This window comes from Mesocricetus auratus, unplaced genomic scaffold (genome assembly GCF_017639785.1).
Source record: "Mesocricetus auratus isolate SY011 unplaced genomic scaffold, BCM_Maur_2.0 Super-Scaffold_100676, whole genome shotgun sequence".
NCBI lineage: Eukaryota > Metazoa > Chordata > Mammalia > Rodentia > Cricetidae > Mesocricetus > Mesocricetus auratus.
In genome coordinates, this window is record NW_024429266.1 from 183,060,729 (window position 1) to 183,198,959 (window position 138,231).

Consider the following 138,231-nt stretch of genomic DNA (forward strand, 5'->3'; position numbering starts at 1 on the left):
GTTTTATTACTTCAAACAGTGTCTTCTGTTTGGACTACTGACTGCTTATTGTCACATCCAGGGTGGGAATATAGCTTGATGGGTAGAATGCTTTCCCAGCATGCCCAAGGCCCTGGGTTCAATCCCTGGGATCATAGAAAGAGAAAAAAGAAATGGCTAATATGCCATCATAATTCATTCATCTAACAAACATGGTTCTTATTGATCTGTTGTTCTAATTATGAACCTGGGTGTGCTGTGCAATCACTGTACCACTGAGCGCCTCCCTGATGACCTGAGTTCAATCCCCAGGACCTACACCATAGAGAGAGAGAACCGCCCCCCATGGGTTACCTCTGATCCTCACCCGTACCTTGTGCACACACACACACACACACACACACACACACACACACACACACACACGCACACACACACACACGCACGCACGCACGCACACACACACATACACACTTAAAATTTAAAGATTGTTCTTTAGTTATGTATGTGTATGTGTCTGTGTGCATGCCACATGTGTGCCTGTGCCTATGAAGGCCAAAAGAGGATGTCATTGTCCTGCAGCTAGAGTTACAGGCAGTTGTAAGCTGCCTGACCTGAGTGCTGGGAACTGAATTCAGGGCCTCTGCAAGAATAGAGCGTGTCCCTAACTGCAGAATCATCTCTTCAGCCCCCTACCCCCACCTCAGTGACTTTGTTTTTTTAACAGATTTTCTTGAAGTTGCCAGGCTGGCCTTGAACTCATAGTTCTCATGCTCTGGTCTCCCGAGTAGCTGGAATCATAGGCCTGCTCCAACAGACGGACAAACACACACTGCGTGTTTACTCTATAGTGAGGATCCAAACACGAATAAGAGTCCCCACACTCTGGAGAAACTTGCCTTCTAAGCCAGGTGTAATATAGCATGCCAGTAATTCCAACATTGTAGAGACAAGAAAGAGCATGGAGCCAGCAGGGACTACACAGGGAGACCCAGTCTCAAAAAGACTAAATAAAGTTTTAAGATGAAAAGAAACTTGCTTTCTAGTGGAAAAAAGGACAAGAAAACTGTGTGAAAGTTCAATGATAACACAGAGGTTTTTATTTCACTGTCTACATGTGATTAGTTTTTCAGTTTATCTTCTGGAGAAGTAACCATTTGGCTTGCTTCCAAAATTGAACAAATTACTGTGTCTTTTTTTTGCTGGCAACTTTTTTCTTTTGAGTGCACAAAGTAAGATCACATATGTAGCTGCTATTTATTTATTTATTTATTTATTTATTTTGGGGGGTTATTTTTTGTTGGATTTCTTGTTTTGAGACAGGATCCCACTTTGTAGTCCAGGTGAGCCTCAAATTCCATGGTGATTTTCCTGCCTCAGACTCTTGAATGCTGGGATACAGATGTGTGTCACCACACCCAGCAGTTTTTAAATCCCTTTTTTTGAGAGTCTGTAGCAGAAGATGTCGTGAAACTCACTGTGTAGCCCAAGCTGGCTTTGAACTCACATACTCAGATTTTGGTTGGTTTTATGTTGTAGTTGGTTTTGGGAGGGATTGTTTTGTTTTGTTTTGTTTTGTTTTGTTTTGTTTTGAGGGGAGTTGTACTGTGGGTTGAACCTACAGGATTTTGTTATTGTTGTTGTTTTTGTTTTGTTTTGTTTCTTTGGTTTTTGGTTTAGTTTTTTAAGACAGGGTTTCTTTGTATAGCCTTGGCTGTCCTGGAACTCTTACTGTACACCAGGCTGGTCCCAGATCAGAGATCCGCCTGCCTCTGCCTCCCAAGTGCTGGGATTAAAGGCATGCACCACCACTGTCCAGATGTGGTACACATCTTTAATCCCAGTACTGGGAAGATGGAGACAGGAAGGTCCTGGGAGCTCACTGGACAGCCAGTCTAGTCAAATAAGTGAGCTCCAGGCTCAGGGAGAGTCCCTCTCTCAAAAGCAAACTACCGATATTACCACCATCATTACCACTACCACCACCACCCAAACACAAACACAACTGAGCAACGCCACTGTTACCACCACTACCACCAAAGAAAAAGCCACCTAACCAATGACCAAACAAACAAAAAAGGTAGAAATCTATGCTAGATAAGTGCTGTCCCACTGAGCTATTTCTACACGTGTGTGTGTGTGTGTGTGTGTGTGTGTACACTTGACAGACCATACCCGTGCCACAGTGCACTCTGTGGCGTCAGCTTTCTCCTCCCATGTTTAATGGCTTCTGTGGATTAAGTTCTGGTTCAAAGTCTTGTATGGCGAGGACTTTACTCACTGGGCTATTCTTACTTCCCCTAGGCTGCTTTTATTTGTTTTTATTTTGAAAGTGTCACACTAAGGTTCCTGGGTAGAACTTGAATTTGCAGTCTCCTGCCTCAGCCTCCTAAGTAGCTGGGATTATAGGTCTATACTTGAGAGATTGCGTCCGTGGCATGGTGCCCATATGGTGGTCTTTAAGAAATCACTTCTCTCTCCTACCATGAGTTCCAGGGCTCAGAGCCAGGCCATGGAGCTTGTGAAGCAAGTGCTGTTTCCTCTGAACCAGCTCACCGGCCATGAGGTGACTTCTAAACATACCCTGAAACTCCTTTGGAGACATGGGCTTTCTGTTGTCTCTTCCCTGAGTACGGTTTGCACTCTGATCCCCACAGCCAAGGTAGCATACAATGAACTCTTTGTGACTTCCAGAGCCAGGTGGGAAAGGGCCATCCTGCACCCACCCACCCACCCTGAAGTCCATAATTAACCTGAAAACGTCTGTGTGTGCCGTAAAGGGAATCAGGCCCAGTGTTGTTTGAATCTAGCTTCAGTCTGTAATTGACTGAGTTATGCACTTGAGTTTCTGGTGTCTTGATGTCTGTTCTGAAACTGAGGAGCTTGGCTGGGATGGGGGTAATGGGGGCATGTTAGACTTCAGTGAAGCAGAGACATCAAGCCCCTAAATTCTGATGAAACTTCTTCACCTGTGAAAGAGGCACCCCCATCTTTAGGGGTGGCAGAATCACCCTCTTCATTTTAAATCACACTCGTGTGTGTGCCGGGTGCGTGCGTGCATGTGTGTGTGTGTGTGTGTGTGTGTGTGTGTGTGTGTGTGTGTGTGTGTGTGCGGAGGGCAGAGCATGACCTGCAGGAGTTGGTTCTCTTCTTCCTCTACGTGGGTTCCAGAGACTGAGTTCAAATAGTCAGGCCTCCGAGCAAGAGCCTTAACCTATGAAGCCATCACACTGGCCCCAAAGTATCCTTTCCATCCCAACCCTCCTACCCCCACCTACAGGATTATCCGTTGTTGAGATCAGGCTGTACTAGGCCACCTAAGTGTTCCTCGTTGCCCCAAGCAGAGACTTTTCTGGTCGTGTCTCTCTAGGGGCAGGGAATGCTCCGGGCACACAGTGTTGAACTCCCTTTCAAGTGCAGATGAAGATGCAGGCTAACTCTGCTCCTGGCTGTGCGTGTAGACATCACCACCATGAGGTACAGACTCATAACTCAGTCCTGGGAGTAAAAGGGGTGCTGCTCCATAAGCTTATCAAAGTCCGAGGGACCATGTGAGCATATTATGTCATGGCAAGAAAAAAGGCCCGAGAACTGATCAAACACACCCTCCTCTGGTTCCCATAAGAAAAGGACACTAACGTTGTGATGGCAGTGACCCTAAAGGTCACGTCATCCTGCCACCACCAAGGGACCAACAGACCGAGAACTGACTGTCCTACAGGTTTCAGCTCACTGGTCCCCACTGTTAAAACGACCTACTCAAACCTCCATCCACCCATCTGTCCATCCACTCAGTTGTTTGTCCCTCTGGACTCATCCTATCTTTGTCTCTGCAGCTTGACTCAACCCTGATGCTCAGCTCAGCTGAGACCCCGCAGGCCGGAGGCTCTTCAGCCGCACAAACAGAGTGTCATCTCATCACCAGCCACTAAAATTCATGTTGTATTGCTAGGGTAGGGATTGGTGTGTTCGCGTGTGTGTGAGTGAGTGTGTGTGTGTGTGTGTGTGTGCAAGTGCTCAGGCATGGATATGCATATGCATATGAAGGCCAGAAGTTAATTTCAGGTATTTTTCTCTATAGATTTCTACCTTTTTTGTTTGTTTGGTCATTGGTTAGGTGGCTTTTTCTTTGGTGGTAGTGGTGGTAACAGTGGCGTTGCTCAGTTGTGTTGTGGTTTGGGTGGTGGTGGCGGTGGTAATGATGGTGGTAATAGCGGTAGTTTGCTATTGAGAGAGGGACTCTCCCTGAGCTGGAGCTCACTTATTTGGCTAGACTGGCTGTCCAGTGAGCTCCCAGGACCTTCCTGTCTCCATCTCCCCAGTACTGGGATTAAAGATGTGTACCACAGCTGGGAAGTGGTGGTGTATGCCTTTAATCCCTGGACTTGGGAGGCAGAGGCAGGCAGATCTCTGATCTGAGACCAGCCTGGTGTACAGTAAGAGTTCCAGGACAGCCAGAGCTACACAGAGAAACCCTGTCTCAACAAAACAAAACAAACAAACATATATAGATACATATATATTCACATATGTTATATATTATTTATGTATTGAAAAAATATAGAACAAAATCTTCTAGGAAGAACCACACCTAACACTGAACCTTTCTGCAAGACTGATCAACTGAGTAGAAATTCAGTGATTGTGGGGAGATGGGAATTGAAATTAGGACTGCCTAGTTACGGTTTATCTTGAACAATCTTCAGACCCCTCCATAGCCATTCTTTGCCTACCTCTATGTCTGACCTAACATCCTTGTAGCTAAAGGAGAATGCTTTAGGAATGTATTAATAGACCCCTCACTTCCACCAGTCCAAAGGCTAAGCATGTCAACAGAGTATCTGAGGCCTACAACAAAGAGTCCCTTGCCCTGCTGTAAGCCACCTATCTGATATTCCCACCACTGTATTTGAAAAGTGTCTTCATTTATGGAAATCTTTGTTCTGTTCCTATGATCACTTCGTGAAACTGTTATCACATGGAACATGGCATAATCTCATAGGGAGTGGCACTATTATTAGAGGTGTGTTTTTGCTGGAGTAGGTACAGTCTTATTGGAGGAAGCGTGTCACTGTGGAAGCTGGCTTTGAGATTTCCTGTGCTCAGGACACAGCCCAGTGTCTCAGTCGACTTCCTGTTGCCTGCAAGATGTAGGACTGTCAGTTATTCCTCCGCACATGCCTGCCTGCACACCCGCCCCCGTGTCCCACCACGATGATAATGGTCTGAACTGTAAGTGAGACACCCCAATTAGATGTTTGTCCTTTTTTTAAGAGCTGTCATGGTCATGGTGTGTCTTCACAGCAATAAAAAGACTAACTTAGCATTTGTAAATCCCTGAATCTGTGTTCCTGGACCATGCTCATTCATGTTTGGCTCCAGAATAAACTATCTCTTATTCCATGTTAGGTGAGAGTTGTGTTTATGTGTTAGTAGTTACAGTGCTGGGACAGAGACCCCGGGAATGAACCACTGCTCCCTAGGGCAGTCACCATGATTGGAACTGGGCACCAACATAGGTCCTTTATGTCCAAACCTGACAGCATTACTCCTTTGGGTAGATTTTGGTGAGTCCTTTCTGGGGCTCAGACTTCCCTTAGTTGGATCAACAGTCCAATTCTTTTTTTTCTTTTTTTTTCTTTTTTTTTTTTTTTGGTTTTTCGAGACAGGGTTTCTCTGTGGCTTTGGAGACTATCCTGGAACTAGCTCTGTAGACCATGCTGGTCTCGAACTCACAGAGATCTGTCTGCCTCTGCCTCCCGAGTGCTGGGATTAAAGGCGTGCGCCACCACCGCCCGGCACAACAGTCCATTTCTTGTCTATTCTGAGTTTCTTGTTTCCCACCCTACTTGTTGGGTACCTCTTTTGAGAGTGTGTGCCTTTAAACCATTTATTTAAGGTATCTATTCTGTTTAATTTGAAAGCATTTTGGTTTCCAGCTAATCAGATTGTTTGTTTGTTTCCAGGCCTCTGAAGTCATTTTTGTTTCTGAAAGTTTGGTTTGTTAATTTTCTTGCATTTGGTCGGCTTTGTCTTGTACACTCCTCCCTGATTTAAGGAAGAGGGGAGATATTTGAAGAAAAAGATAATTTGGTTTAATGCTTGATGAGTGTGTTAATCCAACCCATGTGTGTCAAAGGAAGGAACTCTAACTAAAGATGCCCGGCTATGCTACCCCAACGGGGAGCAGTTCCTGCCTCTAAATTGCTTTATTCTTTTGTTCCTAACTAGAAGTCCTAGTGGGTGTTTTTTATTATATATATATATATGTATATATATGCATGTATATATATATATATATTAGATACATGGCTTGTTTTTTTCCAAGACAGGGTTTCCCTGTGTGGCCCTCACTCTGTAGACCAGGCTGGCCTCAAACTTGGAAATCCTCCTGCCTCAGCCTCCCAAGTGCTGGGATTAAAAGAGTGCACCACCACCACCTGGAAGCAATAAATATGTTTTTTAGTCATAAATTGGTAGCCTCCTTTAATTGGTTTAATTTCAAGTCACTAAAAATATAAATTATAGCTGGGTGGTGATGTCGCATGCCTTTAATCTCAGCACTGGGGAGACCAAGGCAGGTGGATCTATGTGAGTTCAAGGTCAGCCTGATCTACAAAGCAAGTTCTGGAATAGCCAGAACTGTTACCCTGTCTTGAGAAGCCAAAAATAGAGGAGAGATTCTGATATTAGTCTACACATACACAGCTACCTGATTCCTACCTGATACCAAAACACACACTGAAGAAGACAGGACCTTCACCAGACAGTGCTGGGAAAATGAAACTGGACCCTTATCTCTCAATCTGCACAAAACTCAACTCCAAATAGACCACGGGCTGCAACACAAGGCCTGAGACTGTAAGGCTGCTGGGAGGCAAAGGGAAGACTTCAACCCACAGGCACAGATGTGGACTTTCTTTTCACTTTTTCCTAGACAGGGTTTCTCTGTGCAGCCCCGGCTGTCCTGGAACTCACTCTGGAGACCAGGCTGGCCTCGAACTCACAGAGATTTGCCTAGGAGTCCAGAGTCGCATGCAGGAAAACCAACAATGCACAGATACATAAGGAAGCATCTATATGGCCAAGAAAACTGTCAATCAAGTAAAGAGGCAGCCAACAGAATGGAAGAAAAACTCTTCCAGCAGTGCATCTGTCAGAGTATTGGTGTCTAGAATACACAATGAACTTTAAAAGCTAAATATCAAGAAAACAAATAGCATAGTTTAAAAAATCAGCTGTGGGCATAGAAAGGTGGTTCAGAAGCTAGAAGAGAGGACCAGAGTTCAGTTTCCAGCGCAGAGAACCAGAGCTGCTCCCCAGGACCCACATCATGTGGCTCAGAGACGCCTGCAACTCAAGCTCCAGGGTGTCTGATGCCTTCTTCTGGCCTCCTTGGGCGCCTGGCACACGTGGCATACACAGAGATAAAAATTGTAACCTGCGGGCAGTGGTGGTGCACACCTTTAATCCCAGCACTCGGGAGGCAGAGGCAGGCGGATCTCTGTGAGTTCCAGACCAGCCTGGTCTACAAGAGCGAGTTCCAGGACAGCCTCCAAAGCCACAGAGAAATGCTGTCTCGAAAACAAAACAAAAAAATTGCAAACGTGTAGTCTTCCTGACAGCTGCCTGGGTCCCGAGCTGTCTCAGTCCCAAATAACACACGAAACACTACATTCATTATGAAGCTGTTGGCTGTTTGCTGATTTCTTATCGGCTAACTCTGACTTAATTATTAACCCATAACTGCTAATCTGAGTATTTCCACGTGGAGAAAGGGTCCTGATGCATACACAGAAGGACTTCATCAAAAAATAATTCTTGAAAAGTAAAGATAGGGGCTGGAGAGAAGGCTCAGTGGCTAAGCACACTGACTGCTCCTCCAAAGGACCCGGGTTCGCTTCCCAGCACCCACATAGAGACTCACAGCTGTCTGGGACTTCAGGATCCAACACCCTCACACAGACATACATATAGACAAAACACCAATGCACATAAAATAAAAGATAAATAAATTAAAAAATAAAAACACAAAAGGAATGGCTGCTTCCGTACTTTCAGTCTGAAATTTTAAAATATTTTTATTTATATTTATGTATATGAGTGGTCTGTCTTCATGCACACCAGAAGAGGGAATCAGATCCCATTACAGATGGTTGTGAGCCACCATGTGGTTGCAGGGATTTGAACTCAGGACCTCTGGAAAACAGTCAGTGCCCTTAATTACTGATCCATTTCTTCAGCCCCCTCAGTCTGAAATATAAAAGGATCGGTTTCTTTCCTTTCCTTCATGTCTCCCCTGTGTTAGCTATGTTTGTGCCAATTTGACACAAGCTAGGGTTATTTAGGAGGAGGGATTCTCAACCGAGAAAATGCCACCATCAGATTGGCCTGTAGGTAAATGTATGGTGCACTGTCTTAATTAAAGAATGAGTGAGAGCTCGCTACTGTGTGTGGTGCCACCCTTGGTCAGGAGGATTGGATGCTTAAGAAAGGCTGAGCAGGCCGTTAGGGGCAGGCCAGTGAGCAGCTCCCTCTGTGGCCTCTGCATCAGCTGCTGCCCTGACGCCCTTTGTGGTGGACTGTGACCAGGGCATGGGAGCTGAAACAGGAGCGTCCCTTCCCATGTCGCTTTTGGTCATGGTGGTGGGGTTGTTTGTTTGTTTGTTTGTTTGTTTTCCCGAGACAGGGTTTCTCTGCGGCTTTGAAGATTGTCCTGAAACTAGCTCTTGTAGTCCAGGCTGGTCTCGAACTCGCAGACATCTGCCTGCCTCTGCCTCCCGAGTGCTGGGATTAAAGGCGTGCGCCACCACCACTGGCTCAGGAAAAAAAAATTTGAATGACAGGAGTGGTGGCCCTGACTTGTGATGCCAGCATTTGGGAGGATTGCAGGAGGATCAAAGTTCATGGCCATCCTGGGCTACACAGTAAGTTTGAGGCCAGCCTGAACTACAGAGACCCTGCCCCCAAAGCAAAAACAAAAATTTGCTGAGTATTAGGACATTTAAGCAATAATCCTGAACTCTAGGCTTTAACAGCAAAAAGGTTTGTTGGTCAAGATAAGTCTGATGCCAGCTTCATGCTTTCTCCCTCTTACAGCTGTGCTCCCCAGAACAGGTGGCTTTCGTAAGGTGAGAGGAGCCAGAAATTGGAACGCACACTTAGCATAACCTTGGCTTAGAAACAATACACTTCAGTCTTGCTTACAGCCATTGGCCAGAACTAGCTACCTGGCCTGACCACAAGGAAGTGGAGCAGTTATAAGGGCACATGCAGAAACAAGAGACAGCTGTCCGGGAGATCATGTTTCAGAAGTATGACAGCGAGGAAAAGAAGAAGGCGGTAACTTGAGAGAAGTTGGGGACGGTCTTCCGGGACGGGAGGCCCTGCCGCTGATGACAGACAGAGGTTCAAAGGGCCAGTTGAGACGACTTTCTATGGTTTAAATGTGTTCCCCGAGACCCATGCTGAAACTTAATGATCCGGTGTGTTCTCGTTAAGAGGCTGAAGACGTGGCCCACTTGGCAGGGTGATCGCCTGGCCTGCAGGAAGGCGGGGGCTCGATCTTCATCAACCAGTCGTGGTACTCCAGGCCTGCAGTCCTAGCACTGCCTGGAGGCTTGAGGACTAGAGAAGTTCAAGGTCGTTCTGGGCCACTGTATTTTGAGTTCTAGGGCCGTCTACAGGAGACCCTCGGGTTGGGTCTGTTGGAGATTGCAAGCCTGGACTGTCATGAAGTCTTGGGTCTGGTCCCCAGCACCACTCATAGGCCTGGTATGGTGGGACATCCCTGCAATCCTGGCCTGAGCAGATGGAGACAGGGGGATCAGAAGTCCAAAGTGAGCCTTTGCTACATATCAAGTTCAAGGTCAGCCTATGTTACAGAAGAATATGTCTCAATAAAACAAAATTTTAAAAATAGTGTTAGGAGCATAGCTCAGTTGGTGGAGTGTTTGCCCAGGATGTAAAGCCCTGGTTTCCATTTCTAGAACCACATAAAACCAGGCATGGTGGCACAGGTGCTTTCTGTCTTTTCTTTCTTTCTTTCTTTCTTTCTTTCTTTCTTTCTTTCTTTCTTTCTTTCTTTCTTTCTGTCTGTCTGTCTGTCTGTCTCTCTTCCTTCTTCCTTCTTTGCTGTGCTTAGATGGAACCCATGACCTTGCACATGCCAGGCAAAGACTCTACTACCCTAGCTTTACATGTTTGTCTCTTTGTAGAGAGACATCAGAAAGGTAGTAGAAGTCAGAAGACAACTTTTTATTACTTTACTTTTAAATAGCTTGTTTCACATGTCAATCCCAGTTCCCTCTCCCTCCCCTCCTCCTGCACCCCCACCATCCCCCCAGCCTCCCACCCTATCGCCACTTCCTTCCACATAAGGGATATCTAGAGTCTGTCATTTCACTCAGGGCAGGGTCCAGGCACTCTCATAAGAGCCCAGGCTGAGAGAGCATCCCTCTTTGTGTTATGGACACACGATGTCTATTTGTATTCCAGGGATAAACACTGATCCACTGCTCAGGGCCCCATAGGTAGCCCAGGCCTCCTCACTGACTCTCACATTCAAGGGATCTGGATCAGTCCCATGCTGGCCTCCCAACTGTCAGTCTGGGGTCCAAGAGCTCTCCCCTGTTCAGATCAGCTGTCTCTGCTGGTTTTGGCCATTCTTTGCCAATTTGCTCATCGCTCCTCTCTCTGTGTCACTGGGTTCCATGGGTTCGGTTCAGTGTTTAACTGTGGGTGTTTGCCTCTGCTTCCATCAGTCACTGGATGAAGGTTCTAGGATGGCATTTAAGGTAGACATCAAGTTCATTATCAGGAATGGGCATTTAAGGTGGTCTCTCCACTATTGCTTTGCTTGCCAGTTGGTGTCATCCCTTTAGATCACTAGAGGTCACACTGGTGCCTGATCTGTCTTCTAACCACCGATTCCCTCTTCCCCCATCCTACCCCCCCACTCAACCTTCCTGTTCCCCCATGACCTACTCTCTCTTCCTACAGAAGACAACTTTTAGGAATTGGTTCTCACTTTCCGCCGGTGGGTCCTATGGACTGAACTTCAAAATCTCAGCAATCCTCCTGTCTCAGCCTACCAAATGCTACAATTATAGATTTGTATCAACATCCCAAACATCACCTTTGCATTCTGAGGGTCAAATCTGACTTAGTAAGTTCTCAGTGACTGTTTATTTACAAGGTAAAAGGCTATATAACCAGTCTCTGTCTCTGTCTCTGTCTCTCTCTCTCTCACTCTTTCTCTCTTAAAAAAAGAGAAGCCGGACGGTGGTGGCGCACGCCTTTAATCCCAGCACTCGGGAGGCAGAGGCAGGCGGATCTCTGTGAGTTCGAGGCCGAGCTGGACCGACAGCCTCCAAAACAATACAGAGAAACCCTGTCACATAAAACCAAAAAAAAAAAAAAGAAGAGAAAGAATATAAACTGAGTGTCATGAATTACTACTAATAATGTAACTAAGTTATTGTGTCTTGGTTAGCAATTTTTTTTGGGGGGGAGGGTTTCGAGACAGGGTTTCTCTGTGTATCTTTGGAGCCTGTCCTGGAACTCACTCTGCAGACCAGACTGACTTCGAACTCACAGAGATCTGCCTGCCTCTGCCTCCAGAGTGCTGGGAATAAAGGCATGTGCCATCAATGCCCAGCCTGGCCAGCAATTTTTAAAAACTGAATGTGAGTAGAAATGATCAGAGAACATGTGGCAGTGTGTATTGAATATATATATATATATATATATATGAATAGTACACGTTTATTGTTTCAATATATTTTTAAAGTAGATCCCAGTTAACTTTTTTAAAGATATTTTTATTTTACGTATATGGGTGTTTTACTTACATGTATGTCTATGTGCCTGATGTCCTCAGAGACCAGAAGAGGGCACCTGACCACTCTGGAACTGGAGTTGTGTGTGTTGAACCAAACCAGTGCTCCTAACTGAGCCATCTCCCCAACCCCTAGTTAACTTTTTTAAAGTTTGGAAGCTGATGTCCTAGAAAAACTCTCACTGTTGGTTAAAGAAAAATTCCACTGCTCTATGTGCCAGCCTGGAGCAAAAAAAAAAAAATCAGGAAGCCTTGTCTTAAAAGAAAAACCAACAAAAAAGACAGTGCCTGGTTCCGACTTCCACAGCCATTGCAGTACACTGAGTTCTACCACCATGCAGCCACAGTGAAAGCTGGCCAGACCCTGGGTGACTCCATCCCTTCCTAAATAAAAAGGCCAAACACTGACAGAGGCGATGCTAAGAAGCCAAGATGCCATCCCATGCCTTCTTCATACAAGCTCTCGAGTCAGGCTCAAGCAGCAGCAGTCGGACGCTTCAGTCAGCTCCTCAGAGGCTTCCAGAAAAGTGCTTGGAGAGGTGGGAAATCATGTCTGCCAAAGGAAAATGAACACTCAAGGATCCGGCAACAGAGGGCCAGACTGCTAAGTTCTGAATGTTGCCACCAAATTACGTGCCTGCTTACCCGACGTGATGGGAGGAGCTGGGAGAGGTGGACCACTGTCTGCAGAGGGAAAGGAAACTCTGGTGGATTTAAAGAAAAAAGGAACTGCCAAGATTGAAAAGACTAAGAAAAAGAGGAAAGACCAGGAGAGGGAGATGGTGCAGATGGTGGCAGCCACTCTCAGTTCTAACAGTTATTTCTTCTTTTCTACCGAGTGTATAATTAATTCCTCTGCACACAACGTTTTAAGGAAAAGAAAACTGAACTCAAAGACTTTTGTAAATAGGCATCCTCCATGGCTTCTGCTTCCGCTCCTGCCTGAGGTTCCTGCCTCGAGTTCTGCCCTAACTTGAGTTCCTTCCTTCAGTAGTGACAAATAAACTAAAATAAACAAGTTAATAAATAAAAATAACACAACAAAACCAAAACAGGTGGAGACGGGGAGGGAGCGATGGCTCAGTGGTTAAGAGCACTTGCTGAAAAGAAAAAAAAAAAAAAGCTGGGCAGTGGTGGCGCAGGCCTTTAATCCCAGTACTCTGGAGGCAGAGGCAGGCGGATCTCTGTGAGTTCGAGGCCGGGCTGGACCAATAGCCTCCAAAACAATACAGGGAAACCCTGCCAAGTAAAAAATAAATAAATAAATAAATAAATAAATAAATAAAAGAGCACTTGCTCTTCTTGCAGAAGACCCAGGTGTGGTTCTGAGCACCCACAAGCCATCTGTAACTGCAGTTCCCGGGGTCAAACATTCTTTTCTGACCTCCTTGGGCACTGCATGCATATAGTATGCCCATAGATAAGCAGGCACAAACACATTCGAACAAATAAATAATTTTTTTTTTGGTTTTTCGAGACAGGGTTTCTCTGTATGGTTTTGGAAGCTGTTCTGGAACTCACTCTTTACACCGGGCTGGCCTCGAACTCATAGAGATCTGCCTGCCTCTGCCTCCCAAATGCTGGGACTAAAGTCATGTGCCACCAACGCCCTGCTTAAATAAATATTTTTAATGAATCACTGAGTAGATGTATTTATTTGTAAATGACACATTCGTTGCAATTTCATTAATAATAAAATTTAAAAGCAAACTGGAGGTGGCGGTCCACGCGTAAGCACACCTGCAAATGTACCTGAAATGTGTATGGGGAGTGCAGATACACACATGCATGGAACATGTGTAGAAACCAAAGGACAAGTTTTGGTTTTCTCTTCCTGCTTTGAGTTCCAGGAATCAAACTCAGGAAGTGAGTCGAGCTTTTGGCAGCAAGTGTTGAGCCATCCCACAGACCTAGTATCACCTAAAACCAAAAATACTTGGTGTGAATATTCATATCAGTCTCAGATTAAGAAGGGGAGGGAAATGACATCAGCCATTACATCAGGCTCTTCCACTGTACACGAGATGCTTTTTTCTTAATCCAGGGAGGTTATAGTCTCTCTTCTTAGCAAGAGTGAAATATTTCATATTTAAAAGTAATGGCAGGGCTTGAGAGATGACCTAGTGGTTAAGAAAGTGCATGGCCCTTTCAGAGAACTGAGTTCAATTCCCAGTGCCCCCATGCATTAGCTCACACCTGCCTGTAACTCTAGACCCTGGGGAAAGCAAACCAAACCTGCCTCTACACATCACACGTATATATGTATAATTCAAAATATATCTTTTTTTTTCCTTTTTTTGGTTTTTCGAGACAGGGTTTCTGTGTATTGTTTTGGAGGCTGTCCTGGAACTCACAGAGATCTGCCTGCCTCTGCCTCTCGAGTGCTGGGATTAAAGGCGTGGGCCACCAACGCCCGGCTTCAAAATAAATCTTTTTAAATTAAATGAACTAATTATTTTAATTGCGGGCCAGAGAGACGACTCGGCAGGTAAAAGCACTTGCCACCAAGCCTGACAGCTTGTTTGATCCCCTGAATCCACATGGTGAAAAGGCAGAAGGGACACCAAATTGTCCTCTGACCTCCGAATGTGTTCTGTGGCAAAAACTAGTTCCTCCTCCAAACACACACACATAAATAAATGTAAAAAAAATGTTTTTAAGCAAAAATCAAAGTGGAACATATAAAAAAGACAGGAAACGTAGCCCAGTGGCAGAGTCTTCTAAGGTTCAATTTCCCAGTTCATCGCGGGGCAGGCTTTAAAAAACGTACAAAGCGCTATGGAAGTGCAAGTCATAGCGGAACTCCATATGACAAGAGATAGTGACTCCCTGTCACACACTCCCATAGAGTGTCACTTTCCCCGAGGTCACCGGTGAGAAGTGAGATTGGAAAGCCTCCTGGGAAGAAAAGATTCAAGACTTTCTGTGAGTCAGTGGCCTTTACTGTTTGAACTTTCGTCGTGAACATGCATTACTTAAGCGGTGGCAAAAGTAATCTAATTGTTAATTAAAACAGCAAGTGTTAAATAGGCTCTTTTTAATATAAATAGGCATATCCTAATTTCATCGCCTCCAGGGAGAAGGTCGCATTTACTAAGGACTAGGGTTATAGCTCAGGCGGGAAAGCATGATCGTAGACCGGGTTCGATCCCCAGTACAGTAACAAACGAAAAGCACCCGCAGGAGAAGAGCTACGTAGAATAAAAGAGTCAAAAAGTGTTTTGGGACCCCCCAGCCCCGCCCCCCCCCGACCCCTCAGGAAAGGCTTGGGGACTGCAGGACCCTCCCCAGGAGGCGCCGTTAGGGGGCGCTCGCGAGACGGTAGCGGGCATTCGCGCCTCTCCGTTACATGCCCCAGTAACCCCAGCGCCGGCGACCGAGAGTAACCTCGCGGTCTGGTGACGCCCCCGCACCCCCCCGCCCGGACTCTCGCCTGCTCCTGTCTCAACCAATGGGAAGGCAGCGAGCGAGCGGGCCGGACACCCGGCCGACCCACTCCTGCCCGGAGCCGTCCCGACCGAGTTGTACAGTCACCTCGCCTGGCGCTCCCCGCTGCTCCAATCGCAGCAGGGTCGCGATCGCAGGCCCCGCCCTGCCGCCCTGGCCCGTTTCCCTTCCCCACGGGAGTCACCTTTGCCTTACAAACGCTCGGCCCCGCCCTCTTCCTACCTTGCTGCGCTCGGCCCCGCCCCTGACTGACTCGACCAATAATCGGGTGGGTCTAGAGGCACTGGGCGGGGCCCGCAGCCAATGCGCACGCCGTGGGCGGGCCCCCGGCCGGAATTGGGGGTGAAGCCACCGCGTTCTGCCCACATTCGGGGCGCGGAGCTGGGGGTCCCCGGGGGGCGCCCGCACTTAAGATGGCGTCTGCAGCGGACGGGGACGTGGGAGAGGCTCTGGAGCAGATGCGGGGACTGTGGCCGGGTGTCGAGGATCTGAGCCTTAACAAGTTGGCGACGTCCCTGGGCGCGTCGGAACAGGCGCTGCGGCTCATCATCTCCATCTTCCTGGGTAAGGACCCTCCTGTCTGCCTCTGCCCCCTCGTGGAGTCCCAGGGAAATAGGCAGAATGGGGACGGACCTGCCTGTCTGCCCCGAACCACCGGGGAGGGCTTTGGGGTGCCGGTGTAGGTCTCAAGCACACCAGCCAGCTATCGAGGGGAAGACACAAGTCTTGTCTCGAGTCTGGGGGCGCCGGACCTCTTGTCATTCTCTTTAGCCCATGTTGTGCCTTTGGCCCCTCAGTCGTCTCCCACCTTGTCATATGCGGGACCGTGGCCCGGCGACCTGTTTCTGTCTCTGGCTCTCTAGAGTTCGACTCTGGCCATGAGTACTGCTTATCTGTTATTAACAGCCCCCTTCACGCGCTCTTCTTGCAGTAGGCATATGCCCTCGAACTTAATGCTTTAGCCCTACGGGCCTCCTCAGCCCCGTGTTCCACACGTACGTCTTCTCAGTCTAAGTGCATTGCCAACGTATATTGTACTCTAATCTCTTCTCTGTCCTGTTCCGAATATTTTCTTACACCACACTGTTTTTCCCCCTTAGCCTCCCACCTGTCATTTATTCTGGAATATGTTCTTATACTGGACTTGGGAAACATGACTATAACACCCTTAGAAACTCCATGCTTGTTCCAAGTGACTATTATTCATATAGTTCAAAGGGTATGTGTCTGAATTTATGTCACAGCAAGCTGTATTGTAACAACTTTATAGGCTTTCCTTAAAGCCACATTCCTGGATGTTTTTAGTACATAGAGGTAGCATGGCATGATGAAAAGGCATTGGCTTTGAAGTCAAAGGAATCTGACCTGCCCTTGTCACTGCTCACCAATGACGGGACCTCCGGCAAGCCATTTAATCTCTCTGCATCTAGTTCCTTGTGTGTGAAATGAGGACACCTGTGCCTAGCGTAGGCATACTGTAGAGTCTTGTAACAATTCGTAAGTCAAGATCAGAAATGACAGACTGGGTTCGGTAGACTTTTGAGTAGTTGGAACTTTTGGGGAAGGCTGTGCCGCTTTAACTGGAGCGAGATAAAGTGAAAGCTCGGGGAAAGATGGCTGGGGCAAGAGCAGAGGCTAAGGTCTGAACTGTCGGAAGTTCGTGATAAACTGGGTGTGGTGGCCTCTGCTCTACATCCCCGCACGCTGGTGCTGAGGCAAGAGGGTTGTGAATTTGAGTCTAGGCTAATGGCGTGAGGCCCTATTCAAAAAGAAGTCTGAGGTGAGATTGGGCTGGCGTGGAACTTTTTAAATTCCAGAAAGAAGTTTGGAATTTATCCAGGAGTCAGTAGAGACACTGACATATAATATCACCAGAGGGTGCTAACCCAATCTAGATAATGGCAGGAGCTTTAATCCATATTTAAACAACCACGGCCATTACCATTGTCATTTGCCTATTACAGATCATACCAAGATGGGCTTTCTGTCTTCTGATAAAGGCTATCCCCTTCCATGGTAGGATCCTAAGATTAGAGGTGGGTGGGATCTTAAATTGTGCAGTTTGCTAATAACAGTTTTGCTCAAACATTACCCAAATTTATCAGCATCCCACATCTCTGGCTTTATGGACCACAGCTTGGTTACTCTTTGAACCTTGCTTCTGAACTAGTTTGTTGGAGCTAAGATTGGCAATTAAGAATGCTTACACTCATTAGGTAGGAGGTCCTCTGCTGCTTTCTTAACTGTGTATTAAAAGACCACGACAAGTAGCAATCTGTTGTCAGGTAAGCCTGCTAAGTGAAACTAAGGTTGGACTTGGGACTTGGGATCCATCTTTTGTGTGCTGACATCAGACCCTGCCCGGTGCTGCTACGTACTGTCACAAAAGCAAGCTGACCAGGAAACCATCTCATGTCCTACCCCACTTCTTTCATCTTCTGTCACTATGACACATAACCAAAGGCACTGGAACATGAGCCACATTTCCAGGCCTATTCAGTCTGCCATTCCCAGGGCCTCCCTTCCCATCGCCCATATACTGTTTCCTTTGGTAATTTGTAGAGTTTCTCATTTTCATATCTACTGTGGACTGGCTTTTTTCTTTGCAGTACCAGGGCCTAACTCATGCTAGGCAAGCACTGTACCACCACACATTCCCAGCCAAATTCTATATGTGTCTATTTATGATGGTATTTCTAGGCTAAATATATACATGTAAATACAAATTTATATGGTTGGCCTGTACATGAAGAATATGTTTTGCCTGTAAACACATTTTCCTTACAGAGGTGTTTTTGTTTGGTTGCTTGATTGGTTGGTTTGTTTTTTGTTTGTTTGATTTTGGTTTTGGTTTTGGTTTTTGGAAACAGGGTTTCTTTGTGTAGCCCTAGCTGTCCTGGAACTCCAGACTGGCCTTGAACTCACAGAGGTCCTCCTGCATCTGCCTCTGGAGTGCAGGGATTAAAGGCGTACACCATCACCACCCGGCTCTTGTAGAGGTATTAACCTGGAATTCCAGCACTTGGGAGTGGAGGCAGGGGCATTAGGAGTTTGTGGTGGTCATTTTCTGCGCAGAAAGTTTGAGCCAACCTGGGCTGCATGGGACTCTGCCTCAAAGAACCGAATGAAAACAAACACAGTTGGGGCTAGACAGGTAGCTCAGAGATTAGGAGTGCTCGCTGGTCTTCTAGAGGACTCAAGTTCAGTTCCCAGCACCCACATCATGGGGCTCACAACTGCCTGTAACTCCAGCCCTATGGGATCTGGCACCTCTGGCCTCTGCCAGCACCTGCACTCACCTATATATACACAGGTACTCAGAATTAAAAGTAATAAAACTTAGTCTTAAACAGTGGTAAGGCTGGAGAGACGGACGGCTCAGCAGTGAAGAGCACTGGCTGCTCTTCCAGATGACCCAGGTTCAATTCCCAGCACCCACATGGCAGCTCACAACTGTCTGTAACTCCAGTTCCAGGGGATCCTACACTCTCACAAAGCCATAAATGCAGGCAAAATGGCAATGTATATAAGATAAAAATAAATCACTAAAATAATAGGAAAGGATAAGAAAGCAGCGGTGAGGTTCTGGGAACTGAATTCCAGCCCCATGTCCTTTCTGTGCCCGAGCTCTGTGGCTTGAAGAGTTTTACAACACTGGCTTTCTGATCTCCTTGCTAAAGACCTATGATGAGAAATAATACTTTCCATAGTGTATAAATGTATTGGAAACAAGTTTCAGGAAGTGGTGTTGGCCCTAACTGTCTTATTTTTCATATCATTTATGCTCCCTACATTGAAATCACAGTCTGTTGATGAGTTACAGAGGGCAATCTGAAAAGTCCTAATTCAGAGAATATAATTTGAGGCCGGGCGTTGGTGGCGCACGCCTTTAATCCCAGCACTCAGGAGGCAGAGGCAGGCGGATCTCTGTGAGTTCGAGGCCAGCCTGGTCTACTGAGCGAGTTCCTCCAAAACAATGCAGAGAAACCCTGTCTTGAAAAAACCAAAAAAAAAAAAAAAAAGAATATAATTTGAGAGAGGAAGGTAGGGCATGTTGGGAATTGAACCCAGGGCTTCACACATGCTGAGTAAGCATTCTATCACAGGGCTACATCCCCCAACTTGGTTTGTTGTTTTAATTTTTGTTTTTGAAACAGGGTCTTGCGATGTAGCCCTGACTCATCTGAAACTCACTATGTGTACCGGGCAGGCCCAAACTCACTGAGATCTGCTTTCGTCCTACTAGAGTGCTGGAATTAACAGCATACCTGGCTCACACTTTGTAATTTTAATATTCAGTACATAAGGCAAGAGTAAGGCTGTGTGGAGTGCTGTCTTGGAGTACTTTGAATGGCCAGAAGACCACTGATAAGGACATTTGTGTGTCCAGGATGCTAAAGATGCGTTTTGCTATGAGCCCTGGTACTGACAAATGCTACTGGGAGACACTCTCATTGACAACTTCGTTTCATCGTTCCTTAACATAACTTATGAATTCTTTAACAAGTTCAGCAAGATACGCCTACTATGGAAAAACGGTGCTCTTGATGCCGTGAGGGCCAGAGCCGTGCGTGCAGTGCACATAGTAAGGCCACGCACGCAGACACCATGGTCTGTCAGTGTAGGGAATGGGCATGAGAGCCGTGTGCTGACCCAGTACCAGGCAGAAACCCAAGTGCTGTAGGAAGTACAAAGCATTATAAGACTTAGAGATGGGTGTTTCATAAATAATGAGCTTTGGGTATTGAGTTAGGTTTCTTCTTTAGGCTCAGATGGTAAAACTTAGGAAGTAGACGAGCACTTAAGGGCCTGATGCAGGAGGATCAGCACTAATTCAAGGCCAGCCTGGGCTACTGACTGGAACTGTCTCAAAAAAAAAAAAAAAGTTGCTGTGTGAACGGTGAATGGGGAATGCTGTGCCTGGAGCTATAACTGGGAAGATAATGTGCAAAGGTGACTTAAAACGAGAGAGAGTAGCGAGCACTGGTGATCTGGGCCCAGACGACTTGAAGGTGAGGTGGATCCGTCGAGAGGAGAAACGGAGTCTCTGAGATTTGGGGAATGCAGAATTGTTTGAAAGGTGGGTTCTGGCTAGTGTTGCCAGAAACCAAAGACTCCACCTTGTCATCTCCCTGTCACTCCCTGTCCACACCCTGTCACCAGAAACCGCCCACCCCCGCCCCGAGCAGCCTCCTGACCACCCTCTAGTTCTCTCAGTAGCAGCCAGAGTCTCCTGGCCCGCACCACCATTCCGGGCTTCCATGTCTGTGAGCCTCCCTTCAGCTCCTCAGAGAAGGCAGTAAGCCCTTCCTGCCCCTGCTGAGCCTGGGTGCACCCTTCGTACACACTGGCCCTGCTCAGTCAGGCAGCTTGACACACCTTTCCACCTTTCGGGTCTCCCCTGAGCGCTCTTTCCCGACTGGCATTTGAAGTCGTGTCCCTTGTTACATTTTCTAAAGCTGAATGAAATATCCTTCCGACCATCTATCACGGCCAGTTCACCACCGTGTACCCAGAGTTTAGAGTGTAGCACTTGACCCCATCGTTGTTGCTTGAGTGAATGTATGAATGAATGATTTGGAAAAAGATGAACTAGAAAAAAAAGTAATCCCCCCCTCAAAAAAGACTGGGTGTGGTGGTGCATACCTGTAATTCCAGCATTCAAAAACATCATGAGTTCAAGGCCAGCCTGGGACTCTAAACCAAGGACTGCGTATGAAGCTCAGTGGAGAGCAGCAGTCTGCCAAAGGTGCACAAGATCTTCAGTTCCTTAGCATCAGAGAGCAGTGAGCGGCAGGACCTAACTTTCATCTTCTGCTAATAGCCAAGCGCAGAGTCAGGTGCCACTCAGTGCCGGGCTGCAGTCTGGTTTGAGATTTAATTTAAATTCCAAAGAAATTGTAAAACCTGAGCATGAATTTGGGAAAGAAGTTAAGGTTCAGGCAGGGAGGGGGTTGTGGCTCTGTTTTTGAGGCCTGGGTTTGATCTGCAGGCCTACATAAACCAGTTGTGTAAACCCAGCACCCATGCAGGGGAGGAAGAAGGCCCAGGATCAGTCTCAGCTACTGAGAGCATCCTTGAGTCCAGTCTTTGATCCGTAAGAGCCACATCACAGGTGGGGTCAGGAGTAATTTGGTTTCATAATTGAATCAGCTGGGAAATGAAATGCTGTGGGAAAGCTTATAGGAGGGAATCTAATCCCTTAGGTTAATGTCAACATCCCTTATCAATAACAGAAAAAACTACAGTTACCTCTTTATTTTGCGAGATGGCGTCCCAGGTAGCCCAGGCTGGCCTAGATCCTTCTACCAGCATCTCCCAAGTGCTGAGCCTGCACGTGAACACCACCACCCGGGCTTTGTAGCTGCCAATTATTAAGGCTTTGCTGTGTACTGACATTGTCCTGAGTGATCCTCAGGCAGCGCTGTGAAACCTGCCAGTTCTCATAAAATGACTACAGAACTGTTGTGATTTCCCTTGTACAGATTAGCAACTGGGGATCAGAAAGGGTGCCTGACTAAGGTCACACTTCTCCAGCTCACGACCGCATTGGGATTGGTGGAGCACATGTCCTTTCTGTTGACTCTGTGGCTAACCAAGGTGTAATGGGCACGTGGGATACCTCAGCGTCCAAAGCTGGAGCTGGCCAGATGGAACAGATGGCCACTGCCTAGCGTGGCTATGGCCATAGCTTTCTTGACTGGCTGCTCAAAACTGCAGTTAGGAATAGGAATTCTTTCCTTGGGGGTTCAGGATTTGTATCACTAATATAGTAACCTTTAAAATAAAACCAAACAGCTGGGCGTTGGTGGCACACGCCTTTAATCCCAGCACTTGGGAGGCAGAGGCAGGCGGATCTCTGTGAGATCGAGTCCAGCCTGGTCTACAGAGCGAGTTCCAGGACAGCCTCCAAAACAATACAAAGAAACCCTGTCTCAAAAATAATAATAATAATAATAAAATAAAACCAAACGAGGCCCCTGTATTAGCTCCCCAGAGTCACAGCTAGTCCTTCAGGGAAAAACTCCCTCGTTCAGTGCAGTCTTTCTGGGGGTAGCATTGAGATCACAACACAAAGACATCAAAACTAACAAGGTGGAACTTAAAATTGAGTCACATTAGCTAAACAATTGGGATTTCTGACTATGCCACATAGTGCTATAAAATAGGGCCATTCCTGAATGACTTTCACGGGCTGTGCCAATTCTAAATGTCTAGGTATATCATATTACTTGTGTGTTTCTGAACTTTGTACTATTTTATAGCCACACATTTTCTCAGCATCTGAAGCTTCTGGCTTGAGATTTGTTTGTGAGTGGCCAAGGATGATCTTGAACTCCTGGTCCTCCAGCCTCTACCTTCCAAGTGCAGGGAAGACCAGTGTATGCTACCACACCTGGCTCTGGACTGCTTGATGGTTATGAGCTGGTTAGATGTCCCACTGTACCTCAGGCTGGCCTGGAAGTCACTTGGTAGCCCAGGCTGACATCAAACTCACAGGAACCCTCCTGCTTAAGCCACCTGTCACACATAGCTTGCCTCTTGCTTTCTGTTTTATTCGATACCAGCCTTGCTTAATCGGCACTAGACTACACTCTCATCATTAGGGAGGCTTTGAATTTGTCCCACTCTTCCCTCAGCCTCCAGAGTATCTGCTATCACAAGCCTGCACCACCAGGCCCCAGTTGAGTAACCTGGGTCTGGTCTGCAGCCCAAGTTGGCTCGCCTCCACCTCCCTCCAGGTCTTGGGGTCACAGACTTGTCACCACACCTGCCATGATCTGCCTGTTCTCAAACCTTCAGGATATACTCGCTGCCCTAGATCTTAAAGGTGACTGTTGAGATTATTTCATCATCTGTTTTGTAATACTTGATGTCTGGATCGTCTCCAACTTTTGAAATGTCAGTGTATATAAGATCTTTGGCAAAACAACTCTCGGATTCTTTATGACTTAGTGTTCCCCACTGGCTAGCACGCCTTGCGGTTCTTCAAATCCGCATTATGAATCATTTTTGTTAAAAGATCATGGGCATCAGTGTTGTAAACATTATCATTACAAGAACTTCAAACGAGAGTTACAAACTTCCTCATAGCAGGAGGGGACCACTCCTGCCATTTTTGCTCCTTGTATCAAATCAGCCACCTTGAACAGTATAGCATTTCTGTTTTGTTGTTTGCTTCCTTGTTTTTCTGAGTCAGGGTCTCTTTAGCCCAAGATGGCCTGGAACTCACGCGGCCTGTAGGCTTGCCTTAAACTCAAAGCAACGCCTTGTTATTCTTCAAATCCTGGACTATTGAACCCTCAACTCATAACTTGACTGCTGTTACACTTATTAAATGCAATTATGAAATTGACTTGCGGCTTTAACAGGAATTAGATCCCAGTTGTACCTGCCAGGGAAAGCAATTCTGCTATCCTCATGCCTGAAGGGTTTAAGTATAAGTGTGTAGGGGTGTGTCTGTGTTCATGTGTGTCTGTACACTTGTGTGTGTGTCTGTGTGTGTGTGTACACATGTGTATCTGTGTGTGTGTGTGTGTGTGTGTGTGTGTGTGTGTGTGTGTGTGTGTGTGTTCCCAGCAGTTAAGATATCAAAGGCCAGGAGTTTTAAGGTGCAGAATGAGTTCTCTTGTGAAACAGTAATAACTTTTTGGAGACTGTGAACCCTTATTTATCTGTTTGTTGTTTTGATACAGGGTCTCATATTGTAACCCAGGCTGGCCTGGAACTCACTGTTTTAGCTCAGGATGGCCTGGAACTCAGCTCTTCTCTTAGTTTCAGCTGGGATAGCAAGCGTAAGACATTACACCTTGTCTGTAACTTGTTTATTCAGAAAGTGTCACATATGCCATTTTTCTCTCCCTGTTTTCAAAACATGAAAGGGATGGTGAATAAAACACTAGAAAAAAGCTAGTAATTTCTGGTGACAATGTTCTTTTGGCTTGAAATGCACTGTTTTTAAGATCTCATTTCCTTTCTATTCAAGTCACAGCTTTGAAGATCAGTCAGAAGAATGAGCTCTGGGCACCTTGAATGAACTGTGTAAAAATCGCAATACAGTAGTAATTGTCAATAATAAAGTCTTCAGGTATGTGTGTCATTGCCTCATAACTAGAGGGATGCCTTGTCAGAGGTGCAACCAAGCTGAAATAATTATACTCAAGTTTTAATTTGGGCTCAACACATAGTCTTTTTTTGAGACACAAAGTAGCCCTGGCTGGTCTGGAAGTCAAAAAGATCCACCTGCCTCTAGCTCCAGAATGCTGGGATTAAAGGCCTGTGTCACCACACCTAGCAAATAAGATGATAGTCTTATCACAGTTTCCAGTGACACCTCCCAGGCCAGAGCTCCGCGGTCTTGACTTAAAGAACCTAATGGACCTTGATGGATATTGTTAACACCCCACACACATACATAAGAGGTAACCTTATAAAATCATTTAGGAGTCAGACCACGGATCAGAGTACCCTCTGGCCTCTGGCTAAGAGGTCGAAGGATGTGGGCCTTTAGCCAAAAAAGAAGCTGGTTCCTTTTCTTGGGGTCTTTTTACCCTGCTAGTGCTTACCTCCTGTTCTCATCTTCCCTTCCTCTGAAAAAATAACCCTAACTGCCAAGGGAGGTGTATGTGTCAGCCAAAGGGATGTGTGTGTGTGTGTGTGTGTGTGCGCGTGTATGCATGTGAGTGCGTGTGTGTGTGTCCACCAAAGGTGTGTTGTGTGTACATGCATGTGAGTGCATGTGTGTGTCTGTGTCCACCAAAGGTGTGTGTGTGTGTAAGCCAAAGGAGTGTGTATATGTGTGTGTGTGTCAGCCAAAGATGTGTGTGCATGCATGTGAGTGCATACATGTGTCTGTGTCCACCAAAGGTGTGTGTGTGTGTGTGTGTGTTCTTGCAAGTACCCACAGAGGTCATGGGATCCTCTAGAGCTGGAGTTAAGGTGGTTGTGAGCTTCTGTGTGGACAATAGGAACTGACCTTGGATCCTCTGCAATAGCAGCCAAGGGTTCACAGCAACTACTCCATCTCTTTAGCCCTGACAGGAAAAGGTTGTTGTTGCCTTTGTTTTTGTATGGTTTGGTTTTGTTTTTTGAGACAGGGGTTCTCTGTGTAGCCATGGCTGTCTTGAAACTTACTCTGTAGACCAGGTTGGCCTCCAACTCAGATTCACTGTACTTTGCCCTCGAGTGCTGGGACTAAAGGTGTGAGCCACCACACCCTGCTTGAAAAGTCTTGGCTTGAAAGGTCTTAAATAGACTATTTAAATGTCTCAGTCTAACTGCATGCTAAATTTAAACTACGACTAAAAAGCCTATGCCAAGCTGATCCATGCCTTTAATCCCAGCACTTGGAGGGCAGAGGCTAGCCTGGTTTACATAGGGAGTTCCAAGACAGAGCTGTTTGAGACCCTGTCTCAAAAAAACAAAACAAAAAAGATTAAAAAGCTTTTATCAATTAAAGATGTTTTCATTACCAGATACTCCTATTGCTATGACATTTTTGTAAGGAAATCACAAAATAGGAGTGGGAGGGTAGAGATTTGACACATACCTTGGGAGTCAGTGGCAGGCAGGAGTGATGTGAATTTGAGGCTAGACTTATTTTATATATTGAGTTCCAGGCTAGCCAGGGCTACACAGTGAGGCCCTGTCTCAAAACAAATCTATATGTAGACCTATCTGCTACATAAAATTTACATAAAGTGAGGCAGTAATTTTTGAAAGTAATGAAGAATTCACTATAAAAATGAAGGATGTATACACATCCACAAATCTTGGTGTTATGTTGGATCTCCGTTTGCATGCTGAACTGAGAAATGCCTGTAGCTGTGCTGAATGCCTTCTAGCTCTTTGAGGTTTTCACTTTGCTGTGATAGCAGTTCTAAAGTCAGATCAACTGGACACCCTCTAGGTTACACTCCATAAATAGGAAACTCCCGTTTCCAAGCCAGCAAGCAGAAGCCAGCTGGAATAGTGCCCCTTAAGGCTCCTGGCATACCTTGGACAAAATCAGACAAGACTGATATAAGCTGGAATATGGACACGGGACCTAACCAAAACCACTGAACCATGATGGCCACCAGAAATGCTCCTTGTTTCTAATCCACATTCTTTACTAAAAGGATAGTCGGTCTCGCTTTGTTTTTATTTCATTTATTTATTGTTTTGGGGTTTTTTGAGACAGGGTTTCTCTGTGTAGCCCTGGCTGTCCTGGAGCTCACTCCATAGCCCAGGCTGGCCTCTAACTCTGAGATCTGCCTGCCTGTGCTTTCTGAGTGCTGGGATTAAAGTTGTGTGCCACCACCGCCGCTGGCCCAGTATAGCCTCAAGCATACAGTGATCCTCCTGCATCAGTCTTCCAAGTAGGTGGGATTACAGGCAGGCATCACCAAACCTCACTGACTCCAATTTTAAATTCTTTATTGATTGCCCAGCTGAAAAACTAGAAAAATAAAAGCAAGCTAATGACATTTTTTGTGTGTGTGACCCTGAGGAATAGGACCCAGGACCTCATACCGGACAAGCTATGTACTTCTGAGCCACATCCGCAGTCCACGTGGTTTGTTTGTTGTTTTGAGACAGCTTTGATATATAGCCCAGACTGACCTTGCACTCCCTGGGAGGTTTAAACTACACCTTCTTGTCTCTGACCTCCTACTGGGAAGGCAAGCACCACACTCCAGCCATAAGCATTTATTTTTAAAATATGCACAGCCAGAGTCACATTTGTATTTGTCCTTCATTTGTATCTACTGTCATACAGCAGAAGGGCCATGAAGACCCTAAGATTGTCAGGGTGCAAGCTCTTGTCTCGTAAGACGGTTCAGAGTGCCATAAGTCTGAGGTCTTGGTTGTTTTGTTTTGGGTCTGGGACCTTTCTGGTAGAGGGGTTGGAATGCAAACCCTTGTCTGTGCCAGACAAGAGCGTGTCCCCTGTCACTGAACTACATGCCCCACCTTGTTTATATGGAAATGTCATTTTATTTCTAAACAAAAACTTTTTATACTTGTGTAACTTTCTTCCCAAACCGAGTAATATTGAGAGGATAATACAGAAAGGAGAAAGTAATGAGTCAGCAATGAGCTTGATGGACTAAATTAAGAACCCTTTTTTTGCATCAAAGGGCAGTGTCATGGAAATGAAAAAATAACACACAAAATAGGAGAAAGTATTTGTATATTGTGTATTTCATAAGTGTCTAGTATATATACATATACTCTCGGAACTCAGTAATAAAGGAGCACATGAAGACTGGGCAAAGGGTGCAGTGACTCACACCTGTAATCCCAGCATTCAAGACTAAGATAGCAGGGTTACCCCAGTCTGAGTGAGACTGTCCAACAAGAGCAGAGAAGGTACTTGTTAAGTGGGTGACACATACCTGAAACCCCAGAACTCAGGAAATTGAGCCAGGAGAATTACCTAAAGTTCTGGGCCAGCCTTCAGGTACATGGTAAAACCCTGCCCCCCACCCCCACCCCCCAAAAAAAGGCAAGTGTGGTAGCATGTGCCTATAAATTCCAGCATTTGATGTAATCACAGCATTTGGGAGGTAAAGGCAGGAGGACCAGGTTCACGGCCATCTTCAGCTATATACCAAGTTCAAGGTCAATCTAGGAGGGATCACAAGACTGACTCAAGTTTTTAAGAAATGGGCAAAGAGCGCCGGGTGATGGTGGCGCACACCTTTAATCCCAGCACTCGGGAGGTAGAGGCAGGCGGATCTCTGAGTTGGAGGCCAGTCTGGTCTACAGAGCAAGTTCCAGGACAGGCTCCACAGCTATGCAGAGAAACCCTGTCTCAAAAAACCAAACAACAACAGCAAAAAAAAAAACAAAAAAACAAAAAACAAAAACAGGCAAAGGTTCGGATCAGTACTAACTTCTGCATGAGGTGTTACACGCCTGTACCCTGTAATCCCAGACTTGGAACCCAAGACAGAAGGACTAGGAGAATGAAGCCAACCTAGCCCACACAGCGAGACTTCTAGAACAAAAGAAGCAAACAACCAACTTGAGCTATATAGCTGTTTCAAAGGAACTAACAGCACATGATGGCAAGCTCTTGGAGAAGCTGGACCAGTTTACATGGCTAGTAAGAATGTAAAATGCTATAGTCTGCAGAGATAGGCAGTTTCTCCGAAAGCTAAACAACTAACATCCAATCTGCAAAAATAAGTTCTAGAAGTAATTCCTTCCTGTGCTGCAGGTTCAGAAACAATTCAGTGTGTCTAGGGGTAGACCCAAGAATACAGAAAACATCTCTACACGTAAAGCAAAATAAGTTATAATAGCTAAGAAGTGGCTTAGAAGAATCCATCAGTGTACCAACTGATGAATTAATAAACAGTATCTTACTCATAATGGAATCAGATTCAACCACAAGAAAGAATAAGAAAGAAGTAGATAGGATCCAGTGTGTGTGTGTGAGTATGTGTGTGAGTATGTGGGGGGGTATATTGCACATATGCACATGTACACATGCATTACTCCAGTACAATTGTAAAAGAATAAATCACTTTAAAAAGAAGGGATGAGGGGCTGGAGAGATGGCTGGGTGGGTAAGAGCCCTGGCTGCTCTTCCAGAAGACGGGCACACAGACGTACTTGCAGACAAATCGCCCACGCTTATAAAATACAATTTAAAAACTACAATAATAGTAAGAGATGAAAGAGCTATTCAGTTGTATTTAACTTACTATATGAGGTGTGAGAAAATTAAAAGGCAGTTAATAATAGTAGAACGTGTTCATGTAGTAAGAATGAAACAGTATTCGTACTTAATAGAATTAGATAAAACATCTAATCTCTCTATACTCCATAAATGCCACGGGTAATGAAGGAAGAGCATTTTAGAATCTTGTTTTAAAGCTGGTGGGTAGTAGAGATTCTCCCTCAGGAGCCTGAACCCACGCCCGTGTAAGTCTGGTCTTCTTCTAATTGCTATTGTCTTAAATCTATTTAAAGTCGTTAGTAAGATCTCCAGCTCTGTTTCATTAAACAGAAGTATTTGATGAAAATACTAAATTGGGAGGGTACTGCTGCTACATGCTAGATGGTTTTTAATTGGGCCAGTTTCAAGTATTTTGTTTAGTTTTGCTTTTGGGTTTTTTGAGATAGGTTTCTCTGTGTAGTCCTGGCTGTCCAAGAACTCACTCTGTAGACCAGGATGCTCTGGAGCTCACCGTGTAGGCCAAGTTGGCCTTAGGCTTCTTTTCTTACTGTCTCCATTACTTGGGGGCTAGAATCACAGGCATGAGCCATCATGCCATCTTAGTGCAGGGGAATGAACTCAGGGCTTTATGCATGGTAGACAAACAAATACTGTGCTAAATGAACTGTAACTAACACACAGGCGTGTGGGCGCCCCTGCCCGGAAGATACTTTTATAGAACTCAAGCTCCTGGGTTTATACTAGAAATCCTCCTGCCTCTGCCTCCTTAATGCTGTGATTACAGGCCTGTACCACCACACCCACCCAGCTCTTTTTTTTATTTGTTTGTTTGTTTAGTTTTGGTTTTTTAAGGTAAGGTTTCTCTATACAGTCCTCACTGTCCTGGAACTCACTCTGTAGACCAGACTGGCCTTGAACTCACAGAGATGCACCTGTCTCAGCCTCCCGAGTGCTGGGATTAAAGGCGTGCGCCACCACTGCAAACTCTTTGTATTTTCTCTTAAAGACATACAGAGGAGAGCAAGAGTCCAACAATTGGACAGACAGTTCAGGCTACTTTTTCTCCTGGCAGCATCATAACTGAGCAGAATGGAGCTTATTACTTATTAGCTGTGACACCTGTTGAACAAAGACATCTCCCTTATCTTGTTTATGTTTGCAAAAGGTAGGGTTGGCCCCAATAATAACAAGGAGGCATTGTTAGGGAAGGTTGGAAAGAAGCCAGATGATTAATAAATCCCAGGGCAGTGAGACAGACCAAGCAGGCCTTGAGCTCCTAGCCCATAGCAGAGCAGAGAGACTGGATGGACTTTCTCTCCCCTGGAAACCAGGCCTGTAAATAAAGGAAGCAAAGCCTTGGTTAGATGTCTTTAAGAGAGAACAATAACCCTGAAACCTAGTAAGCAAAAATTGGGTACAAAAGTCAAGTGGTGGTGGTGCACACCTTTAATCCCAGCACTTTGGAGCAGAGGTCATTGGATCTCAGTGAGTTTGAGGCCAGCCTGGTCTACAGAGTGAGTTCAAGAACAGCCAAGGCTATTCAGAGAGACCGACCCTATCTCAAAAAAAATTGAGGCAAGGGCCAGAGATGGCTCAGACAGCCACGAAGAGTGCTTCTTGTTCTTCTAGAGGACCCAAGTTCAGTTCCCAGCACCCACATCGGGCAGCTTACAACTGCCTGTAACTCCAGCTCCAGGAGGAGCTGGTCTCCGCGGGCTCCTGCACTCATGGGAGCATCCCCACATACAAACACACACAACTGAAAATAGTAGAAGCAGATCTTTCTAAAATGGGCTAAAGCGATTCCAAGAGAAAGCAAAGTTGGGAACAGTAAGATGAGGTCAGTGAGCGAGCAGTAGAGACTTGCCCCTCTCGGTGCCACTGACTTGACTTCTGCATGTAAACGTGTCAATGACCAAGGAAGAGCTTCCCTGTGCTATGCAGCTTTCCTGTTCTGAGCCCCGTGAGCTAGAAGAACTGTTTATCCCAAAGTCCAGACGACTCATCCTGCTGCCTCTCCCTTCAGATTTTCTTGGGAGGTGCCACCCACATGCCAGCTGGCCTCCCTGGGAGTCACAGCCCTGGTAGTCTTCTCAGCCTGGTCTCTCCTGGGGCCTGATGCTGGCACAGGCAGCCGGGATCCCTCCCCGCCTGACGATACAGACGTATCTTGTGTGGTAGTAGACTTTTTTTTTTAGGCAGGATTTTTGGTATCTGAAGATTATATGTAACAGTCTTGGGTTTTTCTTTCCTTTGTTTTTTGTTTTTTGGTGGGCAGGGAGTGAGACAGAGTTTTTCTGTTTAACAGTCCTGGCTGTCCTGGAGCTTGCTCTGTGGGCCAGGCTGGTCTCGAACTCACTGAGATCTGTCTGCCAACAAGCAAAAGCCAGGCATGAAACAAAAAATTCAATTTTAAAAAGCACAAAGTCCAGTAGTATTGGTGGCTCACGCCTTTAATCCTAGCACTCGGGAGGCAAAGGCTGGCCTAGTCTACCTAGTGAGTTCCAGGACAGCCAGAGCTGTTACACAGAGAAACCCTGTCTCGAAGAAAACAACAACAACAACAACAACAAAACCACAAAATCCAAGTCAAGTGTGGTTGTGAATGCCTGCAATCCCACCATTCTGCAGACTGAGAAGGGGGAGCCACCGGGATCTTAGAAACATTTCAGAGACTACCGGGTTTTTAAAAAGTTGGGTATCAATATACTTATATGAAATATTTGAACATTTGTGAGTATGAATCTTCAAGTTAAAGTATAATATTCTCTCACTAACTCATAGAGCTGCAGTCTAAGACTGAGTGAATCCTACCAAACCTTGTGTGTTTCTATACATACACACTGGTGATGTAGCTTAATTGTTAAATTAGGTACAGTAAGAATCAGTAATAATTCATAGTAAAGGAGCAATTATAAGACTGTATTATGCCTTAGTTTTAGTGTTGTAAAGAGACACCATGACTGAGGCAACTCCTATAAAGGAAAACATTTCATTGGGGTGGCTCGCTTACAGGTTAGAGGCTCAGTCCATTATCATCATGGCGGGGAGCATGGTGGCACCCAGGCAGACATGGAGCTGGAGAGGGAGCTGAGAGACCTACATCTTGCAGGCAACAGGAAGTTGCCTGAGCATAGGAAACCTCACAGTCCGCCCCCACAGTGACATACTTCCTCCAACAAGGCCATACCCACTCCAACAAAGCCACACCTCCTAATAGTGCCTCTCCTGATGAGATTATGCGGGCCAATTACATTCAAACTGCGACGTACTATATTAAAAATTATGTTATACATGTAGACACATAGAAAGGATGCACACACACACACACACATCTTCCTATACTGTAACTCTTCAGCCACCCATAGTGGTTCATACCTGTAATCCAGCACTTGGAAGACTGAGGCAGGAGGACTGCCATAAATTTGAGGCAGCCTTGGCGACATAGTGAATTCCAGACCAATCAGAGCCACAGCATGAGATCCAGCCTCAATAGAGAGATAGAGAGATAGATAGATAGATAGACAGACAGACAGACAGACAGACAGACAGACAGACAGACAGATAACAGACTTCAGCCTTTTCACCTAAAGGGAGCGGTTTATGTCACAGCTCTCACGCTTTGGAGTCATGGTTAAGTAAGATGTAGGTTACTCTTGTATATGGACACTAATGTGAGTCTGCCTGTGTGATGGCCAAGGGTTGCCTGACTAATAAGTCGGTGTCGTATACAGCATGGACACCCTAGGTAAAAGGCTGGAGGGGCCATGTCGGTGTAAGGTTTATTCCCACTCCTCAGTTTATTCTTGAAATTTCCATTCAGCACAATGTTGAGTAGCAGCTGGAACTAAGGAGGGAAAGGCTGAGATGGTGAGGCCTTTCTGTGAGTGGCTGGTGCTCTTGCAAGCTTTTCTCCTTTAGTAGTGTACGGGTGTGCATGGCACTCATTTGGAGGTCAGGGGACAACTCTGTGGTGACTGTTTTCCTGCCACCTTTATGTGGGTTCTAGGAATCAAACTTAGGTCATCAGGTCAAACTTAAGTCATGCTCCCCACCCCCAGTCATCTCTGTAGCTCAAGTATAGTCTCTTAACTTGCAGAGTGGCCTGAAAGATAGCCGGTAGTTCCGTAGTCAGAAATGAATACGGTAAGGTACAAAGAATGTGAGTGACTTTCTCAGACTGTGCATCTGAATCTTGATGAACCACTCCGATTTCAGAGCCCAGATAATCTGACTAGAAGCTGCTGTCCCATGGAGTAGTAATTTGCAAAGAATTCATATGTGATTAAATGCCCAGATTAGTAGCAACAGGGGGTTATTTATCTTTCCTAGGCAGACAGGGTCTCTGAGTGTCTCAAAGTCAGTCTGAATGTGTGTTGTCACACTTCCACTAAGATGGAAAAGTGACATTCTGTCAGTCCTTGCATGTTGCTGTTGTAGGAAAGCACTACAGCCTAATGGGAGGCACGAGGAGGCTACTCCTGATGCTGCTTTTGTCATCTGATCCACCTGGAAGCCCTCCTGAGGGCCGCCACTTTGGGTGACTTCTGCTGAACGAATAAGCTGGTGATGGAGAGCCTGATCCCTGTGTCAGCGAAGCTTTCTCGTTCCGCGTTTGTTGATACTGGTTAAACCACCACGTTTCATAGATCAGCCATTAGCACTGAAGGAGAAAGGCTGGCTTCCTAAGAGCACTTAGCTTGAATGGAAAAAGTAATACTTTGGGGAAGTTAGGGTTAGATTGTTTTGATGGATTGAGGAACCAAAAAAGAGTACTTTTTGTTGTTTTTGTTGTTCTTGTTTGAAACTGGGTTTCATGTAGTCCAGACTGACCTACTCCTGTGTTGCCGAGGCTGGCCTAAAATCTGCTCATCTGCCTCAGTCTCCCAAGTGCTGGGATTTACAGATGTACACTACCCATCCTTGGTTTTTTTCTTAACATTCACAAAACTGTTTTTGCTTTTTCACCATTCATTAGTTCATCTTCAAATATTACCCTTCAGCCCCAGGTGTGGTAGGGCACACCAGGAATCCCAACAATCCCAGCACTAGAGAGGCAGGAGGATCAAGAGTTTAGGACTAGCCTTGGCTACCTTGTAAGTTCCAAGCCAGCAAGGGATACATAATACCAAGATCCTGCCTCTAAAATGGTTAAATCAAAATCATCACTAAATCCCCCAGCCCAGAGCTGTAGCTCAGTGGAAGAGCTGGCTGTTGGCCTAGCACACATGAGACCCAGGTTTCAATCTCCAACCCTGCAAAATAGTAATAATATGTCCTGCTCCTCTTCATTCCCAGGACGATTGACCACTTGTCCTAGTTTCCTCAGTCCCTTGTCACGGTTATCAAATTGCTGGAGGTACTCAGCCCAGGTATTGTTATATAGAGAAGGGAATTGAGTACCATAATTAGACCAACAAAGGACAGGAAAGCACATACATGTTGCATTAACATGAAGCGACTTTGTTTTGAGATTGTGGGTCACTGTCTATGTTGCCCAAGCTGGCCTTGAATTCCTGGGCTCAAACCATTTAGCTTCCTAACTAGCTCGGACTGCAGGCACACGCCACCAGCCCTGCATGATGTTTTAAAGCAGGGAGTTAAGCAAGCATGAAAATGGGTGTGCGTGTGCCTGTGAACAAGTGCTGGGATACAGATTGTTATCTAAGGCCAGAGACTAGATAGCTGCAGTTTTAAAAGGGAACAGTTATATTAATGACACCGCTCCTAGGTCACTGCCAGGTTCCAAGGCATGTGGCAAGAGTTTTAGAATGAAGTCAGATGTGGCGGATTCTAATTTGAGCCTTGCTCTATTAACTGCACGCCAGTTATCCCCTTTGGGGCTCAGTTTCTTATCTGTCTAATGAAGGGTTTGAGCATATGATTTCCAAGGTTTCTTCAGTTCGAGGAATCTGTGACTCAGCTGAAGATTTGCAAGGTTGCTGGAGTACAAAGGTACGGTGGCAGCCTGCCCGCACTACCCGGCAGGCTTAATCTGGTGATCACAAAGAAACTCTCTGAGCATATCCAGACCTGAGCTACAGTAACCAAAAGGAACCAAAAAGCCAGGCTTGGTGCCTCACTTTTCTCTGTGAGACAGATGTCTCTCTACATAGTCCTGGCTGTCCTGGAACTCACTATGTAGACCAGGCTGGCCTCGAACTCAGAGAGATCCACCTAGTGCTGGGATTAAAGGCATGCTCCAGTTTGCCCAGCTTGGTGCCTCACATTTGTAATCCCCTACATTCAGGAGTTAGAGGCAGGAGGAGCTAAAAGCCTGACACAGCTACATAGTGAGTTTGAAACCAGCCTGGGCTTCATGAGACCCTGCCTCAAAACAAAAAAGAATCAATAGAAAGTCATAAATTCCCGGTGTAGCCTCCATGGGCAGCTATGCTTACATACACACAGTCGTAGTTTCTGTAATTTCATATGTCTGTACTCATGTATTTGTTGTGTATGTGAATATGAGTGTGGCATGACGCACATGGTGGAGCGCAGAAAACAACTTTAGGAGTTGGCTCTGTCCTTCCATGTGGGTCCCAGGCATTCCACTCAGGCCGTTAGGTTCCCCCACTGAGCCATCGGAACGGCACCGGTAACTCAAATTTGATGGGAATAAAGTGTGGGGAGTCAGGATTTCTCCCTGTCCTGTCCTGGAACTCGCTCTGTGGACCAGGCTGGCCTCTAACTCAGAGATCCACCTGTCTCTGCCTCCTGAGTGCTGGGATTGAAGGTGTGTACCACCACTCCCCAAAAGAATAAACTTTGCCCCATCTGAAATGGTCTTTCTTCTCACACATGTGGGAGCCTGGTTTGCCTCCTTGTTTTTCTGGGGGCCTTTTCCCCCCTCAGGCTCTCTGACCTCCGTTCCCTTAAATATAGGCATTTGCAAGCATTCAGCCTTTGGTCTACTTTTTTATAGTCTGATCTTTGTGTTTATCTTTCTTCCTGGTTTTATCTATTACCAACAATACCATGGTAGCCAGCCTATCTCTGTGTCACTTTGAGTGGTACTACCTTCTTCCTAACCACCAACCAAGTCATGGGACAGGGACCTTGAGATAAGGAGCTGAATTCAAGTCAAGGTGCAAATGAGTGTTCTGTGACCTGCAGGACACTCATGGGCAATCCATACTTAGCACCCATCTGTGTCTTTTCTCTAAGACTGGTGCCCTTCCGTCTATACTGTGGAGCTCATCCTTTCCCATGTCTCTCCTGATCATACCTTCAAAAGAAAAAGGGCTGAGCGTCAGGTGGCTCATGGTTTGAATATCAACACTCAAGAGGTAGAGGCAAACAGTTCTCTCTGAGTTCGAGGCCAGCCTGGTCTACAAAGTCAGTTCCAAGACAGCCAGGTCTACACAGTGAGACCATGTTTAAAAAAAAAAAAACAAAAACAAAAAGTGAGGAGGCTGGGGAACACAGAGAAGGCCATGGGTTCAGTCACAAGCACCACAAAAAGAAAAGGGGAGTTGTGGATTGCCTGGGCTGAAAAGTATCCCGGGATACCACAGAAGTAAAGCAAACAGGAATAGTACAGAGTGTGTGTGTGTGTGTGTGAGAGAGAGAGAGAGAGAGAGAGAGAGAGAGAGAGAGAGAGAGAGAGAGAGAGAGAGAGAGAGGGAGGGAGGGAGGGAGGAAGGGAGGGAGGGAGGAAGGGAGGAGGGAGGTCTCCAAGTGACAGGCTCGTAGGAGCCCTCTGCCTCATCTAGGATTCAGAGGGGAGAATATCATGAGTTACATTGCAGTGTTCTTTAGAACTGAAAAATAAAGTCAAGACAGGGCTTACCTATAATCCTGGCACTTGGGAGACTGGGGCAGGAGGATTACAAGTTTGGGTTCTATGGAGTTCCAGGCAAGCCTGAGCTAAACAGCAAGACTCTGTCTCAAAAAAAACCAAACAGATCTTTTTTGACATTTGGTTAAGGTGATTGGTTTGTCATGCAGTCTGTCAAGCAAAATTACAGCAGTTTAGTTTGTTAATTTATAAAAGGGCTGGCTGGCAAGGTGACTCAACACAAAAACACTTGGGACTCAAGTCTGAAAACCAAGTACAGGCGAAAGCGGGGAACTTTTCTCTGAGCACCACACAAGTGTGCACACGAACACGCTAAACCCCAAGAGTGCATTCCACACAAACACTCTAAACCCCACAAGTGTGTAACCACCACACACTCTAAACCCCACGAGTGTGTAACTACCACACAAACACTCTAAACCCCACGAGTGTGTAACCACCACACAAACACTCTAAACCCCACGAGTGTGTAACCACCACACAAACACTCTAAACCAGATTTTTTTTTTAAATGTAGATTGCCTAGTTTATTTAAACTGGCTTTCCAAGGCCCCTCTGCAAATGGAGGCTGGGAGGCTAAGCCAGTCAGGGAGCCCCAGAAGTCAGAAGGTAAAGGAACTAGGTGAACACCCAGAGCAGCCCTACTAGGGACCCCTTCACACTAGTATCCAGGCCCCATGAAGCCCCGCCCCACTCATGGCATGAGCATAGAACCTGACACCTCCTTGTTGGTGTTTCCCTGGGCGGGGTTGAACCACGTGTTGATGCCCTGGCCAGCCAGCGGCTCCCTGTGCTATAGTTGCTGACCTTTTAGGAGTGACTCCAGAGTTCTGTGCACATAGGAGCAGGAATGCAAAGGCGGAAAGACAGCAGGTGACTCTGCCTGAGGCCCTGTCCCAGCCCTTGTGCCACAGTCGCTCTTGTACCCTAACAAGGGTCTTCCTGAGATTTATTTTTATGTTGGGGAGTCTGTGTGCGTCTTCAACGCACATCCCTATTTCCTTGTCTTGGTCTCTTCCTCCCTGGAAATGCCTGTTTCACCTCTACTCTATTTCCTTGTCTTGGCCAGCCTGGTCTACAGAGCAAGTTCCAGGACAGCCGGGGCTACACAGAGAAGCCCTGTCTTCTGGAGGAAAAAAAAGGAAAGAAAAGAAAGCTGTTTCTAACAATGTGCCATATTCCTATTAATGCTTAATGTGATGCTAGCCACGTGATGGCTCTTAATGATCTGCAACATTGAGACCAGTCGCCCTACAGGAGGGAACAGAGCAGGCGCCAGTCTCTGCCTTCAAAGACTGACAACTGAATCCACAGTGTGGAACAGCAGTGAGTGCAAGGGGAGAGATGGACACAACAGTGTGTGCTGGGCGGCTACAAGGGTGGAGCGTGCGCAGTTTTAGATAAGACCGTCAGGGACTAACTCCCACAGTGACATTTTAACAAATGTCTGAAGTGCTGAGGAACCTGTGGAAAGATCATTCCATGCAGGGAACTCTTCATGTGAAGACTCTAAGGTTGGCCCTATTGCAGCATTCCAGAAAGAGGGAGTGTTCGTCCAGGGCAGACAGGTGACAACCACAGGAAGAGATGAGTCAGAGAACAGTGGAGCAGAGAAGGTGACCAACACTGCATGTTCTGTTTGGACGAGAGCCTTTGCTCTGCGATTGGCCTTGAGAGGCTTTCAAGCATTAGAGCGCACTGTCTGACGCAGAACTGGATCTTCTGGGTGGCTACCATGCTAAGGCGTGGGGAACACAGGGAGGCCAGGCAGGAGGTGATTGTAATTATAATGGCGACTTGACCAGGGAAAAGAAGAGGGCAAGACCTTGATTTTCTTTGCAGGTCGGGCCTACAGAATGTGCTGATTGTGAACACAAGGGAAGGAAGCTAAAAATGATAGCAGGCTTTAGTTCTGAGTAAACAGAAGAGGGGAAGGAGCCAGGTGTGGTGGCGCACGCCAAACTTTAATACCAGGACTTGGGAGGCAGAGGCAGGTGAACTTCTGAGTTTGAGGCCAGCCTAGGCTACATAGTGAGACCCTGTTTAAAAATAAAAATAGAATAAAATACAACGGGGAAGGCCCCAAGGGGTGGGGGGAGGCAGGTTTGGGTTTGCAGTAGATCCGCTTGCACCTGGTGGGTCCAGGCTCTCCCCGGGCAGGCACACAAGCAGGTACCAAAGGTGAAAACCAAGAGTGGGGTCTAAGCCAGACAAGACAGCTGATGGGGTAAACAGCATATGGATGGGACTAGACTGTATAACTGGTGAGACGTGACAGAGCTACAGTAGATGCTCACTTCACTAATGAGATCGCACCTCAACAAGACTGACTCCTCAAAGCTTGAAGTGACGGGGAAGCAGCAGGACAAGGGTCCAGATCAATCTGTCTCCCTCTAGTGTCCCCAGATCTTCTAACAATGCAGTGCCTTAGCTTAGTAGCAAGCTGTTTTGTGGGGCATGACACACAGCTGCAACCCAGAAACCCCAAGATGGAAGCAACAGGATCCTAAGTCCAAGGCCAGCCTTGGCAGCATAGTGGACTGTGTCTCCAAAATAAAACAGGGCTGTCGGGTGCTAGATGGCTCAGGGTTAAAGGACTTAGTACACAAGGCTGACAACCTGAGTTCAGTTCTCAAAACCTATGTAAAGGTGGAAGGAGGGACCTGATACCACAAAAGTATTCTTTGACCTCTGCACGAGCACTGAGGCGCACAGTGCCCACACGCACACCCAACACAGTAGTGATAAGAGCTGTGTTAGAATGCTTGCCTAGCAGCCGGGCATTGGTGGCGCACGCCTTTAATCCCAGCACTTGGGAGGCAGAGGCAGGTGGATCTCTGTGAGTTCGAGGCCAGCCTGGTCTACAAAGCGAGTTCCAGGACAGCCTCCAAAACAATTCAGAGAAACCCTGTCTCGAAAAACCAAAAAAAAAAAAAAAAAAAAAAAAAAAAAGAATGCTTGCCTAGCATCTGTGAGGCCCCAGGGTCAAACTCAGAAACCAAGGAAGGGGGAAAGGAATATTATGATTGACAGAAAGGAGCTGGGGGATGACACTTGCTGTGCAACCCTGACAGCCTGAGTTTCCATCCCTGGAACCAATGTAAGGCCACATGACATAGTTAATGCACATCTGGTCCTGTTAGTACCCCCAGTGTGTAAGGAAACTGGTACAGCATAGGAAATGGCTACTGAGGGTCCATAACTATTGACCAAACACACAAAATATGAAGCATGGAGCTGGAGAGCTGACCCACAGTGCAGGGTACTGTTGCTCTTCCATTCCTACGTCAGCTCCGGGAGATCCTACCCTCTCTTCTGAACTCTGCAGGCACCAAGTACATACATGGTGTACAAAGTACATTCAGGCAAAACACTCTTCTACATTAAATCTTTAAAATTCTTATCTGTGTAAAGTACAGAGGAGCATGTCGTCAGATACCCAGTAAAAGATTATGATATGCAGTAGTATGTAGTGACATGCCAAATCAAAGTCTTACCCTATATGCCAGACAATTAAGTCGTAAGTCCACAATACATTAAGACATGAGTTCACTACAGTCTGAAGGAGACATTTAACTGAGTTTTGAAGGATGGCCAGGATTTTGCTTTGTAGAGGTTCTTTGAGGAGCTATTCCATACACAGGAAATGACAAGGGCCAATGTACAGGCACAAAAGACCAAGAACATGTTTGGGTAAAACCAGACAGATATAGCTGGGTGTTGGTGGTGCATACCTTTAATCCCAGCACTCGGGAGGCAGAGGCAGGAGGATCTCTGTGAGTTCGAGGCCAGCCTGATCTACAGAGTGAGTTCCAGGACAGCCTCCAAAACAATACAAAGAAACCCTGTCTCAAAAAACCAAAACAAACAAACAAAACCAGACAAATCTGTTTTAACTAAAGCAAAAAGCGTGGGAGGATGGGGAGGGGAGGACGGGACATTAGCTAGAAATGTAGTTTAGAAAATAGTCCTTAAGGGCTGGAGAGGTGGCTCAGTGGTTAAGAGCACTGACTGTTCGCAGCTCCAGTTCCAGAGGATACTCCAGTTCCAGCATACATGTAAACGAAACACCAATGCACATTAGATGGACAGACAGACTGACAATAAAATAAAGAAAAGAAAACAGCCTTTAAATCCGAGATTTCGGAGCTAGTGTGGCTCAATGGGTAAGGCACTTGCCACCCCCTGAGTTTGGTCCCCAGGAGCCACTGACCTCTATATACATACCACATGTACAGCCACACACATATGTAAATAAGTGTGTCCTCCTCAGGTTGCCATTGCTGTGATGGAATACTATTATCAAAGCAACCTGGGGAGGAAGGCTCTATTTGCTTCCACTTCCTCAGCACTGTTCATCATTGAAGGAAGTCAGGACAGGAGCTCAGACAAGGCAGGAACCTGGAGGTGGGTGCTGATGCAGAGGCCACGTTGGAGTGCCATTTACTGGTTTGCTCAGCCTGCTTTCTTACAGAACTCAGGACCACGGGCGCAGGGATATCATCACCTACAGTGGGCCCGCCCCCGCACTGGGGAGGCAGAGACAGGCTGATCTCTGTGAGTGCAATACCAGCCTGGTCTACAGAGCAAAGTTCCAGGTCAGCCAGAGCTGTGCCACAGAGAAACCCTGTCTCAAAACCCAAAACCCACAGGCTTGCCTACAACCTAATCTTACATCTGACAGAGGCATTTTCTCACTTGTGGCTCCCTTCTCTCTAATGACTAGCTTGTATCAAGTTCACATAAAACCAGCCAGCAGAAAATGTTAAAAAAAAAAAATTAGTGTTGATCTGAGACTTTGGCACAGACCTGAAATCCCAGCTTCTTGAAACTGAGGCAGGCAGATCACAAGTTCAAGGACAGCCTAGATAACTTAGTGAGAACCTATCAGCAAAAAAAATTTTAATACATTTTTTATTTTAAAAAAGGCTGGTGTGGGGCTTAGCAGTTACTTGTAGCAGAACCCTGCAGTCTGAGGCTGACCCCAGAACCCACACAGCGGTGGAAAAAAAGAACTATCTACAGAGTTGTCCTTGACCTCCATGTGTGCCCATTCATGTGCATACATGCAACACACATATGATGACACGCTTTTAAAAATAATAATAACTTTATTTAAGTAAAAGAAGAGGCCAGAGATAGTGCTCAGTGGTAGAGCCCTTGCCTGGTGTGCAGGAGGGAGCCCTGTACGCCATACTCAACAAATAAACAGTGCCTAGGGATTAAGGTGCAGCTAGTAGGTGGCTGGGAGTCATTGCCATCCCCACAGGTTTGGATGGTTTGTGTTGGGAGTTTTTGTTTTGCTGCTGCTGCTGGTTTTTTGGTTTTGGTTTGGTTTCGTTTGAGACAGCGTCACTCACCATCTAGAACTCATGCAATGTGCCTGCTCCTGCGAGTGCTGGGATTAAAGGTGTGCGCCACCATGCTCAGGTTCTCTGATACTCTGAAGGAGGGTTTTCTGTGATGTGGAATTACTGGGGTATGTGGCTGCAAGCAGTTACCAGTAGGAGGTTATTACCAGGGCTTAAGAATGAGCTATAGGATGACCTTAACTGAAAATACAGTGCGTGCACGCATGCACACACACACACACACACACACACAAAACAAAAATGTGTCTAGAGAGATGAATCAGCAGTTAAGAGCACTTTATGCTCTTGCAGAGGACCCAGGTTCAGTTCCCAGCACCACCACACCAAAAAGCAGCACTCAGGAGGCAGTGGTAGGCAAATCTCTGAGTTCAAGGCCAGCCTAGTCTACAGAGCCAGTTTCAGGACAGCCAGGGCTACACAAGAAACCCTGTGGGGGGGGGAAGGGGGGAGTTCCCAGCACACACATGGAAGCTTACAACTGTCTTCAACTCCAGCTCCAGGGAACCTTACATTCCTCTTCCAGCCTCTACAAGCACCAAACACTTACATGGTCCCATATATACATGCAGGCAAAATACTCACTATATAAAATAAAAATAAATCATTTTTTAAAAAGGTGGTTATAATCATGGAGAGACCCTTTGGAAAACAATCAGTAGATATAAGAAGCCAAGGAAAGTCATGAGTGAGAAACCCGTCTAAGCGTTTGAATGTGACTATTAATTATTAACAAAGGTCAGAGAAGGCTGTTTCAGGTAAAAATCAGCTTTAGTTATACGACATTTGAGATAGTATGAAATATCACACTAAAAATATTCAGGGAGGAGCCAGGTGATATGGCTCCTAAAATAGGAAAAGTTAGGACTGGCTTGGTTTGGCATGAAGGTCATATTAAGTTGTGTGGGCATAGAGGAGTTTCCACAGAGGCAATATAGCAAAAATAGGTAAGTTTGGTGTTTTAGGAGCCGGGGGGAAAAAGTCTTCAGTGGGGTGTGGGGCAATTCAGCACTTGCCTAGCATGCCTGAGGCCCTAGATTCCACCTCACCTCTGGGGGGGGGGCAGGGGATTGTTCTGTGGAACTGATATCAACAGGTGGCCCGGCACATAGCACTTGGAATTCCTCCACCTTCCTCTCACTTGACAAGCAGCTTATTTTCTTTGACCAGGGTCATGTGGTCTACTGACTGATCAATGGGGCCATATCATATTCCTGCAGAGTTCATACATGGCTACAACAGGGATGGAAGACAAAACGTGTCATTTTAATAACAACATTTCACTTGTGCTTTCTTCAAATGGAGCCTCACAACTTTAGACTGTGACTGTACCCGTGCTACACAGGAAGTGCTAGCATTGACAGTGTGACATCCTAGTCCCAAACACGGGCCACAGTGACTAGAGGACCAGCCTCACTGTGCTGCTGGCCTGCTGTGCCCTTGGTCCACATGCCTCGCTGCAGCTCCAGAAAGAACCACCGAGCCTGACCCAGCAGCCCGCCATACAGTACACAGCACGTCCTGGACTCCGATCTTGTTAGAACGAGGCTTCCCATCCAACATTCTTTGACCTCGGGTGTACATTAGGCCTTCCAGTTTCACTTCCTTAGCAATCAGACAGGAGAAGGACTTAGTACTGCCACAGGTTCTCTGAACCCTCTGGGCCAGCACCTGTCAAACTGAGAATTTGGTGCTTGAGGCCCATCTTTGGGATTTTAGCAAGGTGGTGCTGAAGCTAGCTACTCATGGAGCTGCCTGCAGCTCATTTCCAAGTCCACACCCTTCCCAGTGAGACTCTGAGGGGCAAACAGGTGTGTGGTGCTTTGACGGTTTAGGTTTACCACCGTAGCAAGCACTAGTTCCCACAAAAAAGGAATTAAGATTCAGAAACAGCTTGTGGGACACTACTCTTACTAAAAACAGCACCTCCCTGAAGGGATGACCCAGCCTCCAGGCCAAAGCCTGCTGAGTTGGGAGGCAGCCAAGAGCAAGATTCAGTGTTTACATACCCACCATGGGCTGGGGTTGTCTTAGCAACTCCCCCAGCACAGTTCATCCCCTCCTTCCCTTGGCAGTGTCCTCGACGTCTTTGCCCTTCTCTCCTGTGGCCTCAGGGTTCTTGGTGACACCACTTGTGCTTTTTATTTTCTTGCCGGTTTCTCAGCTTCTTACATGTTTTCCAGTCTGTGGCAGTGCTTGACATGAGTGGGATTTAACAACCTGCACTCTTCCAAACTTCCCAGACCAGGAGGTAGCATTCAGGTCCCTTGAGCAGCCAGAACCAAAGCTACCAGGCCTGTATACTAAGTGTGCAAGAGCACGCCCAAGACCGTGGTTCTTGTCATGTATCTTTTCTTGGTCTCATAAAATTATGCTTTCTAAAGCCCTTGGGAGTTAGAAATAGGGAGAGGAACTATTCTTGGCAGGCCTGTTGAAAGCTCAAGAAGTGACTATTGATCCCAGAATAGCAAGGGAAAGAACAGAAAAACTGTAAGAGGGAGATACAAGAACTCAGAATTCAGGACAGTGTAAGTTCTCTAGAGTTGAAGCAGCGTCCCACACCCCAGGGGGCAAAAGTCATCAAGACTCGCTCTGAAGTGTGACTGTCATCAAGAAATGCTAAATTAAGCCGGATGCTGGTGGTGAGGCCTTTAATCTCGGCACTTGGGAGGCAGTAGCAAGTGGATCTCTGAGTTTGAGGCCAGCCTGGTCTACAAAGCTACACAGAGAAACCCTGTCTCAAAAACAAGCTAAATTAGGGTTGGGGAGAGTACATGCATGAAGCCCCGAGTGCACCAGTGGGTGGTGGCGCACGCCTTTAGTCCTAACCCTGGGGAGGCAGAGGCAGGCGGATCTCTGTGAGTTCAAGACCAGCCTGGTCTACACAGCTTGTTCCAGAACAGGCTTCAAAGTTATACAAAGAAACCCTGTCTCGAAAAACCAGGCATGGTGGTGCAAGCCTTTAATACCACAGTCTGGAGGTAGAGGCAGAAGGATTAGGAATTAAAGGCCAGCCTCAGCTACAGAGCAAATTCAGGCACCATGGGATATATGAGGCCCTATTTTTTTAAAAGAAGAAAATATTAAATTCTCTTCAGCTCAAGCCGGGCAGTTGTGGTGCACACTTTTAATCCCAGCACTCAGGAGGCAGAGAGACAGGTGAATCTCTGAGTTCAAGGCCACCCTAGTCTACAGAGTGAGTTCTAAGATAGCAAAGGCTACACAGAGAAACCATGTCTTGAAAAACAAAACAAAAAAATCTCTTCAACTCTAGGAAGCAGAGTAACGTTTTATGTTCTTTAGTTTGGGGCATCACATCGTTAAAGGGTTAGTACTCAAAAAGATGAATTCTGTCTATCCAGAATTTATGAGCACTCCTGACAATTAGAATCTCCCAGACTCAGCCTCCGCCTGCGTTCAGCCCCCGGAACCCGTATGACGGTGGAAGAGAGAACTACACAAACTTGCCCTCCGTCTTCCACACACTCACTACAGCACTCATACCCGTACATGTCATGCACACATATGTGCGTGCACACACAGACACATACACTAATACATGTTTAAAAGTAAAACGTTTAAAGTATTGGATTTTTTTTTTAAAGCACAGTCCCACCGAAGCACAGTCTGGCCTCAGTTGCTATATAGGCAGAAATGTCCTTCAACTCCTGATCCTTCCATCTCTATCTCCCAAGTGCTGGGATCTCATGTGTGTGCCATCGTGTCTGCTTTATATCATCCTGGGATCAAAGCCAGGGCTTCATGCATGCTAGGCAAGCACTCTACCAACCGAGCTACGTTCCCTTTTCCAGCGCTACCCACCCTTTTCTTCCTTTCTTTTTTTATTTGAGAGTCTTCTTATATAGTCCAGGCTAGCCTCTGAGTTCGAGGACTGCGGACTGGTACCACCAGGCCCGGCTCTGATCTGTGGCTCTGCACGTGCTTACTTGTGACCTATTCCTTCCCTGCACAATGTCTGTTCATATGAGATTTCATCTTGTTTCTTCACTTGATCACCTGACTGGTCATAGGTGTCCCGTCGTCCACCCCCCTACCCCTTGAGTTGCTAATATCCTGACATCTCAACCAATAAGATAGCATGCATGCCGCCCTTCCCATTATATGCCCTATAAACAGAATGCCTGGCATAAAGGAAGCATTGTATAAATATTTATGGAGTGAGTGAATAGACCAGTAATCCTCAGGATGTTTCTGGAACTAGCAAGAGCTAACGCATGAACTGCAGGAGATTTGAATTGTACCAGTTCACTTATGTACACATTTTTTGTTTGAAAGAAAAAGGTATTTCATTAACACACACACACACACACATACACACACATGTATGTAGCTAGTAGTCAATTTTGTCATTTACTGTCACAAAATATATAGAAATCTTTTACTAGAAAATTAAATTTTAGGGCAACTATGATGGTGCAAGCCATGTAAATCTACTACATGGGAGACAGAGGCAAAAGGGTCACAAGTTCCAAGCCAACCTACACTATGTAAAAACAAGGAACCCCAGGCATGGTGGCACCACCATCAGTCCCAGCACTCGGGAGGCAGAGGCAGGAGGATCTCTGAGTTTGAGGTCAAGGACATAGCTACATAGAGAGACCCTCAGTCAAAACTGTTGGGGAAGTCCTGTTATTTGCCTGTGCATTTGTCAATAAAGTACTGTCTGGCCAATAGAAAACCTAGATAGGAGGGACTAGGAGTCGAGGAGGATTCTGGGAAGGGGAAACACAAGAGAGTCAACATGTAACGCCATTGGGGGTAGGAAGCCTGGAACTATTCTCCGGTAAGAGACTTACTTAGATTAACAATTATGGGGTAATTACTTAAGGCAGAGCTAGCCAGTAAGAAACAAGCAAGGCCAACAGCTTCATAATTAATATAGCCTCCTGTGTGTTTATTTGGGACTCATGCGGATCTAGAACCAGGCTGGCGCGGCAGAGCCCAGGTGACTGGCGGGGGATAAACCAAAGTGGCTAGCAAAGAAAAAGCTTCTCTTAACAGAATGGTGTCAGAAGTGGGATTGGATTTCCACGCAAAACAACAAAAGCTTTAAAGGAATTTTAGAAACAGAAGAACGGAGAGAAGCACAGAATTTTGGTAGCAGCATTTTTCTCAGGTGTGCTCTGTTTTGCTAGCAACAAGCCTAGATTCACGTGGCTCGCTTACAGGAGTCTTCCTGACTCGGCATAAAAAAAAAAAAAGAGGGTTGTTTTAAGAGACTCTGCTACCGATTGAAAGGGGTGTACGTACAGCTGGAAGTGGCAGCTTTTGCTGGAGGTCAGCATGGACTGAGGTGGTAAGCTGGAGTTACGCTTACGCCCGCCATCTTGAAACGGCAGTTTAAAACAGCCGTGGTTTTACAGATAAGACACGTGGCCAGAAAAACATAAAGATTTACAGTAAAGTCAGACTTGGATAAAGAAAAACTTCTAAAGGTTTACAGTGTGTTTAAAAATATATGTGAGATTGAGAGAGAAAATGAAACTGCAAAGTGGTAAATAAATACAAAAGCCGGGTGTGGTGGCACACGCCGGTAGGATTGCTCCAGAGGCAGAGGCAGGCAGGTTTCCACAGAGAAACCCTGTCTCAGAGAAAAATAAATAAAAGTGAAAGAAATAAAGTAATATTAGATAAATAAATAAGCCACACAAAGATGGAAAATACACAGAGAGTCTGGATACTGTACACTATTGTGTTTTTCAGTTTTTTGCTTGCTCAGGAAGGAACTGCTGCTAAAGTACAATTGATTATAAATGCTGCTGAATTAATCCAACTTCTATCTTTTGAAAATGCCTTGACTTCAAAATTTAAGTATAAGGATATGTTACTCGGAAAAGGAGTTTTAATTTATGTTTCCACAGAACATAAAAAGCTGAGGATTTCTTCCAGGCTTCTGTGGTTTCACGAACCAAGACCCCCGGAAGCAGTGGACCAGGTGTTCCAATGACTGAGACAGCTAAGATGATACAGCCTTACAGACCCCGAAAATATGGACTTATACAGGTTTCTGAGATTTGTCATGATCCCCATGGTGTGAACAGCGCCCCCTTCCAGCAGGAAGAAGTTTGGAATGAGCGACGTCCCAATTCCCATCTTGTTTATAAATCTTTGTTTTCATTTAAATGGGATTGTTTATAATTGGCTAGTGATTACAGCCAATCGTTTTTAATGGTAAAAAGGGGAATTATGGTATGGGTATTGTTTTTCATTTATTGAGACAAAATCAAGGTCAATTTTGTGATGCTTATATTTCTCCTCTTGATTAAGTATTGTGCTTATACTGATCTTTTACAACGTAATGCATAATTGAATACAGACTATATAGATAGTTACTTATAATAGAATTTCTAGTTACATAAGTTAGGTTTCTAGATATACAGAAATATATTTGAGATGGACAGTCTTCAAACCTCTCAAAGATCTTCAGAACATGGCATTTAAAATGGTTTAGGGTTTGTCTTGACAATGAGAAATGTCTGCTCCTGGCAGCACCAATTACGTCTGAGAGGAAGATGGGCATCGAAGAAACTCGTTATAAAGTTTGCTTTCAACATGGCAAGATTAGCCATTTGGGCAAGAAACTGCTCTTGCCTAGATTGTTTGACTGTTGTTGTATCATCTGGACATGCAGGACCCACAGGAAAGTGACTACTGAACTCAGTCTTACAGGGTTCCTGCTTGATGAAGAGTCTACGAGACTTGCTGCAGGACAAAGAAAAATGACTGACAGACTGCCAACGCAGATGGACAGTTTGAAATTTCCTGCTTTGCTGAGAAGTGTTCCAGACACATTGTGGCCTATGGGCTGAAGATGGATGCCCCAACATTACAGAGGAACTTCGGGTGACTGTCCAGGCAATAAGATGTCTCTGTCAATCCTAGTGTTTATATATTATCCTTCTGTGGTCTTTGATGGAGTTGAAGACAGATAGTTATAATTACAGTTTTCCTTAGTTATGATAAAAGATAAGCTACATAGAACTTGGGACTCACAAGGATGGGATGGATGATATTTTCTTTAAATCTTGCTAAAATATTGTAACTATGTTCTTATTTGATAACTGTTCTGTTATATACAATTTGACTGTGTTAAAGTTAAGACCTTTCTTTTTGTTTAAACAGAAAAGAGGAGATGTTGGGGAAGTCCTGTTATTTGCCTGTGCATTTGTCAATAAAGTACTGTCTGGCCAATAGAAAACCTAGATAGGAGGGACTAGGAGTCGAGGAGGATTCTGGGAAGGGGAAACACAAGAGAGTCAACATGTAACGCCATTGGGGGTAGGAAGCCTGGAACTATTCTCCGGTAAGAGACTTACTTAGATTAACAATTATGGGGTAATTACTTAAGGCAGAGCTAGCCAGTAAGAAACAAGCAAGGCCAACAGCTTCATAATTAATATAGCCTCCTGTGTGTTTATTTGGGACTCATGCGGATCTAGAACCAGGCTGGCGCGGCAGAGCCCAGGTGACTGGCGGGGGATAAACCAAAGTGGCTAGCAAAGAAAAAGCTTCTCTTAACAAAAACAAAAGACAACTATGTGGTAATCCATTTGCTTATAACAACAACTGGAGATGAAGCTATTCCAGGGGCTAAGGATTACAAGATCAAGGCCTATCTAGGCTGTCGAGACTTCATGGTCAAGTTGGGCAGCTTCATGAGACCCTATCTCAAACCAGTAAAATATAAAAAGGGGACTAGTGATATAACTCAGTGGTAAGAGTACTTTCCAAACGTGTGAGGTTCTAGGTCCAGTCCTTCATACTGCAAATGAAAACAGGCCAGGTGGTATCACACGCCTTTAGTCCCAGCACTTAGGAGACAGACAGACAAACAGACAGACAGACAGATCTCTGTCTTTGAGGCCAGCCTACTCTACAGAGAGCATTCAAGGACAGCCAGGGCTACACAGAGAAACCATGTCACAAAAAGGAAAAAGGGAGGGAGGAAGAGAGAAAAAGAGAGAGAAGAAAACATTCTTTCTGGATTGATACTCTTTAAAATCTTGCAGTTATCAAACGCCCAAAACAAACTATATGATGAACTAACTGCATTTTCTATTTTAAGTACTTTATTATATTTACTTATTTGTTTTTTATTTAAATTAGAAACAAGCTTGCTTCACATGTCAATCCCAGCTCCCTCTCCCTCCCCTCCCCTCCTCCCCCACTTCTTTGTACTTGTATGTGTGTGCACATACATGCATGTGCAGGTCAGAGGATAACTTGCAGGAGTTGATTCTTACTTTTCATCACGTAGGCCCCAGAGATCAAACTCAAGTACCCTTACCAGCTCAGCCATTTCCCTGGCCAGCTCAAAAATACTATGACCCAGTAAGTAAGGTACCCTTCCAAAACACCAAGAAGGAGGCTATTCTCCAGACATGCCCAGTGCAAGCGTGTCAGCTCAACCACTTGATAGAACGATGAGGATGAGTCTACGGCAAAGCCACTGGCTATGCTCTCTCTGATTTAGGCATACCAAATGTATTGACCCTTTAATATGAAGTGAGCAAGTCTTGGCTATATAGAAGTTAGCAGACTATTAGGAGCTCCCCAAAGAGTTTGCCCATAGCCCTTGGATCATATCCTGAGTGCAGCTTTATAATTTGGTTGATGCCCAAAGTTCAGCCAGCTCACTACATAACTTGATGTTAATTATGTCTTCTCAGAACTCACAGGACAGATCACAGGTGTAAAACCCTATTTCTGAGCATAACTGGGCATCTTCTCTTCCTTGGTTTGGAGCTTCTTGTATTTGTTGATGCAGGTTCTTTACATAGGCTAGTCTGACCTCAACCTGAAGATCTCTTTTCTTGGCCTCTCAAGTGATAGGATTGGAGATGTGTACCATCATACCCAACCCTTGTGTCTTTTTTATTATTATTCAATGAAGAGAAAACTTCTTAGCAATAGTTGTTTTGATACAGGGTCCCATGTATCACAGGCTGGCCTCAAATTTGATATGTTTATGAAGGTTACCTTGAACTTCTTGATCCTCCTGATTGCACCACCCAAATGTTGAATTATTAGTGTGCACCACCATGTTTTAGTTTCATGTGGTACAGGGGATCATACTCACAGCTTCCTGCATGCTAGATGTCTTAGGGTTTCTATTGCTGTGAAGAGACACCATGACCACAGCAAATCTTATAAAGGAAAACATTTAATTGAGGCTGGATTACAGTTCAGAGGTTTAGTCCATTCTTGTCATGGCAGGAAGCATGGCATCATACAGGCAGACATGGTGCTGGAGAAGGAGCTCAGAGAGTTCTACATCTGCATCTGCAGATAGTAGGAAGAGAGCGAGACTCTGGGCCTGATGAGCATCTGAGATGTGAAAGTGACAGACTTCCTCCTACAAAGCCACATCCAATGAGGCCACACCCCATATGGTGTGGGATATTTGTACACTGTAAAAATCTATTGCTGTGATTGGTGTAATACAAAGCTGAGTGGCCAATACCTAAGCAGGAGGTACAGGTGGGATTTCCTAGGAGAGAAAAGAAGACGAGGAATCTAGGCATGCAGGAAACATGGAGAGGAAACAGGAGGTAGAATATGGAAGACAGGTAATGCCACCTGGTAGAGCGTAGATTAATAAAAATATGGATTAATTTGATATAAGAGCTAGTTACGAACAAGCTTAAGTTATAGGCTAAGCTTTCATAAGTAATAAGAGCCGGGCGTTGGTGGAGCACCCCTTTAATCCCAGCACTTGGGAGGCAGAGGCAGGCGGATCTCTGTGAGTTCGAGGCCATCCTGGTCTACAGAGTGAGTTCCAGGACAGCCTCCAAAACAATACAGAGAAACCCTGTCTCGAAAAACCAAAAAAAACAAAAACATAAGTAATAAGAACTCTCTGTGTTATTATTTGGGAGCTAGCTGGCGGGACAGAAAAAGACTTGTTACAATGGGGTCCATTTTTAGTCAAACCACCACATTCTACTCTCTGCTCCCCATAGACATACCATAATACAAAATGCATTTGGTTCAACTTCAAAAGTCCCCATAGTCTGCCACAGTGTTAGCACTGTTTAAAAATCCAAAGTTTAAGGTCTCTTCTGATGGTTATGGTAATCTCTTAACTGTAATCCTCTATAAAATCAAAAGGCAGATCACATACCTCCAACCTACATTGGCACAGGATATACATTACCATTCAAAAAGGGAGGAAAGGGAGCACAGCAAAGAGATACTGGACCAAAGCAAGACGGAAAACCAGCTAGGCAAACTCCAAACTCTGTATCTTCATCTCTGATGTCAAAAGATTCCACATCTCCAACCCTTTTCAGCTTCGTTGACTGCAACACACTTCTTTCTCTTGGACTGATTCAACTCACTGTCAGCAGCTCTCCTTGGCAAGTATCCCATGGCCTCTGGCATCTTCAACATCTTGGGGCCTCCAAGGAAATCCAGTCTTTACCTTTACAGCTTCATAGAATGACCTCTCTAGGTCATCAGGGACATCCCTGACACATGGCTTGCCTCAGCGGCTTTCCTTAGTTACAGAAGCAAATTCCATAACTCCTTTCTTGTATCATTGATTCTAAACTCAGAACCATGTGGCTGAAGCTGCCAAATTCTACTGCTTGCTGGGACTGGAACATGACCTCCTCATTCAAATATTCACCAGCTTTCTGTCTTCAATGGTTTCCTTCACTCCCTAAGCTTAGCTGTCCTAGAACTTGCTCTTTAGACCAGTCTGTCCTTGAATTGAAATCCACCTGCTTCTGCCTTCTGAGTGCTAGGGTTAAAAGTATACCACCACACCCAGCTCTGAACTTCTCTTACTCCTTTTCAAAAGTTGGAAGCTTAGTTTGGTGGGGTCTTGCCCTAAGATCACCATTCCTTTTATTCTCTCTAGAATCAGACTTTTTAAAAATCTTTTTATCGGGCTGGAGAGACGGCTCAGTGGTTAAGAGCACTGTTCTTCCAGAGGTCCTGAGTTCAATTCCTGGCAACCACATGGTGGCTCACAACCACCTTAAATGAGATCTGATGCCCTCCGTTGGCATGCAGGCAGAAGACTGTATATACAATAAATAAATATTTTAAAAAAAAACAGAAAAGTAACCATTTAAAAAAATATTTCTATCTCCTTGAACACTGGATGTAGCTACATTAAACTTCCTGGTGCTCCTTTTCTCCTCAAATTTGTAGTTTTTTTCTTGCTCAGCTTTCTCCTTTTCATTATACATCTGCAGAAGACTGGCCACTATTAGCCACATGACATAGTCAATGCTAGGCTGTTTTGAAATCCTACTGCCAAAGCTTTTAATCTGTATCTCTTCAATTTAGTCTCAGGCAGATCTTTTTGGGCAAGAGCAGAAAGCAGCCACATTCTTTGCCAAGCTATCACAAGAACAGTCTATGCCACTTACTAATATTCTCCTCTGAAAACTGTTGAATCAGGCCCCCACAGCTCAAATCACCCTCAGCACCACTGTCTTCCATGTTCCTACTAGGATGGCCCATTAAGTCACTTAAAGTGTCCAATTATTTTCCTGGTCCAAAGTCCCAAAGCGTTCTGTATTCCTCCAAACAAAAGCATGGTCTGGCCTACCACAGTAATACCCCACTCCTAGTACCAACTTCTACCTTAGAGTTTTATTGCTGTGAAGAAATACCATGCATGACGTTTGGGGCCATTTTCTTTCTTTTTTGGTTTTTTGAGACAGGGTTTCTATGTGTAGCACTGGCTGTCCTGGAACTTGCTCTGTAGACCAGACTGGCCTCAAGCTCAGAGATCCTCTGCCTCCTTAGTGTTGGGATTAAAGGTGTGGGCTGCCACCGCCCAGTTTATGGTGGCCATTTTCATTTAAACCACCACACTGGGCAAGCACTCGACCAACTGAGGGAGATCCCTAGATCTGACACAGCATACACAGCAGCACGAATGTACCCACACATACATTCATAGAATTTGCTGTGGAGCCCTGGCCCCTGCCAGGTACTCAACTGGCCTGAGCCTTTAGTGGTGGTGCATTCCTTTAATCCCAGTATTTGGGGGACAGAGGCAGATGGATCTCTGAGTTCAAGGCCAGCCTATCTAAGAGTGAGCTCCAGAACAGCCAGGACTATACTGAGAAACTCTGTCTCAAACAAAGCAAAACTTGTAGTTCTAAATTGTATTTACAAAAAGAAAGGAAAATTACATTATGGGAGTACTGTTTTGTCTTCTCTATTAGCATCCATACAGTGTATTTCTTCTGAGGGCCAGCGAGATGATCCAGTGGGTAAAGAGCACTTGTCAAGTAAGCCTGAAGACCTGAGTGTGTGGATGCAACTGGAAATCACTACGTTAAGCAAAATGATTCATTCAAAAAGACAAATATTGCATATTTTCTCATATGCAGGTTTTTCAAAGGCATGCAAGTACGACAGGAATTATTTGGGAGAACTGGGAGTCCAGTGAGGACACAGCAGACTCCACAACCATGATCTGACATGGCATACACAGCAACATGAATGTACCCACACATACATTCACACGCACAGTAATAATAGTTTCCTTAATCCTCTGCTTCTCCCTCTCTGGCACCAGGCACAAGTAACCCTTTTCCTATTTTTCTCCCATCTAGGCTACCCATTGGCTCTGTTTTATCGGCATTACCTTTTCTACAAGGACAGCTACCTCATCCATCTCTTCCATGCTTTGACAGGCCTCTCAATTGCTTATTTCAACTTTGGTAAGTGAGTGGATTAAGCAGGGACACTACCATAAGAAGACAGCTGGAGAGGAATGGGTTGGAACAAACACCCTTGAGAGAAACTAAGATTAGGACATTTTGGTTCTTAAAACATTTTCATCTTTACAAAGGGAAGATTGAATCCATAGGAACACAGCTTCATTTGTCATCTTTTTTCTGTTTACATCCCCCTACTGTATATATATTGGGGGATCAGGAGAGATGGCACAGCAGTTAAGAGCACCTGCTCTCCCAGAAGACCCAGGTTCAGTCCAGCACTCATGGCAGGTGCTCAAAACCACTTGTAACTCCAGTTCCAGGGGACCTGGTGTCTTCCTCTGACTACAGCAGGGGCACACATACACACACTCACAAAAATAAAGATATTTTCAAACATTTTGAAAGCCTGTTAAATAATTCAAAATAAGGTACACTAATATTCTCCTCTGAAAACTCCTGAGCCAGGCCCCCACAGTTCAAGTCACCCTCGGCACCACATATATCAAAGCACATAAGGATGTACATTTTCATGTACCGGTTAAGAAGTAAATTTAGTGTTAGGCATTGTGGTGCACACCTTTAATCCCAGCACTCAGGAGGCAGAGAGGGCCAGCTTGGTCTACATAGTGAGTTCCAGGCCAATCAGGGCTACATAGAGAGACCCTGTCTCAAAAGTAATAGTGATAATACTGTTGACCATATTTAGGGGTCGGTGAGATGGCTCAGCAGGTAAAAGCACATGATGACCTTCTCACACGGTAGAGGAAAATCACCCCTCCAGTTGACCTCCACACTCACCAGGGCATACCCACACATAAAAAAAAAATGAATGTTTGCTTTGAGAGAGTCTCACAGCCCAGGCAGATCTCAGACTATATAGAGGAAGATGACCTTGACCACCTGTCTACTTCCCAAGTGCTGGGCTGCAGGCATGGAGCACCATGCCTGGTCCTTTGCAGCTGGGGATCGAACCCAGAGCTTCCTGAGAGCCAGGCAGGCACTCCACCAAGTGAACTGCGTTGCTCTCCGTGTTCTTTTGTGTGGTTGGGAGTCTGGAGGACGGGCCCCTAAATGCTGCTGTCTTCTCTGCGCACAGGCCACCAGTTCTACCACTCCCTGCTGTGTGTCGTGTTCCAGTTCCTCATCCTGCGACTCATGGGCCGCACCATCACTGCCATTTTCACTACCTTTTGCTTCCAGATGGTAAATTTGTCTTGTAGCAGCTCAGGTCACATCTGGCAGGTGTGGGGAGGGGCAAGGCAGGGTGGTAGCATGGTGACCTAGGAGATCTAGTTTGTAATCCCGCCTCCCAGCACACAGCAGTCTGGCTGTGGGCAGGGCACTCATCACAGGCCCTAGGCAAGTAACTCATTCCTGGCCTCAGGACTGTGCCATCAGGGTCCCCTGGTTCTCACCAGGTTTAGTCCAGCTGACCATGAGGGGAGTCACTCAAAGGCAAGGCAGAAAACTAATTTAGAATGAGCTGAAGGAACTAAGCATGTAATGTCCATCTGCCATCCTAAGCAAGTCTGTCCTCACTGAGGTGTTAGAAAACATCTGTAGGGTTTGTTTGTTGAGATGGGTCTCACTATGTATTCAAGGCCAGATTCAAACTCTAGCTCTAACTGGCTTCAGTCTCTCTCAAGTGCCAGGATTCTAGGTCTGCACCGGCAAGCCTGGCTCATAGGAACTTCTTAATGTTCTAAATGATGGGACCAGAAGAAAGGAAAATGAAGGAATACAGGGAATTCCGAGCAAGGAGAAAAGTCAGGCATGGTGGCATAGGCTTGGAAGGCAGGAGAACTATGAGCTGGAGGTCAAAGACCACCACCAAAAAAAGAAAGAAAAACACAGGGGAGAGGAGGAAGAGGAAGAAAAGTAAAGACTTCTCTCCTAGGCCTACCTTCTTGCTGGATACTACTACACAGCCACTGGTGACTATGACATCAAGTGGACAATGCCACATTGTGTCCTGACGTTGAAGCTAATTGGTAAGTTGAAGGGTACAGCCTTCCTCCTTTACAACTGGACCCCTCCCTCACAGAGCCCAAATAAACTACACTGGTGTTCCTGCCATGTTGGCTACAGTCTGTCTACAGACCAGATCCTCATGTCTACCTCCCCTTCCCCTCTCTCTCTGCTCAGGTCTATGTATTGACTACTATGATGGAGGCAAAGACAGGGTGAGTATCCACTCTGGCAGAGAGACTAAGGATTAACCAGAGGTTAGGAGAAAGGGTGGAGCCTCTGCCTCACTCCCTAACCTATGAGCTATCTTTCAGATAGCAACTGGGTCCAGAATCCAGCTTTTGCACAAAGTCCAGAGATCAATGCCAGCAAGGCATTTGTCATAGCAACCAGGCAGCCACTAACTATGCTACCCCACGTTTCTACATAAAGAAACTTTTTCCCACTCCCACCCCCACCCCACAAGAGACACCACACAGAGCTCCAGGCAGTGGGGCTCAGACTGCATTCAAGGCTAAGATTAAGATTCAAGGCTAGGCCGGGCGGTGGTGGCGCACGCCTTTAATCCCAGCACTCAGGAGGCAGAGGCAGGGGGATCTCTGAGTTCAAGGCCGGGCTGGACCGACAGCCTCCAAAACAATACAGAGAAACCCTGTCTCGTAAATACAAAAAAAAAAAAAAAAAAAAAAGATTCAAGGCTATCCTGAACCGTGTGCTCTCTTCTCGGCATAGGACTCCCTGACCTCTGAGCAACAGAAGTATGCCATCCGGGGTGTCCCCTCCCTGCTGGAAGTTGCTGGCTTCTCCTACTTCTATGGAGCCTTCTTGGTAGGGCCCCAGTTCTCAATGAACCACTACATGAAGCTGGTGCAGGGACAGCTGACTGACATGCCAGGGAAGATACCAACCAGGTAACTGCCCCTCCTGGCCAAGACCTCTTTGTGTGGGTATCGCACCCATACAGTCACTTGTGAAGCAACTAATTTCTTAAAGGCCAATCCTAGCACATTGGTTCCATTGACAGTGTCACATGGGCAATGTCTACAGGCTCCTCAGCTTAGACTGTGCCAGCCATGCTTGCTGACCCTGAAGTACACATAGACGGTTTCACCGCTCCCTTTAAAGCCACCGTTCAATATACAAAAATGTACACTTAATAAAAGATAATGCAAAAAAGCCACTAGAAATTCCTTCAGGGAACTCGTCCCCAAGTTTCAAGAGGAGTTGAAATTACTAGTTGTTCTGTACGGGCTTTTTAGTCTTACCACCCCTCCTGCCTGAGCTCCCGGAACTAGGTTTGCAAGGAGCCACACAGAGCTCCTCCCTGGAAACAGCTTCAGGCCCAGGGATCCGGGTGCCACTGCCTGCACTCGGCACCCTGAAATGCTCCTGACTACAGGTCGGAGGGGGAAGGGGAGGCTCTGCTGTCTGTGACCCCACTTGTTCCTTTCCAGCACCATACCTGCTCTCAAGCGCCTGAGTCTGGGCCTTGTCTACCTGGTGGGCTACACCCTGCTGAGCCCCCACATCACAGAAGACTATCTTCTCACTGAAGACTATGACGTGAGTGTCTGCCAGCATGCCAGTGTGACTACTGCCTCACAGAAAGGGAGAAAGAAGCAGAGACCCTACAGATGAGAGGAGTAGGCCATGCCACCTACAGATGAGTGTTGGGTATCAGTGCCACCCAGGCCTTCAGCAGCACAAACAAACCTTCTTAGGTCCAGGGCAGCACCAGGTGCACGTTAGCAACAGCCTTTGCCTTGCTTTATGCCGGGTGACTTCTTGGAGTGTGGCAGCTGGTGGCTCTGCAGTCTATTTTCTCTTAACTGACAGACTGGGGACTCGTCGGAGTTCATACTCCAAGAGAGAGGGGAAAGTGGCTTTTGTTCCAGAAAAGCTCCATATCCATTCTGGGTAGCCATCTCTGAAAAGTAACACAGACTGTGGCTATACAGGATCCATCTGTATAAATGCCTAGACTTTGCCAAGTAGAAGGCAGGTGGATATTGGTGCCTCTTGGCTGGTTACAGATAGGTAAGGGCTATGTTGTCATGACACATGTGACATCAGGAACTGATTGGAGTAAAGAAACCATCCACAAGTTTGAAAAGAACATCTGGGGGACTGTGTCATCCTTAATGCTCATGTGTTCTCTTCTCAAGAGCCGCCCTTTCTGGTTCCGCTGCATGTACATGCTGATCTGGGGCAAATTTGTGCTGTACAAATACGTCACCTGTTGGCTGGTCACAGTAAGTAGGAAAGATAAACTGTATTTAGACAAGCTGGAGGGGGTGTGGCTGGGAGGGTAGAGTGACAAGAACCCTAAGCTGCCCCTCCCCTCAGGAAGGAGTGTGCATTTTGTCGGGGCTGGGCTTTAATGGCTTTGAAGACAATGGGACCGCAAAATGGGATGCCTGTGCCAACATGAAGGTGTGGCTCTTTGAAACGACCCCTCGCTTCAACGGCACCATCGCCTCTTTCAACATCAACACCAACGCCTGGGTAGCCCGGTAAGCATTGGGACTGGGCCCAGGCTCCTTCCTCCGCAAATGTGAGGGCAAGGATCTTTTGTCACCTTTCCTCCTTAGCATTCTGCTAAGCTTTGTTCTCATTGAGGCACACCCCCCCCCCAAAAAAAAAAGACGTGCCTGAAGCCTTGTCTGTCCTTGTTATGTCCTCCCTTGTAGTGCTGTTTATATACAGTGTCACAGTGACAGCCCATCCCCGGCATAACCTTGGCCACTACACCTTTGGTGTCGGGCACTCAGTAGGTCCTCATTTACCCATGGAAGCCTGGAGTCTCTGTTGTGCCTGAACTGTGACGGCTCTCTCCCATCTCAAGCCTATTAGCACTGCTTCCCATACCCTCAGTGGCCACAAGTGGGAGCCCGTCAGCACTCCACGCCTCAGGGCACCGAGCCCCAGAAGCAGGAGTCTGAGGGTCACCTTTACCCACCCTCCTCTCTAGTTACATCTTCAAACGCCTCAAGTTTCTTGGAAATAAAGAACTCTCACAAGGCCTCTCCTTACTGTTCTTGGCCCTCTGGCACGGCCTACACTCGGGATACCTGATGTGCTTCCAGATGGAATTCCTCATTGTTATTGTGGAAAAGCAGGTACGACCCAAGGGTGGTAGGAGACAGACGGGGATAAGGCCAAGACTGACCTCTCTCCTCCCTTCCCAGGCCACCAGCCTAATTCAGGAGAGCCCCGCCCTGAGCCGCCTGGCCGCTGTCACTGCCCTGCAGCCCTTCTACTACCTGGTGCAACAGACCATCCACTGGCTTTTCATGGGTTACTCCATGACTGCCTTCTGTCTCTTCACATGGGACAAATGGCTTAAGGTAACGACGAGCTGGTTGCAGGGCTGCCCGTCACCAAACCCTCCAGTAGTAAAAGACAACTGTCTCACCACAATTCTGCGGTCTCTGTCTCCACAGGTATACAGATCTGTCTACTTCCTTGGACACGTCTTCTTCTTGAGCCTGCTATTCGTATTGCCTTATATTCACAAAGCAATGGTGCCAAGAAAAGAAAAGTTAAAAAAAAGGGAATAATAGATTTCCCTGGTGAGTAAATAGTCTACAGACGATGGGCGAGGTGGGGTGGGGAGTATGATATCGGTTCAGGAGGATCACATAGCTGGCCCACTAGGGAGTGCTCTGTGGGACACTATGTTAGGAAGGGAAAGGGTGCCATTCGGTCAACGGTCTAAACTACCGTCTTGCCCTTTAGGTGGCCGAGAGCTGGACTGGTGCAGAAACTACTTGTCTCCCTTCTCACAGCACTCCTCCCCCAGAGCAGACGCCAGGAGCTGGAAGTCCCAGCACTCTCAGCTGGGCCTCTGCTGCAGCCAAGTCTTCACCTGGCCAAAGGGGAAGCTCTCGTGGGAGGAGCGGAGGGGCTGCACCCCCTTTGGACTCCCCCATGCACGTTGCCTTATCTCTTCCCTCTAGCCAGGAACTTGTGTTTCTTCTGCCAATCTACTACGATTGTACATGTGCCGATACCGCCACCCCCCATGGGGGAGGGAAAGGTACAAGGCCCTGCCTGCTCCACTTTTTCTATCTTGGAACTATACCAGATAAAATCACTTCTGTTTGTTCAGTTTTTTCACTGCTTAGCACCCCTGACTGCTTTCTTTCATACGTGTTCTCTGTGCTTGCCGAAGCTGAGCTCATCAGGGTCTCTCCTTGAAGGCACAAGAATCTAGGAAATGAGGAACTCCTACCTTCCAAGTCCGGAACACCAGAACCCAAGGGGGACAGTTTACACTACCATGTGCTGCTAAGTTTAAGAACCCTCAAAACAATCAGGTTTGCAAAAGAAAAGCACAGTCTTTATAGGAAAAATAAAAACTGATACAGTGTTGGCTCCCACTCTACCATCTTGGTACAGAAGATTATCTTCCAGCAGACATCGTAGGAGTTAACAGACTGAAAGCCAAGAGTCCTGTCTGAGAACTAGGCTGTGCCGTTCTCACACAACGCCCCACACTTCTTCAAAGGCTGTGGTAAGTTTGGCACAGGTAAGGGCAGCAGAAAGTGGGTAGTTGCTGATGGACACCATCTTCTCTGTGTACTCCACACTGACCTGACGAGAGAAGGAGCTGGTCAGGCAACTCTTAGCAAGGCAAACTCCTACAGAAACTGGCATCTCAGCTCCTCTGCTAGAGACAAAGCTGCCACTTGTTTTCCAGCTCTGTTCACACCCTGGACTTCCTGACTTGTGAGAACAGGGATTTTAATATGCTAACTGCTCACGGTATCCTGCTCCATGACTGTATCCTGAGTCCAGACTGTACCTTGCCATGGGCAAAGGCCCCGACCACGAAAACAATTGGGTCGCTGCTGGGCACCAGGTCTCGCAGGTCACTGACGTCTGTCGTGGAGAAGGAAGTGCCAATTTTCATACAGCCAACAGGGAAGTGGTCGGACACTGGATTCTTAATCACCTAAAGAGAAAAAGCAAAGTCAGCCCCAGAAACAGCCCCAGAACCTACCCATAGCTTTCCCCAGCTCACCTTCAAAAGCTTCTGAGGGCCATCAGCTGCCCGGACACTGAGTTTGTGTAAAAGCTGGACTAGGAAGGGGAAAAACAAGAGTTCAGAAGAAACCCAGTGATCTACGCAGAAGCCCCTGGGAACACGAGGCTGTATCATCTAAGATGTTACAAACACACAGTCAGGGTTGTTACTAATACTGTGATGGCTTTATTCCTCACAGAAACAAGGGATGTGGAAAAATCCCAGGGGCCTGTCCTGGCTGAAGGACTGATTCCTCCACCCTTTCCTCTCTTCACTTTATAACTTAAGGCTTCTCACCCATGAGGCCACAAAAGCGGTCAAAAGTTCTGGGAATTCGAGTCTGGGGATTCACTTCAATGAGCACATTCTTCTGTGTATGGATATAGACCTGTAGCAAGCCAGCTCGGTTCAGGGGGCTGTCCATCAGCATCAGTAAGCTCTGAGAAAGGGAGACAGCGAGGCACATGAAGCCTGGAGAACAGAGCATTTGCTGCCTTCTGTAGATGGCACAGTTACCTGGTGGGTAATGTCTGGTCTGACTTCTCCTGGGTCCCGTCCATTCTTCAACAACATGGACTTGTGCTTGTCACAGTTGAGCAGCTCGTAAGTTTTCCCTGCCTGAAGAACAGAGCAATGGAAATTCTATCATCTAGCCCAGTAGTTCTCAAAGTGTGGTCCCTGAACAGTGAGCACACCCACAAATTCAAGCCTGCTCTAAACCTACACCAGAACACTGAGGGGCCAGAAAGTTTCTCAGGGGATTGCCAGATGGCCACATTTAGCTTTATCTTTTAGAGACAGACACAGAACCAACCACCTTACAGCCAAAAAGAGGGGCATGCGTCATACCACATTGAGTTTTTGAGGCCTGTGGCTATCAGGCAAGGTCACAGAAGTCCTAGAATGGACAGGAGCTCATGAATGAGACTCATCCCAAGAGCAGTATGTGTGTGCTGAGGAAAATGCCAGCTTGGGATACAGCAAGAGCCTGCCTCAAAAAATCATTGAGAAAAAGCAGGTGGACTGTAGCTTAGTGGCAGAGGGCTCAGCAGGGCCCTGATTTCCTCCCCAGTGCTGCAAAATAAAAACCTGGAAAAAGGTTGGACCAGAAATGGGAAGGTACTGGAGGACTGGGATTATAAATGAAATTGCCTTGTAACCCAAGAATCCTCTCAAGCAAAGAGCCAAAAACCCTAGTCAGAAGAACACAACAGCTGAGCCGTCTCCTGACAAGTTTATGCATGCCATAAAATGGGCAAGTGAAGGCTCAGGGCTTGACTCCGAAATAATTGTCACTTGTAATTTCAAATCTCAAGGAACATTAGGATGCTCAGTCTAAGCATGACTGGAGAGAGCGCTCAGCAGACATGGGTACTGGCCACCAAGCCCGAAGACTCAGGTTCAATTCCTGTGAATCACATGGTGAAAGAACCAACGAGTTGTTCTTTGACCTCCACACGTGCCCAAGTACACACACACACACACACACACACAAAAGTCTATAAACATGGCCTTTGACATGGGTCAGCAGGTTGGGCACTTGCTTTGCTACCAAGCCTGACCTGAGATCACTCCCCAAAACCCACATAGTAGGAGAGAACCTACCACCTCAGGTTGTCAGTGAATGAACATACATGCTGGGAAATCTTTTGAAACAAATACATTATGTAAAAACACAGGTTTTGAAAGGCTGTGTATCACTAGAACTTTATTATGTCTAGAGACAAAGTGATAATATATTTAAAAATATTTGGGGGATTAAGTTTTGAGATTAACCGAGTAGTATGAGATGAGTAGCACCCATGTCAGGTGGGCTACAACCTGAAAACTCTGGCCTTCAAGGGCAACCAAACACATGTGCCTGCCTACATGTATGTCTGCACCATATGCATACAGTACCGGTAGAAGCCAAACGGTCACTGGATCCCCGGGAACTGGAGTTAGTATGTGAGCCACCATGTTAACCCATCATACTGGAAATTGAACCTGGACTTTCAGAAGAGCAACCAGTGCTCCTAACTGCTGAGCCATCCATTTCTCCAGCCCCACATGAATATTAAAAAGAGAAAAAAAGTCAAAATAGGGGCTTGGTGATTAAGAGTACCTACTGCACTTGCTCTTGCAGAGGACCTGGTTCAGTCCCTAGGGCCCACCCACATGGTGGCTCGAAATCCCCTGTAACTCCTGCTCAGGGAGATCAGAATGACTTATCTGAACACGTAGCACACATAAACTCATGCAGGCATACGCATAAATAGAAACCTTAAAACAATGTCAGAACATAACATGATCAAGAACTAAGTCCTTAGGATGCCCTTAGTTGCAGAAGAAAATGAACCTTTTGTATGATCCAATCTCAGCCCATTGGTGTGGTAAAACTGGAGGTTTTGTTTTAAAATTATTTACTTAGTTTTACATGTATGAGTGTTTGGCCTGCATGCCTGGTGCCTAGAGAGGTCAAAGGAAAACATCAGATCCCTTGGAACTGAAGTTACAGATGTCTGTGAGCTATCAAGTGGGTGCTGGGAGCTGAACCTGGATCCTCTGCCAAAACAAGGGCCCAACCACTGAGCCACCTCCCCAGGCTCAGGTCTTCTTTTATTGAACCATCAAAATGTTTCCCTTAGTAAATTGTGATAATGGTTTATGAAACAAGAGGAGGTACTGATCTAAAACCCACAAACTAGAGTGATCAGAATGAAAACATTGCTAAGTTATTAAAGATACAAGAGAAATGCTGAAATTTTACAGTCTGCCCTAATAGGAACAGTACATAATCACGTGACTCTACAAGCTGATGAAGAGATGATTCATTGATGGGTTAACAGGAAGTATATGGGAGGCATCACTCCACTGTCACCTCTCTATACTTCTACATCAATTTGTGTGCATGTGTGAAGTTGAGAGGCTGTGTGTGTGTGTGTGTGTGTGTGTGTGTGTGTGTGTGTGTGTGTGTGTATGTGTGTGTGTGTAGGTATGTGTACATGAAGGGCAGAGGTTGATGTCTGGTGTCTTCCTCCATCGCTCTTCTGAGTTCGTTACTGAACCTGAGCTCACCAATTCAGCTAGGCTGGCAGGCCATTGAGCCCTAGGGATTCACCTGTCTCAACAATGCTGGGATTACAAATTGAGCTGGTTCTTTTTGTTTCCTTCATTGTTTGTTATCTTTTTTACTTTTTGAGGTAGGGTCTCTCTATGTAGCCTTGGCTGGCCTAGAACTTGCTTTGTAGGCCAAGCTGTCCTCAAACTCAAAGACTTGCCTCCCTGTCAGTCTCAGAGTGCTGGGATTAAAGGCATGCAATAGCATGCCCAGCATGGACTGGGCTTTTACATAGGTGCTGGGGTTGACTAAGCTATCTCCCCAGCCCATGATGGAACAGTTCCACTAATAAGAGGAAGCAGCATTTCAAATTGGATGTGGGAGCTCACATCTGTAATCCCAGCATTCAAGAGGCCATCAAGCGCCAGGTATAGGGTGAGATCCTGTCTCAAAAAGTAAAATAGAACAGCAACAGATACTTAATAATTACCTGGACATGGTGGCCCTGATTTACAATTCTGGCATTCAGGAGGCTAAGGCAAAGGCAGAAGCATGGCAAGTTCTAGACCAGTCTAGGTTATATGAGAAGACTCTGTCTCAAAACAATAATGAAGTTAAGTAGTAGTGATACAAAACCACCATAAGGAGAGTTGCAGTTACTAACATTCAATGGCCTTAAGGATAGAAGAGAACTTAATGCTTTCAAAGAACTTACAGGGGGCTGGAGAGATGGCTCAGTAGCTGGGAGCACTGGCTGCTCTTCCAGAGGATGCTGGTTCAAGTCCCAGATCCACATCGTGGCTCCTAACTATCTGTAACTCCAATCCCAGGGGATCTAACAACTTCCAGCTTCCCTGGGTATCCGGCAAGCACATAGTACACAGACACACATAAAATAGTTTTTGAATTTCAAAAGAACTTAAAGGAGGCTGGACTGCCAGGTGGTGGTGACACATGCCTTTAATCCCAGCACTCGGGAGGCAGAAGCAGGTGGATCTCTGGGAGTTCCAGGCCAGTCAGAACCACATAGTGAGACCCTGTCTATAATAGGGGTTGGAGAGATGACTGAGCAGTTAAAGAGCACTGGCTGCTCTTCCAAAGGACCTGGGTTCAGTTCCCAGCACCCATATGGCAACTGCCTGTAACTCCAGTTCCAAGAGATTCAGCATGCTCACATGCAGGCAAAACACCAATGCACATCAAAAATCTTTAAAAAATGATGATGATGATGGGCAATTACTTAGGAATATATAAATGCCTGTCGTTAGGCTGCAAATAGCAATTACAGAAGAAAGTAAAAACTCTATCATTTAATATAAAAGGTCCAGGTTTTTTGCTGGGTGTGATGATACACACCTTTAATCCCAGCTCCTAGGAGGCAGAAGCAGGTAGATCTCTGAGTTCAAGGACAGCCTAGTCTACAAAGCTAGTTCCAGGACAGCCAGGGCTACACAGAGAAACCCTATTTTGAAAAAAAAAAACAGGTTTTCTAACTGCAAGTTTAGTAAAGTGCAAATGAAAAACAGATGGGAAAAACTCTCACCTTGGTTATTAGAAACACTAATAGGACTATCAATAGAGTTCCTTGTGGTTTAGCACACACCACTTTACAAAGTGATGGCAAGCTTGTTTTCTTTCTGTTTTGGTTTTTTGAGACAGGGTTTCTCTGTATTGTTTTAGAGGCTGTCCTAGAATTAGCTCTTGTAGACCGGGCTGGTCTCGAACTCACAGAGATCCTCCTGCCTCTGCCTCCCAAGTGCTGGGATTAAAGGCGTGTGCCACCAACGCCCAGCAAGATTGTTTTCTTATAGTCACTAAGTAGGGGCTAAGGACCAAAATTAAAATACAGATCAGGTCTGGAATGGTGAAATTCACCTATAAATATTTAGGAGGTTGAGAATAGAGAATTCCTGGCCAACCTGGACTCCACACCAAGACCCTGACTCAAAACCAACTGAGATGTGTGTATGTATGTGTATAAATTTCTGGGCCTACACACTGAATAAGTTTAGCTCTGAAAGGCAAGACACAAGAAAGGCAGAATGAAGGGGCTGGAGAGATGGGGGAGGGTCTTAAGAATGAGTCGTCTTGCAGAGGACCCAAGTTGAGTTCCTAGCACCGACATGAGGTGGCTCACAGCCAAATGTACACATAAGTAAAGTAAAATAACTTCCGTTCCAAGGGTTTGTGTGAAAACACTGCCCACGGTGTAAGACAAGGCACTGCTGATTTGACTACACTCAGGGAAATGAGTGCTAGGTTAAAAAATAAAGACGAAGGCTTATTAAATAAGTCATCCAGACGTGTTTCAATTAAGCAGAAATATATAACGAGCTGATAGTTGAAACCCTTTTAACAAATTAAAATATGAAATCCTTAGAATAAGAGGCTGGGGAAGTAACTGGTCTTTGGGATGTGGGACACACCTCAATAGATAATGCCTCCCTCGCGTTCCATGCTCTATCACAGACTCCCTGACAAGTTAACTAAAAGCGAAGGTGAGGGTTAGGACAGTCAAGAAGAGCAAAATAAAGTATTTCCAACCCAGGATTTCAACGGCCTTCAAAACTAGGTTATCCCTCAAAGGCAAATGTCACCACCCAGGTTTTTTCCATCCATCCTGTGTTCCTGGTCCCCACAGATCTAACCAACCAATATACTACTTGCACACTCTGTTCCAAACTACCTTGACTGTCTCCAGACTGGCCCCTTCCAGCACCACAATGAGCCTACGGCCTCCGCTCTTGCTTCCTGCCCCCAGCCGGGGCCTCTTGGGCGGCGCATTATCCCAGTCCTGCTCCTGCACTGCCAAACGCCGTTCACGAGGTTGGAAACCACCACTGGGCGCAGCCATCTTGTAAGCAGACCGGAAATTACGCTGACGTCCTTAAGTTAGACCATCGCGTTCGTCCTCATTGCAAACTTCCTTCCAGCTGCCATTTTGAAAGAGGGCGCTTGGAAATGGCGACAGCTGTCGTCCTGAAGTACCGAAGCCTGTCTAGGAGGGCGTGCCTCCAAAAGAGGCGGGACTTCCGGATGCGCTTTTACTGTGCGCGAGGTTCGGGTCCGCCTAGGCAAAGGGGGCGGGTTCAGAAGGAAGCGCACTTCCGGTGCCCTTTCTGCCGCGAGCCCCGCGGCCCCCGATCCTCGTGTGCAGAGCGAGGTCTGTAACCTGGAGCGGGGTAGAAGCTGGCGGGCAGCACCTCCTGACCGCCGGTGCCGCCGCCTTCCGGAGGATCAGACATGGCCCAGAACTTAAAGGACTTAGCGGGACGGCTGCCCGCCGGGCCTCGGGGCATGGGCACGGCGTTGAAGCTGCTGCTGGGGGCCGGGGCCGTGGCCTATGGCGTCCGCGAATCCGTGTTCACCGGTGAGCCACCTCCTCCCGCTGGCTAGACCTCGCGGTCCGCACCCCACTGGCCTGCCTCCCCAAAGTGTTCGCGCCGACCGTCTCCCGCGTCCCCGACCCACTCGCGCCGCCCAGTACTTTGATCAGCAGCAGCTTGCCCTGACTCCCACCCCTCTCTCCACAGTGGAAGGTGGTCATAGAGCCATCTTCTTTAACCGGATCGGCGGCGTGCAACAGGACACAATCCTGGCCGAAGGCCTTCACTTTAGGTAATGGCGGGCAGAGCGCACGGGCCCTGACCCTTCACCCTTGACGGCCGTAGCGAGACTTACACCAGGATTCGGTGCTGCTCCGACACTCCAGCAGTGCATAAGGGCTGTTCTCCAAAGGGAAAAGAGATAGCTCCTTGTCTGTGGTCATGGGGAGGAGCAGGCCCAAAGAGGTGAGGGAAAACTGGTCCAAATCAGTGAAACTGCCGTTTCCCAATTCCTGTCCCTGACCTCTCCTCTCCAGGATCCCCTGGTTCCAGTACCCCATCATCTATGACATTCGGGCCAGACCCCGGAAAATCTCCTCCCCCACAGGTTCCAAAGGTAGGTGTGGGCAGTTGGGAGCTGGGTGGCAGGTGGGAACGAGCCTGGCAAGCGACCAGAAATGGTGGTGTCTCTGAGGTCTGGGTTTCTACGTCTTCAAAAGAGCACGCCTCATGACTTAGCACAGTACCGTCCAGCACTGGGTATGCTTGCACGTTTTAACGTTACTCTCTGCCTAGCACAAGCTGAATCCGAGAGTTGCCTCTCCTCTCGGCCTTCCTTGCTCCCTAGATCCAAGCCTTTTGTGTTGACTCGTTGGTTGCATCTGCAGTATACCTTGCTCTGGAGAGACTGCCCCACTCTTCACTAGCTGTTTCCTTCTAGACCATACTTAGAAGCCCCGCCTTTGACATTCCCCAGGCCTCTGCCTCATTCACGTGTATACACGGAGGCAAGTAGCCCACAGTGATGTGCTGTTTTTGGTGTGTGATGTTTATTAATTCGCTAAGCCCTGGAAGTAAGAACTTGGGAACGCTGGTTCTTGAGTCCTTGGAGTCTAGGGGAGACCACAGTTGTGGTGGTGTCCACACTGGAGGGTGCCCCAAGCCCAGTAGCAAAAAAATAGAGTCAGCTGGACTAGTAGAAGGCTCACAGCAAACAAGGATCTGTCTCACCTGTGTTGTGTCCTCCTTGCTGGCGTAGCCTCTTCTCCCCAGAGGAGTGTTAGGCTAGGTAGACATGGTGGGAAGCACTCGTGAGAGAAAGTGCTTGGAGAGGAGGAATTTGGCTTTAACCAGTCACTACTGGCCTCACCCTCAGACCTGCAGATGGTGAACATTTCCCTGCGTGTGCTGTCCCGACCCAATGCCCAGGAGCTCCCCAGCATGTACCAGCGCCTAGGGCTGGACTATGAGGAGCGGGTGCTGCCGTCCATTGTCAACGAGGTGCTCAAGAGTGTGGTGGCCAAGTTCAATGCCTCGCAGTTGATTACCCAACGGGCTCAGGTCTGATTCCTATCACTGTCTGCATGGCAGCAGCGTGTCTCCTTTTGGTCCAGGGTACTAAAAGGGAGCATTTTATATAATAGAATAGAAGGATGGGGTGGGAGGGGGTTGGGAGTTGCCTAACAGGCACAAACCCTGGATTTAATCCCAAGCATTATTTAAACCAGGTGTGGCACATCCCTGTTATCCTAGCACTACGGAAGTAGCAGCAAAAGGATCAGACGTTTAGGGTTATCCCTGGCTGCCCAGCCAGTTTAACGTGGGAAAAGCTGCACTGATTGTCACTCTGGGAAATAAGGAGAAACAACTGTAGAACCTGATACCGGTCAGTGTTAAGGAAGCATAGAAGAAAACAATGGGGAATACAGTCTTACCCACGTCTCCAAAGGCGTTCTTTCCTCGCTTGGCAGGAAGCTAGGCAGTGGAATATAAATATATATATTGCATGGAATAAAGGGAAGATTAGGGGTCAGCGTGACATAGGGCAGTCATGTTGCTGCCTCGTCTGTCACGTGAAGACATTGACTGAACCGGGTTTTTTCTGGCGAATGTTTGAGGACTTAAGAAGTGTGGTTGGTTTGCTGCCCATACTCAGGAGCTCTGGTATTCAGATGGTTACAGCAATACCACCTTCCTTCCAGTTCTCTGATCCCCTCAAGCCTCCCCTCCCCTCCCCTCTCCACCCTTGTTCCCAGGTGTCCCTGTTGATCCGAAGAGAGCTGACAGAGCGCGCCAAGGACTTCAGCCTCATCCTGGACGATGTAGCCATCACCGAGCTGAGCTTTAGCCGAGAGTACACAGCAGCTGTAGAAGCCAAACAAGTGGGTGAGTCCCCGGAAGAGTGCTCAGTGGGCTCCTGGGCGTGGGAGGAGGGCCTCCATGTGGTTGGGTTCTTACCACCCCACAGCCATAACAATACTCACTCGCCACCACAGCCCAGCAAGAAGCCCAGCGGGCCCAGTTTTTGGTGGAAAAAGCAAAGCAAGAACAGCGCCAGAAGATCGTGCAGGCTGAAGGGGAGGCTGAGGCTGCCAAGATGATATCCTTGTGTTGCAGAGCTCATGGCCTGCTCCCTGGGACGCCCCACTTCCCATCCTCCCCGATGGGCCGGCTGATGAGACTAAGGCGAATGTGACAGCCTACTGACCCTTGGCTTCTGGGGTGGGGAGGGGTGACTCGTGAGATCTGAGATCTTGGTGGGGCTGCCCGAGGCCCGACTCCCCACTCTAAGGCCAGATCAACAGCATTCTGGCCTTGCCTTCAAGTCTGCTGCCACCTCAGTTCTTGGCAGCACCCTGCAGGGAGGCCCACAGCAGGTGGCCAAAGCGTGAGTAGCCTTGTGAGCACAACCTTGAATCTGACAGCCCAGGGGACTCTGCGGGGGTGGGATGGCAGATGTAACCCTGGCCTAGATGAACCCTTAACCCTGTCTGCTTACCTTGGAGAAGCACTGAGCAAGAATCCTGGCTATATCAAGCTCCGAAAGATCCGGGCTGCCCAGAACATCTCTAAGACGGTGAGAGAAAGGCCTCACTCTCCCAGGGCTGCCCGTTGAAAGGGAGAGTATTCCATTACAGTCACACAATGGGGATTAGAACCTTACTTGAGTCTCCTGGGTACCCTTCGTCCCCCAGAGTCAGAGGCTTTGTGTTTATGACTGTTACGGAAGTGTAACACCAAGGCTTCTCACTGCTTGGAACTTGGGACTAGACCAGGAGCCTGTTACTGTCTTCCACTGGGTGGACCACTGAGTCACGGGGACCAGACTTGAGACCTCTGCTAACACAGCCATCCATCCCTCTCCTGTAGATTGCCACATCCCAGAACCGCATCTATCTCACAGCTGACAACCTTGTCCTGAATCTACAAGATGAAAGCTTCACTCGGTAAGAGCTGCCACTGTGCAGAGAACTGAGCGCCTACATCTGGTCCCTTGGGCTCTGGACTCCGATACGGTAGTCATGGGGCCCTTGACAGTTTCTCTGAACACCAAAGTCAGAAAAGTAGGTGTCTCTGCCTGGCAGTTCCTGTGTTACACCCTGTAGGACTGACTTTATGAAACAAAATAGAAACACTTGTGTAAAAGGCATTTTATTTATAAATAGTTAAGTGGAAAGTGATGGCCAACGGTGTTCTGTGTCCCTGCGTAAGAACCTGAATGCTGCTGTGCTGGTAATGAAAGTCAGGACCCCACAGAAAGTGGCCAAAAGAGCAGTCGTCGTGGGGGAAGGGGGGACACAAGGGTCTAGAGCAGCTGGGGCCTGAACTGACTAATCATATACCTCTCTTTTCTGTTTCCTGTTCACTCCATGATGTGCTGGCTGTAGGGGAAGGTAAGTGGCAGACTGCATCCTCCCTGTGGAGTCCCTGCTGGTCCTGTCTCTATACCTCCCTCCCCAGTCACACCTCCACTTGGGAAGAGGGGATAGTCTGGAATGTTCTGCATCTCACACATCAAATGTTTTCCCTTTGTTCTACAGTGACAGCCTCATTAAGGCTAAGAAATGAGTTGTGACCATCTAGAACTCAACCAACAAAGGAAGGAGTAGATGCATTTCTCGTCCAGTTTTGAAGAGCCAGCTAGGGAGGCCAAGCACACCCCACCCTGACCCAAGCATCATGTGATGGATTCCTCTGTACTTGCCCTCTTGGATTAAGGAAGATGAAGACCAACTCTTTCAGAGGGCTTTTCCTCCTCCCTGTATTGACCTGGGAGTTGCGGGGGACACTGTGATTTCTCAGTGATTTCCTACATTGTTGTCCCTCTCCCAGAATGGGGGGAGACAGCCACCATCCCAGAAATTCTCAATAAAATTTTTATTACTTAAACTGAAGCCAAGGTTTTGCATCTGCATGGGTTACATAGGGTGCACTCTGGGTCTCTGCCAGCAGAGGGCACAAGCAGTCTGGCCTTTGCTAGGTCCTCAGAGTCTGCTGGCTCCAAAACAGGACCTAAGCTGGGAGCAGCAGACCTCAGCCAACGGCCCAGCTACACCCCTTCCTTCACCGCACCCTCCGCGTCTACCAAACGAACCCGCTGATTTAATAACATCTTGCTCGAAGCTGGAGCAGCTGTGGCTTTGCTGAGCCTAACTAAAAACTTGATGACCCCAACGGGAGCTGCTTCCTTGGTAACCAGCTTCTGGGTAGCTATGGGGAGATCTCGTGTTCCTCCTGAGGGCTTCAGGGTTCCAAAGTCCCACTGGGCTACCTGCACTGTCATTAGTCACCAGGTACAATGAGCTATTTGCATATAGGTTCTCCCTACAGACCGGGGGTGGGCTTCCCACCCCCACAGCCCAGGAGCCCAGCTAAACAACCTATTTTTCCACAGATGATCTCATTCTGAAGACACTACATCTCGAGTACTGGAAAATTAAGCCATTACTCATATCTGTAGCTCACCAGAAGCCTTGCCATCCTTTTCCCTTCTGGGTAGATAAATATGTGAAACCATAAAACAATGCAATCGGAGAAGAGGTGAGCCTTGAGTAAAGTCAGCAGCCTGGGTTCTTGAAGGGAGTGGATGGATCTCTCCTGAGGTCTAGGAAGCCTAAGACCGGCCACTGGTCACTGACATTCATGTTCTGAAAAGACAATGGAAGAGACCAAATGTGTTTCCAAATCTTGCTGCTCTTCTGAAGGCAGCCATTTTGTCTCTTTCCCATTGTTCCCCTTTGCCAAGTGATTCGCACATACACACCCCATCCAGAAGGTTAAAGGTCGGAGGTTGTTGGTCTGGTGGCCTCCACGGTCTTCGAGGCTCCAAGAAGGTCACTGCTGCGGGAACTGACCCGGGAGCCATCTTTACCAGACAGTGTTAGGAGCTTCATACTTCAACCATCCAACACTGCACTGGAAGATGGACCCAGAGCCGGCCAACATAAGACCAGACTACACCTGAGCGAGAGAGCCGAGCCGCCGCAGGCTAGCTGGCTGGCTGGCTGTGCGTAGACAATCCCAAGGCCAAGGTCGGCCTCAGGTAGGTTCTGGATCTACCAGATGACAAACCGCACTGGGCTGGAGGAGGGGCTGGGGCCACTGTGTTCCTCCAGTGGGCGAGCGGCCAACCCGAGAGCCACTTAACTCAGGAGAAGGGGCTTTCAAGCGTACGTGGAGTCGAAGGAGTTTGCTACCGGATTGGGGCCAGGGGCCTGAGGCACTGGACGACGCTGACACGGGGACAGGGGCCTCCATCATTACCCGGCAGTATTAGAGACTCCCAACCAGCACCCAAACACTGCGGGGTAAGACGAGGGCCCCCACCCGACCAGTCCACCTCCAAGATCAGTCCTGCTAAACCCAAGCACCCTGGGAGAAGCCGGAGATCTCTGGCTCCCATCCCCCACCTCCGCGTCATTTGGGACACTTCCGGGTGAGCCTGGCTGCTCACCTCCAGGCGGACCCTGAGTTGCCCATCACTGAGTCCAAAATCAGCTGTAGCAGCCCTTCCTCACCCCTCCGCTGTCCGCCTGAGAGCCAGCCCCCTACCCCCCGCAGCCCGTCCCTGCCCCCAACACACGCCAGTTCACTGCGCTCCACAGTTCCTAGCGCAGCCCCAGGACCCCGTGATCCGTGGCCTTTACCTGGCACCAGACCCGCCTGACCCTCAGAGTGGTGCAGAAGAAAGGAAGGGGTATCGAGGCCCCGGATTCGACCGCCTAGAGCCGCCTGGCCTCCTCTTCCTTCTTCACCTGCCGGGCAGCGCTGGCGCCTCACCTGGGCCCCGCCCGCTGCTGCCCTGCGCACAGGTGTGTCCTCCTGCCATAGGCTGCCCCCTCTCCGCCTTAACTCCTTCCCTCCCAGCACCAGCCCTGGGCACCTCCTCTTTGGGGCCTGGCTCACCCCACCAGGCCTCCCGCCCTTTCTGGCGGCCTTTCTTCTCCTGCCTCGGCTTTCCCTGTTTCTAAAGGAATAAAGGGAGAGGCCATCTTTGGATCCCCTTGCAGTGGCACCTTCTCCAAACTAAAAGTCCTCTCCTCCGAGGCCTCCAACCCTGCCCTCAGGCCGAGTCAGAGGAGCCTCCCTGAGGTCAGTGTGGGGTCAGCTAGGCAGGCATTGGTCTGTGTCCCCTCTCCAGTGCTAAGCCAGAGTTGGACAAACCCTTGGGAACTGGGAAAGATGGAAACCCCACCAGACCTGTGGATCCCCTAGCCTCTGCCGCAGGCCTCCAGATCTTTGGTTTTACCCTGATGTTGAAGCGTCCACGCCGGTGTGAGGAAAGCTGGAACCTGCTCTAGCTCTACACGCCCACCCCCCACTACCCCACCCTCTCTAGAGAACCCACCTCTCTGCAGAGCCCTGGAAGAGTTAGCCCAGGGCAGTAGAGGAGCAGGATGGGCCTTCCTTCCATGTGGTTCCGAGTTGCTGGGAGAGGGGCCCTGCAGCACACAGGTGATGCCCCACCCATGCACCCCCTGGAGGGCCATAGCTCCAGGGAGCTATCATGTTGCTCACGCCCAGAGCGGACTCTCTCTTTGTTCTCCATACTTTTCCCTTGTAATTTTGTGGACTAGTTCTGGCTGGGTCTCCCAGACCTCGGCCGAGTCCCAGTAGGATACGCTAACTTGTCACCCTCAACTGCTCCCAGCACTACCCTAGGACCCATGGCGCAGCAGGCCCTCAGGCCAATGTGCTATCCTTCGCTTTTCCCAGGGTGGAAGCCAGCTCTTTCCAAGGTATGGCTGGCACACTTAGCTGGCCAGGAGATTCAAGTTACAGATGAAGAACCCAACTCTAGACAAAAGGAAAGGAAGGGGGACAAAATAATAAAATGACCTTCAGTGACCAGAAGATGTCACCGTGTGCTTTGGGAACTGTAGATCTGGGGAAGCTAGATCAGTCCCTCCCAAAAATCTTCCTAGTTGTTGGATCTATCAACCAACAGCAGGTTGTATGGCAAATCTTTCTGGGGTGGGCCCTGCTGAGTCTGTATGGTACTGAGGACATGGACTCTGAAGGCCAGTGGGTCCTAGAATGTTGAACAAGTGAATTTGATCTCCCTGTGTCTCAGTTTTCTCCGCTGTACAAGCAGGAAAATAAAGGTACCCAGACTGAGAGCCAGGGAGAGAGCTGTTCACTCCCTGGCACGTGGGAGGCCTGAGCATTGTCCCCAGTGCCACAAAAAATAAATAACACAGGAAGTAAAGCACCTAGGATTAATTCATTAATTCTATAGTCGTTTAAATAGTGCCTGGGCCTGTTGCCAGCCTGTAATGTAGCAGTGGCCATTGTTATTGGCACTCACTATTGCCACATCTTCACTATGGAGCCCAGAGGGCAGATGAGTCCAGACCACCCTCTGCTGCAGAAAGGCTGGAGCACTCGTCAAGCACATAGAGACCTAGGTTCCATCCCCAGCACGAGTGAGAGAGGGTTGAACACAGAGCAGGCTAAGCCTTAGGAATACCACAGGCCGCTGTTGAAGCAGCATCCAGAACTGGCCTATCCGACCACAAAGTTGAGCTTCCATGCAGTCACACACAACACCCCGGTCCCACCCTGCCCCTAGTCCCTGGATACATGGGGCACACAGAGTTGGAGGCAGCACACAGTGGTCCAGGGGCTTTATTTACAAGAAGTCTGGCTTTGCCTGGGGACTTGCTGGGCTATATACAGGTTCAGAGGACCACCGCCATTTAAATACATGAGGATGGGTGGTCCTGGGGCTGGTGTGTGGGGGCCACAGGTCTCGATCTGCCCGTTGGAGGCCTCTGCGGGGATTGGGCTGCTGCTGCTGCTGCAGATAAAAGACAGGAAGTGGGTCAGAGGGCATCTGGGGCCTGGGGAGAGGACACAAGGAGATCTGGGGACACCGGCAGGATAGCGTGTGATCGTGACCACCCCGCGCATGTCAGGAGTGGAGAGGGAGGGGCAGGGAGAGGAGACCACGCGGAAGGGGCCTCACCATGGCCACCTGCAGCCGAATACCCGGCTCACTTCCTCTTGAGGGAGCCTTTGCTCTTCTCCTTGTCTGCTGACCGCTGCTTCTTCACTTTCTCTTCCTTCTTGTTCTTGCTGTGCACGTTTTCATACACCTCCTCCTTGTGTCTGGGCGCCGGGGGCAGCGGGGGCAGAAGGCATTTGGAGACTCTGCCAGACCCATTGCTAGCAGCCCCTCCAGACTCACGCTCACTTAGTGAAGCCAGGAAAGCGAGATAACCTGCTCACTGTCCATTCACTAGACCCAAAGCTCCCTGGGACAGAGACTGCACTCACACACGAGTCCACAGCTGGGCCATAGCACGGGCCCACACGTAGTAACAATGCCCACTTCAGAAAATACTTAAGAACAGAGGTAGCAGGACGAAGGCTGACCTCGAACCAGGATCTCTCCAACCTCCACACTAGTCCACTCCAGAAAGGACAGTTAAGGCTGGGCAGGAGAAGGGGGAAGATGTTGGGAGGGCAAGCAGGACCACTCACTTGGAGGAGGTACGGGAGGCCTTGGCGTGGGCGCTCTTCATAGCGGGAGGGTAGGTGATATTCCCATACTCCGACTCCTGGCCCTTCCGAGACTGTGGGCAAAGGTGTGGTGGGAAGATGGTGGTACCAGCAGGACTGGGTGACGCCCACTCACCCCTACCACCCATCAGCCCCACTCTGGACACACTTGTATGATCTCCAGTTTCTTCTTGGTTGTTTCAATGAACTGGGCAATGGCCACATAGATGAACTTGTACTGTGCCTCCGTCTGCACCATGCCAGAGCGCTGTGCCCGTACCATCTGGATGGTCTTCTGGATGTCAATGTCACAGTCCAGCCCTGGACAAGGGTGGCATGGGACTTCAGTGTAGGCCAGGGGACTGCTTGTCCCTCCCCCACCCTCGTTCCCCAGTGCCCTCACCCTTGGTGGAAATACTCTCCATGAGCATGTCAATGACAATGATGGTGCCTGTTCGGCCGATGCCAGCACTGCAGAGAAAAGGCACCACCATCAGAGGCCCAGCTCTGCCCAGGAAATGGGGAGGCCCAGGCTAACCCCAGCACTAGGTAAGGCGTGAAGAACCTAAAGCCCCAGCCACAAGGGTCAGGGATGGATACAGGCCATTAGGCCCTCGTAGTGGGTGTATGCCCACATCTGCGCCCATTCCTCTGCCCAGTCACAGGATGGACAAGCAGGTGCCTGTATTTCCCTCCTCCCAGCATTTGTCCCCAGATTTCTGCTCCCACTCCTCACTCTCCCCAACTGATGGCTGTCCTCATCCCTTGGAAAACACAGAGCTCTACCCCCTGCCGTTGTCCTGCCTGCTCCTCAGGCCATTCCAGCCTTAAAGAGTTACATCTGGAGGGGGCTGGGGTGGTGCACACCTTTAATCCCAGCACTCGGGAGGTAGAGGCAGGTGGCTCACTGAGTCTGAAGCCAGCCTGGTCTAGAGTGAGTTCCAGGACAGCCAAGGCTGTCTGAAAAAACAAAATAGAGATGCATTTGGAGCCAGGTATGGTGGCATATGATTTTAATCCCTGCACTCGGGAGGCCAGCCCAGTCTTCATAGGAAGACACAAACAAATTACATTTGGGATGGGTGTGGTGACCCAGGGAACCATCCTGCAAGCAAGCATGAGAACCTGATATCAGATCCCCAGGGCACACATAAAGGCCAGGCACAGCAGCCATATAACCCATTACTAGGAGGTCAGGTTAGCTCATTGACCAGCCAACCGAGCTGAAGTGGTAAGCTCCAGGTTCAGTGACAGTCCCTGTCTCAAAAGGTAAGGTGGAGAGCCTGGTATGTTAATCCCAGTGCTGAGGAGGCAGACAGAAGTTGACCTCTGTGAATTCGAGGCCAACCTGGTCTACTTAGCAAGTTCCAGGCCACTGAGCCACATAGAATGAGACACATGCACTATAGATAGACAGACAGATTGATAGATAGACACAGATATGGATAGATAGAAGAGAACCATATAAAAAACGCTAGGACCTCTGGCCTCCACAGACATGCCCACACATGTACACACACACACACACACAGACACACACGTAGTTACATTTTACTTAGGGTATGCCTCGGTGGTGAAGCATGTGTTTCACATGCTTAAGGCCCTGGGGTCCTATCCCCAGAACTACACACACACACACACACACACACACACACACACACACACACACACACGCACACACAGGGAAGGGGTGCCATTTGTCCTTTCTATGGAACTCCCTTTCGCTTTCCTTCAACATGGCAAAACCGTAAGGACTAGCCCAGGACACATGCAGTGGAGAAAGTGCCTCCCTTTTCCCATGCCCTCTACCCTCCCTCACCTCCCCCTACCCCTACCTCCCACACCCGGGCAAACAGATGATGCAGACACCGGACTTGCCTACAGTCCAGTCCATGAGGCTGGTACCGCAAGTTGAGCTGTCTAATTTCACACTCAGATTGTCAAAAATAAACCCCCATACCACTTCCTTCCTGTAATTTCTAAATAAAGGCCATGGGGATTTCAAGAACTGTGTGAGTGGGGGAGGGGTAGCAGAAAGGTAGTTCTTGGGGATGAGCTGTCCCCAAGATGATAGAGTACAGAGCTTGGCCCCCAAGACAGAAGACAGTATGGGGGTACTCCCAGCCTAGCTGCAGAACAGTTGTCAGTGGGGGAAGGAGGAAGTCTAAAGCTTCCACAGGCCTGGGGTTACAGGGACAGAGGAGGAAGGGGACAAAATTGGTTCCTGTGTCCCCAGGTCATACATTGTACACACAGAAATACACACTGACAAGGGCTGGAGAGATGGCTCAGAGGTTAAGAGCACTGCCTGCTCTTCCAGAGGACCTGAGTTCAATTCCCAGCAACCACATGAAGGCCATCTGTAAAGAGACCTGATGCACTCTTCTGGTGTACAGGCAAAACATGGAGATGGAACATTGTATGCAGAATAAATAAATCTTTAAAAAAGGAGACTAACAAAACAGTCTTCCATCTCTGAAAAGAATTTATTAAAAAAAAAGAAATGCACACTGACATACACACACACACACAGATATATGCATACATATATCTATACATACCCAGACACACAGATATACACATATGTATACATATACACACACACACAAGAACAGAGATACATACACACACACACAGAGACATACCCACACACAAGCACAAAGATACAGTATACATACACATAAATGCACAGAAACTTTTTTTAAAGACAAGGTCTTATGCCTGGTGTAGTGGCGCACGCCTTTAATCCCAGCAATCAGGAAGCAGGGCCAGGCAGATCTCTGTGAGTTCGAGGCTAGCCTGGTCTACAAAGTGAGTTTAGGAGAGCCAAGACTGTTACACAGAGAAGTCCTGTCTAAAAAAGGAAGGAAGGAAGGAAGGAAGGAAAGAAAGAAAGAAAGAAAGAAAGAAAGAAAGAAAGAAAGAAAGAAAGAAAGAAAGAAAAGATCTTACTTATATGGCTTGGATCTCATGACCCTCCTGTCTCAGTTTCCCAAATGCTAGACTATAGGTTTAGCCACCACGCCCAGCAATGAGCAGTGACAGGAGAAACCCAAGGACCCACAACCAGGCCCACCCACAGGCCTGGAGCGAGGGAGCCTGGAAGACACTGCGGGGTCAGGGACGGCATTCAGTGAGTCCCTATCCGTGTTGCTGACAGCACTGGTCACTCGTCAGTTGCTGTTTTGGGGGGGGGTGTTCTGCCTGCATGAATGTCTGTACACTATGTGCATGCAGTGTCACTGTAGGTTATGGGGGTGTTGAATCCCCTGGGACTGAGTTATAGAAGGTTATACATCACTGTGTAGGTGCTGGGAATCAAGCCAGGTCCTCTGGGCCATCTCTGTAGCCCCAGCTGCTGTGTTTTAAACTACCTCCGGTTACCCCTCTCACCTGCAATGCACAATGATAGGCCCTGCATGGGGCAAGCTCTCCTGTCGCTGGTTGATCTGGTCCAGGAAGCTGAGGACACCCCCAGGCTCACTGGGGACCCCATGGTCAGGCCAGCTCAGGTACTGGTAGTGCCATATCTCCCGAACCAGGTCCCCCTAGGCCAAGGACAGAGTCAGTACCTACTGCTTCCACACAATATCCGTGTCGCACCCACCCAAACTGGAGCACGAATCTAAGGAGAGGCTCCTGGGATGTGCCAGGCCTGGGGACACTCACATTGTCCAGCGGGGAGATCTGTAAAGTGCGAAGTTTGTACTCTGAGGTGTCATGCTCCCCACAATTGGTCACCGAGTAGAGCCCATAGACTCTCTGAGTGCCCATCTCCGGCCAGTACGGGACACATTTGTTCTGAAAAGAGAGATGGGAAGGGGTAAAGCACAGAGCAGGCCTCTGGGGCTTTCCGGGCCCCAAGGCATAGTGAATTTTTTTGCACAGGTGCATAGGTACAATCGTGGGGGGAGGCATAGCATCCATACTAGGAGTCATCCTCCGTCACTCTGCACCTTATTCACCGAGGCCGGTGTCTCAGTCAAACCCAGAGCTCACTGTGGCAAGTCTTGGTAGTCACCTTGATCTGGAGATCCCCTGTATCCTCATTCCAAAGCTGGAATTGTGAATAAGCCCCTCTGCCCGCCCAGAAGGTACCAGAGTTGCTGAGGACCCGAACTCCACTCCTTATGCTTTCATGCAAATGCTCACCATCATCTGAGGCTTTTCCCCACCTCTCACGGGGCGTTTGGTAAAGATGGATGAGCTGCTCAAAATCTGACCTGGGATCTGGCCTCAGGCTAACCACCACCTGATAAGGCCTGACCAGCCATCTAACCGTACAGTCTATCCAGTGACCACTGATGCTATACCTACTGAGCAGAGATGGTGGACACAGTTTGAAAGTGCATGTTCTTTTTTTTTTTTTTTTTTGGTTTTTTGGTTTTTCGAGACAGGGTTTCTCTGTGGCTTTGGAGGCTGTCCTGGAACTAGCTCTTGTAGACCAGGTTGGCCTCGAACTCACAGAGATCCGCCTGCCTCTGCCTCCCGAAAGTGCATGTTCTTAGCGTGTACAAAGCTAGGAGTTCCATCCCTAGCACTACCAAGTCAGACACTGTCCGTGTCCTGGGCCAAGGAGTGATACATAGACAGGTGACACACACAGACAGCAAAAACCATCTTGTGCCTTCAGAAGCCTGACACGCTCAGACCAGTAGAGGAGGTGTGCACCAGGAGGTGTGCACCAGGGGGTGTGCACCGGGAGGTGTGCATTGGGAGGTGTGCATTAGGAGGCGTGCACTGGGAGGTGTGCATTAGGAGGTGTGCACTGGGAGGTGTGCACTGGGAGGTGTGCATTAGGAGGTGTGCACTGGGAGGTGTGCACTGGGAGGTGTGCACTGGGAGGTGTGCATTAGAAGGTGTGCACTGGGAGGTGTGCACTGGGAGGCGTGCATTGGGAGGCGTGCACTGGGAGGTGTGTACCGGGAGGTGTGCATTAGGAGGTGTGTACCGGGAGGTGTGCACTGGGAGGTGTGCATTAGAAGGTGTGCACTGGGAGGTGTGCACTGGGAGGCGTGCACTGGGAGGCGTGCACTGGGAGGCGTGCATTGGGAGGTGTGCATTAGGAGGTGTGCATTAGGAGGTGTGTACCGGGAGGTGTGCATTAGGAGGTGTGTACCGGGAGGTGTGCGCTGGGAGGTGTGCATTAGGAGGTGTGCACTGGGAGGTGTGCACTGGGAGGCGTGCACTGGGAGGTGTGCACTGGGAGGCGTGCACTGGGAGGCGTGCACTGGGAGGCGTGCACTGGGAGGCGTGCACTGGGAGGTGTGCATTAGGAGGCGTGCACTGGGAGGCGTGCACTGGGAGGTGTGCATTAGGAGGCGTGCATTAGGAGGTATGCATTAGGAGGTGTGCACCGGGAGAAGCATGGGTTGGAAGGAAGCCACCAGGCTTGCAGGGACAGCGTTTCATCCCAGAAGCAAGTGGGAGGCACGGAAGGGTTTTCAGAGAGAGCAGCTGGATCCATGTGCTTCTGAGAGGAAAACCTCCCACTGCACAAGGGGGCTGACAGTAAAGACTTCTAGGTGCTGAGGATGGAACCCAGGCTTCCTGTACCGGGCAAGTGCAGGGCTGTATCATCGGTCCCGAGCACCTGGAGCTCGGGGGAGCTGGGTGTCCAGGAGTCACAGTGTATAGTGGAGACTTTACCTCAGGCCTCAGTTTCTAACAAGTAATGGCTCTTTGCCACTGAGGTGTGTATGTACACACATAAAATTAGGTCTCTGTGTGAGTGTCCATGTATGGGTACACATGTACTACACAGCATGCACGCAGCAGTCACAGGACCATTTGCGGAAGTCAGTTCTCTCCTACCTGGGTCCCAGGATTGAACTCCTGATGTCAGGCTTGGCGGCAAGCACATGGCCTGTGAGCCAGCTCACGAGCCTCTGATCTTACTCGTGTGTGGTGGTGAGCAAGGACTGAGGAGGAAAATGGAGGCGTCAGGAAGCGGGGGTCGCCCTACCCGGCCTTTCTCCACCTCTCGGGTGGTCATCACGACGATGCGGGTGTTCTCCTGCCACACCATCTGCCAGAAGTCATTGACTGTGGCCTCCAGACAACCCTGGCTGGCGATGTAGGTCTTAGAGTTCTCGTCGGGACCTAGCAGCTGGTTCTAGATGCAAGCACAGAGAGACCCAGGCCAGGACTGTGAGTCACTGGGCATAGGACGTGCCTGTACCTCCATCCCCCTACCCAAGAAACCAGTCCAGTTTTCCCAGAGGCACTGGACCAAGACAGGGAGCTGTCAGGGACATGTCTGTCCCACGCGGCCCACCCCACTCACCCTGACGTAGTTGGCATTGATGTAGTCAGACCCAGGGACGTTACTGTCACGTCCCTGCAGGATCACTCGGCTGTGGTCAACTGGCAAGGGGAGAGAAGAAACAGCTTGGGCCACGCCCTGGGGCAGCCCCTTCCCAAGCTAACAACTGTTCTCGTCTCCGAAGTCATAGACTCATGGAGGACAGGGCAGCAGGCAGGGACAAATGTGTCTGGGGTGGGGACAGAGGCTTCGAGAGCAGAGGGTGGCAGTTTTGGCAAGGGTAATTGCCTGGTGGCTGTGGAGAGGTTCTTGGAAGGTGAAGAGGCTTCCTGGGCAAGGAGAGCTCTGCAGGGCAGTGGAGAGGTGGACCTTCTGAGGAGAGGATGGCATGGGTAGTGGGGTGTGAGGGGCGGAGCTTCTGAGGAGAGGATGGCATGGGTAGTGGGGCGGGGTTGAGGGGCGGAGCTTCTGAGGAGAGGATGGCATGGGCAGTGGGGCGGGGTTGAGGGGCGGAGCTTCTGAGGAGAGGATGGCATGGGCAGTGGGGCGGGGTTGAGGGGCGGAGCTTCTGAGGAGACGATGGCATGGGTAGGGATCTGGGGGCAGTGAGGGGAGGAGCCGCGGTGCTCACAGGGAAGGATGTTCTTGTAGCGGTTCTTGCTCTTGTTCTCCGGCCGCTGCCCTTCCAGGCGCTGGTGCAAGTTCTTGACCTCCTGCTTTTGCAGACTCTGAAATGTGAGAGAATTGAGCCCCCGCCCCGGGGCACATCCACAGGTGGAGAGGTCACAGGTCATAGGTCATAGCCATGTCAGAGGCTCATAAAGAGGGCAGGGTGACCCAGCCCCACTGTCCCCAGAACACACCTCAAACTCCTCCCAGAAGCCCGCCTTGGCTGTGTCCTCCGACTCCTGCTTCTTGTTCAGTTGCAAGACCCGGTTCTCGATGTCGGCTGCATTTACCCGAGTGGCGTAGTAAGGCTGGGGTGGCAGAGGGCAGGAAGTCAGCGGCTAAGAGACCGCAGAAGCACACGTCTCCGATGGCCCAAGGGCAAGCAAGAGGCAAGGGGCTGGCCCCTCACCTGGCGCAGGTAGACAAAAGCGCCCGAAGCCTCCTCAATCCCAGTCTTCCTGAAGTGCTCCACCAGGTCTGTGAGGCTGTCAAAGGTCTCTGAGCCACCCACAGTATAGCGTCCACCCTGAAGGACACCAAGTAGGGCCACCCCTCAGGGCTAAGTCCCCCTCCTGGCACCCCAGTCTCAAACCCAACCCGAGAAGACCCTCCCGCTGAGGTTCCAGCACGAGGCTTCCCCACAGCGCAGCTGACTTACCTCACACATCACCTTGATGTGAGTGACCTTGAGTGGAGAACCTGGGCCAGCTTTGGGCTGGTCGTTGAGGACGGACAGCACGAAGTCACCAGGCTGGCTGAGACTCTCACGCACAAGAAATGTCCAGGGCTCACCCTTGGCCTGCAGCAGGGTCTCTGCCTGTCCTCCAGAAATGTGGCCATGGTACCACCTAGGGGTGTTGAAGAGATGGTGGGCAGGCCCCACAGTGAGCACTGATACCTGCTACCCGCCAGGCCTGGGCTATGAGCTTTCAAATCCACCACGGCATTTAGATCCATTACAATCTCACAAAAATGCTGAGAGGAAAGAACCAGGCTTGGAGCTAGGGTCCCAGCTCCTCGGGAAACATGAGAAAAGTAGTAAATTTGAGGCCAGCATGATCTACGTAGTGACACACATCTTTAATCCTGCACAAAGCAGGTGGATCTACAGAGAGAGTTCCAGGACAGTCAGGGATATGCAGAGAAACCCCTGTCTCAAAACACAAACAAGACCCACCTGCTTCTATTTCTATAAATAAATAGCTGGGTTATGATGGCTCGCTTTTTTTTTTTTTTTTTTTTTTTTTTTGGTTTTTCGAGACAGGGTTTCTCTGTATTGCTTTGGAGGCTGTCCTGGAACTCACTCTGTAGACCAGGCTGTCCTCGAACTCACAGAGATCCCCCTGCCTCTGCCTCCCGAGTGGATGGCTCGCTTTTATTTTGTTTGTCTATTTTGTTTTGTTTTGTTTTGTTTTTTGAGATAGTGTTTCTCTATGTAGCCCTAGCTCACATTCATAATCAGGAGGCTGAACTGCCTCAATGCGGCCAGCCTGCTCTATGGGTGACTTTCAGGACAGCTTGAGCTACAGAGTAAGAGCCTGTCTCAAAAACAGCCAGGCATGGTGATGCATACCTGTAACTCCAGCCCCGGATTGGCAGAGACAAGTGGATAACTGTAAAATTGAGGCTAGCCTGGTCTACATAGTGTTCTAACAAAAACCCAGAGACTCTTCTGACTGTTTACAACAAACAGGCAAGTAAAACCCAGAACGTTTGGAGAGACAAAAAGAGTTGTCCCCATGAAATGTAGACTTAGACTGGGTTAAAGGAGGGGCAGTAAAATTAGATGAACCCGAAGCACAGAAGGCAATAGTTGTGGAGGAGACGGAAGTCTGGAAGGACCAATGGAAAACTCTTGAGGGATGTGGGGGCACAAACACTCCACTGAGGAGGGTAGTCTCAGGGCTCCAGGGAGCCCAGGATGGTGTGTCTGAAGGGCTCCGAGGGGCTGTAGGGCAGAAAGCAGAACTAAGGACCTTTCCGTGAAGCGCCCCTTCCCAGGAGGAAACTGTAGCCCCACAATGCCTAGCCCCACAGGAAACCACGTGATGGAAAAAATACAAAACTCCTTCTGGGGAGAGAGTGAGAAGTGAGGTTTCTTCAGCTCAGGGACAGGGGGGGCAGCATTTTCCAACCGCAAGGATTGGGGTGTGGGTAGTGGAGCTCAGCCCTGATCCTTCTCAACGCTGCCCAGAGGACACCGTAGCTCAGGGCCCCTCTGAGGCTCCTACCCCAACCCAGATGTCCTGGGCTACCCCAGCCTACCTTGGGGGACAGGCCAGGGCCCCCAAGCAATGTGAGGAGGCTCAGCTCCTTCCCTCAGGGTCAGGATGAGGAAGTCTCCATGCAAATGTGAACTGACCACAGGCAGAGTTCACCACTGAGGGGACAAATGCAAATTTCCCAGAAGAGGCAGGGCAAGGACACGAGGAGAATTGGGCCATGGCTTCCCCACACCCCAGGGTTAGGGATAAAACTAAGCTTCCTGGTCATCCAGAGTGCCTCTCGGCGTCATCCACACACCCCTCTCGTGGTGTATCGCCCATGTAGTGATGCATGCTTCCCCGCTCGCCCATCCTGCTCCTCTGACACCCACCGGTCAGCTCCACCTCCTCCCCTACCACAGGAACACACCAGCGACAATTCTGCTATGCCTCCAGAGTCCCTCTCCTCTAACAGAGCAGATCCTGGCCTGACAGCAACCAGGGAAGACAAAAAGCACATCTGAGAGGCCGAACCACCTTCAGTGTTGCAGGCAGGAGGGGAGGAGAGAGCATGAGGCGCGCCCTCCCTTTCCATTCACCACCAGAAGAGGAAAGCCTTCAAAGAAGTGTAGACCAGCTTCTTCGTGTTGGCTGGAAAGGGACCTCCAGAGGTGGACCACAGGGGCTTTTACAACCCAATCTTTCAAGTTCTACCTTTTTTTGTTTCTGTTTTTTAGGTCAGGGTTTCAGGTAGCCCAGGCTGGCCTCAAAACTGCTATGTAGTTGAGGATGAACTTGAACTTCTGGTCTTCCTGCGTCCACCTGGGATTGCAGGCGTATGTCAGCACACCAGGTTTATGCAATGCAGAGATTCAAACCCAGGGCTTAATGCACACTATGCAGGCAGGCACTTTACCAACTGACCCACAGGCCTTAGGCTTCCAGGTCCAAGTTTTAATCAGTGACTTGAACAAAAATATTGAGCTAAGTCTGTAGGCACAAATCTCAAAAAAGACTACAAACTGCTGGGAAGCAGCTCAGCGGCAAAGCACACACCCAACAAGCACAAGGTCCAGGGTTCAGGCCCCAGCAGAGGGTCTGGAGTCGGGGGTGGGGGTCAAGGTTCAGAGTAATTTCAACAGTAAATACACAAACACAGAACAAGAACAGGTTGGCATGCATGGCCCCAGAAGTCCATGTGGTATTCCACTGCCCTCTACTTCAGGAGGAGCTGTGTGGGTCACTATGCTGTTCAGCTAAGACGAGCTACTGCGCAATGAGGGACATCTATGTATGTGCCTCTCCTTGCCCATGCTCTGGGGACACCACACAAGAACAGCCAGCCCAGCTGTGGGGGCCATGTCTTTGCAGCGCTAGTGAGGGATATCCTGAGTGTCTCCACAGGTAAGCCTGGGCCCTTACCCCTCTATACCTGTGACTATATCAATGACCTTGCTGCACCCAAGCTCTGCAACCCCACCCTCCTGTGTTGCTGACTGAGATAAAGCCCTGAGTATCCCAATAACAGTGGATCTCCAAGACCTTCCTAACATGGGGGCCTAACAGGCCCAGACTGTGGAGAGCCGGGGGAAGGCAACAGAGTTCCATAGAAGGAAGAGCTTTCTAGCAATAGGGTCAACCAGATGAGACACACCAGCCACAAGGAGTGGCCTCGCTGTCACTCTCAGGACTAGGTTGCTAGACAGCAGGAATCCTGCAGAATGGAAGGGCAGGGATGAGGAACCAACTGTGAGCAGGTCACCTGGGCAGGGTGCTCCCTCCTCCACACTGGTCTCAAGGGAGAGGGCCAGCCATCAGGACAAGAGCCTCACCTCTCACTGGTGGGGTCCGAGCAGTTCAGTGGGTACTTGAGGTGGATGATGGTGCCATCTCGGTCCTGAAGGATGCCCTGCTGCTGAGTGTAGTACTCCACCAGCTCTGTCAATGTCGCAAACTTCTCCCCTCCATACAGGTCGTAGAAGTCCCCCGAGTTCTGAATCCGAATATGGGTCACCTGGTCATCCACCCTGCAAGGCACCAGGGAGTGAGGCCCCAGGGACAGGAGAAGTGGAGCGGGGGACAGGCCGATGGCCTGAATGCAGGCACACAGGACGGGGTGGACACACTAGGGCTACAGGCGGGGACACCGGGAGGCAGAGAAAGGAAGAATGCTCAGGACCCAAGCAACGAGCTTCAAATCTCCGGAAGGCCACTCACCTGACTGAGAGGGAGAAGTCACCCTGGTTCTTGCGACTGGGCCGAGCCAGGAAGCTCCCAGGGACTCCCCGGCCCTTGAGTAGGGTCTCTGCATCAGGCCCACTGAGGTCCCGATGAAACCACCTGAAAGTGCACAGAGTGCTGAGGTAATGTCCCCGGGCGCCTGGCCACCCTTCCTTCCCACCTCCCATGGGCTCCAGGCCCTTACCTCACCATCCTGGGGCTCTGGCTGAATTGGCTGCAGAGAAGGTAGAGGGAACAGCCTGTCTGGGCAGGGGGGAAAACTCTAGGGTTGAGCCTCAAGCAAGGCTCTCTCTCAGAGCCTCAGCCTCCTACAGCCCCAACCTGCTCCCCAGCTACCACTCGACTGGCCTGGGGCAGCCGGGGCAGCCAGTAGGGCGGAGACAGGAAGGGGCGCGGCCGACCCCTTGGGGGAACTCACTTGTACTTCTCTTTTCAGAGCAAGGGAAGAGAAGCAGAGGGTGGCGGGGTGGGGGAGGGCCCACTTCCCACAGTCAGCGATCAAAGGCACAGGAGTAGGGCACTGAACACATGAAGAGGTACGGACACATGTGTATGCCCCTCGGCGCCCCCAGGCCAAGATTCACACCTGTGACCCCTCCTGGGCTTTAGGTCATCATCTCTTCCTTCTCCATCAGCTGCTTCTACTCAGCATTCTTTGGCACAATCTAATAATGACCTGTGCAGTGATACTGTCATTTAATGGAGTGTTGCCACATGCCAGACTCGTTGCCACAATGTCATTTACATGCCTCCTGTGAGTTACACCTCACCACAGCCTCAATACACAGGCACTATCTTTACACCCACTTTACAGACCAGGAAACTGAGGCTAAAGGAGTTTGAGGAATTGCCCCCAGGCCTTACACTTCGTAAATTGCCCGATTCAGACCTAAATAGTTTAGTTTCAAAGCCAATGATTTGTAAATACTGCCTGTCAGCCCTCAGGACCCAAATTTGGAACAGCAGTCAATGGATTCCTTGTCCAAAAGAGATACTATCACAGCAGAGAGCCCCCCCCAAAAAAAACCTCAGGCAGTACAGTCAATTATGGGCCTCTTCTATTTTCAGAGACTGTTTACAGGCCTCTCTCCTCTACCCTGACTCTGAGCAAGCAGATAGGTGTGTGTGTTTGTGTGTGTGTCCTGGAAGCTAGGGTTGGTGACAGATGCTCACAGGGATAGTAACCTTTAAAAGCTCTGGGCCCAAAGTCTAATGATGACCTGTGTATGTAATCCTCAGTAGAAATTTAAAAAAAAATCAAATACTACCAAGCCAAGAGCAGAGGAAAAACAACCTGTTCAACAGAAGAGTCAAGATATTGAAGCTGGGCCATGGGGGCTGGAGAGATGGCTTAGAAGTTAAGAGCACTGCATCAATTCCCAGCAACTACATGGTGGCTCACAACCATCTATAATGAGGTCTGATGCCTTCTCCTGGGGTACAAGCATGTATACAGATTTAAAAAAAAACTATGCATAATAAATGAATAATTAAAAAAAAAGAAGAAGCTGGGCCATGGTGGTAGCACATGCCTTTAATCCCAGCACTCGGGAGGCAGAGGCAGGCAGATCTCTGTGAGTTCGAGACCAGCCTGGTCTACAAGAGCTAGTTCCAGGACAGCCTCCAAAGACACAGAGAAACCCTATCTTGAAAAATAAACTCCTATTGGTGTCTTCCTTTGGGAGCACCACAGGCTGCTGGAGAACAGAGCAGGGGCAGGGCCCCTTATATCCTTTAGGGGGGTTATTTGTGGTGTTTTAGTTGGTTAGTTTTGGTATTTTTGCCATATTGGAATGAGAACCCAGGCCCATATTGGAATGAGAACCCAGGCCCATATTGGAATGAGAACCCAGGCCCTAGCCATGCATGTTGGTGCACGCCTTTAATTTCAGCACTTGGGAGGCAAAGGCAAGTAGATGTCTGAGTTTGAGGCCAGTCTGGTCTACAGAGTGATTTCCAGGACATTCAGTGCTATACAATGAGATCCTGACCCTGTCCCTTTCCTATGCAGGCAGCATCACTGAGACAAAGCCTCCACCCTATTTCTTTTTCTTACTTATTTAATTCATTTTGCATTTCTGCAGTCCTAGTGATTGAACCTAGGGCCCCAAACATGCTAAGCAAATGCTCGCTTAGAATGTAGGAAGCCCTGAGTTTCAGAGTCTTGCTAGGTTCAATGGCTGTAGTTCCAGCACTTGGAAGACAGAGGCAAGAGGATAAGTAAAAGTTTGAAGCCAGCCTGGGCTTCATAAAGAGTTCCAGGCCAGCCAGGGGTACACAGCAAGACCCTGTTTAGAAAACAAAAGCTAACCCTCTATAACAAGTCTTTTATCATTCTTGGCGACATCAAGTATCCCTTGACCTACCTCTCCCTCCCTTTCTCTTCTTGCTAACAGCATTGGGTATTTACATGCTGGGATGTGTACTATGACACATCTGGAACTCTCATGGACTAAGCTCACCCCAAGGGTCAGGAAGACCACATGCAAAGTTAGTTCCAGCACAGCGGGATCTACCAGCAACCTGGCTTGTCCCTGTCCCAACCTTCAGAGTCCAACCCAGAGAAGTGTCCAGTGAGAAAACCCACAAACACACATGTTACATGTGTGATTCCTGGTCTGCTCCCACATGTAGACGAGTATGGTCATCAGCAGAAATAGTGAGTGCGAAGCCGGAATAGCCAGTGTTCATTCCAGAGGGAACCCATGGGCAGCCTACTCGGTGTAATTTGGATATCAAATAATGGCAGTCCCCCAGAAGCAAGGCCCTTTGGCCGCCTAGGACATAGGGATTTTGTCTTTGCTTTAAGCAGACTCAAGGAGGCTGACAGTTCTAAATGCAAGTGCCTGGTATCTAGAAGAGACAGAAATTCCTTTGAGAAGCAGGGGATAGAAGAAGACATCCAGATCAATGATGATGTGAGGAAGATAGGCCTTGGGTACCAAAGACAGGATACAACAACCTTATACAGTTATTGGACTTCTCTGAGCCTTGGTATCCCCACCCAATAAGTGAGCTCAGTAAGATTTCCTAAATTCAGACCTAAAAGTGAACAAAGCAGCCAGGTGTGGTGGCTCATACCCATAGCCCACTCTTCAGGAGGCTGAAGCCTGGGACAGAAGGCCAAGTGTGACGGCACATGCCGGCCTTGGGAGGTCATCTCACCCCCGTAACTAACTGCTAAGTGGTATGCTTTCATGTCATCAGCTGTAACGTTTTACGATGGATTCTGCCTTCCACTTTTGGCTCTGTGAAGTTGGCCAAGTACAGAGAAAAATTTATGCTTCTACTGGACAGGTACAGACCTTTACCCCAAGCCATAATTTCCTCAGTAATACAGTATAATGGTTTGCATAGCATTTACATTGTATTAGGTAAATACTCAGAGAGGATGTAAAGTATGCATTAGTTAGTACATGTGTAGGTTACATGCAAATACACCTGTACAGTTTGGTATCTTCTGGTCACTCTGCAATCAATCCCCCATGGACACCAGCAGATGACTATTTTATTTTATTCTACTCTATTTTATTCATTTTTTAACTTATTGTGAAAGGGATCAAACTCAGGTTTTTATGCTAGGCAAGTATTCTACCACTGACCATAACCCTATTTTTTGTTTTTATCCTTTACTTATTTAGACAGGATCTTACTATGTGGTTCAGGCTAGCCTCAAACTCAAGATCCTCCTACCTCAGTCTCCTTAGTATTGTCATACACCACTATACCCGGCTGAGACAACTGTATTACTGTTGCTTGTGACAATACTATTTACTTGTTACTATCCCAGTTTTAGAAACAAAAACGAAAACTCAGACATGTTAAGTAACTTGCCCAGAGTCACAAGCTCTGAGTGAATCTTGAGTGGGAAGGTGAAAAACACCTGAGATTTGTCTGCCACAGCAGCTATAACAGGCTTAAAGCCGATGACTGGTACAGCAAAGCATGCTGGGAGATGAAGGAGCAGGCAATCCCCACAGGCGACTGGACCAGGACACAGAGGTGGCACGCATAGCATGCACTTGGGTTGCTCAGTGGAGCCAATCAATGCAGCCAAGCCTGAGCATTCAAGGGGCTGGACCCCAGCGACAGAGGCCTTCGAGTCCAGGCTGAAGGATCAAGCAAAGGTTCTGTACTGGGAGATGCCTTGCCAAGACAGCTGGAAAGTCTCAGTACCACCCTCAGAGATAGTGACAAGGCACACGCTGGCCGGGAAGAGTGCAAACAGAAGGGCTCACATGAGCATGACAAGCAAGACTCAGTAGGGCTCTGGCACAAGTAATCCACAAAGTCACCAGCACTCTCTGAGTGGGTTTTCACTGATGATATCCCAATTACACCAAGTAGGCTGCCCATGGGTTCCCTCTGGAATGGACACTGGCTATTCCGGCTTCGCACTCGCTATTTCTGCTGATCACAATATGTCCGTCTCTATCTCATCACTAGGTCTTAGCTCAAATGTCACCTCATCAGGAAGGCCTCCCTGTCGCCTTCTGCCAGTTGTACCTCCAGCTTACATCAGCTACTATCACCTTACACATTTCCTTTTCTGGGCATGAAAACTTCAGCCATCCCTAGGTATGGCCTGTTTCTTCATTCTGTCATCTCTGGCTGGAATGCCAACTCTCTAAACAGAGATCACGTCTGCCCCGTACAGGTGCGTGCACCACATCTGCCCCGGACAGGTGCATGCATGCACCACATCTGCCCCAGACAGTGCACCACATCTGCCCCGGACAGGTGCATGCATGCACCACATCTGCCCCGGACAGGTGCATGCATGCACCACATCTGCCCCAGACAGTGCACCACATCTGCCCCGGACAGGTGCATGCATGCACCACATCTGCCCCAGACAGTGCACCACATCTGCCCCAGACAGGTGCGTGCACCACCGTCGTAAGCAGTGCCTGCCCGCCATGATGCCCACCATTTATTATCTTAGTTTACTCCCTTTGGGGAGCAATGAAGGGACACAATGGAACCAAGGGTCCAAAGTAAGGGGGAATTTGCCTAGAAGTGGGCGAGCTTTCTCCAGTGTGCCTTCAAACTGTCATGTCTGAGGCGAGGTGAACTACCCAGTGGGGACAGGTCCTAAGCCGGAGGCAGAAGCGGAGGTTAAAAATGAGAAAAGACAATCACATCTGGGGTGGGGGGTTGAGGAAGAAAAAGGAGGCAGAGGAATATGAGTGGGCCTGGGGCCTTGAATCCTGTGAGAAGGGACGTTCACAGGGACAGGAAGCTGACCCGGGGCAGGGGTGATGGTGGTGACAGACTGTAGAGTGTGAACAATGCCCGTCTGCCCAGACTAACAGAGTCTGTAGAACACAGGTGGCAGAGGAGACTTACCCTCGGGACAGCATCTCCCTGGAGGAGTGGGGGAAGTCACGGGCAAAGGCGACGGGGGCGGGGCCAATCCACTGGCACAGCTGCTCGGGGATCCTGCAAGGCCTTCAGGAAGAATACTCTGGTTCGCAGCCACTTCCTCCTCCAGCCTGTCAAACCTATGGCACTTTGAGGACGAGCCCCTGGCCTACAGGTCTCCGAGGGAAGGAGAGCTGGGGCGGGACTGCCCGAGACCGCCCACCACAGCCGAATTCCCCAGGGGCCCGAGGCAGTCCAGCAGGCTGCAGGCCTGCCAGGGCAGACTTCTCTGGGAAGGGGAGGAGCCGCCTGCTGTTCCACCTGGAGCTCAAACTGACAGAGCAGCAGGAGGGCGGGTAGGGGCAAAGACCAGGAAGTAACTCTAGCCCAGGGACTGCCCCCAGCAGAGACCTCTCAGACACTGGGAAGCCGAGGCCGAGGCAAAGCCTTGAAGCCGCTGCTCAAAGGAGGCACCACCTTTGTGAACAAATCTCCCAGAGTGCCAAGAGGCCCATTTAGCACCCTGGGAGGAAAGGGGCTCTCAAGGGCAGGGCTGGCCCCAGCAAGGAGTATAGGAGGGGGCAAAGGCCAGGCGCGGTGGGGTAGCAGCAGCGGGGGTAGCCGGGACTACAAATGACTGACACCAATGAAGTTTAGTCTCAAGCACATTTATTATCCTCAGGAACACGGGTCTTCCTCCCAGCAGGGGTGCACAGGCGAGAGCAGTCTCAGGAGGCGGCCACACCGCTCCCGGAGGCTGGCCCGTGGGGTGGCAGTGTCATGGGCGGCAGGAACAGGGCCTTTAGCTTGCCGGACAGGCTGGCGATCTCAGGGTCCTGGGCTTCATAAGACTTGACTAGGCGGGCAAACTTAAGGACACCTGCAGGAGGGAGCAAAAACGCCTGCTGGAGAGCGGTGTGCCAGGGCAGGGACGGGGTCCCTAGGAGGAGGCACCATCTTCCAAAGAGGACCATTCACACTGCTGTCCTACACGGCTTCCGTAGAGCCCCACCCCACTGTTCACCAGGCACAACTGGACACAACACGGGAAATCCTGAAGTATCCAGGCGTGGCGGTGGGCAGCTTTAATCCCAGCACTTGGAAGGCAGAGGCACGAGGCTCTCTGAATTCGAGGCCAACTTGGGTCTACAAAGCAAACTGTAGGGGCTACACAAGGAAACCCTGTCTCAAAAAGGAGAAAGAAAAAGTCCTAAGGCAGAATTTTTTTATCACTGTCAGGTGAACCATGCTAGGTGCTTTGTCTCAAGCAGCCTAAATATGAACAAGATCCCAGGGCTACAAGTAGTCCCTGGCTAGCTAGGCCAACTCAGTGGACACACGCCCTTGGGAAGAGCCCTCGATCGTCCTCAGTCTTCGGTGCCAAACCTCTAAGTACAGGCCTTGCAGGAACGGCAGAAGCCTGTTGCCAGGCAGACGAGAGTTCAGGTGACTCAAGACTACTCAAAATCACCTACCAGAAGGCTGATGAGGGAGGGTCAGGTCCAAGGCCAGTCTGGAACCTTAGTGGGACCCTGACTCAAAGAGAGCTGAGTAGAAATAGCTCAGTGGTGGAGAGCTTGCAAGACACAAGACCTTGGGTGGTTCAAGAGCCAGTACTTTAAAGAGAGAGAGGGGGAAAATAAAGAAAACGCTCAGGATTGGGCGCTGAGCTCTGAGTGCCAATGTTTGATTTGACTGCCGCCCTGTGGCGAGAAAGAGGTCGGCCACTGATCACGAGCCCCACCCCCAATCCATCCCATCGCCATTCCATGTGGGACCCACCTTCCCCGTCGCAACTAAAGCCGTAGGCTTTAATGACCTCCTGCTGGATCTGCGTGGCTACCGGCAGCACGAATTGCAGCATCTTCCCCATATCGTTGCACGCATTGTCTCTAGCCTCGTCCATGCGCACGGCATTCTCTGGGGCCGAGAACGCTTGGATCACCTCCGCAAGGACCACTGCACGGCGGAAGCATCCCAGCGAGGTCGGTGGAGCCAGGCGGAGGAGCCCGAGGAGGGAAGAGGCAGAGAGTCAGTGGATCGAGGCGGCCAGCAACCCGATAAGCTGGTCCTCCCAGCCCTTCGCCCTAATGGGCAGGGGCCCCACTTGGAGACGGAGCGGGTAAAGCAGCGCCCTCCCCCCAGAGGCGGCCCACGCCCGGACGAGGCTCCTCACCCTTGGCCTGCTCTGCGCTCAGGGCCGCGGGCTGGGCCGAGGCGGACGCCATAGGACGCCAGTGGCTACTTGACTAGTGGAAACGGAAGAGATTCTCGGAGACGCCAGCTGCCTGCAGCCTCCTACCACGGCTGCTGGGCCGGTGGAGGCGGAGAGGAAGCTATACCGCACGAGGCGGAAGTCCCTGAGCATCCACACGCACTTCCTAGAGGACCACAGCGGGGACAAACTCCCTCACCCACCGAGATCCGGCTATAGCTGTTTTGTTAACCAGTCGATTTGGGAGGGTTTTCCGGCAAATAGCCAGAAAACCTGCTAGACAAATTCTAAAAGAGCTGTAACACTGAAGAGTACTGTTCAGCAGCGAGCCCGGGAAGAACACAAACTCCACTTACGATGAGGGTGAGATCAGCGTGCCAATTTTCTCCACCACCTGCTAATATGAGAATAACAAGACACACTTTTCTCATTCGATTTGGTAAATAATATTCTAGAGGACTATAAAACTGGTCGTTTCTTGAGTTTGTGACTGTTTGATACAGGGCTATGCAAATGACTCAATGCTGATTGGCTGGAAACAGCCAATCACAGCCCCTTCGTTGTTATGAGCGAAAACAGGGCTTCGCAATAATAAAATCTTGGCGTGGAAGCCGATGTGGCCCAACGGCTTGTATTTTCATCCTTACAGGCTCTTGTCACCCATCCCCTTCTCAAACTGCAAAGGTGATCCAGAAAGTCATGCCCTACGGGGCATAGTACTGCACTTTTGTGACACTAGCACAAAAGCTGAGAGGCTGGAGGACCACAAGTTGAAGGCCAGCCTAGGCTACATGACCCTGCCTCATTAAAAATAGGGGGACTGTAAAGATGGCTCGCCCCGCCTGGAAACTCTCGACTGCCTGTAACTCAAACCACCGGAGATCTTCCACCCTCTTCTGGGCTCTTGCACTCACGGGTACAGACATGAACACATACTCATAATAAAAATAAATCAGCGCTGGTGCACGTCTTTAATCCCAGCACTCGGGAGGCACGCAGATCTCTGTGATTTTGAGACCAGTCTGGTCTACAAGACAGCCTCGAAAGCCACAGAGACATCCTGTCTCGGGAGGCAGAGGCAGGCAGATGTCTGTGAGTTCGAGTCCAGCCTAGTCTACAGAGCAAGTTCCAGGACAGGCTCCCAAAGCCACGCAGAGAAACCCTGTCTAAAAAAAAAAAAAAATCAGCAATACTAATCTTATCAGCCTACTGGTTATGCTAATCCAACTGTTTCAAAACCATTTATCGAGCCATGCTGTGGAAAGGCAGTCAGCTCTTCAAAACTGTTTCTGGAGCATGCTGATGGCAGTTAGATGAGTGGTGGAAGTGCTTCTAGAGTCTGAGTACTTTTCTAGATTTGCTCATGCTCACTGTGGGCCTGCTCTTGCTCTCAAAGGCCTCAGCTGCCTTACCTTCCCAATCCTGGGAGAAATCAGAGCACTAATACGTGGCACCCCCATAACCATAGCTGAGGATCTACAATCAAGAAGAGCGCTGCCCAACTCTTCAGTTTCCATAAGAAAACCCATCCTGGCCAGGCGGTGGTGGCGCACGCCTTTAATCCCAGCACTCGGGAGGCACGCAGATCTCTGTGATTTTGAGACCAGCCTGGTCTACAAGACAGCCTCCAAAGCCACAGAGACATCCTGTCTCGAAACCCCACCCACCCCACCCCCATAAGAAACTCCATCCCTTCCCAACCCCCAAGACAATCAGGCCCCCCGCCCTGCCCACCCCACCAGACCCACAGCCCCCCAAAAACAAGTCACAGACATATTCTTGGGGAACTGTAAGGATGTTTTTGTTTGGTTGGTTTTGGTCAGGATGTTTTTTAAAGAGCATCATATAGATATTTATATATATAAATTATTAATGTGGGGCGGGCAAGGGGCACACATTGCCGAGGGGGGTGCACACGGGGGATGGGGCGGGGCCAGCACACAATGCTACGCAAAACAGCCACGTCTAACGGATGAAATAATCACACCACGGGTTAGGGGAGGAGCAGTGGCCACCAAGGGTTGGGCACAGAGGAGAAGAAAAGCAGGGGATAAGGAAGAGGGACCTGGTCCATGATGCTGTGCATTTCCGTCCCCACCCTGGCCACTCCCACCTCTGCACACGCCCGGGCCTTGACCTGTCTGTCCCTTCTTCCCTCCCTCCCTCCCTCTGCCCAGCTGCAGAAGCTCTGTGAGTGGGTAGCACCCTCTCCTCGGCGTGGGGGGGTCTAAAGGTTGGGGGCGTCCTCCAAGGTCTGGATGAAGGAGCAGTGGGTGTTCTCTGGATCGCAGGTCTGGATGAAGGAGCAGTGGGAGCTCTCTGGATCGCAGGTTCTACAGTGGCTTGTCGCTTTCCTTCTTCAGATGACTAGATGAGAGGCAAGGCATCAGAGAGGTAAGACTAAGAAAGGAGGTTCCCCCCAAAGGGCCTGTATCCTGCTGTAGCACACCCACAGCCCGCCTCCCCACGCTCGGGGGCAACCTGTAGTACCTGTAGTAGTCTTCCTGGGCAGGGAGTGGCACGCTGTGCAGAGGGTGATGGGCATGCAGCCACTGTTGCTGTTCCAGCGCCAAGCGCTGCAGCTCAGCTGACTGTGCGTGCATGGCCTGCAGCTGATGAGCGGCTGACATTGGAGCAGAGAGGGAGGCTGGCAGGTCCCGGTAAGGGGCAGCTGTGAGAAGACAGACAGGAGCATGCGATGGATGGATAGGAACAGTCAGCCACTTTGCAGAGGAAACTCAGGCTACCGTGTAACGTTCCACCACAATCTGCCTCTATTAGAAGGACCTCAGACTCTACTGCTGCTCCTCGCCTCGCTCTCTGCAAACTCCACCTCTACCCTAGTTCCTCGGCTCTGGCCTTCCTTTACTTGAGCGTCTCCATCCTTACCAAAGAGCTGGTGACGAAGAACTTCGTTCTCGTGCAGAGGGTGAGGAAGAAGGGGATTAGGGAGGGTTCCGGCCGGGTAGGGGATCCGGGTGAGGTGAGACCCCGAGGCCAGCGGGTCAATGAGAGGGTGCACCGAGGCGGAGGCTGGAGGGCAGAGAAAGGAGCGTCACCAGGAGGCGGGGGCAAGGACAACCATGCAGGGGGTGGAGGGATCTAGCCTGTGAAGACAGACCCAAGGGGTCCAAAGCAGGACGAAACCAGAGTGGAAGAGCTAGAGACAGTCTGAGATGGGATGGAAAGAAGGAATTGCCGGAGAGAGGCACAGATGACTGAAGACAGATCAGTTAGCAGAGAGGGCTGAGGGGGAAAGGAGAGAATGAATTACTCTGAAGAGATGAGGGATATTTACTTATTAAGTTTAAGAAATGAGACAGGAGAAAAGTATAAAGATGTGGGGTGAATATGAGCAGAATTCAATGTATGAAAATGTCAAAAGCCTGCTGTATACCTACTAAATCAATAAGTGCTCTAACTAGGGAGGAGGGTGAGAAGAAACGAGGAACTCAAGATGAAAGTCTGAGGCCAACCAGGCAGTGCTCTGAGCTATAAACTACAGTGAGAGCGAGTAAAGTCCATTGTTACCTATGGCACCAAAGCCACACTTACATGGGCTTTTCTAAAAGTTCTAAATCTACAGATGGGCAGAAGAAGTACGGGAAGGAGGCGACAGCAAAGGCACAAGAACACTGGCATATGAGGGCTTAGGGAGAGGAGAGGGAGGTAGAGAAGGGGACGGTCCTCTACACGGCTGCAGCGTGGTCTGTTACCAAGGCTGGAAGGCTGGACCATGCAGAGTGTATGGGACAGTGTGGCAGGACAGTCAAGGAAGCAAAGATGACAACAGCGTCTCAAGAGAAGGTGACTGAACCCAGACGGGAGGGGAGGCTCTGGCCGGAGGAACAGAACGTTAGGGATACGGCAGAGCCACACGGGAAGCGGCCTCTTACCTGCGTGGATGGCGCCCTGGGCCTCTTACCTGCGTGGATGGCGTCCTGTTGGTGCAGGTGGAGGTGGGAGTGGATATGAGAGTGCTGGTGGTGATGGGGAGTCACGTTGAGCATCTGCAGCCTGGCCAGTGGGTCATTGCCCAGGGCTGCCACCCTTTCTGCATGCTGCCTTTCAGCTGCCAGCCGCTCCGCATAAGACATGTCAGGGCGCAGGGCTGGCCCAGCTGCCAGCGCCAGCCGTTCTCGCTCCAGGGGCCCCAGGCTCGGATGAAAAGGGAAAGGATGCAGGCCAGGAGGCCCAGGCTGTAGAGCCAGGCCCCCGTGTCGGGGGAAGGGATCCAGGCCTGGTCCGGGGACCCCATGTAGGGGTTCTAGCTCACTAGGCTTCACCTCAAAGCCAGGCTTAAGCCGGTCACGGAGGTCACGTTCACGGGCTTCCCGCTCCCTTTCTCGGGCAGCTGGGTCGCTGCTGTACAGGGCTGGGACATTGTAACCCAGAAGCCCGGGGTCCACTGCCCCCAAGGGTACATAGAACGGGTGGTTGCGATTGCCAGGAGACATGACGTGAGGTCGGGCGTATTCACTGAGAGTGCGCAGGGCTGGAGTATCAGGACCCAGGTAAGGGGGCACTGTCGCCACAGCGCTGCCAGGCTCAAAGGGAGGCCGATGGGGCACTGGACCCAGAGATGGGCACTCCACCGGAGCACGGCCCTCCTGGGCCAGCTTCTGTAGAATACAGAAATAAGCAAAGTCAGAATTGCAGTTACGGAAAGTTACCGACCCCAGGCTGCCCGGCGGATCTCAGTAGTGGAAAAGCCAAAATGCCTCACCCCACTCACTCCCAGCTTTCTTTTTCTCCTGCCTGGAAGTCTGAGCTTTCCGGGCTGTAGTGGCTCCTCCCCTCCGCCAGGTGGCGAAGCGACCGGAGTGGCGAAGCCCGGGACCGGGAGAGGCGCGCGGCGCACCCTGTGACGCACTCACCACACTGCGCTCCAGCTCGCGCTCTTTCTCGCGCTCGCGCTCCTTCTCGCGCTCCCGTTCGCGTTCGCGCTCCTTTTCTTCGCGCGCGCGCTGCTCGGCCTCGCGCCGCACCTTCTCGACCAGGTCCGCGCGCTTCTTGGCCAGCTTGGATCCCTCCAGCGGCACGAAGTACAGATCGCTGCGCGCGCACGAGTTGAAGCCACGGTCCAGGTGCTTGTTGAACCTGCCGGGCGCAGAGGTGTGAGCCCGAGCCGCAAAGGCTTGTGTCCCTAGTTCTAAGAGCGCGGTGGCGGTGAACGCAAGGCCCCTGCCGCCTCTCGTCTTGCTTCCAGACCCACCCGCACCACCCCACGGCTGCTCACCTGGCTGACTGACTGGCATGGCTGGGCACGTCTACCACCTTGGGAGGAGGAGAGGGGCTTCGGGCCGGGGGCACCGGACTCTCCGGGGTTTCATACTCTTCAGCTGGCTCCTGTTTGATCTGCGTGGCAGTCAGGGGCGGCCCTGGAGCTGGGGCCGCGGGTGGTGGAGGCAGAGGTGACAAACTAGAAGGCCCTGCAGGTGGCAGGGGCCCTGGCCCCACGGTGGGCGAACCTGGCTTGAAGGTCCCGGGACCGGCTGGCGGAGAGGTGCCCCGGAAGCCAGGTGGGGTCCCTGTTCTGAAGGACGGTGGTGACCCCGGTTTGTATCCAGGCGGGGTGGCGGTCTTGTAGGACCCTGGGGATGGGGCTCTCTTGCTGTACTGAGGGGGCCCAGGTGGTGAGGCCGTCTTGTAGCCCGCTGGCGAGGAAGCCACGGTGGCGATGACAGTAGAAAGAGTAGCTGAGGAGGTGGTGGCTGGAGGAACTGGTGGGAAGGGGTAGGGTGCCCCTTGGGGGCCCTGGGATGAGGAGGGGTGTGAACATGAGTAGGCCTGGGAGGAAGAGCCAGAAGAGTTGGAAGAGGAGGAAACCGGGGGGCCATTGGGACCTGCCTGGCTATAGGACACCTGGCCATGAGGTGGGGGCAGGTGGGCTGGCCCTGGTGGGTAGGGCCTCAAGGACCCCAGGGAGGGTGACATGTTATAAGGGTGTGCATGATGGGAGCTACTGCTCTCTAGGGGGTGAGGGTATGCCCCAGGTGGAGGGGGCCCAGAGTTTCCATGGTGATGTTGCTGCTGCTGCTGCTGGTGATGGTGATGTGTGGGGGCTGGTGGGTGGGCTGTGGATTGGCCCCCAGAAGGGTAAGGGCCTGGATGGGTGTTGTTGTTGGGCAAGAGGCGGCCATAGGGAGGAGGTGGCGGAGGACCCTGGCTCCACACGGCCTGGGAAGGGAGCGAAGGCTGAGTGTACTTGGGTGGCTGATTAGAGACAGACACACTTGTGGGTGGGGGGGAAGGAATGAGGATAGCTGGGCAGAGCCTGGGACGCTGGGTACTGGGAGGCGGAGGAGGAGGAACTAGAAGCCGCTGTAGAGTTACTGGAGGACGAATATGGGTACCGCATCGGGGGCCCAGGGGCAGAGGAGGAGGCTGGGGGCAAAGGGTGGGGCGAGGGGGCCAGAGCTGGCCCCTTTTCTGGGCCAGGAGGAAGTCCACTCATGCCCTGACCCACGGCATGGGGAGAGGGCAGATGCCCAGGGATTGGCTGAGCCCCCATGCCAGGAGGGGAGGCTGCCGCATTGTTGAGGGGTCTCAGGGCGGGTGGGGGAGGCAGGTTTGGTGTCACGTGGGGGAAGGTGGCTGGGGGTGGAGCAGAGGGTAAGTTCCCGCCGCCGCCCACTGGGGCATTAGGTGTTTTTGTTGGAGGGACACCACTGGCCCCAGAGCTTGATATTGGAATTGGGGTGGTGGGTGGCGGATGCTGCTTGCCTCCACTAGGGACACCCACTGAAGAGGCAGCTGCTCCCCCCTTTGGGACCCATAGGGGGTCCAGTTAAAACACCTCCACCAGCATTCCCAGGGTAGAGCTGTGGGTGTGGGGGAGGGGCTCCAGGAGGTGGGCCCTGGAATAATCGAGATGCCGGTGGCTCCATCGGAGCATGATATCCAGTAGGTGTCACAGAAGGATGAGCTTCAAAGCCAGGCTCTGGCTGTCGGGGAGTGCTGTCTGGGGGTGGAGGGGAAGGAGGAAAGAGTGGAGGTGGGTGGTAGGGGCGGGCTGGGCCCTGGGACAGGCCAGAAGACGAATCTGAGTCATTCTCCACACTTCCAGGGCTGTAGATGCTGGGGGATGTGCTCCGGTTATCCTGATCTATATCCCTAGGGTCACTGCTGCCATCATCATTAACGCTGCGCCCGTCCAAGCTGTCCAGATCTGAGGGAGACTGCGGTCGAGGGAGCTCCTGCTGTCAGGGAAGAAGGCTCAGTTTTCCTCTTTTCCTTTCCTGTCTTCCCAGGGTCCAAACCCATCTCCCACAATCACTTCCTCCCTGCAGTAGGGCCGTGCGGTGGGGACGCTTGCTCAAGGCCACCTGCTGTCATCAGCACCCCCCTCGCCCACACCTCAGCTGCTCCCTAACAGTCAGCTTATCCTCCCTTGTCAAGCCCCAGTCTCTCTGAGGGTCCATCTCAAACACTGGCCTCACAGTCAGGCGCAGACCCTTCTTGCCCTCTCATGAGCGCCTGCTCTCATCTCCCCGCTCCTTCAGCTACCCCCAGATGGTTAGTTTCCTTTTGTTTCCTTTCTTCCTTGCTTGCTGTTTTAAAGACAGGGTTTCATATAGCCCAGGCTGACCTCCATCTTCCTCCAACTCACCACGTAGCACAGGATGACCTTGAGCTTTTTGTTTGTGTTTTGACAGGGTTTTTCTGTGTAGCTCTGGCTGTCCTGGAACTCGCTCTGTAGACCAGACTAGACCAGACTATTCTGGAACTCACAGAAACTTGCCTGCCTCTGCCTCCCGAGTGCTGGGATTGAAGGCCTGTGCCACCACTACCTGGCTGACCTTGAGTTTTTTTATCCTATTGTCTTCACCTTCTGAATGCTAGGATAAGAGATACGCACCATCATGCCCACTTTTACATTTTATTAAGCGCTTGGACTCGGCACTGGGTACCAGGCAAGCACTCTACCTAGTGAGCTCCATTATCAGCCCCTTTTCTGCATCCTCCTTGTAACTTACTGCCCCTTACACAAAGGAGGCTGTAACACCCTTCCCGACCCTTCTCGTCCCCTTTGGCCCTGCCTTGTCACTTACTGTTCCAACTAAAGTCCCACAAGCTGTCTACCATACTATAGACAGGACCACTCCAAATAAGCACCAAAGAGAACTTTTGTATCTAAGCAGAGATCAAAGCAGGAATGGTACACCAAAGAATTTTAGAGAAAGAATAGTCAGAAACAGGTCACAATAGTCGAAAGGTATCTCACCTCAGTTTTGGTCTTTTTGGGTGCATTGGTCTCCTCACTTTCACTCTCTGAGATCTCCTCACTGCGGCCCTGCTTGCTGGCCTTTGGGGTTTCCTCTACTCGGGCCTTCTGTTAGGAAGAAAGAGAACATGCTTGTCTTCCGTCTTCTAAGCCCCTGGCAGAGTTACTCTCTGCCAGACTTGGAGCCCCTGACCCCCAGACACCCCTCAGCTGCAGAGCTGCGGCGCCCTGTAGGGACCAGAGGAGGAGTACCTTGGCGGCCTGCCTGGACTTCTCAGCTTTGCCATCGCTGCTGGATGTGCTGACCCCGCCAGGGGAGGCCCGGCCCCTCGATCTCAGCTCTTCCCGGGGCCCGGGGGCCTCTTTCTTCCGTCCACTCCTCATTGACATCTGAGGGTGGGATGGAGATGGACGGCGTTTTACACTGCGCCTACCTTTAGGCTATACGTTGTTTCAGTTCTCCGCTCTAGTCCCTTCCTCCTAGCTTCCCTGCCCCTGCCCTTGGCCTGCCATACTGCTTACTATAGCTTCTACTCACCGAGTCTTTATTCTGTCGTGTCTTCATTCTTCAGGCTGTGGAGACCCCATTCTCCTCTGCCTGGGCAGTTGAATACAGAATCTTGTTTGCTGTACCCCAAGCTCCCCACAGCTGTGGTCTGGGAAGCTGGAAGCAGTTGTAGGCACGTGGTACTCAAAGGGTGTCCTCAGTGAAATCTGTTAGGAAAAACCATCGTATTGTAGCAGAAACAGCAGGGGCCTGAGCAAGAAGCATAGTCAGGCCAAGAGGCACAGAGTCTGTGGCTTGCTCCATAGGCCGCATCAGCTAAATGATAAAGACCCTCACAATGTGATCTCGTTTATCTCTAGGGAGGGTAGAATTTCAGACATACCTATGAACCCCAACCTAAGACACAGCAGGATTTTACCCTTTACAAGTCCTAAAGAGTATCTGTGGCCTGGTGTGGTGGTGGATGCCTGTAGTGCCAGCATTCAGAAGGCTATGGCATGGGCATCACATGTTCAAAGTCAGGCTGACATAGATAGCAAACTCCTGTCCAAAAAACCAAAACAACAATAGCAAACAATTTGCACACTCATTAATCCCAGAGCCTTCAAAATGCAAAAGAAGCACAAAGAAAGGGGGCTGAAGTGTTTCTTTACTGAGTTTCTTCTTTGTGTCAAGCCCTTAGCATACGATTTCCTGTAACATCTCCCGGCACACTCTAAAGTGGGATTAATAAGTAAGGGAACTGAGGCTCAAAGATCGTAGCTGTGACCTGCCCCACCTTCCAAGGGAAGAACCAAGCCCTCTGCAATCTGACTTCAAAGGCCACGCTCACACGCACTCTTCTAAACACTCCTCAGAAGTTGGAGAGAATTCTAAGAAGCCTAGATCAGGCAGATAACAATCTTGTTTCACATCAGACAACAGAAGAGTGTCCCATTCTACGATACTGAGTATCACAACCTCACCAGCTTTCAACCCCAATCAAGGTACCGTCAAGCCTGCAGAACATTCCAGACAGCCTCATGAGGGTCCATCCTCTAGTCATTGGCCTTTTCCACTTGCAAGGTCTTTGTTCAGAGATTCAGCCACCCTGAACTGACAATATCTGGGAGGAAAAACTCCACAAAGCGCCAAACAATGACCCTGTTACATTGCCACCCCTGGTTCAATCTACAAGGATGACATGTGGACACAACCTTTTCACAAGCCCTAGGTCCCTCTCTAGCTTTCACTGTCCACCTTCTCTTGTGTGGCACGTAACCTTGGCTTGAATAGGGAGATTTTATCAAATATTTGCATGGACTGGGCTACTGTACGCGATCTACAGGTGATCTGAGAAGCATGGAAGAGTGTGCAGGCATACACAGCAGCATTCTACACGAGGGACTTGAGCATGGGTTAATTTTGGTGTCGGTGGAGGGTACTGTGTTTCCTGTGCTTAAAAGAAAAGTAAAAGCTTTCACAGTGAGCAGAATCAAATGCACTGACGACTGAGGGAGTGGAGGGGTATGCACCGGCTACTACATGTGCTTGGAGGTCAGAGGACACCTGTGAGTCACTTCTTCCTGCCCACTGTGTGGGACCTGGGGATCAAATCCAGTTGTCACCAGCCCAACTCAATTTTTTTTTAAAATTTATCTTATTTACATTGATGTTCTGTCTGCATTCATGTCTGTGTGAGGGTATCAGATCTCCTGGAACTGTAGTTACAGACAGTTGTGAACTTCCATGTGGGTGCTGGGAATTGAACCCAGGTCCTCTGGAAGAACAGCCAGGGCTCTTAACAACTAAACCATCTCTCCAGCTCCCCCAAAAGATTTTTTTGTTTGTTTGTCTTTTGTTTTTGGAGACAGAGTTTCTCTGTGGCTTTGGAGACTATCCTGGAACTAGCTCTGTAGACCAGGCTGGTCTCAAACTCACAGAGATCTGCCTGCCTCTGCCTCCCAAGTGCTGGGATTAAAGGCGTGTGCCGCCGCCGCCACCACCACCAGGCCCCTCAAAAGATACTAATACTGCCGGGCATTGGTGGTGCAGGCCTTTAATCCCAGCACTCGGGAGGCAGAGGCAGACGGTTCTCTGTGAGTTCAAGGCCAGCCTGGTCTACAGAGTGAGTTCCAGGACAGCCTCCAAAGCAATACAGAGAAACCCTATCTCGAAAAACCAAAAAAAAGAAAAAAAGATAAAATGTCAGCAAATATACAATACAGACTTACAAACTTTAAGTCTGTCCTCTCAGTTGGCATCAACAGCCTCTCTACCTGTATCTAGCAGTCCAAACATGGGTATGGTCATCTACCCATGCATCCACAGCCAGTCATTTTCATCTGTACTTGTGATCCTCCGGCCTTCACACCCGGGGTGCTGGGATTATAGGCTTCCTTGGTGCTGTGCACTGAACCCAGGGTCTCAAGCATGCCAGGCAGGCACACTGGACTGAATTTCTAGCCCTGTACTTGTTTATGTTTCCTTCTAAGAGTCAAACCACTCCATAATACTATCCATACATTTTTTTTCAATTCCCATCTACTTTTGTCTCTTGGGGCAATGTCATCTTTTCAATATGAACAAAAGCAGCCAAGTTCAAACACAAAATAGAAGGGTAGGGTAGGACCAAACCAGGAAGAAAATAGCAGAAGCAAAGGAGTTACCCTCCCTCTGGGGAAGGCCCCAAACACCCAGGTGGCAGCACACCTTTCCACAAATTTATCCATACATCTTTTAAATTTAATTTTCTACATATGAATGTTTTGCCTGAATATACGTTCAGTATCGTGTGTGTGTGTGTGTGTGTGTGTGTGTGTGTGTGTGTGTGTGTGTGTGTGTGTGTGTGTGTGGTCCCCGTGGAGGTCACAAGAGGAACTAGAGTTAGTGTGGGCGTAAGCTATTATGCAGGTGCTCTGCATGAGACTCAAGTACTCTGAACCACTGAGCCACCTCTCCAGCCCTTTCCTCTTGTCTGTGTCTCTATCCCTCTGTGTCTTTCTATCTGTCTTAGACAGGGTTTCACTCTGTAAACCAGGCTGGCCTTGAACTTAGAGAGATCTGCTTGCCTCTGCCTCCTGAGTGCTAGGATTAAAAGTGTGTGCCACTATGCCCAGCCTGTAAGATACCTAAAGAGCAAAAAATGCTATTGTCATAGTTTTCCTTTTTGTATTTTCTACTGACATGTACACACATATGGGGTCTGTTGTTGTCCTTATTTGAGACAAAATCACAGTATGTACCCTATACCAGCCTTAAACTAAACTCAGGAGCCTTCTGTCTCAGCTTCCTGGCACTGGGTAAGTGAGCACCTCACTCAGCCAAGTGTGCTGTTGCCAATGACCTTTGAACCAAGTGAATGTCATTGGTCCATCTAGCTATTGTTTCGTTTTGTTTTGAGGTAGGGTCTCAAGTGCTGGAATTACAGGCACACCCCAGGTTTGGAAGGTACTTCGAATTAACTGATATTAACCCTGGTGGTGAGAACAGACTAAACTCACCCACCCATTCTGAGTTGGGAGGTACAGGTAAATGACATTTCTACATGTATTTTCTCCAAAGAATATAGAGTACTTACTTTTTGCCCAATCCCACTGAACCATACTGAGGCAGACAATGAGGAATGAGTGAGTCTAACATTTCCAGGAAACAGTAACTTATACTTAAGGGACACAAAATAGATGGGACAGAGCCCCAAGTATAAACTTTCAACAGATGCTTTGCCCAGTAAACCAGTTTACTACAACTACAGCTAAAACCACATTTTTTTAAAGTTGTTTTGTGGATTGGTTTTTAAAATACTATGTATTACCAGGTATTACATCTGTAATGCCATCACTTGGGAGATGAAGGCAGGAGGAGCCATCACCCTCGACAGATAGCAAGTTCAAGACCAGCCAATTTCATGAAATCCTGTCTCAAAACATAAAACTACAAATGGAAAAAGAGGGGGAATACACATATGTCCAAAGAACAATACCAAACCGAAGAAAGGAGAAAACAATGCTAACAGCAATGACAACAGAGAACACCACCTGTGGCTGGGGTCTGTCAGCCCTCCAAGAACACGGTGCCATTTCCTCCCATCACAGAACTTGTTTACCAAGTCAGTTTGGATCCTAAAGGAGCCAAAAGGTCAAAAAATATACAGAGGTTCCTTGGAGAACAAAGAGCAACCACTGTGTGCCCTTCTTACCTTTTCAAATCAGCGGAAATCGGATAGAATTTGCGACGAGTAGCTTTGGAAGGAAAACCAGCATCAATGGGGCTGTGATTCCTGGGATGAGGAGTGGCAGAGGGAGAGAAGGATTGAGACTGAGGTGGGATCATAGGTTCAGCCTGAACGTGGGTGGTACTCTAACATCAGACTGACCAAGTGGTACTCCATCCTGTCTAGAAGGCTGTTGCTAATTGATTCTTACCGAGCATCTACCATGTACAACAGCACACATTTGCCTCCATTACATTATTGCAAAAGAAAAGCAAGGAAAACTGAACTCAGAAGGCAGGAAAACGAGAAATCGGAAGAGTCCCTAAGTAAGCAGAGGAAAGGAAATTAAGAGGGACTAGCAAAGCAGATCAGCGGTTAGCGTGCTGGCTTAGCATGAATGAATGAAGCCCTGGGTTAGATCCCAGCACCACTTAAAACAGGGTGTGGCCCATGCCTGCAATCTCAGGACTGCAGAGGTAGAGGCAAGGAGACCACAAGTTCAAGGTCATCTTGTGTAGTAAGTTCAAGTCAAGCCAGCCTGGGCTATAGAAGACCAAAAAATAAAAACAGATTACTACCAAACCAATGACCTGAGTCAAACCATGGGACCCACATGACGGAAGAAGAGAATCTGAAACTCAACACCAAGTCATCTTCTGCACCAGGGCACATGCACAAAATAAATAAATGTAATTAAATTGTTCTCAAAGAAAGAAATTAAGGAACAAATATGACAAGAATGTCAGAAAATGACCACGACACAGGCTCCCTGGCAAGAGCTTACAGAGTACATTTATTTCAGGGTCACTGACTAGCCTCCATCATTCCAGACCTGCCTGCCATCTAAAAATCAGTTGAAAATGACTGCGCTATCCACGAAACACAAACAGCAGATTATGCAGTCGCCTAGGTCGTGTTAGAACCCAGGACCACTGAGGGAGTCACAGAGGCCATTTCATCATAAAATGAAGGTGAAGCTCAAAGACAGAAGTGACTCGCCCAAGGTCACGGAGGTACACAGAGTACACCCTGGTCTCCTGACTCCCATGCCAGGGAACCTGTTCTGCTCAGGTCTGTTCCATAGCCCTCTCCCCTGGGCCACCCTCACCTGAGACAGGCATGGAGAACCATGCCATTTCTATAAGTTCAGGAAAGTAAAAGGCCTGGGAACGGACAAAGAGAAGAGAGATCCAAAGAGGGCTTCAGGAAAATACAGCAGTGCAAAGAATCAACCATTTACAAAACATAAGGGTGGTAGAGGCCAAAGGAAATTTCCCAGGATGATACAATTGTGATTTTTTATTTTGTTTGTTTCTGGAGCTCAAGAACCCAGAACCTATGTATGCATACTAGGAAATAACACGACCACTGAGATACCCCCCAGTCCAAGACCACATAGTTTGAATAACAGTATTTTCATCTTCCCACCACACCTAGGTAAAGGCTTGCAAGAATGACCTGCACCAGTTCCAACAGACTTCTTAGGAAGCCCCTACTCGGGCAACACCAGAAACATCTCCCAGAACCCCTAGGACATAGCTACAGGCTGAGACCCAATCTACATACTGAATCCCCACCTATAGGACTTCCCACTGGATCACTGCCATGGCAACAAAATGGGTGAAAAAAAAAGTGCCCCTCAAGAGACCACCCCAGGGGCCCAGCTGGCAGCCACTACTACCACCTCAGTTGCCAAAGCAACTCCGATCCTCTTAGAGTACCCTCAGGGAAGGGAGCATTAGGGTAACCTGCCCCTGGCACAAAGGGAGATCTCTGAGATCAAAGCAGTAATGAAAGTCTCCCAGATAGAGCCCAGCTGTGGGGCAGTCAGTGCTCTGGGGACGAGGGTGGAGGTCACGATTCCTTGGAATGCCTACACGATTGCCCAATTCTCTCTTCTTTCCCAACCTCCCAACCTTTCTAATTCTCCCTTCTAGTATTCCTGCCGTTCTTATTAGTGCTAGGAAGACCCACACTGCCGAGCCTCAGTGCCCTCTCCCCGAAGTAACTAGGACTGGGATTAGGAAAACAGGGTCAGAGGTGACCTGGAATGGGGAAAAGAAAACTGAGTCACAAAAGATACGGCCTTCCCATTTCCACCCCAGGCTTCTCAAGGATGGGCCTCAACTGGTCCTTCTCCTCCATTCCCCCAGGTTCAATCCCCCCTCTCGGCAGCTACAATCCTGTTCTTACCATCCACCACACCCCTTTCCCGGTTCCCACTTCCCTTCTGTTGCTAACACCCGCAAGCCTGGGTTTTGGAACCCGGGTTCTAGGCCTGTGGGGCTTCTGGAGCCTTCACGCCCCACCTCGCTGCCATCTCTCCGATCGGTCCTGCCTTCTCGGCGAACCGCCCGCACAGCATCCCCCGTTTTACCTCCGCCAAGTCTCCACCTCGGCGATCCTCCCCTTTAGGCTCTGGTCCTGGCGACGCTCGGCCCCGTCAGCCCTCCTCTCGAGACCCTCCTCCCCCACCTCCCGGGCTCGCGACTCCCGGGCCCGCGTCCCTCCTCCGGGCGGCCCCACCCCCTGAGCCCCAGCCTCGGGCCCGGCCGTGCCCGCAGTGAGGGAACGCGACCGGGAAAATAACAAATGGAGGCGGCGGCGGGAGGGGGGGCCGGGAGGGGTGGGGGCAGGGAGCCGAGGGCCGAATCGGGGCGGCCCGGGAGGGCAGCCGCGGGTCTTACCTGCGAGCGGCTCGGGACGGCTGGCTGGCTGCGAGCGCAGTCGGGCTCCGGCGCCTCCCGGGGACGGCGGCGGCCACTCCCCGCCCCTCCTCTCTGCGCGGTTTCAGTCGCCGCCGCGGCGGCGGCGGCGCCGGCCCCGGCCCCCCCGGAGGGCGGCCCCCATGCCTCTCTCCCCGCGCAGCCCCGATCGGCTTCTCGCACCTCCCGCCCGCTCGCCCGCCCGCCCCGAATGCGCCTCCCGCCCCCGCCGCGCCGCCCGCCTCCGCCCGCACTCGCGGCCCGGCGAGGCCCGCGACCCCCGGCCCTGCAGCCGCTCGTGCCGCGCGACCCTAGCCCGCCCCGAGGCCAGCCGCCCCGAAACGCGTCCCGGCCCGAGGCCCCGGCCCGGCGCGGGGCTGCGGGCGGGCGGGCAGGCGGACGGGCTGGGCGGCGCGTCCGGCGACTCGCACAGGAAAGCGGACGGCGGAGGGAGGGCGCTCGGGAGAGGGGGATGGGAGCAGGGAGGAAGAGGGAGAAGGAGGGAGCGCGGAGGAACGGAGGAGAGAGGGGCCCGGAGGAGACGCGAGGGAGGGAGCGCGCGGCAGTCGGGGGGCGGAGGATCGGGGAAGGGGAGGCGCCGGGCGAGTTTGGCCGAAGCCGGCCCGGGCGCGAAGGGAGAGGGCCTCGCGGCGCAGAGCGTGGGGAGCTCGCGGCCCCGCGCGAGAGAGGGCTGGGTGGGAGGGGCTGTGGGCCGTGAGGGCAGACGTGGGGAGGCCGGAGAAGTTTGGGGACAAGGGCTGTGGCTGGGGTGAAGTGGGAGGAGTTTGAGGGGTACTGAAGGAGAGACTGGGGATAATGGGGCTCTATTGGGAAGATGGGGAGGAAGGGCCAGAGCCTTAGACTGGAGAGAATACGATGGAAGTTTGGAGACCTGGACGGAAAAGGACAAAAAGATGAAGACTACTAAGAGAACGGTGTTTCTGGAAGAGATAAGAGTTTAGGGGTGATTGGTGTTGAAAAGAATGCAAACCACAAGAATTTGGGAGTGATGAATGGAAGCTGGGGGGAAGTCCAGATACCTCTGTGGGAGCGAAGGCATGGGAGATCTCAGAGGAGATTTTTAAAGGCGGGATCAGATGCCTATTGTAGAGGGAGACTGGGGTTTGGGGTGGGTTGGTAAAACCGAGGATGGACTTTCAGTAGAACTAAGAACTATTTCCTTTGGCAAATAAACTGGAGGAAAATGAATTAGAGAGGACTGGGAAGAAAGTGTAAGATAAATACGGTCTTTGTGGCATCATGGAGGGAGGGTTAGTGATGGGAAAAGGGAAACCCTGCGGATAAGTGACAGAACGGGGCGGCAGGCCCTGGCTTGTGAGAGGTAACTGAGGAATGGCACTTCGTATTTGGGCCCTTCCGTTTGCACCGTTTTCCTCACGTCTGTTTGAAGCCATTACTACTAAGCATCTTCGGTCATGGCCACAGAAGGGATGGAGTGGAAGAGACCTATGCACACCCTTGGGTACCCTGATTGCCTGTAACAATTGTTGGAATATGGAGTCAGTCCCCACCACAGACCACAGCGTGGTGTTCCTAACTCTTCTCCTGTCAGTCATGTCGGGTCTACAGTCATGAAGTCAGCACCCGCATTGGTCCACCAGTGCCTTCTTCTGGCTCCCTATCTGGCCCCACACCAAGCAGCAACATCTCTCAGGACAAAGGACACTAGAGACAGGGTGATTTTTGGCAGCTGAAATTGGGAAGGCTGAGAAAGGGAGGGAGGCAGGCTGGGAAACGGGAAGAACTGGAGCTGGAGTCTGGATTGGGAGCCCTCACAGTAGTTCACCAGATTTGGGGTGGGGGTAGGGCATTTGTGGGGCAGTCTAGCTGCAAACCAAGCAGGTGGCGTAAGGGGCACTGGATGGGCAGGCTACCTTTCAGGAAGGAAGGGGACAGGCTGACCTGACAGAACCCAGTAGATCTCATGTCACCATTCCTTAGGCTAGAGTCAGCCAAGTTCTTGAACTTACCCAAATCTCTCAACAGATTCCCAAGCACTGGGGAAACAGTCAGAATCCTCCCCACCATCACCCCACTCTGTGGGGACTCACTCTACCCGAGTGCCTAGCTTCTCATCTCCATCCAGGGCCCCCAGAGACCAGGTCAGCCCCTGTCCCCCTGTGTCCCACGCTTCCTTTCCTCTATGCGCCAGGACAGCCTCTCCTCTCCACTCACTAATTTTGCTCTGAGACTCCTCCTCCCTCCTCCCTCCTCCCTCTCCCCATTGCATTTCCTCTCTTTCCTTTCGTTTCCCACTGGGCCTGGCCCAGGCCCTTTCCAAATCTTTTCTAGACTGAGCAGCTTTTCTCCTTGTTTAACCACCAAGGCAAAGGCCAACAGGGTAACTTATCTAAGCCTAAGAGAAGATCATTTTGGCCTTAGATAAGGACAGGGAATGAGTCCAGGAAAAGAAGCCAACACTACCCCTTCTGGTTCCTCTGGTACCCAAGGCCAGGCTCACAGCTTGGCTGCTGGGAGCATCACATGTACACCCCACCCCCATCCTTCACCCCAGCTCCTTCTCTGGCCCCAGCCCCCCACAACCCACCGGTCTCCAGGCAACGGCACAAAAGGAAAGCAGAGAGGGGCCTTGGAGGCCAAGCAGAGCTAGCTGTAACCCAACCCACCCAGTACCTGGAGGGGACCGGAGTGGAGTCAGAGACACCTGGCAGGGGTGGAGGGAAGAAAGGGCTGGGCTGGCAAAGGTGGCTGCAGCTACAATAGCCCGGGCCAGTCTGGGTGTCTCTGAGAACGCAATCGCAGAGAAAAGTGTTGTAAGCTCCATGGGAGACATATGGGGTGCTAGGGGAGAAGGGAGAGGTGAGATGGTTACACGGAAATTAAGAGGTGCAGGGAAGGAGAGACAGCAACAAGTTCTTGGAACAGGAAGGAGGGCAAAGAGAGATGTGGCCCCCACCCATTCACCAGCCCCAGAATGGAAAGGAAGGCTGCGGGAGCCTGGGACCAGAGGAGGCTGGCAGAGGGTGCAACCTTGAAATTCTTCCCACCCAACCTCACCTTGGCATCTAATAATGGTGTCCTGCATAACATGGGCTCCCTCTAGTGGCCACAGCTACCCATGGGCAGATGCTGCCCGTAAGTATAGACATCAAATGAGAGGGTTTGACCCCCAGGGTGGTCCCTAGCCTGGGTGGTTCAACACCACAGCCACACCGGAAGCTGAAAAGTTCGAGGGCCTCTAGCCACACACTGATGCCCTCGTCACAGTCTGGCCGTCCCGAGAGGCTGTTGAGCCCTTCAGGTGTAAATCCCATTACTGAAGCACTCCGATTCCTTAGGCCCACCATGATGCCATCCATTCCCCCCCCCCCCCCCGCCTCCATTCCATAGTCCAAAGGTTGCCATGAGTCCTGTCTCATGCAGGGCCATCCAACATTCTGTTACGGAGGCCCCGCATGGGAATTTTCAGCTTTTAGTCTACACTTTGTTGGGAACCAGAAACACCTCACTCCTCACCCCAGATACACACTAACTCTGACACTTGAGGGAGTCCTGACCGAAGGTTAAAAATCCTCAGTTCGTGAAAGAAATGAAAAAAAAAAAAAGGTAAAATCAGATCTCTGAGTTTGAGGTTAGCCTGACCTACAGAGTGAGTTCCAGGACAGCCAGGGCTACACAGAAACGCTGTCTCGAATGAAAAAAAAAACAAAAAACAAAAAAAGGCAAAGCCAATGGACTCCACCTAGTCAGCAATGCCACAGACTTGGTCATATGTTCAGTGACTTCCTCTCTGTGTCCTCCCCAGACCTGCTGTGCTTTCACCAGTGCTGTGTCTCCCCTCTCTCCTACGGGGCAGAGAGTAAAACTCCTCAGACGCAGGTGGTCACTGTGATTCAGACTTTAATGGTGGTGCTCATTTCAAAGCCACAGAGAGGGCAGCAACTGTGGAACAAGGCATGGGGGAGAGAGGCCGTGCTCTGGTGCAGCTGGAGGAAGACCTAGGGCTGGGGAGAGAGCGGAAAAGCCCTCCAGGCACACAGCGACATTCTGTGAAGTGCAAGCTTCAGCTAGTGCACTAGGTGAAATAATCGCTAAGGTTCTTTCCTGTTACCCTCCTCAGGCGAGCAAAACCTCCCATCCCGGGTCATCTCGGGATGCAGCCACGTGAAAATACAGATGCCGAGTCCTGTCGAGTTATGTCAGTTTCAGACTACAGTTATGGGGAGCTGACTGATTAACAAGCTGAACAATAAAATAAATAAGTAAATAAATAGAGATACACACGAGGGCTCGCACACACACACACACACACACTAAAGCCTTACCACACATGATCACACATCCAGCACTCCCCAGACACCAGTTCTATGCATAGTCCATGGCTTATCCACATCATGGGAAACAACAGTGACGCATTTGAGCCACATGGCCCCATTCTAAACGCTCAGCACACCAACCCTGGAGCTCCTGTCACACAGCGATGCTCTGTGGACCCCCTGCTAATCTTCATTCCCATTTCCACTTCTGTTTTTTTTAGGAGAAGAGAGAATAGACGGGAAAGTAGGAAGAATGGAATCCCCACAACTGGGGTCCGGAGAGGGGGAAGAGCAGAGACAGCAAGGGGTCGCGGCAGCCATGAGCAGGTGAGTTGAGGCGTTCTGGGTGACTTTGGGCTCAGGTACCAGGGTGAACTATGGCAGGTCAGGACTGCAGGGAGGGGGCTTCGGGAGGATGAGGTGGAGGGTCCAGTCTCCAGGCAGCAGAGCGATCACAGCACACTGGGATTTCGGAAGTTATGTCCCGCGAAGCGAGCTTCGTCCCCCAGCTCTTCTTCAATTCTGAGAGATGATCCAAAAGGGTAGCAGTCAGGGGAGCGGGAGGGATCTGCTTCTCTCTCTGGGTCCCTCCAGGCTCCTTCTTTGAAGACTGCCCGGGGTGAACATTCCCTGCCTTTAGTGTGACCTTAGCCATCTGTCAGTCGGACCATCCCTGAACCCACTAAGCAAAAGCATTTTCTTGGCATCAACTCCTATCCAGGTCCTGGATGATACAGAAGGAATGGGGCCTAATGGGGCGTTTAGTCCCGGGTCTCGGGCTCTTATCCTCCAGGGCCCCTCCTCACCTCATGAGCTGGTTGTACTTCGCCAGGCGTTCAGACCTGCATGGAGCACCAGTCTTGATCTGAAACATTCCAGGGGATATGCAACTTAAAGATTTCCTTCACCCGCTCGAACAACCCTAACTCCCCCCAGTCCCATTTTTTAAATTTTGAGACAGTTTCATGAAGGTTGACCTCAAAAGTGACAGGCTAGCCTTGAGTTCCCGAGCCTCCTGCCTCTGCTTCCCGAGACATGTGCCACCAAGCCCAGGTCGTCTGTCTGTGTGCTTGTTTCGTTTGGTTTTTCAAGACAGCTGTCTCTGTGTAGCCCTGACTGTCCTGGAACTCAACACCAGGCTGGTCCTGAACTTACAGAGATCCTCCTGCCTCTGCCTCCTGAGCTCTGGGACTAAGGCATGCGTCATCATACCCTACCTTTTTGTTGTTGTTAAAGATTTTATTTATTTATTATGAATACAACATCCTGCCTCTACATATGTCTGCACGCCAGGAGAGGGCACCAGATCTCATTACAGATGGTTGTGAGCCACCATGTGGTTGCTGGGAATTGAACTCAGGACCTCTGGAAGAGCAGTCAGTACTCTTAACCACTGAGCCATCTCTCCAGCCCCCATACCCTACCTTTTTTAATGAAGCCCAGGACCTCGCACATGCTAGGCAAGTGCTCTGCTACTGAGCTAACCCTCCAGCTCTGAAGCTCCTACTCTGCATTTGTGTTAGTTAGTTAATGAGTGACTTGTAAAACTCAATACTCTATTCATTTTATGTCTGAGTCTGCTCACGCCGTGGTGTGCATGAGGAGGCCAGAGGACAACTGGTGGGAATTGGTTCTTTCCTTCCAATGTGAGAGTCCCAGGAACCAAACTCAAGTTGTCAGCCAGGCCTGGTACTGGGCACCTTACCCCTGAGTCATCCCACAAGCTCAAAACTTCTACGCTTTTTACTCTTGTTTGTAAGACAGGGTCTCTCTATATAGTCATGGCTGTTCTGGAACTCATTATATAGACCAGGCTGGCCTCGAACTCACAGAGATCCATCTGCCTCCACAATGCTTGGATTAAAGGTGTATGGTGCCAATGCCTGGCAAAACTACTCCTGAAGCTTCTCTGACTCTCCATCTTCTGTCAGGAGAGTAACCACCTGGGCCTAGAACCCATCAACCCTATAAATATCTGTCCTAAAACCACAGACTAGCTCCACTCACCTGGCCTGTGCACAGGCCCACTACCAGGTCAGCGATGAATGTGTCCTCTGTTTCTCCCGAGCGATGACTCACCATAACCCCCCAGCCGTTCTCCTGGGCCAGCTTGCACCTGCGGTATACACCAGCACTGACCTCTGCCCCGAGGCACAGGTATTCCCTCCCAGCCCCAGGCTTGGTCTACGTCAGGAAACACCTGGAGGAAAGTGACTAAGTGGGAAATGGGGAGGGAGCATGGGGAATAGAGAGAACGGAAGTGAGAGGGTTGTGAAGCGTACCCAACTTTCATCAACATTCCAGGGCAGAATTGGGCTAGGAGGACTTAAAGAGGAACCCTGAAGGAACAAGGGCCGGCTGGGAGAAGGCTGGAAGCCACTCACGCTTGGATGGCTTCTGTGACCGAGCCGATCTGATTGACCTTGAGCAGCAAACAGTTGCAGGCCTTTTCCTCCACGGCCCGCTCGATACGCTTTGGGTTGGTCACTGTCAGGTCATCACCCACTATCTGGATGCCGACATTGGCTGTGAACTTGGACCAAGCTGCCCAATCATCCTGGTCAAAGGGGTCTTCAATGGAGACCACTGGGGAGGGAGTGGGCAGGGACTGTTGATGTTTCTTGAGCTCTGGAGGGACATCCTCCTTTGACTTGCCACCTAGCAAAGTTTCCTCATCCTTGTCCCTGCACCTTCCCAAGCAAGTCTGCTCAGATTCCTATCATTTCATACAAGTTTCAGTAACCAGGGAGCTGGCTTCTTCATACCCTGTTAGTTCTTCTAGTCTTACTGCCTGGAAGTCCTTCCTCATTACTAGTCTAACTCTTACCTTCTCAACTGGTATCTATTTTACTCAGGAAGATGAAGACAATGGCCTCCATGGAGTGGGGCAGATGCCCTTGGTAGGTACGGAGACTCTAACTCAGTGTTCCTTTTCAGGCAGCAGTGCCAACTTCATTCAGGATCTACCTTCATCGATGACACTAAACCCTGACACTTTTACATCCATCCAGGTCTCCCCATCCCTGCTCCCTCCAGAGCCCTCCCTAGGACCCAGTAGGTCTTAGAACCCAGGTTCTGAAACAGATGGAGGAGACCCATGACACTCAAAACACGGCTCTGCAGTAAGCTCCTCCCCTTCTCCCTGCTTCTCAGGCTCCTTGGGACATCACCTAGTACCAGACTGCACCCCATAAAGTTTATAGCTGTCCTACAGGGCCCCCACCTATTTCTCTTGCCCCCTTTCCTATCTCCCACATCCCTAGCTCTCACCAGGATAGTTCCGAACAAAGTCCTGGTAGAGTGCCCCCAGCTGGTCCCCACTGATGTATCGGGAAGGGTCAGTGGGAGACTTGAAATCCAAGTCGTATTTGCCGTCACGATAAAACTCAGAGGCAGCTACGTCCATGCCAATCACAATCTTCTCCGTGTAGCCAGCCTTGTCGATAGCTTCCTTCACCAGCTCCAAGGCTAGAAACAAATACAGTGGAATTATAAGTAGGAGAAATAGGTAGGAAGGAAAAAGAACTCATGAGTGGAAGGAGAAGACTGTTGTAGGGGAGGCGTGGCTAAAGTCTGGGGAGAGGCTATCTAGGGAGACAGAGGAGTGAGACTCTGTGACGAGTAGTGGTGGCCCCCTCCCCCAGACCTTCCGCTCCACCCCCACCCCATCATACCTCATTCTGGTGCTGGGTCTTGAACCTAAGGCCTCATTCTTTTGAGGCAAGTTCTCTGCGCCTGAGTCACATTCCCACCCCTTTTTATTTTTCATTTTGAGAAAGGGTCTAACTAAGTTATCCAGGCTGGCCTTGAACTCACTCTGTAGCTTAGGCATAGTTGAGCTTTCAGTTCTCCTTCCTCAGCCTCTAAGTTGGGATGATAGGAGGTCTGCACCACCAGGCCTGGCTAGCAGTGTGTGCGCGCTTTAAGATTATTTAAGATTTATTTTTGTTTTATGTGTATTTTTTTTTTTTTGGTTTTTACGAGACAGGGTTTCTCTGTGTTGTTTTGGAGGCTATCTGTCCAGCCCGGCCTCGAACTCACAGAGATCCGCCTGCCTCTGCCTCCCGAGTGCTGGGATTAAAGGCGTTCGCCACCACCGCCCGGCCTGTTTTATGTGTATTAAGTATTTTGCCTACATATATGTATCTGCTCCATGTCCATGCTGGTGCCCACAGACACCAGAAGAGAGTGTTAGGTCCCCTGGAATCACATGGGTGTGAAGAACGGAACCTGAGTCCCCTGTAAGAGCAGCCAGTGTCCTTAACCACTGAGTCATCTCTCCAGCTCCTAAGGGTGGTTTCTTTGGTATGGTATCATATTACCATTTTAGATATATTATCTCACTTAGTCCTCAAAGATATTTGTAGAAGCTGGGTTATTCCTTTTATTTCGTTTTGAGACTGGTTCTCACCATGTAACCCTAGCTAACCTGGAACTCTCTGGGCAGACCATGCTGGCCTTAAACTCAGGGATGCACCTGCCTCTACCTGGAATTAAAGGTGCACACCTCCATGCCCTGCTCAAGTGCTTGGATTTTTTATTTTATTTTGTTTTTTTCTTGTTTTGTTTGTTTGTTTTTATTTTTTGAGACAGGGTTTCTCTATGTAGCCCTGGCTGTCCTGGAACTTACTCTGTAGACCAGGCTGGTCTCACAGAGATTGGTCTGCCTCTGCCTCCCAAGTGCTGGGATTAAAGCTGTGTGCTACCACTGCCTGGCAAATGCTTGGCTCTTAAAAAGACCACTTCTGCATCTTTATTATTATGACTTCTCTTTTCTTTCTTTTTAGACATGGTTTTATGTAGCCCAGGCTGGCTTCAAGCTCATAGCAACTCTTATGCCTCAGCCTCCCAAGTGTTGGGGATTCTAGCCAATAACTCTTCAATGTTCAAATAAATGCAAGTAATCTGATTCCAGAGCAGAGTCTGTGCACACATGTGTACCAATAAGCATGCATTTGTGTGTTTGTGTGTGTGTGTGTGCACGTGCACGCACACATGTGTACATTTGTATGTGGTGTCATGGCTTCAGTCAGGCTGAGCAGGCAGGTGTTCTAACCCTGAGCCATACCAGGGTTAGAACCTTTACTGTTAACTTCTACAGCCCCCCTTCTGCAGCACAGAGAATGTAGTGATCTTACACACCTTCTGAGAGGCCGGGGATGACACTGATGTGAAACTACCTCCCTACAGCATGGTATATGTCATCTAAGTCTGTGCCATTATAGGATGAAATGGACCTTACCCAGACCGCTTCCCAATAATATTCTCACCAGTCCCCGTGTGGACCTACCCTAAGAGGCTAGGCTGAGCAGGTAAAAGACTGATAGCCAAGGTCTATGTGTGAAATCAGAAGGCCTCTTGAGTCCACCCTAAGGGCTGATACCTCTTGAGATTTTCACAAGTTCAAGTACCCCGCAGGACCCACGTGTGCCTCCTTTCCCAGTGTGAGACTCAGAGCTGGAGTGAGGGCTCCCGGCCTCACCTTCACTGTTCTCCAGGATATTGGGAGCAAAGCCACCTTCATCGCCCACATTAGTGGCGTCCTTGCCATACTTGTCCTTGATGACCCCCTTGAGTGTGTGGTACACCTCTGCCCCAAGTCGCATGGCATCCCGGAAGCTCTCAGCACCCACTGGGAGGATCATGAACTCCTGCATGGCCAACTTGTTTCCAGCGTGAGAACCGCCATTGATCACATTAAAAGCCTAGGGAGCCACAGATGGTCAGAGTCAAAGACCCTTCCCTCCTACCCCTGGACGGGGTCCCGAGGTCCCGCAAATGCCAGGCTCACATCCCCATCCTTTCTCTTTAGCTGCCCATTCACCTTCTTCCCTCATCCCTCACCAGACTGCATGCTCCCTCCTCCTCTGGAAGAGGCTAGGCTCACCGGCACAGGCAGGATGAGGTCTGAGTTCCCAGCCAGCTGAGCAATGTGACGATAGAGGGGCAGGTCCCTCTCAGCTGCTCCGGCCTTACACACAGCCAGAGACACACCCAGGATGGCATTGGCCCCAAACTTGGCTGGGAAATTAAAGAGGAAGGCATTGAGCAAAAATGTCTCTCTCTCTTGTAGCCCTTGCCCGACCTAATACTCCCTAGAAAAGCTAGCAAATGAGATTTCCCAATCCCCACCCCACCCCCAACCTCCAGCAGCAACTCATTCCTTTGCTACTACAAACAGTGGGTTTGGGGGAGGAGGTGACAATAAAGAGAAGGCCTCAGCTCTCCCTAAACATCCCCTGGACTACCTTATCCAACTCCTGTCTTTCTGTCTCTTTCTGTCTAATGTGGCTCCCACCATCCGCAGTGGCTTTGGGTGAGGGAGGAGGAGGTCTGTGACGCTGTGTCTGAAGCCCAGCCCCTTCAATTCTCTGTGCTACCCTAACCTTCCCAGCCCAGCCCTGCTTACATTTGTTCTCAGTCCCGTCCAGCTCCAGCATGAGGGTGTCCAGTTTCTCTTGCTCCACCACGGAAAGACCCTGTGGGCAGAGGCCCCATTACCCAGAGTCTGGATGGAGGCTGGACTAAGACAGAGGGTCCCCTCACTCACACACAGTCTTCCATGTGAGTAGGTTCCCATCGGATCCCTGTGACAGTGGCCTGCCCTCCCAGTTTTAGGGACCTCGAGCTCCTGCAGGGGCAGCAAGCAGTGCTTTTCCCACCTTCCCTTTGTAACCACAATTCCTAAAGTGTGGGCTTTTCTGCAACCCCTTGTCCCTCCCTGGATCCAAGATTTCTTCTAGGATTCTGGTCTAGCAGCCACCCCCAGGAGAGAGCGGGCCTCACTGAGCTGACAAGGGCTGGTGCGATCGTGGTGTTGATGTGGTCCACTGCCTTCAGGACACCTAGAGAGAGGAAGATGGCCTGGTCAGTCCCGGAGGAGGTGGCGAGGAAAGGAGGGGGAGGCATCTAGGGGATGTGGCATGCTGCAAGAGAGATGTCACCTTTGCCCAAGTAACGCTGCTTGTCCCCATCCCTTAGCTCCAGGGCCTCATAGATGCCAGTGGAGGCTCCACTGGGGACTGCAGCCCGGAAAAGACCTGGAGGAAGACACAAGGAGGAAGGAGGGAGGACGCTCTGGGCCAAGGCTTCTTTGAGCCTTCCAGCCTCAACTCCTACGAGCCACGTCCAGACTTCTCTCCACACTGCTCCCTGACACCACTCGCAGATTTGCGCACACACGCACGTACACTGTGCCAGCTGTACAAGCAGGGCCCCCTCATCCGCCCATCTGAGACCTCACAGGCACATGTGGGAGGCCACAGAAACAAAGCTGCGCTAGACCGAGCATGCGTGCTCCTGGGCTCGCACAGGCACACAGACAGAGGCATTCTGAACTAGAACACAGACCCGTCTAGCCTGGCTCCAAAAGTCAAGGAAATTCAGACTCCACAATCCAGCCTTTGGAACCTGGAGTAGCACCCCCTGACCCCTGGGTATGAAACCTGCCAGACCCAACATAGGGAGAATGGGGGCCGTGGGAAGCCCATGCCCCGCCCATCACCTTTGGCAGTATAGAGATCCACCTCCACGGTGGGATTCCCACGGGAGTCCAAGATCTCTCGGGCCCAGATCTTCTCTATAGACATGATGATGGTTGGGATCTCCTTGAGTGGAAGTGGAGGAAGCAGAAAGATCAGAGGCTTAGAAGGGTGGAGCCTGAGGCCAGTGGGAGGGGCCAGAGGCAGGGAGGGCCGGGAAAGAGGTTACTGCAGTGGGTAGGGGGTGGGGAGGAGCAGGCTGCAGTCAGCCTCTGAAGAAGGGGTTTCCCTCCCCCACGGCGAGAGGGAAAGGTCAATGCAGTGAGGAAGGGGAGGTCACTGCAGCAGGGGCGGGGTACATTTCATGACAAGATTGGGAGAACACCGCAGTGAAGAGGGGAGGGGCACAGGCAGCGATTTCTTCGCCCCTCGGCAGCTTCACCGACAGTGGGGTTCCCCTAGACTTCCCCAAGCAGGATGGCTGCCAGGCTGGCATTTTTTCCATGGATGTTGGAACAGGAAGAAGCGGGGTTGTCTGAACAAGCGGAGCCCCAACTTGACAGTCCCCATACACAGGGTCTATAATACACTCCAGGGTCATCACCTGTCTCCCAAATATGAGTTCCTCCTCTTTTCAAGAGGAGTCTGGGGACAGCATCCTGGGGTCAGGCTCCAGTCCCTAGAGGCTGCAGTGGGGAATGGTGAGGTAGTCCAGGCTGGACCCATCATCTTCCCTACCCCCAAATTCCCTACCCTACTCATCCCTCCCCCATGCATCGGAGAAAAGGAAATGTCAAAGGAGAGAGGCAAAGAGAAGGAGGCAGAGAAGGACGAGTCTAGAGCAAGGCTGAGGCAGCCAAGGAAGGGTGAGAGAAGGTGTCTCCCCAGACCCTAGGCAAAAAGGACGCGCCAGGAAAACACGCGCCGCCCGCCAAGACATCGAACTTAAGAAACAAATTGGCAGGACCCTAGGCGAAGACCGGAGTGGGGAGAGGGGCAGGCGAGGGTGGAACCGTGCAGTTAGAGAAGCGGGTGCAGAGAGCTGGTACCTAAACCTGGAGGAGGTAAGAGCCAGAGAGCCGGGAGCTGTCCGGGAAGGCCGGGGATGGAGGGTGCCGGGGAGGGCAGGTGACAGGCAGGTATGCAGCGTCACCGCCCGGCGCGCCAAGCCCAGCACAGCGGGGAGTGAACGCGACGAGGAAAGCGTAAGGGGGATGCGGCCCGATGCGGGCCTCACCTCGAGGACTGCAGACTCAGCCGGTGGCGGTGGCGGTGGTGACGGTGGCGGCGCAGAGAGAGCAGGAGTGGCGGTGGCTGCGGCTTCCAGCGCAGGCGGGAGGGGGGTTGGGGGCGGGCAGGGGGCGGTGCCTATAGAGGCGGGCGCATGTGACCCGGAGCCCCCGATGAGTCAAGAGCTGCAGGCGGAGACGCACGTACGAGCGAGCGCGGGTGGTGGTGGGGAACCGAACGGCCGGGGGAGGGGCCGGGGCGATCCAGGACCAGGATGGCCACCCTGTAAGCGCACTGGCACTCACTCATAACCCATGTCCAGCGAACCTGAGTGAAGCAGGCGCCGGCCTCACTCCAGTACCGCGGCGGGGACTGACCCATGCTGGTGGATAAGCCCACCACGGGGGCTCATGAGCTCCGTCAGACACAAGAATATCAAAACACCTTTTTATTTGAAACCGGAACTGTCCCATCACAGCCCACCGCCTCAGCTCCTTTCTCCAGACAACCCCTGCTAGCATCCTGGTTGCCCCGGACCCGCTTGTGGGCTGTCCTCGAACTAGACTCCACACAGTTTAGGCCCATAGAACAAGCCACACAAAGATGACCACCAAAGAGCCTGAGCCTTGGGATATGATGGATTTCCAGTTCTGGAACAAAGGGCAGCACGCCCTGATTCCTGTCACAGGGCTATGAATGTGGTGGTCTCCCGCTGGAGTCTCATCAGTTCTCGAGGCCAGGGTCAACGGTCTCCTGGAAGAAGACAGAAGTGAAGCTCGTGCCCCACCGGAAATGCCCACAGCCCTAGGCTCCATCTCGGTCTCTGCTTCACTCTGCCCTCCTTTCGCCTCCCCAGACTCAGATTTTTAGCGCAGGATATTTGCCCTGGCCCAGCTGCATCAGCCAGATACCACCAGCCACCCCCTGCCCCGCTGAGCTCCTCCATGCCCCCAGACCTGTCCCTTTATAACCGTCTGCTGTCTGCACCCCAGCCCTTCCTTCCGCCTGCCACTCCAATTCTCCTACCTTTCGGGTTCCGTTTGTCCTTTATCAGCTCTTCCTGGGCCTCTATCTTTCCGTCATACCTAAGATACCTCCGATCCCTAAGTCTGGTCTCTGCTAAGGGTTCTCCTGGCCTCTTCTGTGTGCCCAGCCTTTGACCTTCCCGCCGTCTCCCTTACGTTTGCTCAGTCCTGTAGGCTGGAGGAGCGGCTAAGCTGGTGGTGTGAGTGGTTCCAAGTCATGATCTGCCTCCAGATCCTGTTCCTGTTCCTCCTTCAGTCTCTGACGGATCTCCTCAGCCTCAGCCCGGTCCTCATCCTCAAAGAACTCCTTGTCCAGGCGCTCCAGGTGTGCCATCTGCACCAGGGCCTCCTGGCGGTAGTCGGTCTCATCTGCACACGGGTTGTCTAACATCACCAAGGCTCGCAGCTTGGGCAGGTCCCGCAGTTTGGCCAGCTCCCCCAGGTCACTAATCATGTTACTCCTACGGAGGAGGTCACAAGGGTTAAGTCAGGAACTTTGCTAGCTAGGCTATGGGCTTTGATTGCTAGCTAGGAATTGGGCTTTGATTGCTAGCTAGGAATTGGGCTTCCTCTGTAAGAACATCTGGCTGAGCCCTAAAAGCCATGACTGTTGAGGACTGGTCTGCCAAGTGTGGCCAGCCTTCCCTGGATGCAATTCCCTAGTCCTGCCTCTGCCCTTCTAGGAATCCCTCTGCCAGCCTCTGTCCTGTGATGTAGCACCTTAAAATTTCCCAGCACAGCCGGGCGTTGGTGGCACTTGCCTTTAATCCCAGCACTTGGGAGGCAGAGGCAGCCTGTGAGTTTGAGGCCAGCCTGGTCTACAAGAGCTAGTTCCAGGACAGCTTCAAAAGCCACAGAGAAACCCTGTCTCGAAAAACCAAAAAAACCAAACCAACCAACCAACCAACCAAAAAACAAAAAGCAAAACACAAAATTTCCCAGCACTGGGGAGGCAGAGATAGCAGATCTCTGTGAGTTCGAGGTCAGCCTGGTCTACAGAGCAAGTTCCAGGACAACCTCTAACACCACAAGGAAATCCTGTCTCGAAAAACCAAAAATAAATAAATAGACAGATAGACAGATAGACAGATAGATAGATAGATAGATAGATAGATAGATAGATAGATAGATAGATAGATAGAACAAACTTTGGAGCAGCAACATTAGGCCTCATCCTGTCTTGTATTTGGAAAGGAAGGACAAGCGTCCTTTATAGGAGCAGACATTTTCTGTGTCAGCCAAATCACACCAGAGGTTTGAAGGGTTAGGTCAGCAGGGAAGAAGTTCGTACTTAAGTGTGGGGTGCTGTGGAGTTGGGGTGTTGTGTGGATGCTTCCCACAGAAAGGAACCCAGAACTAGGGATGGATTGGGTCTCCCAGACTGAATAAAAAGGTCAGTCCTTTAACTCAGACTCCTGAGACTCTGTATGCAATGGCATATTCCTGGCTTTCAAACATTTATGAAATCCTTTTTAAGTATGCCAGACTAATCTCAATAGATATTGTGGGCCTCGAGGAACATTTCTTACTTTGAGCTCTATTGGCATTTTATTGGGCTCTGCACATATTTCACATGTATGAGGGCTTGGGTTTGATTGATAGAACCACAAAAAACAAAACAAAACAAAACTAAGAATTGTTCATCAGAAAAGAGGTGCTAAGAGAAAAATCCCTCTGGGCCTGTGTGTGTCCAGTCATCTGATTCCTTCCTCCTCCCCCCCCCATGTGTATGTGAGAGGCTTGACACAGAGCCTGGCTGTGCAGCGCAGGCTGTCCTTGATTCACTGAAATCCTCTTGCCTCATCCTCCTAGGTGCTGGAATTATAGACACGAGCCATGCCCCAGGCTTTTGTTGCTGTCATTGTTTTGGTTTGGTTTTGCTGTTGTTTATTTGGGGGGGTTGTTTTGTTTGTCTTCCTGTGTACCCTAGCTGGCACAGAACTACTCACTCTTTAGGCCTGGCTACCAACTCCAGCTTGTAGCAATCCTCTTCTCCTGCCTTTGACTTCTGAGTGCTAGGATTATGGGCATGTGCTACCACAGCCAGCCTTGAGTTTTTCTCTTCTGGTTTTTCAGGACAGGCTTTTGCTGTGTAGCCCTGGCTGTCCTGGAACTTGCTCTGTAGACCAGGGTGGCCTCAAACTCAGAGATCCTCCTGCCTCTGCCTCCTGACTGCTGGGGTTAAAGGCATGTGCCATCATTGCCCTGCTACATCTTTTTTTGATTTGTTTTGTTTCGTTTTTGTTTTTCAAGGCAGGGTTTCTCTGTGACTTTGGAGGTTGTCCTGGAACTTGCTCTGGAGATCAGGCTGGTTTGGAACTCACAGAGACCCGCCTGCCTCTGCTTCCCAAGAGCTGGGATTAAAGGCGTGTGCCACCACCACCTGGCTCAGCCTGCTTCATCTTTTTTTTTTTTTTTTTACTTTTTATTGATTTATGTATCTTTTTAGGAATCGCTCTGTCTGCATGTACACCTGCAGGCCAGAAGTGGGTATCAGATCTCATTACAGATGGCTGTGAGCCACCATGTGGTTGCTGGGAATTGAACTCAGGACCTCTGGATGAGCAGTCAGTGCTCTTAACCTCTGAGGGATCTCTCCAGCCCTGTGCCTGCTTCATCTAGTGTTTAACATCAGTTAAGGGCTGTCATCTACAGGGAGTGCTCAGTTCAGGAAAAAAAGAGACAAGAATTGAAAGGGTGGCTGGGGCCTAGGAAACAGAATGGTGTTTATATAGGATACAGACAGGAAAAGGCACTGGAGTTAAAAAGCAGGGACTAGCAACATAGTGGTGGATGCCTCTCTCAGCTTCCTGGGCAGCTGGGTAGAGATTGGGGTCAGCCTGGGTAACGTAAGACCCTCATGTTTAAAAATGAAAAGGGAGCTAAAGTGGGACCAAGATCTGACTCTAATGCATAAACTGACTTTGTGAAGCCCACTCTCTATGGAGAGACACCTTCTCAGTCTAGACATGCGGGCACCTTGCTCCTGCCTCAACAAGGTGGTGGGACCGACTTAGTTGACATCCCAGGGGAGGCCTTACTCTCTCTGAGGAGTGGATGGTGGGTGGGATGCGGGGAAGGAGGGGAGAGCAGGAGGAGAGGTGGGAGGGGGAGCTGGAATTGGAATGTAAAAAAAAAAAAACAAGAGCTCATGGACCCCAGAGTGATGGCTGGGAAACCAGCATGGGACTGATCCAGGCCCCCTGAACATGGGTGTCAGTGAGGAGGCCTGGGCAATCTATGGGGCCTCTGGCAGTAGATCAGTATTTATCCCTAGCACACGAATGGACTTTGGGAGCCCATTCCACATGGCTAGACACATGGGGGAGGGCCTAGGCCCTGCTCCAAATGATGTGACAGACTTTGAAGATCCTCCATGGAAGGCCTCACCCTCCTTGGGGAGCAAAAAGGAGATGGGATAGGGGGCTAGTGGGGGGCAGGGGAGAAGGGGAGGGAGAGGGAACTGGGATTGACATGTCAAACAAGCTTGTTTCTAATTTAAATAAAAAGAAACCCCAAAACAAAACAAAAATACAATTAAAAAAGAAAAGAAAAAGTAGCCAAGCATGGTGGCATATACCTTTAGTCCCAGCCCTCCTCAGGAGGCAGAGGCAGGAGGATCTTTGAGGTCAAGTCCAGAGAAACCCTGTCCAAACCAAAAAAGAAAATGAAGGGGAAACAGGGACCATTTCTGATTCTTTTAGATGGTTCTAAAACACAGAATAGGCCTCAGTAAATACAGTATGTTCTTCTTCATTCTGGATTGAATTAACATAAGGACTCAGACTTCCCAAGAAAATGTTTGTGTTGCTCTTTGAACTAAGTTCCGAAGAAAGAAAGGAAAGCAGAGGCAGGACTCAGAAGGTAAGGACCCAGCCATGGGCTGTTGGGAGAGGACCACTGACTCAGAAGGTAAGGACCCAGCCATGGGCTGTTGGGAGAGGACCACTGACTCAGAAGGTAAGGACCCAGCCATGGGCTGTTGGGAGAGGACCACTGACTCAGAAGGTAAGGACCCAGCCATGGGCTGTTGGGAGAGGACCACTGACTCAGAAGCTGCTCTTGGTGATGGACAGGTGCAAGGTGGGTCTTAGAGAGGAGGCGTCCCATACCTCAGGTTCAGGTACTGCAGTGACTTCATCTCCTTGGAGAAGCCATCCAGAGTTTCGATCTGGTTATCTCGGAGATGCAAGGTGGTCAGGTTGCTGAGGTTCTCCAGGCCCTCTACCTTCTTCAGCATGTTCTGCGCCTGCACCCCAGCATACAATACACTGACTCAGCGAGGGGAGCAGAAGGAGGGGAGTGAGGAAAGGATGATAAAGCAAAGAAGAAATCCAAGTCGAGAGGGAGGAGTGGAGGAGAGTAGGGACAGATAAGAGAGTGTGGTATAGAGGATAAAGAAGCCCAAAACTAAGCCGGGCGGTGGTGGCGCACACCTTTAATCCCAGCACTCGGGAGGCAGAGGCAGGCAGATCTCTGTAAGTTCGAGGCCAGCCTGGTCTACAGAGAGAGTTCCAGGACAGGCTCCAAAACAATACAGAGAAACCCTGTCTGGAAGAAAAAAAAAAAGTCCAAAACTAGGTGTGGTGGCCCACTCCCAAAATCCTAGTATTCAGGAGGCAGAGGCAGGGAGATTGTAGCCTGGGTTACTTAGTGGGTCTCCAAGCATGCCTGGACTATAGTGGGACACCCTATTTCAAATACCACCCTCCAAAAACAAACAAAGAAGGGATCAGCAGGATTGCTCTATGAGCCAGACCCGACAACAGGATCTGTCCCCCAGTACCCACCCGGTGGAAAAAGAACTCCTGCAAGTCATCCCTGACTCCATCCGCATGCCCCATAAAGAAGTCACTGTAAAGTAATTTTAATTTAAAAGACAAAGAAGTCTAAAGACTAGATTTCCCAGAACTACAAAAAATAAATAAATAACGATGATGATGACAAAAACAATTTTAAAACATGCTATTGGAAACTATAAACACATAATAGTTTCTGGGCTAGTTAGAGAGTTTGGTGTTAGCACACTCCTACAGTGTGTGCAAAAAAAAAACAAAAACAAAAACAAGGAAAGGAAAGGGAAGAAAAAAAGGTAGACCAAAGGAAGGAAAAAGAAAAGAGGAAAGAGCTACCACTACAACCAAGGCTCAGCTGTATTCTCTTGATACCCATCCCATCAAGGCCATCTCCGACTACAGAAGGGCTGCTTGAACCTGCCCTTAGCCCCGAGCCCCATTCACTCATCAAGGAGTGGCTGTTGTACCAGTCCAGCCTAAAGGGACAGACACTTAGAGGCTGGTATGACAGTGCACAGCTGTGACCCCAGCTACATAAGGACCAGTGTAGACTATACAAGGAGATCCTGTCTCAAAAGTAAAGCAAACCTGGAGCCAGACAACGACTCAGCAGTGAAGAGCACCTGCTGCTGTTTCAGAAGACCCAGGTTCAGTTCCCAGCACATACACGGCAGCTCACAACCATCTGTGACTCCAGTTCCAGGGGATCTGACCTCCTTCCTGATCTCCAGGGGCACCAGGCACACACATGGCACTACACATACATATACACACACACATACATATATACATACATGCATACACACATGTGTACATACATACATACGGACAAAACATTCATATACATAAAATAAATATTTTTAAAAAGTAAAGTAATAAAACAAGGGAAGGGAGAAGGAGCTGGGATTGACATGTCAAGCAAGTTTGTTTATAATTTAAATAAAAAATGTCAAAAAAGGGGGCTGGAGAGATGGCTCAGAGGTTAAGAGCAGTGACTGCTCTTCCAGAGGTCTTGAGTTCAATTCCCAGCAACCACATGGTGGCTGACAACCATCTACAATTCAATCTGGTGTATAAGTAATAAATAAATAAATCTTTAAAAAAAATAAACCTAGAATTTAAAAAAAATGTCAAAAAAGTAATAAAACAAAATGAGATATTGTGACACATACCTGCAAGTCCCAGCCACGGGAGACTGAGGCAAGAGGATTGCTATGAGTTCTAGGCCAGCCAGGACTACATGGTATGACTCTTAAATCAAATCAAAAACAAACAGACAAAACACAGGCCATGGAGATGGCTCAGTCAGTAAAATTCTTGGCATTCAAGCACAGGGACCCACGTCCCTGTCCCCAGCACTCATATAAAAAATCAAGCCTGGGGGTGCACTGTCTGCAGAGACAGGCAGATCCCTGGAGCCCATAGGCCAGACAGACTAATTAATCAGGAGCTTGAGTTCTGTGAGAGACCCTGTCTCAGAACTCAAGGCAGAAAGCCACCGAGGACAATGCTCGATGTCCACCTGGGGCTTCCACACACAGCACAGCTGCTCACTTGCATGCGCATGTGTGCACACAGACAGGAACATGCAAAGTAAAGACAGCATGCATGTGTGTGCACACAGACAGGAACATAAAGACAGCATGCACATGTGTGCACACAGACAGGAACATACAATGTAAAGACAGCATGCACATGTGTGCACACAGACAGGAACATACAATGTAAAGACAGCATGCACATGTGTGCACACAGACAGGAACATACAATGTAAAGACAGCATGCACATGTGTGCACACAGACAGGAACATAAAGTAAAGACAGCATGCACATGTGTGCACACAGACAGGAACATACAATGTAAAGACAGCATGCACATGTGTGCTTGTGTGCTCATACGGACAGGAGCATACAAAGTAAAAACAGCACATCATAGCTGGGCAGTGGTGGCCCGTGCCTTTAATTCAAGCACTTGGGAGGCAGAGGCAGTCAGATCTTTAAGTTTGAGGTCAACCGGGTCTACAGAGAAAGTTCCAGGACAACCAGGGCTACAAAGAATCCCTGTCAATCAAAACCAACCAACCAAACAAACAAACAAAAAACCAACAAAACAACAACAACAAAAAACAAAATCAAAACCAAAAGTATAGTTGATTATAATGGTCCATATGGGAATCCTGGCACTTGGGAGGTAGAGGCAGGAAGACCAGAAGGAATTCAAGGTAATCCTCAACTACATAGTTATTTCAGAACTATATAAGACCCTGTTTCAGGCCAGGTGGTGGTAGTGCTCACCTTTAATCACAGCACTTGGGAGGCAGAGGAAGGTGGAGTTCTAGGCCAGCCTGGTCTATAGAGCAAGTTCCAGGACAACCAAGACTATAGAGAAACCCTGTCTTGACCCCTCCCCCACCTCTAAAGACTCTGTCTCAATAAATAAACAAATAAATACAAAATAAATATTTAAGTGGCCTCCTTGGCCTGCTTTCATTATCTGAATAGCACATTTTGCAACAACCTGTACAACCTGTATCAAAACATTTTCTCTACACTTCCCACACATTGTATAGTGTAGAATGCTAGATTGGAAGCCTACCTTTCTGTCTCCCTCTCCCTTATTCTCTCCCTTTCACGCTAAGAGACAGAGTCTTATTCTGCAGGCTAGGCTGGCCTTTAACTCTCAGCAGTCCTCCTTACTCAGCCTCCCAAGTGCTAGGGATATAGGCGTAAGCCTGTATTGTCTTATCTTCACATCGCCACTGTATCCGACACCGTGCAAGGGCTCGCCGCCCTCACGGTGGTGAAGCTAGCAACTGAGCCTGCGGGAAGCCAGGGCTGTGCTCCCTTCCCTGCACCACCCTAGGGCCCAGTGCGCTACCAGGAAGAGACTCTTCAGCTTAGGAAGGTTGATTCCCTGTGTGCTTTCTAGCTGGTTCCCCCGAAGGTCCAGGGTGTGCAGGCTAACCAACCTCTCAGGGTCCAGCCCCGTGATATGGTGGATGCGGTTCCCTGCAGAAGATGAAGGAAGCACACACTCACAGGTCCATTTGGAACATTCAGTGTTAGAAATCTTGCCCCCCTCCTCTCTCCCTCTAACGCAGGGTAGAAGGGGAGGAGGAACAGCCCAGAATAGTGTCTTTGGAGCCCCGAGGCAAGTGAGCAGGAAGGGTTTGTCTGTCTGTACTTCGCGAATGACTTAGTGATGCCTAAGCAATACACTCCTTCCCTCCAACAAGGACTTCCTTCCTCCTGCACATTTTTGGTCAAGTGATGTTTTCCCTAAACAACCGTTTTGAAATTGTCATCTGTGCTGGGCCTGGTGGTTCAATCCTATAGTTCCAGTTACCCAGGAGCCTGAAGTGGCAGACTCATAAATCTAAGGCCTTCCTGGGCTACTATGCAGTGAGCGAGTTCAAGCCAAGCGTGGGAAACTTATGAGACCCTATCTCAAAATTAAAAGTAAGTTGGGGCTGGAGAGATGTTTCAGGGGCTCAGAGCACTGGCTGCTTTTCTGGAGGTTCTGAGTTCAATTCCCAGCAACCATATAATGGCTTTCAACCATTTATAATAGGATTCAATGCTGTCTTCTGGTGTGTAGGTATGCATGCAGACAAAACATTCATACATAAAATACATAAATAAACCTTTAAAAATCTTATTAAATAATAATATTAAAAAGTTATAATTGAAGCCGGGCGTTGGTGGCGCACGCCTTTAATCCCAGCACTCGGGAGGCAGAGGCAGGCGGATCTCTGTGAGTTCGAGGCTAGCCTGGTCTACAGAGCGAGTTCCAGGACAGCCTCCAAAGCCACAGAGAAACCCTGTCTCGAAAAAAAAAAAAAAAAGTTATAATTGAACTGGGAATATGGGTTAGTGGGAGAGTCCTTGCCTGGCATTCACAAGGCCCTAGATTCAATCCTTTGTACACAGAGAGAGAGAGAGAGAGAGAGAGAGAGAGAGAGAGAGAGAGAGAGAGAGACAGAGACAGAGACAGAGAGACAGAGACAGAGAGAGAGAGAGAGACAGAGAGAGAGAGAGAGAGGGAGAGAGAGAGAGAGAGAGAGAGAGAGAGAGAGAGAGAGAGAGAGAGAGAGAGAGAGAGAGGGAGAGAGAGAGAGAGAGAGAGAGAGAGAGAGAGACAGAGAGAGAGAGACAGAGAGAGAGAGAGAGGGAGGGAGAGAGAGACAGAGAGAGAGAGACAGAGAGAGAGAGAGAGAGAGAGAGAGAGAGAGAGAGAGAGAGAGAGAGAGAGAGAGAGAGAGAGAGAGAGAGAGAGAGAGAGAGAGAGGGAGAGAGAGAGAGAGAGAGAGAGAGAGAGGGAGAGAGAGAGAGAGAGAGAGAGAGAGAGAGAGAGAGAGAGGGAGAGGGAGAGAGAGAGAGAGAGAGAGAGAGAGAGAGAGAGAGAGAGAGAGAGAGAGAGAGGGAGAGGGAGAGAGAGAGAGAGAGAGAGAGAGTGTGTCACCTGTGCCTTTCACAATGGCATTTCCACAATATATTTTTCTATAGAATTTATATCCTTTTTGAGTTATGTTTTCTTTCTTTTTTTTTTTTTTTTAGACAGGATGCTACTCTGTAGGCCAAGCTGACCGGTAACTCCCTATGAAGCCAGACTGGCCTTGAACTCTAGCAATCTTGCTTTAGCCTCCAGCATGTTGCCGGCCACCAAGCCTGCCTTGTGATTACTTATTATGATCATCGTTAATTGTCCATCACCCTAAACCAGAATGGACTCTACATAATAGAGATTTTTGGTTTTGCTCATTGCTGTATCTCTAGCTTGAAGAACTGGCATAAAGAATATTATAAGGAGAGGCTGGAGAGATGGCTCAGTGTTTAAGAGCACTGGTTGCTCTTCCAGGAGACCTGGGTTCAATTCCCAGCAACCACATCAGGCAGATCGCAGGAGACCTGACACTTTCTTCTGGTTTCCACAGACACCTGTACATATTCACGCACATGCAGATTTAAAAATAAAATTAAAAAATAATATCATAGCGAACTATATAATAAGTGCCTTTTTTGGACATCCCTCATGTAAGTATTTTTTGTTTGTTTGTTTTTGTTTTTCAAGACAGGGTTTCTCTGTTTTGTTTTGGAGGTTGTACTGGAACTAGCTCTGTACACCAGGCTGGCCTCAAACTCAGAGATCCACCTGCCTCTGCCTCTGCTGGGATTAAAGGTGTGGGCCACCAATGCCCAGCATAGGCAAGGCTTTAATACTGAATTATATCCCCAGTTCTGCATGTATCCTAACAAATAAATGAGTGAATCCATAGATAGTTGTGTGACTCAGCCAAGAGTCCTATACTGTGGTGATATTTTAGACAAAAAAGGGGAAGTGTGGTGATATTCTGTTTATGATCTACCAAATAGAGCTTACCAGAAGATCACAAAAACAGAGCAGCCAGCCACTAGAGAGTTCTTACCTCCACCAATGCTCAGATTAAAGGGACGATCCTGTCCTCAGACTGCCTCTCCAGACTGCATCTGTCTCCACCAAATCTCAGGCTGCACTGAGCTCCTGTCTCCTCCCGCCATAATACACTGCTTACTTCTGTCAGCCCCAAGCTTGGAAGGAAAGTTCTGTGTATCTCTTCCCAAGGACCCACCTTTGAGGTCAAGGCTTCCTAGACGGGGATGAAAAATGCCTTCAGTGTCCATAATCTGATTGTAGGAAAAACTGGCGATCTGCAGGTAGGGCAGTTCGTTCAGCCGAGCACTCCGAAGCTGGTTACCATCAGCCTTGAGCCATAGTAGGTGGGTGAGAAAGTTGAGTGGCGACAGGTCTGTAATGTGATTCTCAGAAATATCCACATAGCGAAGGTGGATGTAGGAGCGCAACAGGTAGATGTCTGTAAGGTCCCTAGGAGACGGCAGGGGGAAGAGCCACCAGAAAGGATAAGAACCCAGCAAGAGCTGGCAAAGGTGCTCAACAAAGAGATGACAGAGTGGGAGGGGGAAGAGGAGGCAGGTGGAGCTTTGTTCTGATTTTTCAGGGCGGAGATGAAAACCAGTGCCTGCACATACTAGACAAAGCTTCATTCTAGCTTGGAGACCTAGTGGGGAAAAAACTGCCTGTCCAGCATGTGCAAGGCACAACCAGATCATGGACACCGAGGGCATCTTTTCATCCTTGTCTTCCCATTAGATCAGATGAAAGAGACAAGCTCTGTCCAAACACTCAGGAACCAGAGAAGGGAGGCTTGTGGCGCTCCCGTTTCTCAGTCCGCACCTGTCTTTAGCCTCCAGCTTAACATAAGCGTGAGCCAGTCCATTGCCCGTCTTGCAGAGTAAAGACAGCCCTTCCTTCATCATGGCCTCCGTGAGTGGTGTGGGCTGCCACTGCAAGAGAAGGTAAAGGCATCTCTTTACAGCTCCCCTCCAGCCCCAGGGCCCCAGGACCCCTCCCCCAGGCTCTCACTTCCTCGGAGACTTCCTCCCCCTCCTTCCTGTAGTCATCCCACTCCTCCATCTCCTTGTCATCCTCATCTTTCTCCAGGTCATCCTGGTCAGGCTCAATGTCGTCCAGATCATCTTCATCCGACATCGTTCTCCCCTCTGCCCTCTTGAGTCAGATGAAATTCAGTCCTGGTGCTGAGAAAGGAGGTCTTAAGTTCCCACGCCACCAAGCCCTCCATTTACAGGTCCCCTGTACAGCCCCGTCGCTGCTGACCTGCCACCTGTGCGTCTTTCCTCACCCTGGAGAACATCTCTGGACTCCCAACCTCTGCTTGGAGGACCCCACTCCCTACTGGACCCCTTTCTCCTACTCCTGGACCTTTCCTGCCTTCACATTGACTCCAGCTCTGCCCCAGCAACCCCGTGTCCCTGCTTCCTGAATTCCCTTTGAAAGAGTCCTGCATGTCTTCCTAAAATCTCCCACTACCAAACCTTCCTCCCCTTCCTTACCTACACCTCACCTCCAGGTTCCCTTCCACCCCCAACCCCTACTCCATCCTTTGCTTCTATTCTAATGCGATAGATTGCTCTGTTTAACACTATTGCGCAGACGCACAGTTTCCAACCCTCCAACCCAATTCGCCTTTGCAGGGAGGCGCAGACCCTGGTTCTCTTCCTCTAGAAGTAGTTATGGAGAGGATTTTGGTGCTGAGACGCCAGGCAGGACTGCTTTTTGGAAGACGCAAAGGGGCGGGATGGGGGTGAGGTGTCCGGGCTGTATACTGTTGTTATGGCAACGGGGGCGGTGACGCTTGGCTTTGCAGCCAGCTACCGTTAAGAACTCAGAGTAACCCAACCGTAAAGCACAAACCCCAACGCCCCCTACAGTCACCTTCGGCGGGTAGTTCAGTGGTTGCCAAGTTACGAGGCCAAATTCCCAATCCCACGAACCTGGAGGAGGCAAGAAGAGTGTCACGCGGTTAATTGTCCGAGGACATAAAACAGTGGTCCACTTATAACAGCCTTGCAGAGAGGTGGGAGGGAGGCGGGGCTGGCCATTATGTCCTTAAAGGGACCAGATGTCCAGTGCAAAGGTATTGTGCTTTAAGACTATCCCTAAGAAGCAAAAGGGGGTTGTTTGGATAAGTGATGAATGGGATGTATGGCTGCTCAAGTTCGGCTCATCCGTTATTTTCTGGTAGGCCTTGGAAGGTGGGTGGGCTGAGGGA

General features: G+C 49.5%; 8 protein-coding genes, 3 long non-coding RNA genes and 2 other non-coding genes across 20 annotated transcripts; 4 read left to right on the forward strand and 9 right to left on the reverse strand.

Moving 5' to 3' along the window:
* Positions 1-11,902: 11,902 nt before the first annotated feature.
* LOC121137160 lies at positions 11,903-13,818 on the reverse strand. The gene is made up of 3 exons (XR_005874393.1): positions 13,571-13,818; positions 12,464-12,502; positions 11,903-12,371 (listed from the first exon to the last, which is right to left on the reverse strand). It is a non-coding gene; the product is annotated as an uncharacterized LOC121137160 (long non-coding RNA).
* A 1,493-nt stretch (positions 13,819-15,311) lies between these two features.
* On the forward strand, positions 15,312-60,904 carry Lpcat3 (lysophosphatidylcholine acyltransferase 3). The gene is made up of 13 exons (XM_005066020.4): positions 15,312-15,829; positions 54,710-54,817; positions 55,914-56,020; positions 56,715-56,808; positions 56,963-57,000; positions 57,518-57,696; positions 58,240-58,348; positions 58,951-59,037; positions 59,132-59,298; positions 59,757-59,904; positions 59,974-60,132; positions 60,229-60,357; positions 60,524-60,904. The coding sequence occupies exons 1-12, from the start codon at positions 15,679-15,681 to the stop codon at positions 60,343-60,345; spliced, it is 1,464 nt and encodes a 487-aa protein (XP_005066077.1). The 5' UTR covers positions 15,312-15,678; the 3' UTR covers positions 60,346-60,357; positions 60,524-60,904.
* Positions 60,905-61,105: 201 nt separating this feature from the next.
* On the reverse strand, positions 61,106-67,854 carry Emg1 (EMG1 N1-specific pseudouridine methyltransferase). Its single transcript, XM_005066021.4, has 6 exons — positions 67,541-67,854; positions 62,331-62,432; positions 62,112-62,253; positions 61,812-61,870; positions 61,593-61,742; positions 61,106-61,381 (listed from the first exon to the last, which is right to left on the reverse strand). The coding sequence occupies exons 1-6, from the start codon at positions 67,706-67,708 to the stop codon at positions 61,268-61,270; spliced, it is 735 nt and encodes a 244-aa protein (XP_005066078.1). The 5' UTR covers positions 67,709-67,854; the 3' UTR covers positions 61,106-61,267.
* Positions 67,855-67,941: 87 nt separating this feature from the next.
* On the forward strand, positions 67,942-72,574 carry Phb2 (prohibitin 2). Its single transcript, XM_005066019.4, has 10 exons — positions 67,942-68,224; positions 68,388-68,472; positions 68,717-68,796; positions 69,556-69,740; positions 70,436-70,565; positions 70,676-70,779; positions 71,179-71,256; positions 71,550-71,626; positions 72,068-72,073; positions 72,221-72,574. Exons 1-10 carry the CDS (start codon positions 68,098-68,100, stop codon positions 72,246-72,248), a joined length of 900 nt encoding a protein of 299 aa, XP_005066076.1. The 5' UTR covers positions 67,942-68,097; the 3' UTR covers positions 72,249-72,574.
* Positions 70,848-71,103, forward strand: LOC121137371. Its single transcript, XR_005874623.1, has one exon. It is a non-coding gene; the product is annotated as a small nucleolar RNA U89 (small nucleolar RNA).
* LOC121137062 lies at positions 72,543-74,481 on the reverse strand. Its single transcript, XR_005874274.1, has 2 exons — positions 74,327-74,481; positions 72,543-73,327 (listed from the first exon to the last, which is right to left on the reverse strand). It is a non-coding gene; the product is annotated as an uncharacterized LOC121137062 (long non-coding RNA).
* Positions 74,482-74,497: 16 nt separating this feature from the next.
* LOC121137063 lies at positions 74,498-75,530 on the forward strand. The gene is made up of 2 exons (XR_005874275.1): positions 74,498-74,771; positions 75,396-75,530. It is a non-coding gene; the product is annotated as an uncharacterized LOC121137063 (long non-coding RNA).
* A 761-nt stretch (positions 75,531-76,291) lies between these two features.
* On the reverse strand, positions 76,292-94,209 carry Ptpn6 (protein tyrosine phosphatase non-receptor type 6). 3 transcript variants are annotated; one of them, XM_040738182.1, is made up of 16 exons: positions 93,912-94,209; positions 88,539-88,661; positions 88,154-88,348; positions 84,776-84,965; positions 84,527-84,643; positions 84,312-84,425; positions 84,080-84,176; positions 83,470-83,549; positions 83,149-83,298; positions 80,853-80,984; positions 80,577-80,731; positions 77,587-77,654; positions 77,353-77,504; positions 77,166-77,257; positions 76,648-76,790; positions 76,292-76,482 (listed from the first exon to the last, which is right to left on the reverse strand). In XM_040738182.1, the coding sequence occupies exons 1-15, from the start codon at positions 93,923-93,925 to the stop codon at positions 76,676-76,678; spliced, it is 1,794 nt and encodes a 597-aa protein (XP_040594116.1). In that variant the 5' UTR covers positions 93,926-94,209; the 3' UTR covers positions 76,292-76,482; positions 76,648-76,675. The 3 variants fall into 3 exon arrangements, with proteins under 3 accessions (XP_040594116.1, XP_040594115.1, XP_040594117.1); XM_040738181.1 differs by having other exon boundaries at positions 76,292-76,479; positions 93,912-94,207; XM_040738183.1 differs by lacking the exon at positions 93,912-94,209 and adding an exon at positions 88,747-88,932 and having other exon boundaries at positions 76,292-76,479.
* A 369-nt stretch (positions 94,210-94,578) lies between these two features.
* On the reverse strand, positions 94,579-96,439 carry CUNH12orf57 (chromosome unknown C12orf57 homolog). Its single transcript, XM_040738375.1, has 3 exons — positions 96,103-96,439; positions 95,709-95,885; positions 94,579-94,806 (listed from the first exon to the last, which is right to left on the reverse strand). The coding sequence occupies exons 1-3, from the start codon at positions 96,152-96,154 to the stop codon at positions 94,655-94,657; spliced, it is 381 nt and encodes a 126-aa protein (XP_040594309.1). The 5' UTR covers positions 96,155-96,439; the 3' UTR covers positions 94,579-94,654.
* Positions 96,386-96,448, reverse strand: LOC121137331. Its single transcript, XR_005874585.1, has one exon. It is a non-coding gene; the product is annotated as a U7 small nuclear RNA (small nuclear RNA).
* A 1,473-nt stretch (positions 96,449-97,921) lies between these two features.
* Positions 97,922-111,547, reverse strand: Atn1 (atrophin 1). Its single transcript, XM_040737212.1, is given in 12 exon segments — positions 97,922-98,508; positions 98,632-98,812; positions 99,031-99,174; positions 100,067-100,763; positions 101,019-101,241; positions 101,381-102,390; positions 102,392-102,913; positions 102,915-103,343; positions 104,369-104,476; positions 104,621-104,758; positions 104,907-105,082; positions 111,446-111,547. Coding segments are annotated over 11 exon segments (3,513 nt in total). The 5' UTR covers positions 104,934-105,082; positions 111,446-111,547; the 3' UTR covers positions 97,922-98,474.
* Positions 111,548-115,638: 4,091 nt separating this feature from the next.
* Eno2 (enolase 2) lies at positions 115,639-124,924 on the reverse strand. Of its 3 annotated transcripts, XM_040737288.1 has the most exons (13): positions 124,790-124,887; positions 124,157-124,238; positions 123,576-123,678; positions 123,016-123,111; positions 122,858-122,916; positions 122,481-122,550; positions 121,959-122,092; positions 121,554-121,776; positions 119,342-119,539; positions 118,456-118,657; positions 118,079-118,187; positions 116,878-116,936; positions 115,639-116,593 (listed from the first exon to the last, which is right to left on the reverse strand). In XM_040737288.1, exons 3-13 carry the CDS (start codon positions 123,658-123,660, stop codon positions 116,524-116,526), a joined length of 1,305 nt encoding a protein of 434 aa, XP_040593222.1. In that variant the 5' UTR covers positions 123,661-123,678; positions 124,157-124,238; positions 124,790-124,887; the 3' UTR covers positions 115,639-116,523. The 3 variants fall into 3 exon arrangements, with proteins under 3 accessions (XP_040593222.1, XP_005066074.1, XP_012965962.1); XM_005066017.3 differs by lacking the exon at positions 124,157-124,238 and having other exon boundaries at positions 124,790-124,924; XM_013110508.3 differs by lacking the exons at positions 124,157-124,238; positions 124,790-124,887 and adding an exon at positions 124,602-124,765.
* Positions 124,925-125,324: 400 nt separating this feature from the next.
* On the reverse strand, positions 125,325-137,990 carry Lrrc23 (leucine rich repeat containing 23). Of its 4 annotated transcripts, none has more exons than XM_040737289.1 (8): positions 137,895-137,990; positions 137,025-137,197; positions 136,836-136,945; positions 136,213-136,466; positions 133,482-133,612; positions 129,920-130,056; positions 125,964-126,268; positions 125,325-125,535 (listed from the first exon to the last, which is right to left on the reverse strand). In XM_040737289.1, exons 2-7 carry the CDS (start codon positions 137,148-137,150, stop codon positions 125,995-125,997), a joined length of 1,032 nt encoding a protein of 343 aa, XP_040593223.1. In that variant the 5' UTR covers positions 137,151-137,197; positions 137,895-137,990; the 3' UTR covers positions 125,325-125,535; positions 125,964-125,994. The 4 variants fall into 4 exon arrangements, with proteins under 4 accessions (XP_040593223.1, XP_005066071.1, XP_040593224.1 ...); XM_005066014.4 differs by lacking the exon at positions 137,895-137,990 and adding an exon at positions 137,666-137,794; XM_040737290.1 differs by lacking the exon at positions 137,895-137,990 and adding an exon at positions 137,646-137,785.
* Positions 137,991-138,231: the final 241 nt, after the last annotated feature.

Bases quoted from the DNA above. Each gene is read 5' to 3' on its own strand.
- Lpcat3 (XM_005066020.4), top strand. From the start codon at position 15,679: ATGGCGTCTGCAGCGGACGGGGACGTGGGAGAGGCTCTGGAGCAGATG. The intron at 54,818-55,913 runs GTAAGTGAGTGG...CTCTGCGCACAG, and splicing joins AATTGCTTATTTCAACTTTG to GCCACCAGTTCTACCACTCC. The intron at 56,809-56,962 runs GTAAGTTGAAGG...CTCTCTGCTCAG, and splicing joins CCTGACGTTGAAGCTAATTG to GTCTATGTATTGACTACTAT.
- Emg1 (XM_005066021.4), bottom strand. From the start codon at position 67,708: ATGGCTGCGCCCAGTGGTGGTTTCCAACCTCGTGAACGGCGTTTGGCA. The intron at 62,433-67,540 runs GTAGTTTGGAAC...TCTGTTCTTCAG, and splicing joins CCAGTCTGGAGACAGTCAAG to GCAGGGAAAACTTACGAGCT. The intron at 61,382-61,592 runs GTACAGTCTGGA...TTCTCTCGTCAG, and splicing joins GGGCCTTTGCCCATGGCAAG to GTCAGTGTGGAGTACACAGA.
- Phb2 (XM_005066019.4), top strand. From the start codon at position 68,098: ATGGCCCAGAACTTAAAGGACTTAGCGGGACGGCTGCCCGCCGGGCCT. The intron at 69,741-70,435 runs GTCTGATTCCTA...CCTTGTTCCCAG, and splicing joins TGATTACCCAACGGGCTCAG to GTGTCCCTGTTGATCCGAAG. The intron at 71,257-71,549 runs GTGAGAGAAAGG...CCTCTCCTGTAG, and splicing joins CCCAGAACATCTCTAAGACG to ATTGCCACATCCCAGAACCG.
- Ptpn6 (XM_040738182.1), bottom strand. The intron at 80,732-80,852 runs GTGAGTGTCCCC...TCCTTGGCCTAG, and splicing joins AGATCTCCCCGCTGGACAAT to GGGGACCTGGTTCGGGAGAT. The intron at 77,505-77,586 runs GTGAGGGCACTG...ACCCTTGTCCAG, and splicing joins GGAGAGTATTTCCACCAAGG to GGCTGGACTGTGACATTGAC.
- CUNH12orf57 (XM_040738375.1), bottom strand. From the start codon at position 96,154: ATGGCGTCCGCCTCGGCCCAGCCCGCGGCCCTGAGCGCAGAGCAGGCC. The intron at 95,886-96,102 runs GTGAGGAGCCTC...TCCGCCGTGCAG, and splicing joins GAGCGCAGAGCAGGCCAAGG to TGGTCCTTGCGGAGGTGATC. The intron at 94,807-95,708 runs GTGGGTCCCACA...TCCCTCCTGCAG, and splicing joins CTTTAGTTGCGACGGGGAAG to GTGTCCTTAAGTTTGCCCGC.
- Eno2 (XM_005066017.3), bottom strand. From the start codon at position 123,660: ATGTCTATAGAGAAGATCTGGGCCCGAGAGATCTTGGACTCCCGTGGG. The intron at 123,112-123,575 runs GTGATGGGCGGG...GTCTTCCTCCAG, and splicing joins GGATCTCTATACTGCCAAAG to GTCTTTTCCGGGCTGCAGTC. The intron at 116,594-116,877 runs GTGAGGAGGGGC...ATCATCTCTCAG, and splicing joins AAGTACAACCAGCTCATGAG to AATTGAAGAAGAGCTGGGGG.
- Lrrc23 (XM_040737289.1), bottom strand. From the start codon at position 137,150: ATGTCGGATGAAGATGATCTGGACGACATTGAGCCTGACCAGGATGAC. The intron at 136,467-136,835 runs GTGCGGACTGAG...GCCGTCTCCTAG, and splicing joins AAGCTGGAGGCTAAAGACAG to GGACCTTACAGACATCTACC. The intron at 133,613-136,212 runs GTGGGTCCTTGG...CATCTTCTGCAG, and splicing joins AGGAAGCCTTGACCTCAAAG to GGAACCGCATCCACCATATC.